The following is a 144,179-nucleotide window of genomic DNA, read 5'->3' as shown; positions in this document are numbered from 1 at the left end:
AAAGTACTAAACAGTGCATACCCTTTGGCCCAGCTATCCAACTACTAGGCCTATGCCCAAAAGAGATCAAAGAAAGAGGAAAAGGTTCTTTATATACAAAAATATTTATAGTAGTTTTTTTTTTGTGTTGGCAAAAAAAAACCTTTAAATTAAGAGGATGTCCAACAAATGAGGAATGGCTGAACAAGCTGTGGCATATGAATGGGATGGCATACTATTGTACTGTAAGAGATGAGGAAATAGATGATTTCAAAAAGACATAGAAAGACTTATATGAACTGATTCAGAGTGAAATGAGCAGAACCAGAAATACGTATAAGGTAAATATTATAAAAAGGAACAATATTGAAAACTTTTATAAACTGATAATGAATGAAACTGAAGAGTGAAATGAGCAGAACCAGGACATCAATGTATACAATACAATGAAAACAAACAACTTTGAAAGTTGTAAGTACTATGGTCAATACAATGACCATTCATGACTCTAGACAATCGATGATGAAACATATCATCCATTATAGAGAGGTCATAGATTTGGGGTAAGCAATGAGACATATGTTTTTGCAAAAGAGCCATTAAGAGAATTTGTTTTGCTTATTGTTACAAGAAATTGTCTTTTGTTCTTTTTTCTTTTTAGTAGAGTGGGAGGCAGGAGAGAGAGAAAATAGATTTCTGTTAATTTTTAAACAATAGAGAGGTGGGGGTGCTACAGTTGTGAAATGTTGCAAGTACTTCCAGATGAAGTTGCTGTTTTATTAGTTTTACTTAACCATTTTATTTCAGTACAAGAGAACTCTCACAAAGCAGGAATAATTGGTAAGTGTTTGTAATGTCAAAACAAACCACAGAAATATATTATTTATAGCAGCTCTTTTTTCCAGTGGCAGAAAACTGGAACCTAAGAGGATGGCCATCAATTGAAGAATAGCTGAATAAGTTCTGGTATATGAATGTGAAGCAAAACTATTCTTGTGCTGAGAAAAATGGTTAACTCAAATTGCTTAATGGGCAATATGTTTTACGCATATATGTATGTACTTGTTGTTTAGTCATTTTAGTCATGTCTTTCTCTTTGTGACCCCATTTGGGAGTTTCTTGGCAAATTTACCAGAGTGATTTGCCATTTCCTTCTCTAGCTCATTTTACAGGTGAGGAAACTAAGGGTTAAGTGACTGTCTAGGGTCACACAGTGTCTGAGGCCAGATTTGAACTCAGAAAGAAGAGTCTTCCTGATTTTAGGTCTAGCACTCCATTCACTGTACCACATGTGTATACATATGTGTGTTCATATATACACATATATGCACGTATGTGTATATGAATCATCTGCATATGGATAACAATTAGACCCACGGGAGCTGATGTGGTCACCAAGTAAGAGAGTTCAGAGAAAAATGAGAGAAGGTAGCCCAGGACTTGGGGATGTACTCATAGTTAGAAAATGATGACCCTGAAGAGGAAACTGAGAAGAAATCACCAGACAAGTTGATGACAAACCGTGAGAGAATAAAGTCAGAAAAACAAAAAGAAGAGAGAATATTTAGGAGGAGAAGGAAAACAACAGTGTCAAATATGTAAGGGCTGACGTCAAGAAGAATAAGGACTGGGAAAAAACCATTAACTTGACAATTAAGACATCTGGTAACTTTGTAAAGAGCAGTTTCAATTGAATGATGAGGTTGGAAGCCAGATTGCAGAGGGTTTAGAAGAGGAGAGAAGATAAGGTGGAATTTGATTAAGAAAAGAAGTAAAGATAATAGTGTGATAGCTAGTAGGGATAGTAGAAATCTAATGTTTTTGTTTTTTAAGGACAGAAAAGACTCAGTCAAGTATTTAGATGGCTGGAAAGGAACCAGTAGATAGAGACAGAAGATATAAGAAAGAAAAAATGAAAGCAGGGTCAATCTACACAATATTATAGAGAATGGGATAAAGGGTACACTAGAGGGATTGGCCTTAGGGAGGATTAGGACCATCTCCGCATCAGAAGCTATAGTAAAGGAAGAGATAGTCAGGAATGATGTCAAGTTGTGAGATGAGAAGAAGAAAAAAAGAAACTTATGGTCAGTGACCAGGCTGATATAGGAAGCCTCATGGATAATGAGTAGTAATGTCATAAAGATATGAAGTCTAATGTGTGTAAATGTATGATGCACAATCACTGTATGTTATGTACCATACTTTGGATATAATCCACACGAATCTTACACATGTATCTAGAATAATTTTTAGGGACTGGAAATTCTTTTCATTGCATGGGAAGAATATATCTAGAATTGCTAAGTTCTCTCGCATTGTAGAACGGAGCTAGGATAGTGCTTAGATCCCCTCCCCAAGATCCTATTCCTCTACCCAAGAGACTGAAGGAAGTAGCCCTCTGTAATTTGGAAAACCCACTCCAGTTTTCCCTAAAGGAACCTGTTGGCCTAAAGGTACAGTTTGGTGGTGGTAAGGTGAATGGGAACTCTCTCAATATTCCATGTGAAGTACCATCACGGGTAGGAAAGATATGACTTGGGTGTTGGAGAAAAGAGGAATCAGACTCTGAATTTCACCTAGATCCAGTGTGGTATCAGTGACAGAGACCTAGTCAGAGATGTGAGGGTGAGACTCCTTTGAGAGGACAGAATTTAGCCCAGCTGGATGCTGGATACTCTTACTGGCTTAGTGGAATGCCACACAGCTATACCCACATATTTTTCCCCAGTTCCTTTTGTTTCCCAGCTCTCTGGTTGAGGTGTGTTGTAGATTAAGCTCTAGTGCACTGTTGTCCCAGCCTGAACAAGCTTCTGTGGTTTGGATTTCCTTGGTACTGGCATGGGAAGAGGCAGAGTTAAAATGGGCACATTCTGCAAGGTCAGAGGCTGCACAAACAGGATTCCATTCTGTTTGAAGCTAGGTGCAAAGAAGCCCCTGAAGAGGCTTTCGGGAGAGTGTTCACATTTCTCCAAAGCTTTTGAGTTTACAATTCATGGGTTCAGTAGGGTGAGTGTGATCATCCCTATTTGGCATATGAGCAAATGAGGCCCAGTCACTTGCCTAACAAGTAAGTGGCAGAGCTGAAGATTGAATCCAGGTGTTTTTGCTCTAAATATAATGTTATTTCCATTATGCTGCAGTGGAAAGCACTCTTTCCCATACCTTAATAGGGAAGATATTTGGGGCTAGCAACTTCTGAAGAGTTAATGCTTTTTAAAAGCTGATTGTGTCATTCTCCAAGTGTTTAGCTTGCTGACATAGACATCAGTCTTCTTTTTTTCTTAGTGGTGTGGTCCCTGGCAGCAAGAAATGGATACACTCAAGTTGATAATATTTTCCTTTCAAATTTTCCTTAATTTCAGGGCCAAGCAAGAAATCCCTTAGGCTCTAATGTGGCTGCCCAAAAAGCCTGAGACACTATCTTAATTTTACTTCCTCTCAAAAAGCTGTAGCTTTTAAACTCAATTCAATTTGGTGAACATTTATTAAATACCACAGTAGTGTACAGGGCACTGGACCAAGCTTTGAACTCTAAATTTAATTTAATTCCAATTCAATTCATTTCAACAAGCACTTAGTATGAATCTACCATGTGGAAGCTTTGAGATGGGAATTCATTTTAACAAATATTTATTGCTTCTATGAACAGTCTTTCTGATCTTGCCACCCTGACTTAATTTCTCCCATAGTTCCTAGGCTCTCCATAGCCCCATTCTTTGCTCATACCTGCTTCCTGTCTCTCTCAGACCTGCTCAGCTTCCACAGAAGTGGAAGTCAGGTACAATTCACTAATCCCTGGCTAATGAAAGATATGTCCAGGAAGCCGACCAATAATAATCTTCTATAAGATGGGGAACAAATTTGTCACTCAACTCATTCAATAGCTTTTATTTTGTATGGAGTTGCTGGAGAGTGAACTGAATTTGGAGTCAAAGGTCCTGGGTTCAAATCACCATCTTTGCTACTTACTACCTATGTGACCTTGGGCAGTTCATTTAACCAACACATACCTCAATTTCTTTGCCTGTGAAGTAAAGCAGTTTTAACACATGACTTCTAAGGTCCCTTCTAGCTTTTTAAGATTTGTGATCTATGGATATGTTATATCCTCATGAGAACAGGAATTGTATCATATCTAAGGCATATCGAATCCAAGCTCAATTCAGTTGAGTAATGTTTGTTATTGTGTTTAGAACCTTTATATTCAATTCACTTGCTGGCACTTGAAATAAATCCTCTCTTAGGGATATGAGTACTGGCACCAGGAAATGGATAAATTCAAGCTGGTTTAACCACTAGTGGAATTGCTGGCCCTTTTCCTGATCCCATTCACCAAAGATGCCAGGCTGAGACATGATATGCTGACTTTAATATAGTTTCTACAGCCATTTGTTCAGTTCTATATTTTCCCTTTTGTTTATCTTTCTCTTAGGCATACACAAAACTGAGAGAGACTTCTAAATCTGCAATTATTGTGCTACTATCTATATCTTCTTGTAGTTTAGTTAATGTTTCCTTTGTGCCCAGGCATTTGGAGCACTGGAGTTTAATACTGATATTGGTTCACTATCTGTGGTTCCTTTCAGGATAATGTGGTTTCCTTGTTTATCCATTTTAATGTATTGAATGTGTGTTTTGGCTCTGCCTGATAGCATGATTGCAACTGCTGCTTTTTTGGATTCACCTGATGCATAGTAAATTTTGTTCCAGCCCATGGACATGTTTATATGTCTTTGTGTGTTTTTTTTTAAATGTGTTTCTTGTAAGCAACAGATTGTGGGGTTTCATTTTCTGATCCAATCTGTTACTCCATCATTTTATCGAATTGTGTAATCAATTCACATTTAAAGTTTTGAGAATTAGGTTTATATTTGCCTCCATTTATTGCCAAAATTGTTTTTTTTCCAGTTTAAGATTTCCCCCCTCTTCCTCTGTAAACACAGTACTATGTCTCTTCAGTTATTTTAGCTTTTTTTTTTAAAGGAAATCCCATTGCTACCAGGTCCAGGCTTACATTACTACTATTAAGTCTCTTCCTCTCACCTTTAAGTTCTCTTTCCTCCACTTTGTTACCCCTTTCCCTAGTTTTGGAGTTTTGCATATTAGGTCCTTTTTATTTCTTGCTTTTAGGTGGCTGTTGTTCAGTTGTTTCAGTCACGTATGACTCTTGGTGACACCAGTTGGGGTTTTCTTTGCAAAGATACTGAAATGGTTTGCCATTTCTTTCTCCAGCTCATTTTACAGATGAGGAAACTGAGGCAAACAGGGTTAAGTGACTTGCCCAGAGTCACACATGTAGTAAGTGTGTGAGGCCAGACCTGAAGTCAGGAAGAGTAGTCTTCCCAACTCCAGACCTGGCATTCTATTCTGTGTGCCACCTAGCTGCCCCTTTTGTTTCTATATAGTTATTTAATTCTTTCCCAGTCTTTAAAACTCTAAATTAATGATACGAAGGCCATATACCATTCTGTTATTATTATCTTTCTAGAAGTTTTATCTGCTTATGCTCAAGGTCTTGAATTGAATTTTGTTCTTCCTGGGATCTTTGGGAATTTGTCTTTTTTTCTTATTTTACCTACCATACACTTTCTGACTCCTCCTTTGAAGGCAGTTTCCTTTGGGGCTGGAACTCAGTGCCATTTTAGGCTCTTTCCATGCTGGGCAGATTATGGTTCACTAGCCTTGGTGTCTACCCCAAGAGACTCCTTTGAGAGGACAGAATTTAGCCCAGCTGGATGCCGGATACTCTTACTGGCTTAGTGGAATGCCACACAGCTATACCCACATATTTTTCCCCAGTTCCTTTTGTTTCCCAGCCCTCTGGTTGAGGTGTGTTGTAGATTAAGCTCTAGTGCACTGTTGTCCCAGCCTGAACAAGCTTCTGTGGTTTGGATTTCCTTGGTACTGGCGTGGGAAGATGCAGAGTTAAAATTTTCTGTAAGCCATTAGGTTGGCTCGTGCAGTTTTGCTGATGGACCATGATGGTAAGTGGGTAAAGGGGTGCTGTGTGAGCACATTATGGATTATTAGCCTTCTCTGTTATTAGTTCGTGGGGCTTTCATTTCTTTTGGGTTCTTGGTGTCCTACACCATGGAGAGAGCTGAACTTTCTTTATTGCTTATGCATAATTCCCATTTTGGAGAGGTTGGAAAAGTCATGAGGATTAGAGAAAATGGCTAGTCCTCTACCTTGTTGGTCACGTGACCCAGAAGTACCTGATGCTATTAATTCTTTAAAATAAAACATTTACTAAATGATAAGAAAAAGCAAGAATGATCTTAACATTTACTCAATTGAAGGCAAGAGCAAGAAAAATAAAAATGTAACATTTTACCTACATATCCTATCCTACCTACACGATAGTTTTGGTTACATTCTCCCAAAAATGCGCAGTGGGCACACATTCATAGAAATCTAGCAAGAAGGTAAAAGAGCAAGAAAATCCACTTGCCCCGGGCACCCTGTGACTCCGGATGACAGGCCTTGATGTTCTGTGTCTCTTCAGAGAATAATCTGTTATTTGTCCTTCATTTCGAAGAAGACCAATGACATCATGCGTGATGTCTTGACTAGCACGTGAATTGGACTTAAATGAGAGAGAGCTGCATAAAGTTGTTGGCCTTACTCTTCCAGATTGATTGAGGTCTAAAGGCAAGACAAAAATCAGAAGGACGACTGGCAAATCTGGGTATCCAGATTGCAACCAAGTTGTATTTGGGTGACAGAAGAGAGGATATTTTGACTGAAAATACTGAATATAAGACTTGGATTTCTGGTCCTTATTCCTGGGGAATGTGGAGATGTGTAATATCCCCTTTACCTTTGGTTCAAGATGCCCGGCCTCTTGTCTACTTTGGGGAAGGCAGTGCAGCATAGTAGGAAGAACATTGAACTTACAGTCAGACATGGGTTTGAATCCAACTCTGCTATGGACTGTTTGATTTTGAAAAAGTCACTTAACTTTATGGGCCTCAATTTCCTTTTCTATAAATTGAGGAAGTTGAATTAGAATCATAGTCTCAATCATTTTTTGTGTAATAGACCCCTTTGATACCTTGGTGAAACCTATAGACATCTTCTTAGCAAAGCGTTTTTAAATGCATAAAATAGGATTACAGTAGGATTGTATAGGTCACAGGAGTGGGGAACTTGTGGTCTTGAGGCCACATGTGGCCCTCTAGGTCCTCAAGTGCAGTTCTTTGACTGAATCCAAACTTCACAGAACAAATCAAGACAATCACAGAAGAAAAAAAGGATTTGTTTTGTGAAGTTTGTATTCAGTCAAAGGGCCGCACTTGAGGAACTAAAGGGTCACACGTGGCCTCAAGACTGCAGGTTCCCCACCCCGATAGGATCACATATTTACATATATGTGTGTATATGTGTATATATGTATATATACATATACAAACACATATATGTATCAATATGTATATAGATACATATATACATGTGTGTATGGCGTGTGTATGTGTATATATGCATAAATATGTATATGTTATATATGAAATGAGTTTATGTAACCAGATTAAGAACCCCTGGCTTAGATGATTTCTAAGATCCATTCTGGCAACACATTTTATAAACCACACTTCCCAATCCTATGACTGGACAATGCTCCCATCTCGTGGTCATAAGGTAGAATGCAGAATGCCATAAAGCGTCTCCACAGTTGTAAGGTGGAAAGGATCTCACCATTCTACTACTGCATCTGGGAAGTCTGTCTCAAATTTTACATTTTATTTATTTAAATTTTAAACAGTTATAGCTTATTTGGACCCCAAAGATAAGCAACCCTCATACAACCCTGCCTGCAGGTGCCATTTACCAAAGACAGTTTATCATTGGTTACAGAAAGGGTAGTTACAACCTCTAACTTCGGTGTATGGTACCAGCATTGGCTGTTGTATTGACAAAGGTTTTGTTGCTGCTCTGTTCCTGTAGTCACTGCGTATAGTATTCTTTTGGATGCGTCTTCTGCACTCATGTAAGCCTTCCCATGTCTTTCTGAATTTTCCCCTTATAGTTAAAGAATATACCATTATATCTGTATGGCATAATTTGTTTAGCCATTCCTCAGTTGTTGGGCATAGATTTTATTTTCAGTTTTATTTTATCATAAATAATGCTATTATGATCATTTTTTTTGCAAATAAGGACTTTTTTTCTGCCATTGAGAACTTCCTGGGATCAGTCTCTGTAACGGTATCTCTGGGTCAAAGAGTGAAAAATTTAGTAACTTTTCCTTACATTATTGAGGCAGCTAGGTGGGGCAGTGGATGTAGAGCACCAGACTTGGAGTCAGGAAGATCTGAGTTCAAGTTCAGCCTCAGATGCTTACTAATTATGTGACTCTGGGCAAGTCACTTGACCCCGTTTGCCTCAGTTTCCTCATTTTTAGAAAGGGGATAATAACCCCTAATTACAACCTCCTGAGTTGTTGTAAGGATCAAGTGAGACAATAATTGCAAAGTATTTAGCACAGTACCTGGTACATGGTAAGCATTATATAAATGTCACCTATTATCATAATTATGACGATGTTGATGATTCCAAATTGTTTTCCAAGAACAGTTCAATGGATCCACAACTCTATCAGTAGTGAAATTTCATCTGTTTTCCATTGGTACATGGAATGCTTGCACACTTACGGGCAACTCGAAATCCAGTAGACCTGAAAGATGAACAATTCTTATTGTGAGAGAACTCAGCAGGTTTTGTATCCAAATAGCAGCCCTAAGTGAAATAAGGCTAGCAAATGAGGCCAGCTTACTTTGGTAAGGGGGGGAATACACATTTCTCAGGAATAGCCACAGTGAAGGGGAGCACCAAGAAGTTGGCATAAATTTGCAATCGAAGTGAATCTAGTTAACAAGTTTCTATGCCTACCAAAATGAGTGAATGACAGACTCATGAAAATGTGATTGCCATTTGCAGGAAAGCACTATGCCACCATGCACCATCAGTGCAATGATGAACCCTGAAGACATCAAAGAAAATTTTTATGAAGACCCGGAGACCATTACCATCAATGTGCCAAAAGAGGACAAACTGCTAATTTGGGGTATCTTTAATTCAAAGGTAGGTACAAACTACTAGACATGGCAAGGAGTCCTTGGGAGAAATGGAGTCAGAAACAGCAAGGCTTAGTACTGAAGACTTGTGCATCTCATGACCTTCTCATCACCAACACTGCCTTCCACTTACTAAATGCAATAAAAATTTATGGATTCACCCTCAGAGCAAACACTGGCATTTAATAGACTATGTCATTGTAAGAAGAAGAAACAGACCTACGTGAGACCTAAATGCAATAAAACTTTGTGGATGTGCCCTTGCATCAACATTGGCATTTAATAGACTACATCATTGTAAAGAGAACATACAGGATATGAGAGTGACAAAGGCAATGTGTGGCAGCAGAGTGCCAAATTGATCATAGACTTACCCTCTCCAAGCTAAATATTTGCATTCAACAAAAGCAGTGTCCCCAAGACAAGATGACTATCAGAAGAATTAATGTCAACAGATTAGAGTACTTCTCCTAGGGAAAACAGTTGATTGCTAACTTGGAGGGAAAGCTGAGCTAACACAGGTTTGGCGACAGAGGCGCAGAAAAGGAGTGGGTAGCTTTCAGAGATCTGGTATACAGCACCATGTTTACTCGTCTGGATCAGAACACTCAAAAATATCAAGACTGGATTGATGAAAATGATGGAGAAATTCAAAAGCTGCTAAACAAAAAATGAGAACTCTGCAGGGTTTTTTCAGCCTGGATTCTGGATAATTCATGTGTCTCTAAGAAGGCAGCATTTAACTCCATCAAAAGTAAAGTGTGAACAAAGCTTAGAGAGATGCAGGATCGTTGGCTCAGTAAGTAGAAAGATGAAATTCAGTTTTACACTGACAGTAACAATCCAAAGTGCTTTTATGATGCCCTGAAGGCTATTCATGGGCCAAAGACCTATGGTACATGACTATTACTGAGCGCTGATGAAGCCATATTGATCAGGGATAAGGACATGATCCCGGAAGGACGGGCTGAACATTTTCATAGGGTTCTCAACAAACTGTCATCAATCAACGCTGAAGCCATCGACTGTGTACCTCAGGATGAAGTCAATCCCTCCCTAGCTGAAGCTCCAACTGAAGAAGAGGTTCTGAATACCATTAGGCTCCTCTTGTGTGGCAAAGCACCTGGTGCTGATTCTCTTCCAGCTGAGATTTACAAGGCAGGGAGTCCGCTGCTCATACAAAAACTGACTGAAATTTTCCAGGTTATATGGCAAGAGGAGGTTATCCCCCAAGAATTGAAGGATGCCTCCATTGTCCATCTCTATAAAGGCAAAGGAAATAAATTGTCCAATCACAGGGGGTCTCTCTCTTAGTCATTGCTGACAAGATTCTTGCCAGGGTCCTCCTTAATTGTCTCCTTCACCTGGAAGATGGTCATCCATCTGAGAGCCAGTGTGGCTTCAGAAAGAGCCAAGGAACGATTAATAAGGTATTTGCTGCCTGCCAACTCCAAGAGAAATGCCAGGAGCAGAGCAGAGATCAGTATACAATGTTCATTGATCTGCCCAAGGCTGTTGATACTGTCAGTCATGAAGGCTTGTGAAAAATTATATTAAAACTTGGTTGCCTGGAGAAGATCATCAGTGTTGTATGCTGTTGCAAAAATTTGGCTAGCAGCTTTGTGGCGGTGAAAGACCAACACAGGCCCAACAACAAGAACGCTGCCAGCACAGGTTCTTTTGTTCTGCTTTACTAAGGAAAGCAACATTAAGGGGTTAACAATCTTACTTTAATCCAATGTATATATATAAACTCACTTAGTTCAGGAGGAAAAGCCAGCAGCCTGAACTTCAGAGCAATTGCAAACAAATTAGAAACATAAACAATATAAACAGACCAAATCACAATTCATAGTTACCAAAAAACCATCAATATCTTGGTTGACAAGCCAGGAGGCTCTTAGAGTGGCTGCCCAGAGTCCCACACCAATACTCCTTCATGAGTGACAGCCTCAAGCAAATAGCTCTGTTCTCTCTTTTTATACAGTCTTTGGACATCATTAAATGACATCTCAGTGACCAGAATGTAGGCCCCTACTATTGGCTCTGGTCTTAGCAACTCCCCTTAGGGCCCTGAGGGCTTCACACCCACATCTGCTAGTAATTAGGGCTTTGGGCCTGGGGCTTTGCACCTAGTAAGACTTAATCAAAGACACTTAAGTAGTTTAGCATTCTAAAACAGTAAAAAAAAGTCCCAACTTAATTACTGTTACATATGCCAGTTTCATGACTACATGCTTGCCTGAATTCTGGATTATGGACACTGTTCTCATGTTTTCCCAGTCACCAGTGGAGTGAAGCAAGGCCGTGTGCTTGCTACCATGATTTTTTAGCATGATATTTTCAGCAATGTTGTCAGATGCCTTCAGTGAGGATGAAAAAGGCTTCAAGGTCAGTTACCACACTGATGGAAAGTTATATAACTTGAAAAGGCTACAAGCCAAGATTAAAGTGGAGGGAGTGTTGGTGCATGATTTTTTGTTCACAGATGATCATGCTCTCAATGCAGCCTGTATGGATCAATTCTTCTCTGCTTATGTTAATTTTGGCCTAATAATACCAAGAAAAAAACCAGGTTTTCTACCAGCTAGCACAACATCATCCATACATGGAACCATTGGCTATAGGAAATGGAGAAATTTTGAATAGCATGGATAAGTTCACTTATCTTGGCAGTATACTTTTCAGGGATGCACACATAGATGATGAAGACGACATAAACTTTTACAAAGCTGGCTCAGTGTTTGGGAGGCTCCAAAAGGAAATGTGGGAGAAAAGAGGTATTAGACTGCCTACTAAATTGAAATCTATGAAGCTGTTGTGCTGACCTCTTTGTTGTATGCCTGTGAAACCTGGACAGTCTACCAGCGCCATGCCAGGAAACTGAATTGCTTCCATTTGAATTGTCTTAGGAAGATTCTGAAAATCACCTGGCAGAATTAGAAACCAGACACTGAGGTCCTTTCTTGAGCTAAACTAACAACCATTCAAACTACCATAGAGAGCACAACTCTGAAGGGCTAGCCATGTTGTTTCAATAACAAGCATAGATTTGCCTAAAAGACTATTTTACTGAGAACTCATGAAAGGCAGATATCACGTGGTGGTCAGAAGAAACGACACAAGGACATTTTCAAGGTGTCTTTGAAGAACTTTGGAATTGATCACGTAACATGGTAGACATTGGCAAAGGACTGCCCACCATGGTGTGCCTGCATCAAAAAAGGTGCTGTGTTCTATGAGCAAAGAAGAATTGCAGGAGCTTAAAAAATGTGCAAATTTAGAGACATCTCCACTCCAAATATTCACATAGACTATTTGTGCCTAACCTGTGGTAGACCATTCCAAGGTCCTATTGGTCTGATCAGCCACAGTTGGACACACTGTACTTTGACTCTCACATAGTGATGTCATTTTGGTCTTCTTCAAGAACAAAGAACAACCACCAACAAACCAACCAACACCACCATGGCATGAAGTATCACTATGCCACACTTCCTCTTTCTGTTATCTTGTATATACCTATTTCCTTACATGTTATCTCCTCCATTAGAATGTAAACTTCTTGAGTGATGGACAGTTTTAAATTTTTTCTTAGAGCCAGGGCTTAGCATAGTGGTTTATATATAGTAAACACTTAAATTCTTTTCAATTGATTGATAGACATTTCCTTCATTGCCAGTTCTTTGCTATAAGAAAAAAAGTACTGCTATGCATTTTTTTTCACATATAAATCTTTTCCCTCTTTCTTTTATTCTTTGGGGCATATGCCTAGTAGTAGTAGTGCTGGGTCAAGGAGTGGGTATACGTTATTGACTTTTGAGATATTTTTCTGAATTGCTTTCCAGAATGGGTAGACAGATATGCCAACAGTGCATTATAATCTTATCTATTTTGTTTATAGTTCTAATACTCAACCAATCCCACATTCTTGGTATAAGTTCATTTTAGGCATAATATATAATATTTATAACATGTGGCTGTAGCCTTTTCATTAAAGTTTTATTAAATTTTTGTATTGATAATCATTTTAAGTTATTGGTCTAGGGTTTTTTCCCTGCTTTATCTCTCACTAATTTAGATTTCCAGACCATATGTGTATCAAAAAAGAATTTGGTAGCACCCCCTCTTTTCCTATGTTTGTGAACATTTTATGTAGTATTTGAATTAATTGTTCTTTAAATATTTGATGGAATTCACTTACAAATCCATCTGGTCCTGGATTTTTCTTCCTTTAGGAATTCATTTATAGGTTGTACAAATTTTCCCCCTAGAATAGGTTATTGAAATAATCTACTTCTTGTTCTGTTAATCTGTATCCTTTATATTTTTATGAAAATCATTCCTTTCATTTAAATAATCTGTTTCATGAGTTAATAACCAAGCAACATGGTTTCTAATAATTTATTTTTCATTAATTTGCTATAAGTTTCACTTTTGCATTTTTTATTAGGAAAATTTGAATTTCCTCTTTTAAAATCAGATTAGTCAATGATTCATTTTTATTAGTTTGTTTTTTAAAAATATTTTAAAATTAAAATAAAAAAACATTTAAATTATTTTTAAAAGCTACTTGTCTTATTTAATCAATTACACATATTACATTCAAATTTTGTTTCTCTTCTTTGACTTTTTGGTTTTATTTAATACAAATAAAAATGTGCAAAGCTTTTCATTCATTTTCTTAACTCCTCAGTCCAGCATTTCGATTGGTGATCTTGATGGCTAACTGAGATGCAATCTTTTTTTTTTCCAGTCAAACAACAAGGTTTATTGTAAGGCCAATATAGAGGTGAGATTCTTAGGGAACCTGCAGCTTAATGGGGGTGACACTGAGTCTTACGTACAAAAAGAACAGTGAAAGGGTCTTGATGGGCTTAGGGGATGGTAAGTAGTCTGGAGTGAGCTGCATCAAACAGTGAAAGGAATGTTGGTGGTGTTGGTTGTTGGCCTTTGTTCTCAAAGAGAACCAAAAATGATGTCACTTTGCTTGAATCAAGATTCAATGTGTCCAGCTGTGGCTGTATGAGCTCAAAATGCTCTACCACAGGTGGGGCACAAATAGTACCTGTGAACATTTGGGGTGGGTTCTCCAAACTTGTGCATCCTGCATTTCCTTTGAGCTATTTCAATTCTACTTTGCTTATGGAGCACAGCACCTTCTCTGATGTGGGAATGCCATGCTGTGTGGTCTTGGGCCAATGTCTCCCATGTCACCCAGTCAATTCCAAAGTTCTTGAGAGAGACCTTGAGAGTGTCCTTGTATCACTTCTTCTGACCACCATGTGAATGCTTGCCCTGTTTGAGTTCTCCATAAAATAGTCTTTTTGGCAAGCATACATTTTGCACTTGAACAATGTGGCCAGCCTATGTTGCACTCTCTGAAGCAGAGTTTGAATGCTTAGCAGTTTGGTTTGAGTAAGGACCTCAGCGTCTCATATCTTATCCTTCCAGGTGATCTTAAGAATCTTCCTAAGACAATTTAAATGGAAGTGATTCAATTTCCTGGCATGGTACTGGTAGACTGTCCAGGTGTCACAGGCATACAATAATGAGGTTAGCACCACAACTCTGTAGACCTTCAGTTTGGTAGTCAGTCTAATACCTCTTCTCTCCCACACCTTTCTTCAGTCTCCCAAACACTAAGCTAGCTCTGGCAACGTGTGCGTCAACCTCATTATCAATGTGTACATCCCTGGAAAGTACACTACCAAGGTAAATGAACTTATCCACAGCATTCAAAACTTCTCCATTTGCTATAACTTGATGGTTCCACGTTCCACTGCCAAGAGGAGTGAACTACCGGCTCATGACAATGAGATTGCCACTTGCAGAAAAACATCATGCCCCCATCATCAGTCCTATGCTCCCACTATGATGAACTCTGATGAGATCAAAGAGAAATTCTATGAAGATGTTTATCATCAATGTGCCAAAAGAAGACAAGCCTATAATTCCGGGTGACTTTAATGCTAGAGTAGGCTCAGACTACCAGACTTGACATGGAGTCCTAGGGAGGAACGGAGTTGGAAACAGCAACAGCAATGGTCACTTATTACTGAAGACTTGTGCATCTCATGACCTTCTCATCACCAAAACTGTTTTCTGTTTACCTAAAGGCCGTAAAAGTACTACTAAGTGCAAAGGGAGCAAAGAAAGAGTATTCCTCCCATATGTACAAAAACATTGTTAGCAGATCTTTTTCTGGTGGCAGAGAATTGGAAAATGAGAAGATTCCCATCATTTATGAAATGGCTGAACATGTTGTGGTATACAAAGGTGATAGAAAATATTTTAATGTAAGAAATAACACAAGGAACTTTTTCATAGAACCCAAGGAAGACTTGTATGAATCATTGCAGAATGAAGTAAACAGAGCAGGAGAAAAATTTATCCAATGACAATACTGTAAAGACAGACAACTTTGAAAGATTTAAAAACTCTGATCAATACAGTGACAGACCATTTATTTCAAGAGGATTTACGATGATATACTCTACCTAACTTGTGACATTTGTGTGATTGACTTTATATTAGACCTTCCAGTAAATAATCTGAATTGATTTCTTTAAATATTAACAGATTTGACTTCTTTGCTCTCTAAGGGACTCTTAAAAGTATTCTCCAGCACCACAATTCAAAAGCATCAATTCTGTGGCATTCAGTTTTTCTCATGTTTCAGACATGGCCAATGTGGGAATTTATTTTGCTTGTTTATGACTTGTTATTACAAGGCTTTTGCTATTTCCTTGCCCCCAATGTGGAGGGGGGAGGGGGGATTCTAGAAAGTAGATATTCAGTAAGGGTGGCCCCCTTTCCTTAGACTGAAGGAGGAAGGATTAGAAGAATCACTTTTCATATGGGCATTCCTCCCTCCTGGTACCCTGACAAGTCCTACTTTTTGGTCTAATGTATAATAAGGCTTTAAGACTCAAGCTTTTTGGTAAATGCTATGTTAAAGTGAATTAAACTAGAGAGTTAAGAGGGAGCCAAGTACAAAGTAACAAAGACTAGGTTGTGTGTCAGAAGGCTTGCATTTGAGATTTAGGTGTAATTTTTTTTTGTAATCATTTTCTTTATTTGATATTTTTTAGTTTTCAGCACTGATTTCCACAAGATTTTGAGTTAAAAATTTTCTCCCCATTTCTACCCTTCCCCTACTCCAAGATGGCATATATTCTGATTGCCCCATTCCCCAGTCAGCCCTCCCTTCTATCACCCCAGTCTCCCCCCACCATCCCTCTTCCCCTTACTTTCTTGTAGGGTAAGATAGATTTCTATGCCCCAATGCCTGTATATCTTATTTTCCCATTGCATGCAAAAACAACCTTTTTTTGAGCATCTGCTTTTAAAACTTTGAGTTCCAAGTTCTCTCCCCTCCTCCCTCCCCACCCACTCTCCCTAAGAAGGCAAGCAATTCAAAACAGGCCCCACATGTATCATTATGCAAAACACTTCCATAAATAGTCATGTTGTGAAAGATTAACTATATTTCCCTCCCTCCTATCCCATCCCCCTTTATTCAATTTTTCTCCCTTTTCAAAAGTGTTTGCTGTTGATTACTTCTTCTGCCATCTGCCCTCCCTTCTATTGTGCCCCTTTTTTATCCCCTTCCCCCCACTTTCATGTTGGGTAAGATACCCAATTGAGTGTGTATGGTATTCCCTCCTCAAGTCAAATCTGATGAGAGCAAGATTCACTCATTCCCCCTCACCTGCCCCCTCTTCCTTTCCAACAGAACTGCTTTTTCTTGCCACTTTTGTGAGATAATTTACCCATTCTCTCTCTCCCTTTCTCACTCTCCCAATATATTCCTCTCTCATCCCTTAATTTCATTTTATTTTTTAAGATATCATCCCTTCATATTCAACTCACCCTGTGCCCTCTGTCTATTTTCACCGAGAAAACTCAAAAGTCCTCTATTTTATTGAAAATCCATATTTTGGCTTGGAGCATGATACTCAGTTTTGCTGGGTAGATGATTCTTGGTTTTAATCCTAGCTCCATTGACCTCTAGAATATTATATTCCAAGTCCTTCCATCCCTTAATGTAGAAGCTGCTAGATCTTGTATTATTCTGATTGTGTTTCCACAATACTCAAATTGTTTCTTTCTGGCTGCTTGCAGTATTTTCTCCTTGACCTGGGAATTCTGGAATTTGGCGACAATATTCCTAGGAGTTTTCTTTTTGGGATCTTTGTCAGGAGGCAATCTGTGCATTCTTTCAATTTCTATTTTAGACTCTGGCTCTAGAATATCAGGGCAAAAGATGATATGTAGGTTCTTTTTTTGATCATGGCTTTCAGGTAGTCCAATAATTTTTAAATTATCTCTCCTGGATCTATTTCCCAGGTCAGTGGTTTTTCCAATGAGATAGTTCACATTGTCTTCCATTTTTTCATTGCTTTGGTTTTGTTTTATATCTTGATTTCTCATAAAGTCACTAGCTTCCACTAGCTCCAATCTCATTTTTAAGGTAGTATTTTCTTCAGTAGTCTTTTGAACCTCCTTTTCCATTTGGCTAATTCTGCCTTTCAAGGCATTCTTCTCCTCATTGGCTTTTTGGAGCTCTTCTGTCATTTGAGTTAGTCTAGTTTTTTTTTTAATTTAAATTTATTTATTTAACATATTTGGTTTTCAATATTGATTTTCACAACAGTTTGGATTACAAATTTTCTCCCCATTTCAACCCTCCCCCCACTCCAAGATGGCATATATTCTGGTTGCCCTGTTCCCCAGTCAGCCCTCCCCTCTATCACCCCCCTCCCCTCTCATCCCCTTTTCCTTTCCTTTCTTGTAGGGCAGGTGTTTATTTTCTTCAGTATTTTTTGGGTCTCATTTAGCAAGTCATTGACTTGTTTTTCATGGTTTTCTCTCATCACTCTCATTTCTCTTCCTAATTTTTTCCTCTGCTTCTCTTACTTGCTTTTCCCAATCCTTTTTGAGCTCTTCCATGGCCTAAGACCAATTCATATTTTTCTTGGAGGCTTTTGATGTAGGCTCTTTGACTTTGTTGACTTCTTCTGGCTGTATGTTTTGGTCTTCTTTGTCACCAAAGAAAGATTCCAAAGTCTGAATCTGAATCTGAGAGTGTTTTCACTGCCTGGCCATGTTCCCAGCCAACTACTTGACCCTTGAGTTTTTCGTCAGGGTATAACTGCTTGTAGAGTATAGAGTACTTTGTCCCAAGCTTGAGGGGCTGCACTGTTGTTTTCAGAGTTATTTCTCACAGCAAGCTCTGCCACACCAGTGCTCCTCCTCCCCCAAAACCGCCAACCTGGATGGCGACTCAGATCCAAGCAGGCTCTACACTCCTGCTCTGATCTGCTGCTTAATTCCTCCCACCTGGTGGGCCTGGGGCCAGAAGTTACTGCAGCTGGAAGCAGCCCCAGAGCTGCACCACTTCTGCACCCCTGGGGCTGGGACCGACACCACACTCCTTTCACTTCATTCTTGCAGTTCTACCCACTAACCTTCTCTGTTGTCTTTGGCATTTGTGGGTTGAGAAGTCTGGTAACTGCCACAGCTCAATGATTCAGGGCCCTGTGGCCTGTTCTGCCTGGCTCCCCGTCTGGTTGGTCCAGGCGCAGCCCATGCTGGGCTCCGCTGCCCTCTGCTCCCAGCCCCGTGCAATAGACCTTACTCAGTGACCATCCAGGCTGTCCTGGGCTGGAGCCCTGCTTCCCTCTGCTATTTTGTGGGTTCTGCAGTTCTAAAATTTGTTCAGAGCCATTTTTAATAGGTGTTTGGAGGGACCTGGGGGAGTGCTTGGGCAAGTCCATGCTTTCCAGCCACCATCTTGGCTCCACGCCCCCTCCCCACCCCCCGCCCAGCTGCAATCTTAACAATGATTTTCCAGTTCTTAGATGAAACATTGTGAGCAATCTCAGCACCGTAAGATTTGATCGCACATCACAAGCACTTCCAGCTCTTTGAATCCTGTACCAAAAACTTCCTGAATCCACTTGGTAACATGTTTTGTCTTCTTATTGCTTCCATAACCAACATTGGGCATCAACATCTGGCCCTTGAATCATTTTGTTGTCAATGCCTCTTAGTTTATGCCAGTTTCTCTTGATCTTCCCACGTCTGTCTGACTGGTGTTGGATGAACGTTTTGATCCTTTTCTTTATGATCTTAGGCTTCACAATGGGTCTGAGGCCAGGCATGGTGTCAGTGAAGAGATTGAGGCCCCTCCATGGGAAGTGCTGAGAGAAAGAGAGAGAGCTTTGATTTTTTTCCTAGACTTTGTATTTTGGTATTTAGTTGTGGTTATTGTTATTGTTTTGATTTGTTGCTTTTCTACAGGTGTGTTTTTTTTAAGTTGCCTGCCCAATTCACTGATTGAGGAAAATGGTTAGATACATATTTTCCTTTAAGAACTACTCCTCAGATCCTGGTGGAAAATAGTGAAGGACCTTGAACCCAAGAGACCCAGGAATAGTAGCACCTCCCAGACTTGGAGCCCTATGTTCAGCTTTTCCCTTGTATCCATTACCCTTGTGTAGTAGCAATTTAAATTTGAAGATCTTTCCCACCCATTAATAGGCCATTTGACCTGCTTATGTCACAGGAAGTCTAAGTCACATGTGGTGGGAGGAGCTTCCAGACAGAAAAGGAAATTATGTCACAGGAAATGCAGAGAGAGAGAGAGAGAGAGAGAGAGAGAGAGAGAGAGAGAGAGACAGAGAGAGCAGTTGTGGCTACTAATGGCCCCTGTTGTGATAGCTAGAACTGAACAGACTGACTTAGCTGTATTGTGAGTTTGCTTTTGGGAAGACCCCAGAAGGGGGTCTGAGAGGTTTTGGGATGGCAAGGCTCAACGTTGTGATATTGTATAGTGACTGTTTTACTGCCCTGGTAGATTGGATAAATGGCTTGTGGGATATGGTTCTCTGGCATCTGAATAAATGGTTTATTTCTTCCACCTTCTATGTGGACAGTCTCGTATACTTTGCAATACAGAACCACGTAGGCATTTCGAGAATTATCATCTACGTTGTTATTATTGCCTTACTGATACACCTGGGAGGCAACTGTTGCGGGAAAGGTGCTCAACATTCCTGCTACAGTAACTGATCAACTTTCACCAACAGGTAATCCTAAGAGTCCTAGGAACAGTGTTCTTCCTCACTTCCCAGGCCATTAACTTTGCTTCCAGACCAGTCCTGGTAGCCATAGTCTAAAGGAAAAGCTTTTGTGTACAGCAGAACTGGCAATTTCCTCTGCAGTTGTAGAAGTCTTTACCTCCTCAGAAGCTTCAGCTAATAAAGAATGGGTATAGGAAACTTTCACCATCAAATTCCTTGTTAAATGGCTCAACATCAGAAACTGACAATGGAAATTATGTTAAAGAAGATTTACTCTATTCTTGGATCCTGAGGTACATTTACTCTATTCCTATACCCTAACAACCCAGGAAGCTTTCTTTCTGACTTGCTGTTGAAATCTCCTATACGTATTATATCTTTCACTAGAATATGAACTTCTTAAGAGCAGGGACCGTTTTGCCTTTCCATTTACGTTCCTAACACTTGGCACAGGACTTTAGACATATTAATTGTGTGATATGTAATTTTTTATTCATCTTGGTTAGTGTATGTCTCCTTGTTTTATGTCTCATTTAATATTAATACTCAGAGGATATTTCGATAAAAACTATCTTTGTGGTAGTACCTGTGAAAGATTCTTACAAGATCTTAACATATACACGGGGCATTTCGTTACCAGAACAAATGCTTTATTTTATTGGCTTTATTAGGTCAAATACCATAAACACAGTGGACTCTTGCATCCTCTCTACCTTTTAGCCAGTTGTGTGCCTGAAGATCTGATCTACCTTAGGGAACCATCCATAAAAGTCTGCCTGATCCTTCTTTATTATAATGTTTAGGTCATTCTCATCAGTATTTTACAGAGATGAGAAAGTTGGCTTCACAGCAGGTAAGGTGCCCTCTTGATCATAATTTATGGTAATGTGATTTTCCTAATCATTTATTTATATTCTCTTTGTGATCTTGAATAATGACCCCTCAAATTTTTGAAAGCTTTGGCACCTCCAGCCCATATTTCTTTTGGGGTTATTTGGTCCAGCCACATTTCCTGACTCCAGTTTCATACATGTTGTTTCCACTAATTCATATAGCACATTGAATGCTGAAGTATTTGATTTCAAATGTAGTGATTCCTTTACCATCGATGATGAAATTAGATTATTAGAGAAAAGCTGGCATGCGTTCCTTTTTCTCTCAATGTTTAACAGTCCTTTAAATGTTATTTCTAAGTGTTCTTGGAATACCTTGACCTTAGTCGGATCTCCTGCCGGGCTTTCTGCAGACTCATTTCCCTTCCATTGCTTTACACTCTTTTGTGATGTACTCATTAGCTTCCACCATACTCTTCTATAAATGTTCTCCAAATGAGTTTGCACTTTGTACTAGTGCTGCCCTTTACTGCTGAGTCTCCATTTGGCAGGGAACTCACGTTCACTGAGTAGGACATTTTCTGGATTCTTTGGATCTCTTCGTTATGGTGAGGATTTAACACTGTTTCAACTTTTGTAAGAAATGGTGGCCATCAACTAATCACTCAGATTATCTCTTTTCCTTTGTCTAGTTCTCATCATTAAATGGCAACAGCTTGAACTTCTGTATTCACACATCTCTATTGTTTCTTCTAATTTGGCATTGAAATTGATCTTTCTGACAACTAGTTGGTGGTTTGAGTGAAAATCCATAGAAATGACTCCCACACCAGTAACCAGCCATCTCGTCTATGTTAAGATAATGTAACTTTCATTTCATACATGGTCTGGTGCTTGCCATGCCAATCTGATACTTCTTGAAGAAAATATTTAAGATGTTTAGACATGAGTCTGCTGAGCAGTTTACATATATTTAGCCTCATTCATTTCTTAATCCCAAACTTTTGTTTCATTTTCTTTTTCACCATCTTTCCTTGTACACCAAAGTATATGTTCACTTAGTTTGGAGGCTCTTATCAAGTTCTTTATAGAATTTCCTACTTTTTGTCCTGTCAAATCAAGTCAGCAAGCATTTATTATTCACTTGTACATCAGGTTTTGTAACAAGTGTTGGCACATTAAATGTAATTATCTTCATGGTCGTACTTCTGTTTGTCTTCATCATGAGTGATACAAGGTAAGAGGGCCCAGTGTTCCATGAAATGATGTTTCGTACCTCTTTAAGGAGCACTATAAGGCCAACTTCTTTATATTCCTCTCCAAGGAGAGCTTGTTAGACATTGAACTACAACTCCCTTACCCTTCTGGCTAATTTATAGTGATAATGTCAGTGTTGATGTGGTTCAGTTCTCAGAATCATATCTATGAACTCAATAAGCAAAGACCTCACATTTAGAATATTAACACTTTGGCTTGCTCTGTCATTTCAGTCACATCCAGCTCTCCATGATCTCATTTGGCGTTTCCTAGGCAAAAAGACTGGAGTGGTTTGCCATTTCCTTCTCCAGCTCATTTTTACAGACGAGAAAACTGAGGCAAACAGAATTAAGTGACTTGGCCAGGGCCACACAGCTAGTAAGTGTATGAAGCCTGATTTTATCTCAGGAAGATGAGTCTTCCTGAGTCAAGGCTGGGTACTCTATCTACTTTGCCCCACATTAACACTTAAGATAATGTTAATAGATGGTATAAAACTTAAGCGACCCTTATCACTTTTTGTTCTTTTTTTCTGTCAGTTTGCCACCCACACTTTAGATCCACTTGAGGGCATCTCACAGGACTAATATTTATTTTAATTCTTTTCATGTATTATTATAAACAAAGAATTCATCACTTGGTGGCTCACCTGTGGGTAGTGAGCATCTTCACACTTAGATTGTTTGCTTTCAAAAGACCACCCTAGTTTTCATTGGAATTGTATTTGAAATCTTTCCAGCTAGGATATGTATGTAGATAGTTTATATAAAATCACAAATATAATCCATATTTCAAAAAGAATGGGGAAGTGGTTTTCTTTCTTGGGAACACTACTTTGCCTTACAGAGGAGCTGCAAAGGGAAGATTTTGACCCATTAACATCTCTGGACAACACAGGATCACTAGTTCCTGTGGAGTGGTAAGGGAGAGTTTGTTAGTTGTAACAGCAAACTAGTCTAAGGGCATATATTTCCTCTTCTAGTTATGAGATTTCATAGGAGCCGTTGTATTTGTACGTGATATGTTCATGACGTGTTTGGAGTTCTTTGGCAAAGAGATTCATAAGGCATTATTGTAGCTCTGCCAGGTTTAGCACAGCCCTACTATTTGTAACATTTGAGTACCTTGTCTCATACTGTTTCTTCTTTTGTTGGCTTTTTTGCATGAAAGTCAGCTTCCCAAAGAGACCATAAGGTCTTTAAAAGCATTACTGATCTTTCTGCTTTTAACATCTTCCATGATAGTGCTTAGTAAAGATTGTAAGATTTTTAGTTCTTCAGGTCAAGGTGGCAGGGGGCGGGGGGAGGGCCTCTCAAGTCCAGTGGTGCTAGGAAGAGGAGCAGGAATTAAATGGGGGAGTTCAGGAAAGTGAGTGGAAAGGAGTCTGGCCACAAACAAAAACCAGAAGCTTGTTCTGTGACAGCTCTGATTAGGCATCTGCCTGACTGACACGGTCAGCCTTGAACAGATTAGAATCTAATTACAGACAGGCAAGAAATGTAAGCTGAGGTTTTAAAAAAATGCAGCAGTTTTATTTTTATACAAACTAAAACACCAGAGTTCATTGAGTCCTATAGTAAATACATAAATTAAAAAATAACCATTCATAAAACTTTACAATAAGGAGGTTCCTTCTACAAGTTAATGCATACAGTACATATACATCTCCAGTGTACTTTAAAAGGTTCATTCTGCTGATGAGGGCAATTTACATTTCTCTTCCATTAGGAGACACAGGATGGGACCATGTAGCATGCTAATGAAAAGGATAAGAAAGAACCTGATTGATTCCTTCAGCCTCCACTTGAGGCAGTTGATTAGTTGGAAGCTCTGAGAGGTCAAACCAACTGGCTACTTAAATGCAATAGGCACCTGCAAAACCATGGTTTTAAAGCAATGGAAATATGCCTGAAATCCCCTGTTATGTATGGGATGTAGAAACATGCCTGAGCCCTCCCTGCATTTTGATGATTTGGAAGTCTGTGGTAGAAGACACTGGCATGCTGACCTGTGCAGTCCATCTAGTCTTCCTTCTGAAAACTGTGACCTTCCTTTTTTCCCTTCCTCAAGCATACAAAACACTGGCAAGGTCCTCTGGTGGACGGGTATGGTTAGTTAGGGAGATAATTAACCAGATACTGTGTGACCCTCTGGGAATACCAGCTAGATAACAGAAGCAGAGAAAGGGGAGGAAGGTAGGATACTTATTCCAGGAAGAAGGAGTAAGTTACTTCCTCCAGTAAGAAGGAAGAAAAGGTTAGATGCAAAAATCAAACTGTAGCTTATCTGGCAGCATCAGAAGAACTCTTTCCCTAAGTCCTTGACTCCAGGACTGAAGTACACCTTTGTAGGTGCTAACGCCATCCTACTACTTACATCTGGATGAGCTATATACAGAATGGGTGTGAAAAGGGAACTTACTTTGTTCTGGCTAATGGTAGAAAGTTAATACAGCTAGTAAGGACCAATGAGTTAGAGGCACAGTTTGTGCAATGTCACAGCTGGGTAAAAGTGTTTATTATTGTCAGGGGCTAGGGCTCAGTCTTTAGAGAAGGGTAGTTATTTTTTGCATTGCCAGCATAGATTCCCCCTGTCCCCCAACATATTGAATAAAGATGACAACATGCAAATGCATGCTCAGAGCTTTATACATTTTGTGGTTCATATCCGGATGCTCTAAGTTTCTATGATAGGCTAAGTCTTAGACAAAGTTATTTTTGTAACCCTTTTCATATTCTCTCATTAAAGGTACCAGCAAATATCATAACTAGCTTTAGTGCTAACGCCAACTGAAAATGGATTTAAGGAGGGTACCCAAAATAAAAGATATCATAGGAGTGAAATTATATCAGGCAGGTGACCAAAATAAAATCTTTCTCCTGCCAAGGTCCCACTATCCTGTCTCATCCTCAGAAGCTAAGGCTACCAATGAAGAGTATAGTTTTATTAATGTTTACAAGGTTCCAGCCAGGAAGAATCAACAAATATGAGACTAAATCGAGATGGTTTTTATGTTGTTCTCTGCCTAGAGAGGTAACCCTAAATCTGTAAAGTATATTATTTCAATAGACCTGTGCTCTCACAGTATATATACACAAATCTCTGCCTTCTTTCCCTACCCCAGAGATACAAAGCTTTTGACTCTTCACCCTCTCATCTTATGTAACTCTTGTCCATATCTTTATACATCTTCCATAAAAAATCTATCCAACATGCTAGAGACTTTTTTTTTCTATTTTAGGGACACTTATAAGTACAGATGAAAATGTGAGCTACCAGAAATCACAGAAAGAATTTGGCAACTGTAAATCTAGAATAGTACATAGTAGACTTTTAACAAAAAGTTGTTGAATAAACAAAGGGATGGGTAGTGGATGATACAAAACCCACCTGAGACAAATTTCCCTTTCTCCTGTACCCCAGTGCTTCTCTTTTGTAGTAGGAATGGTATGTGATTAATATGTTTAAAAGCAGAATGGGTGGGATGCTAAATATTTGAAAAAAAGAACAAATCACATATATTTCCATTCATTTTGGGGGTAAAAATCTCAAATAATAAATCAAATAATTTAAAGAGAAATATGAGAATGCTAAGTATGCTCTTTGTAGTTTCTCTGAACATACTCATGTTCAATATGGAAAGAATAGAAACACTGGGAACACACACAGAGAATTTACAGAACAGAGACAGAGTTGACGACTTGAAAGAGACAATGGCGGGGTATAAGAACAAAGGCATATATTGTCTGGAGATTCTTCCAAACTAGTTGAAGAGAAATAAATACTGTATCAGCAAATTCATTGGCACTTCACCAAACAGTTATTTCTCTACTTTCCCCAATGATAGAGAACTAAACATAAACACAGGCCTTTCTGACACCCACGTGCCAAACTTAAGTGCTTTTTTGTTTGATCTCTGACACATGAAGCTGAGAGAACTATGCTTCTAACACCATCTGGGTGAGAAGGCATTGATGAAGGTGGCATTTCAAATCAAACAAAACAAAATTAGCCTCTCTAAAACAACAAAACCCATGCTGCTGCCAATGACTTTAGTCATATGGTACTGGTTAAAGGAGACTTGGAAATTCTTTCTGCAAGCTCTAAAAATAGCTCTCAATAGAGTGATCTGGGTATCATTTTCAATTGGTTTTTGTAGGCAATTGGTGTAATTTGAGCAATGCTTTTCAGTAGTGAAGTAAAGTGCAATTACTTTAAAAGGTTTCATCTTCCCTCACTTTAAAATACGCTGATTTATGTGCATGTGCAATGCTTCCTTTACCAAATTACCCCAAAGCTATTTTTTTCTTCTCTTTTTAAAGAAAGGATGATTTGCTCACTAAAGAGAAGGGAATGAATGCTGAAGAGTGATGACAGTGAGGGTTATGAACTCAGGGGCACACACTTCAGAAGAGTAAGAGATAAAGAAGTAAGAGATGAGAGCACCAGCCTTGGAGTCAGGAGGACCTGAGTTCAAATCCAGCCTCAGACGCTTATGAGCTGTGTGACCCTGGGCAAGTCACTTAACCCCAATTGCCTCGAAAAAAAATCCCCAGCCCCCTCCCCCACCCTCCAGGAAATAGAGAAGAGCGGTAGAGAACAGGGATGGATTAGATGATATAAGAATGGATATAGGCTATATGATAAAAGATGAGCACATCGTGATATGGTACATAGAGTCAGGATCCAGAGTCAGAAAGATATGGATTCAAATCCTGCCTCTGATACACATTAGCTGTGTGACATTGGGTAAGTCATTTAAATTGCCACCCCCCCAAGCAACTCTCTAAGACCATGGAATTACAGAAAAGTTACTGAGCTGCAGGGTTCTCTACACTAATGAAATGACAGATCAGAACTTTAAAAAAATGACACCTAGCCAACTTAATGTAATTGATGCTATCTTTCCTTGTTATGGCAGAAACACACATAATTCAAAGACTCATTTGGCCATAGTGGGCTTCTGTATTGCTAGGAGTGGTCAGGGCAGAGAAAGAGAGATGTTTTGTGAGGTATGGAAACAGATTGGAATTAAATAAGCTTGACCAAATCTTTGAGTCATATTTAGTGTTGTAAATTTAATTTCTAACCTTCCAAGCAAACTTCTGTAAAGGGAACATACTTTCTAGACCACTGCCCTGAGAAATCCCTTAGTTATGTTAAAGACAGGGTCCCTTCTTCTGAAAGCATCCAAGAATCCCTAGAAGGCTTGTATGGTAATTTTCAATGGGCAGGTTGGATTCTACAATATCCATAGAGAAATCCTGTGGGGGGGGGGCGGGGGGAGTCTAAAAAGGTTGAGGCATATTGCCATGATGATTTCTACACAGGAATAAGGTGGGTTCATGTAGGAAGAGTGAGGGATAATAGATAGGTAACCTGAGTGTCAGCCAGATAATTCTAATATTTCAGGGGATTCATGATCTCATCAATATGGATATTTTCACCATGGATGTTGATGGTGACTTATAGATGCCCATTTTGTGCAATTCTTGTCCATGACTTCCCACAAATTCAGTGGATTGAGGGTCCAGTCAACATGGCCTATTCTTTAAGAAAGCCATGACTTTGTCCATGTGGGCATTCTCTCCAAGAATGAAGATTGAAACCTATGCATGACAACTATCTTTAGTGCAATGTTCCTTTATGACTTTTTTTTTTTACAAATCTTCTACAAGATACATACAATACATTGAAGGATTTCCTCTGATTCATTTGATATTTCATAGATGCTATCGCAAGACTCAAGCTTCCCATCTATTATATACATACAGATGATCAAAATCACTTTACTGATAGTGTAATGGTTAGGGAAACAGTATAAGGCAAAAAGCCGATTTTATTTTTTTTCCTTTTACCATAGTCTATCTCTACTGCGAAGTTCAAAGTTTTGACTCACTCCTTAGAGAGGGTTTATATTGGTAGATGTAGGAAGAATCATAGGATTTTCAGTTGAGTGGGACTTCACATATCAATTTTCCCCAAACCCCATCTTATAAACAAGGAAATTGAATCTCTACAAAGATGTAGAGTGACTTATACAAGGCCACACAGTTAATCAGTAATAGTGCTGGGATTTGAACCCAGCTGCCTTGACTTCGAGCCCAGTACTGGTTGCACTATCCTAAACTGAGTGGAACTTGAATTTGCATTAGATTCTGTAATAGCCTGCAAGGGGAAAGGCTAAGGTATAGAGGAGAATTAGGATAATACCCAGCTCTATTCAAACACAAATGGAATGAGGCATTGCTAGGACACAGGGTCTACTCAACAGAGAATGGGCTTCTCCAATCCCCTCACCCCTATACCCACATCAGCATCACTGCAATGGTCTTTCAGGCAACCTAGAGAAATCATGTCAACCCTTGCTGTGGAAACCGTTCCTTTGAAGAGGAGGGAATTCAGGAGAAGGGCAGGGTTGAGTCTTCTCTTTGTATCCAGTAGCACACGTTGCTTGACTTTTTAGGTCTAGTTTCCATCTTACACAAGGCAAGGCTCTTTTGTTTGTTTGTTTGTTTTACTTTGTCATATACAAGTTTTTTTTCTTACTTTATGAAATATACACACATAGTGAAGGAATAGTAGGGAATGAAGAAACTTATCATTACAGTGACAAGCTTTTCTATCTTGTCCAAGAACATGCATGACATATATGTGATGGTTTGATAAGGATTCTGATATTGGGTCTCCCATAATTTATTGCTAGTGACACCCCTAGTCAGTCTTGGGGAAATACTTCAGTACTACAGTACTTTGGCTGACATTCAACTGATGCTTTGACTCTAAAAAAGGCGCCTCCCTCTCAATCCCAAATCAAATGATATTGCATTTAGAACAATTATATAGCACTTGGTACTTTTAAAAAAAGCACCTTTTCTTTTTTTTGTCCCAGGACTGCAAAGGACTTGATGAACAAGCACAATTGTTATCCCCATTTTGCACATGGGGAAACTGAGGCACAGAGAGGTTAAGTGATGGGCCAAGGGAGCCTGAGGAGGTGATTGAGCTGAGAAAACAATAATAAACAAAAACTCCAGATTCTCAGGCATGAGCTCTTACCACTCACATAGCTATATGCCCTTTCTGTCTTTTCTGCTTCCACACTGACCTGAATTGAAGCTGAGGAGCTAGACACTTGTCCCATGCAGCACTAAGAGAAAAGAGCATTTTGTAGAGTTCTATAGAGATCTTGGCTCAAATATACACCATCTCTATATATGATGATTTTAACCCCCTAAATAAAAACTGGGTGATTTGAAAAGTTGAGGTTGTTTTGTTATATACAGTAAATGAACTATAAAATTAGCCTCTCAAAAGCATTCATGTGATTTTTTAAAAAATACCAAAACCCAGAGCACAGAACTATATGGCCTGGAAGAACACACAGATCATCCATTTGTCTCTAGGATATTGAGCTGCTTAAAGTGTCTTTGAGAATGCATTTTCCATACATTCTCCAAGATGGCGCCACGTTGAGATAGTGGCTTATCCAAACAGCGAGGGAACAAACAGCTGCACCAGTGACGCTTTTAAAGGAGTATGAGTTACCTTTTCCAATACCTTTGTTTCATCCTTGTAATAAACTTCACTGTGCATAGAATCCCCTCATCCCAAAGGTTTTGTTTCTTTGTTTTTACTGAAATCATTGAAATTTCTTCTTAGCAAACTAGCTTAAACAAGTATCCTCACAGCCATAGTTTGGGCTTCGCGTACACCAAGATGATTTCTGACCTTGAAGCTCCCATGATCTTATTACATAGTTACATTCCAATAATGAATTTTTTCTTAACCATGCTGGAGGAGTAAGAATTCAGGGTCTGATCTTCTTTGATCTTTAAAATCATAGGGCCAGATGTTTAGTCTGTTCTTCCAGGAGGGGCAATGGGGCAAGCATTGTCAAGAATCCTGACGCTGCAGCAAATGTCCCTCATTGGCAATGCTGAGGGTCTTTAACTTGGTGGTGGGTTTGGCCGCTGCTGCCATAATTCACTTCCAGCTGTCTCCTACACAGAGAACAGGATCTGTCTCTTGATGCGGAAGGAAAAGAAAGGTTGAGTTTTTCCTTATGTTCACACTGCAGCTGTCACTGTTCCTGAGTTTAAAATAATAACCAAAAAATTTTGAAGGAAAGGGGAAGGAAAGGAAAAAAGAAAAGAGAATCCCTATAGTAAGAAACCAGACTTTTCAAATTTAATATTTTATTGTAAATAGCTCCTCATAGTTTGTAGGGTATTCGTCGTGCTTGTTACCTCCCCTCCACCCTCCCTCCCTTTTTTTAAAATGATGGGTTTTTTTTAAATTATTAGAACTGGTTTTTCATGGGGTATTGTTGTTACATTAAAACGACCTCCCTGCACAGCAGGGGAATATTGTTCCATTGTAACTTTGGTTCCATGCCCAAGACACATCTTCGCTTGACTGCTGAAAGTGGTTCCTTGATTTTTCTCTTTAAACAATATATGTTCATAGTTCTTTCTTTCTAGTTTGACATCTACAGTTGTCATTAAATGCAGCATATATTGTAGATTTTCGACAGGGTCATGTAGGAACTGTCAAGTAAGAAATCTTGAATAATGGCTTTAAAATACATGGGTGTAGTCTTGGCTACCGGGTAGTTCTTGTCTTTTTGTTTTAATACCCCATCGGTGTAAACAATTTTTTTTCATCTTCACATGTTTGGAAGCATTAGCTTGTCTAAGGTCTCATCCGTGTTGTCTGTTACTCTGCAAAATAAAAAGGGAAAAAAAAGACTGAAAAATTATTTCAGCCAAAAGCCCCTCCAAATGATTAACTGTTCTTTGTTCTTTATCCAAAGAGAAACTTTACCACTTTGATTTCCTTGAGGCATAATCTCTAATGCCCAGATGAAGGCTTTAAATTTCAGTATATAATAGGATTGTAGTTCCAGGGCTGGAAGAGACCTCAAAGACAGAAACCTAGTTCAAGAGTTCTTACACTTTGGTCCATGAAATTGGCTTTTTTTTTGGATAGATCATCTAAATTTAGTTTGTTTCCTTTATAACGCTATGCATTTAAATATATTATACTGAGAAGGGGTTCACAGGCTTCATCAGACTGCCCAAGCAACCCAAGAAACAGAAAAAAATTAAGAAGCCCTGTTCTAGTTGAACTCCCTTATTTACTGGAAGGTTCTATAGTCATTGGTATGAGTACTCCTCCACCTATGCAGACTGTGACCCCTCTACAACTTAGTGCATAGTCTTCCAGCATGGTGGTGGAACAAAAAGTCAGGGTTGTGAGACTCGAATGAGATAACATAAAAGCACTTTGTGAAGGGTCTAGTACACAACAGGCACTTATAAATATTTCCCTATTCTCCCCACCACCCGCCTTTTAAACAAGTCTGTTGTGACTGGTAATTCCTGCCCATGCAGCCCTGTGGCCTTTACCCTCCACCTGGCTCTGCAGACATTCTTAGCTGCACAGTATTGAGAAGTGATCCCATGTGTGCTAGCTGGGGGCACTCTTGCCCCATCCCTTTCCAAGACTGGATCTAAGTTTGGGCTGTAGGCCTAGAAGGTCAAGAGAACTTCTTCCCTTCTGAGGAAGCCCAGAAAGGATGTCAAGGAGATACCTTTTCATGGGATTCTGAGAGCCTGGTCTCCTCTACCGTGGAAGAATGGGGCTAAACAAACATTATAAGAAAGATCTCTATGAAAAGATGATGTGCAAACATAAACAACCAATATTCTTATTCCTGTAATTCTGTAAATTCCCTTGATCCTTTTGAAAAAATGAGCTCACATTTTGATCGCATTTTAAGGGTTGCAACATGCTTTTGCCACACGAGGTAGGCAGTAGGAATGTTATCCCCATTTTACAAATGAGGAAAACTGGCTCAGAGAAATTCAGTGACTTCCCCAAGGTTACATAGATAGTAAGTGGCAGAGCCAGGGTTTGAAGTACAGTTGAATATATACAAATTCAGAGTTTTCTCCATATTCTTCAGAGGAAGTATAGTATAATAGAAAGGGTGCTTGATGGTAATGTGAAAGATATGACTTCAAAATAGTTTGAATATTATTATTATTAAATTATATTATTATATAAAATTATTATATTTTATATATTACATATATTATTATATATTATATATCCTATACAATACATTATTGTATATTATATAAATAATACATGATATATTCTAAAAATTATATATTATAAATCATATTATTAAATACTAAAATAGCTTAAAAACCTACTTGTTCTCCTACTTGTTACTTCTGTAACCTGGGGAAAGTTTGTCTCTCTGAGGCTCAGTTTCCATTTCTGTAAATGAAGAGGTTGGACTAGACGACCTCTAGGAACTCTTTCAAGCTCTAGGTCGACGATCCAATGATTGAGAGTACATTTGACGCATTTTTTTGGCCAATCTTCGAGGAGTCACACACAGTCCCCCTACTACAATCTCCCTCTATGCCCCTCTAAGTTACCTTATGATGATGATGTGGAGGCTTGGCACAGAGGAAAGAGAGCTGACTGCGGAGTCAAAGGAGCAGGATTCCAATGCCACTTTTGATATCATTTGTGTGACCTTGGGAAAATCACTCAACCTCCCTGGGCCCAAGTTTCTTCATCCATAAAAAGATGGGTCTAGATTACATGGTCCCTAGGAAGCTAGGGGTACCATAGATAGAATGTTGTGCCTGGAGTCGGAAAGACCTGAATTCAAATTCAGCCTCAGACACTTACTAGCTGCAAGACCCTGGGAGAATCGGTTTCCTCAACCGTAAATGGGGATAAGAATCGCACCTGCCTCCTTTATAAGGTGATCTTCAGACCTTAAAGAGCTATATAAATGTTAGCTATTACTATTATTTACTTGATGAGAAGCTCACTATTGTACTCCTTTAGACAGTCCATTATTTTTGGTTTTGGACAGCTCTAATAATGAGCTAGAATCTGCTTTCCTGCAGTGTCCACTCATTGTAGCTTTGCTCTGTACCTCTGCTCTCTGGGGCCAAACATATCAAGTTTAATACCTTTGCAAGTCTTAAAATACTATATAAATGCTGTTATTACTGGTATTATCATTATTATCAATTTGAAGTCTCTTCCAGGTCCAGATCTGTGTTCCTATGGTGCTGGATCCTGTGAAGTGCAAACTGTGGAAAATTCTACCAAGAGGGAAAAAGCTGAAGAGCAGACTCAGTCATGGTATGTTTGTCCATCATCTAAGGACCAGAACTAATTTTGGAGATGCTCGCTTCCAAAAGGTGGGTGACTACTCGGTGTGATTCTTGACCAAGGCACTTATGAAGGCCATCTCCTAAGGTGAAGAGGGATTGCACTTTACATCCATGGAGGAAGTAAGTACACTGATGAAATCACAACTATTTGATACATTGAAAAGATAGTTTAAATATTTCAGGGATTCATGATTGTGTAGGTGTAGGTCTTCCCTATCATAGGAGTATAGACTTAAAGATAGTAGGGGCATTGAGATCATCTTATACCCTTTCTGTGCCTTCTGGAATGCCTGTTCCATAGGCAAAACCAAAACCCAAAACCCAAAACCAACCCTAAACCTTGCTTTTATCTTAAATCATTTCCTTTCCCACTCCTTCCATCTTTTCATTCTCATTGAGAATTAACTCCCCTCTGATGACACAGCCACCTCAGCCACCTTTTCTATACTGGCTTCATTTTCACTCATCCCCACTCCCCCCAATTCACTAGTTGAGGTTGAGGAATACTCTGTGCTCCCCATTGGCACTTACAGGTTCTCTTCCTATCATCATTACTCAATACTCTCTCCTCCTTTCAGGTTCATGTAAGGTACATCTACCCACTCAATCGAAATCTTGGTAGCTATTGTCTACAGACTTCTAGGACACTCTCCTTCCTACTTGAATGTGTTCAGTGCCTGGCTCACAATCTTTTTCTTCTCTCCAAGTCCTGCCCTCATACTAGGGTACTTCTACATATATATTCATACTCCCTCAAACAGCCTAACCTCTTGGTTCCTAAATTTATTTCCTTCCTAAGAGCTATTCCTATACCCCACACATGCAGAAAGATGTTCACACCCTTGATCTTGCCATCACCCATAAATGTACAACCTCCATGTTCACGAACTTTGACATTCCATTATCTGATCACAATCTATTGGATTTCCATCTCTCCCTTGGCCTTGCAATACCAAACCCCAGTCTCTGGCCACACTGTTTGTTACTCTAATCCCTTGACCCCTAACTTCTCTTTTGGCCTATTTCTCTTAAGCTAGCCCAACTTTCCTCCTTTCCCCATTATGATTCATTGGGGAGCCAGTTCAACTCTATACTGTGCCTTTTTTGTGCCATGCCAAACCTCAGTCTTGGATCACTCCCATCATCTGTTGCCTTTGTTCCTACATATGTGCTGCTGAATGAGGGTGGAGAAAATGATGCAACTGTCCTGACTGGGTCCACTTCAAATTTCTGTTACATAACCTCAACTGGATTCTCCTTGCTGCTAGGTAATCCATCTATAACTCCTTAATTAACTCACAATTCCACAGTAGCTCTTCCAAACCTTTTCATCCCTCCTCAAATTTCCCATGGCTCTCCTCCCTACCATCTCAGTTGAGAGCATTGCCTCATATTTTACTGAAAAAATTGAGGCCATTTGCCAGGAGCTACCTCTTCCCTTTTCCTCCTGGTCCCACATAACCCAGATGTCTTCTCTCACTCTATCTTCCTTCACCCATCTCACATTATGAGGTATGGCCCTCTTTGCCAAGGCCAATCTATTTACTTGCACAAGTGATCCTCTTCCACCCCATCTCTTCCAGCAGAATGTCCTCTCTATCATTTCCATTTTCTCCCTTATCTTTAACCTCTCCCCATCCACTAGCTGCCTCTCTGTTGCCTAAAAACATGCCCATGTCTCCCCCATCCTCAAAAAACCTTTACTTGATCCTGTTTTATCCCATATCTTCCATGCCTTTTGTACCTAAACTTCTTTATACTGGTTCAACATATAATCAACACAACACAAACAAAGCTGTCATCTTGATGCTAGAGGTTCCTATAATTCACAATGGAGCACCTGAATCAAGGCCTCAAGGAAGATCCACCTACTACATGTGGCCTTCGCACACATACACACACACACACACACACACACACTCATATACTCACGCTAGGACAAAGTGTGTGGGGGGCAAGGGTAGGCAAGGACATGTTTTTATGTTCCTGAGCATAAAACTTGAAACTTAAAAACTTGAAATTCCTGAGCATAAAACTCCTTGAACTGCCTTCAGTTGCAACTTTTGGATCAGTACCTTGTATCCCCACTAGCTCCCAATTGTACAGCCCTCAAAGGTATACAAAGTGAGTGAGTGCAAAGAGCAATTGTTTCTGTTCTGGCCAGAAACTCTGAAGGCCTTCTCCACCCTGACTGATTCTTTTGTGAAGGTAAACTAGGCCATCTTTTAACTCAATTTTTACCTAGCCTTTAACTCCTGAATGGGTGTTGCCTCAGACAAACTGTGACCTTGGGAAGACTTTAGCTTAAAAAGGCCAAGGTCTCCTACTGCATCCTGGGCCATCACTAGTTGTCCTGACCTATGGCTTGCCACTGGACTTGGAAGACTCTGGAGGAGAGAGTGAGGCTGATGACTTTGCACAGCTCTGCCTCACTGAAATCCAATTCACTTGCAAGTCAAGGCATCACCCTCCTGATGTCATTGGTCCTCTCTGAGAATGAAGGCTGAACAACAACAGCTAAACTCCTTAAGAAGGCCCTCTACAATAGGTACTACTACTTCATCTGCTTTCATTTTCTTAACCTTTTATATAGTCTGGCTTCAGACCTCATTATTCAACCAAAACTACTTTCTCCAAAGTTATCAACAGTCCCTTAAGAGCCAAATTGAAGAGCTTCTCTCAGTCTTCATCCTTCTTGGTATCTCTGTAGCCTCTGACACTGTCAACCACCCTCTTCTCTTTGGTACTCTCTTCTCTCCAGGTTTTCAGGATACTATTCTCTCCTGGTTCTCCTCCTACCAATCTCACCACTCCTTCTTGGTCTCCATTGCTTGATCTTCATCCAGGTGATGTTTTCTTAATGATAGGTGTCCTACAGGGCTGTCCTGGGACCACTTCTCTTCTCCCTCTATACCATGTCACTTGGTAATCTCATCAGCTCCCATGGATTCACTGATCATCTCTATGCTGATTATTCTCAAATTTATTTATCTAGCCCTAACCTCTTTCCTAACCTCCAGACTCACATTTGATTGTGGATATCCTGTAGACACCTTAAACTTATTAAGTCCAACACTGAACTCCCTCCAAACCTTACCCTCTTCCCAACTTCCCTATTCTGGTGCCACCATCCTTCCAATCTCCCAGGCTCACAACCTAGGTGCCATCTCGTAGGAGCAATTTGGATTTGAAGATCTTTCCCACCCATTAATAGGCCATGTGACCTGCTTATGTCACGGGAAGCCTGAGTCACATGTGGTGGGAGGAGCTTCCTGACAGGAAAAGGAAATTATGTCACCGGAAATGCTGAGAGAGAGAGAGAGAGAGAGAGAGAGAGAGAGAGAGAGAGACGTTATGGCTGCTAATGGCTGCCCTTGTGATGGTTAGAACTGAACAGACTGTGACACCTATAATGTGAGTTTGTTTTGGGAAGACCCCAGCCGGGGGATCGGAGAGGTCTTGGGATGGCGAGGCTCCATGTTGTGATATTGTGTGTGGAATGTTTTACTGCTATGTTAGACTGGATAAATGGTGGCTGAATAAATGGTTTACTTCTTCTACCTTCTATGTGGAGAGTCTCGTATACTTTGCGATATAGAACCACACAGGCACTTTGACAATTATCATCTGTGTTGTTATTATTGCCTTCCTGTTTCACATCTCTGACTCATTACTATCTATCACTCCTCACCCCCACTCCCAATATCCAATCTGTTGCTAAGGTCTAGTGATTTCACCTTTGTAACATCTCTCAGCCATGGCCCTTCCTTCCATCTGATAACTGCCACCAATCTTAGTACACATGCTTATCTCCTCACACCTTGATTACTGCAATAGCCTGTTGGCTGGTCTGCCTACCACCAGTTTCTCCCCACCCCAGTCCCTCTACTCAGGCACCCAAGTGATTTTTCTAGTCTGACCATCTCTCCTCTCTCTCTCTCTCTCTCTCTCTCTCTCTCTCTCTGTCTGTCTGTCTGTCTCTCTCTCTGTCTGTCTGTCTCTCTCTCTCTCTCTCTCTCTCACACACACACACACACACACACACACACACATACACACACTACACCACTCAATAAACTCCAGTAGTTCCCTATCACCTCCAGGATCAAATATAAAATCCTCTGTTTGGTGTTCAGTCATCCATGACCTAGCCCCTCCTACCTTTCCATTCTTCTTACACCTTATCCCCCTCCACATACTCTTCGATCCAGTGACACTGGCCTTCTGGCTGTTCCTTGAAGAAGACACTCCATCTTCTGACTTCCAGCATTTTCACTGGTTGTAATCCACACCTGGAACGTTCTCCCTCGCTTCTACTCATGACCATTCCTGGCTTTCTTCAAGCCCCAGCTAAAATCTCACCTTCTACAGGAAGCCTTTTCCTACCCCCCTTAATCCTAATGCCTCCCCCCCTCCCCAGTTGATTACTTTCTTATTCATCCTGCGCATAGCTTGTTTGTATGTAGTTGTTTGCTTATTGTCTCTCACATGAGACTGTGAGTCGTTGACAGCAGGGCCTGTCTTTTGCTTTTCTTTTTATCCCCGGTGCTCAGCACAGTGCCTGGCACATAGTAGGCACGCAATAAATGCTTATTGACAATCCCCATTTTATTCTTGAGAGAACCGAAGCCTAGAGATGTTACATGGCTTGCCCAAGGCCAAACAGGAAGCAGCGAAAACAGGATTTGCGTGAACCTTCCAGGTCCTCTGATTACAGATCTTACTGCATTACTTCTGTGACACAGATCACAACTGCCACATACCTTAGGAACAGAGCATCAGGAATTTCTTGGTATCAGAAAAACCTGTTTTATTTTTGACTAGTCTTTCTCCAACAGACTTCAGCTCTAGAGGTGACCCCTCCTGTCTAGTACCCCCACCTTGTCCCTTTTTTGGAACCCTCCAAATCTATAATCTCTCTGGTTGTAATTTCTACACTCCCACCCCCCACCCCAACCCCCATACAGCCTCGTTGATTTGGAATTTTCTGGCTCTATCATGCTGGGAAACCAGTCTGATGTACCTGAGGGAGACTACCTTTCTGCTTATAAAATGCCTGACCCTCTTTTGCATCAAGGAGAATCACCCTGTTATGTGGGATAGCCCAGGTGCCCAGCATTAAAGGACTAAAGGAGTGAGCCTGGCATCCCCTGGGTGCAAGAGCAGGAGGGTATTTCTTGTCGGATTTATTGTGATCCTTCCTCCTCCTGCTGGATCTAAAATTCATCTCATCCAAGGCCCAAAGTTCCTGCTGATGTATCCTTCCTGATCCCAAGAGTTGGTCATATTCTCGCCTTTCTAGGGGAGTGATGCTGGTTGTACCTTTTGCCCCTCTTCCCTTCCTACTATCATGTCTTCTACCCCTGACGGGGGTTGGGGATAGGGTAGGACAAGGCAGGTGGGAGATCCTAGGCTTGTTGTGGAAAAGCTAAGTGAATAGTTGTTCTCTGAATGCGACTATTTGACTGACAGATGAGATGGAGGGGGACAGCCACTGTCAGCTGGCAAACAGTTTTGGCAACTGCATTGAATTTAGGTCTACCAAAAATTATTATCCCCCTGGCTGCAGTAAGTCGTTGGGTTTTTTTATGGCAATCAGGGTTAAGTGACTGGCCCAATGTCACACAGCTAATAAGTGTCTGAGGTCGCATTTGAACTCGGGTCCTCCTGACTTTAGGGCTGGTGTTCTATCCACTGTACCACCTAGCTGCCCCTCCTACGCTTCTAAGAAAGTCTTTTCTCACTTCAGAGATCAAGTGCTTCAGAGTTATAGAATAGGGATGACTGTCTAGCCACACCAGAATTTTGCTCTGAGACTGACAGAATCTCAGACTAGGAAGGGAACTCAGACTAGTCCAACCCATGTTAGAATAACAATAACATTAGATAATATTTAGATACTATGTGCGTTACAATTATTATCTCATTCAATCCTCACAGCAACCAGGGAGGTAAGAAAGTGTTATTAACCCCTTTTCACAGATGAGGAAACTGAGGGTGACTGGTCCAGAATCATATAGTTAGTAAGTGCTTGAGGCCAGATCTGAACTTAGTTCTTCCAGATCCCAAACTCAGCTTTCTGTCTACTGCGCCACCTCAGCTGCCAAGAATTCCCTCTGCAGCATTCCTGGTAAGTAGTCATTCAGCCCTTTCTTTCTGAATGGCTTTGATATGTCACAGAGATACCCTTTTAACCAGGACAGCGTGTGAGTCCTAGCACTGACGTCTGAAGATAATGATTGGAGGGGGAAAAAATCAGAATCGCTTTACCTGGAAACATTTATTCTATGTCTTGGAAGCTAAAAAACACACAATAACAACAACTCAACAAGAAAAATCAACCCCATCAGTTCCTCTCCTTTGCTGCCATCCCCCAATACTTTGACCATATAATACATAAAATGCTAGCATTCATTTAGATGTGAAATTAAATATGGTCCCAGACTGGCTTGGGACTACAGGCCTATCTACAGGCAGGGAGTGGTGATGGATATAGAGAGCTGGCCTCAGAGTCAGGAAAATGTGGCTTCAGCTCCCAACTCTGGCACAAACAGGCTGTGTGACCCTAGATACATCACTAGACCTCTCAGGGCCCTGGGCTAACTCTCTAAGCTTGTAGTTACAGAACTGATTTTGATCTATGTTGGTAGAGGGAGTTTCCTCATCCGCAGTTCCCTTCACCAATGGAATCTTAGGTCTGGATTCCCACCCTCCCCCCCCAATTAAAACCACAGAATCTCATACTATAAATGGGTATCAGATATTATCTTTATGCTTTATGTTGTACTTTTTTCCCATCTGGGGTTTTGATTTAAAATGACAGTTCAGGAAAAAACTTAGGTTCAGCTGTTTTGGTAATAATTTAATTATGCCGCCCAGGGCTTAGATCAGTTGAATGATTTTTGCCACACATTTGGTATCAATTACTTAGCCTGATTTTCTACCTTTTCCAAGCTCAAGAATGAGGAGTTTTACTTTTCAGTTCAATTTAACATAACAAGTATTTCTTAAGCTCTTAATACAGGACTGGAGAACCAGGTTCCCCACCCTTGTAGAATGTGCTAAGCTCTAGGGATACAAAAGCAAAAATTGACAATAGTTACTGCCCACAGGGAGCCTCCATTTCCTTTATGGAAGGTCAGAAACTTAGATACTTCCTATTCAGGTCCTCCTTTAATGGCTCATTGGAGTTTAGAAGAAGCCCTGGGTACTCCAATGCTATGTGAGCAAAGCTCTTGACATGTCTCACTGAACTGTAAAGGCTTGGAGTTGTTGTTGAGTCATTTCAGTCATACCCAACTCTTTATGACTCCATCTGAGGTTTTCTTGGCAAAGATACTGTAGTGATTTGCCATTTCCTTCTCCAGCTCATTTTTACAGATGAGGAAACTGAGGCAAACAAGATTAAATAACTTGCCCAGAGTCACACAGTTAGTAAGTGTCTGAGTCTGCATTTGAACTTAGGTCCTCCTGACTCCAGTGCCAGCTCTCTATCCACCATGCCATTTAGTTGCCCAAAGGCTATGAATACAAATGTGTATATGTTCTACATGGCCTGTACTGTCTATGAAGATGCTTGGTTGCTTAGGTAGAGAGGCTCCTCAGGAATTCATTTTCTTTGGCAGCACTTGAAGACTGTTTACTAAGGTATAGAGGGGTTCCTGACTTTGATCCCAAGAAGGAGTACTCACACTGATGAAATTACAGATCCTTGTTCTATTGGAATGAGGTTGGGTACACAGGTGGTAGGAGGTAAAGCTATTTTAAACTACAGTAACAGTGAGTTGCATGTGTTTCGGTTACTTTCTTTTCTGGCAGAGTTGTGGATCTCAATTTATCATAGATGCATAGATTCAGAGCCGTAAGAGACTCAAGAGAAGCTCTTAGAGGACCTGAGAAAACGGAAGATTTTGATTGCAGGACAAGTCCATCCCCCTCATTTCAGCATGCTGCAGACTTATTGTAACAGCAAGGCAATAAACACAACATTGAAGATATGCTGCTATTAGTATATACACAGGCCATTTCTGTGTGGCGGAAAAAGTGGGTTTGAGAAACACCACAGCTGACGTCACCATGATGCCGTTTTCCAGAGCATATCCAGAAAAACTGCTCTAGAGGTATGGCAACAGGGTTGGTCAAAAGTGATATCTTTAGTGACACCATCAAGTGAACGGTGTCATGGTGGCCTTGGCCTTGTGACATTGGGCAAATCACTAAATCTCTCTGGGCTTTGGTTTTCTTTTATATAAAATGTGGTGACTGTCTGAGTCCTTTCCAATGAGAGATTATAGGATCACAGATTTATAGCTGGAAGGGACCTTAAAGGCCATTAAATGCAACACTTTCATTTGTCAGATGAGGAAACTGAGGCACAGTGGGGTTAAGTGACTTGCCCAGAGTCATGTAGCTAGCATGTGCCTGAGGCAGGATTTGAACTTAGGTGTTCCTGATTCCAAGTCCAATGACCTATCAACTATACCACGTTGCCTCCTTCAAGTTCTATGATCCAATGTTTTGAGTGGCTAGTAAAACCACAAGAGACTATAGCAGTGTAAGAAGCCCTTAGGTGACTTATATGTTGTTGAAAGTCCTCACCTCTCACTCTGTTTCGGAGCATCACAGTCACATACAAATATTGCAAGTCATATTACCAGAGAAAGACAAAATCGAGAGGAGTTCTCTTCCATAGTGCATTTCTGTTGGTGTTCAGTCGTGTCCTACTCTATGTGACCTCATTTGGGGTTTTCTTGGCAAAGATACTGGAGTGATTTGCCATGTCCTTCTCCAGATCATTTTTACAGATGAGGAAACTGAGGCAAACAGGGTTAAGTGACTTGCCCAGGGTCACACAGCTAGTGAGTGTCTGAAGCCAGATTTGAACTCAGGAAGATGAGTCTTCCTGACTCCAGGCCTGGTGCTCTATGCACTATGGTGCCATCTAGCTGCACCAGCACAGAGAACTCAAATTGCCACTTTAAATCATTAGCACTCCGGAACAAAATGCTCAACTTTGCTGGTATAGAAATTCCATCACTGACTCTCCTTGTGACAAGGTAACGTAGTTACTTGGTACCTACTTCCCACTGTATTAAATATTACCTTTAAGGTTGTGTTGTAGACATTACTCAACTGAAAAAAAGTTATTCACATAGTGGTTGAATAGTTTTGATAGTAAGGATGGAGGGACCCAGAGTCCAGATATTAAGGAGTTATTATGAATCCTAGTAATAAAGCAATTGCTTCTCGATTTATAGCTGGGGAGTTAGGGAGCAGGCTATGTAGAGGGAAAAGTATGGGAAGGGGTATTGGCTTTGGGGTGTTCTTATTAAGAGTTCAATGGAATAAGTTTAGAATTTTGAGCATTGTTTAATTCAAGCCAGCTCAGCAAACATTAACTAAAGCAGCTACTGGCTGGAAGACATATTATTCTGAGCGGTGCCTGGCCCTGGGGATGCAAAGATGAGAAATGACGCGGTCACTATCCCCAAGGAGTTTATGATATAATGATGTGTGGGTGGGTGGAGGGGGAAGAAATAAGTCATTTGTGCAAATCAGCATGACACAAGGTAGAATGGACAGGGACAATGTGCTCTAAGAAAATTAGAAATATCTAGTATGCCTGTTGGAACCATGAAAGTTAGGAGAAGTAAAGCTGGAAAGATAGGCTAGGATGAAATGATGTTTATATATTATCATTTAGGTAATAAGAAGCCCCTGAAGACTTTTGAGCAGAGGAGGGTTATGAGCTAAGTGTAGGGAGCTCACAACTAGAGGCCTGGAAACTGGATGATATATACATATACATATACATATATATATATATATATATATATATATTTTAAAGCCATAGCAGCTTATGACCCTTTGCCAGGGAATGAGGGTGCGTGTGATCACACAGAATGAAGGGGAGGATGGGGAAAGTACTAAAATTTATCATCTCTTATTCTGAGGCTTGTTCTTTTCATCCTTCAGAACAGAAATGAACAATAGAGCCCTTTATTATCAGGTCATCCAATTAGAAGAACAAGGATGTTGATTGCAGGACAAGGATCCATTAGAAGCTAGTAATCTAAGAATGGTTATCAACAATGAAGAGGACCAGAGTTTGTGGGAAAACATCCAAGATCATCTGGCCATTGGTCCTCACTAATCTCATGAAAAACCTTTTTTCTTTTTTCTTAATTGTCTCTGGCTCGACATTGTTTACTTAGAAAAAGAGGCCCAAATGAGTCATTATCACTTAACTGTAAATGGTAATATTTTGTTGTTGCTTTTGTTGTTTGGTCATTTTTCATTCGAGTCCAACTTTCCATGATCCTATTTGGGTTTTTCTTGGCAAAGATCCTGGAGTGGTTTGCTATTTCCTTTTCCAGCTCATTTTACAGATGAGGATCTGAGGCAAACAGGGTTAAGTAACTTTTTGCCCAGGGTCACACAACTAGTAAATGTCTGAGGTCAGATTTGAACTCAGGTCTTCCTGACTCCAGCCCCCTATTCCATCCACGGTGCTGAATTGTAAATGGTAACACAGTGAAAACTATTGGCTGATTTTCTCTTCCCCTGTCATTGCTTTGTATATTTATCATCTGGCATGAAAGTGTTGTTATAGTTGGGCTACTGATTTTGATCATTTATTTTAAATTCCAATAGTCTTTTTGCACCTTTCATTGTGTTTTTACATTGTTTTCTTCTAGTGAAGTGGTGGTTTGATTGGCATGAAATCCTTCACTAGTACAGATAGCAACTCCTCCACACCACAGGATCATAGATCAAGAGCTGGCAGGGACCTCGGGAGCCATCTAGTCCAATTTATAAATGAGAAAACAGAAGCCCAGAAGGTTTAAGTGATGTGCCCAAGGTTGTTCAGATAGTAAACATCAGAGGCAGGACTTGAATGCAGGTCCTCTGGTTCTAGAGCCAGTCCCTCCTCCAGTTCTGTACCACCTCATCCTCTGTCATACTTATCCATGTTTTTCCATGAATTTTCCATAGGGATCCATCCAATGTGGGGGAGGCTTCTTCCAGTCTGATGAAAGTGGCACTGAAGCTTTACTATTTTTACTTTATATGACAGATAAGTGTTTTTGTCTTATAACCCCCTCCAGACTCTAAGCTCTGTGAAGATGCAGATGATAATAATATATATGTCTGCTACATTAAATGTTTGTAGATGGGTGATAATAGGTAGAAAGTTGGTCACAGTGTCAGGGAGACATGAGTTCAGGTACCACCCCTAAAATGGACTGACTGCTTGATTCTAGACACGTTCTTAACCTTGGAGTGTTCTTATGTATCTCTAAGATTATAAGTTACAGGGCTGAACTGGTAGAGGGAGTTTCTTCATTGTTCCTTGTACTAATAAAATCATGATATCACAGTTCTGTTCTAATATTCATACTTATATACAAATATAATACATGCAGATGTGTGCGTGTGTGTAGGCAACACTAAGATTATAAATTACAAAGCAGATATCAATCTGTATTGGTAGAGAGAGGCTCATCATTGATAGTTCACTATACTCATGAAATCACAATTTGTGTGTGTATACACATACACACACATACACACACACACACACACACACATATATATATATATATACACATATGAATTTATACTTCAATGCTTCAAAGGTCTGTGATTTCATCACTATATTCCTTTGGTTCACTGATGCAGATCCTCTCCCAAAAGGTGACAAGATTTTCAGGAGCTACTCCAGCCTCACTACCACCCCCTCCCTCATAATTCTAACTCTGCTTCCTACTTGGTGATAAATCTCTCTGAATAGAGAAGTTAGATAGTAAGTGATGAGGATACAAACAGTGCCCTAAGAGTTAAGAGTTGCTTTTCTCTGGTTTATTCTTTAACCTTAAGGCGTCCAAAACTCTCTTCCCCTTATCTTGAAATACCATAAAACTTCCTCTTTATCCTGGACCATAAAAGTCCTTGTCTGCCCCCATCCTGGGTCATAAAATTTCCCCTCTCTCCCTTACCTTGTGTCATCCATCTTCCCCATCGTGTCCCTAGTCTTCAACCCCCATAAACTACTTCACCATTCTGAAACCTCTATATAAGCATAACTCCCCCAAATATCAGAGTCTCATTTAGCTTTCCTGCTAGTAGACTCATACTGCTTTTGCATCAATAAAGTTCTCAATGGCTACAGAGGTCTAAGTGAATTCATTTACACCTGAACCAGCTCTACTAACTCTAAATCTCACCAGTAAGTTCCTTGAGGAAAGAAACTGTCTTTTGCTTTTTTGTATCCCTAGCATTTAGCACACCTCCAGACACGTTTTGTTGTTGTTTAGTCATTTTCAGTTGCGTCTGACTCTTCCTGACCCCATTTGGAGTTTTCTTGGCAAAGATACTGGAGTGGTTTGCCATTTCCTTCTCCAGCTCATTTTACGGATGAGGAAACTGAGGCGAACAAGGTTAAGTGACTTGCCCAGGGTCACATAGCTAGTAAATATCTGAGGCCAGATTTAAACTCAGGAAGACAAGTGTTCCTGACTCTATCTACCTAGCTTCCCATGAGGTACTTAATAAATGGTTGTTGACTGAGTGATTGGTTTAGCATCTAAAGGATATTTATTTAACAAAAGACATGAAGCCTGGCAGTGAGCCCATAATCCAAGCCAGAATGGTTTGGTGGGACTTGCCATATCTTGGGCTTTTTAGGACTAGTTTTTAGAAACCTAGGATCATATACCACAGTGAGGCATCAGAGGAGTATTTTAGTAGAGGATATGAATACACTATTTAAAATTTGGGAGACTTGAGCTCATTCACCAGGTTTATCATTTCTGTTCCATTTGCAGCAAGTGGAACAAATTCATCATCAGCAGGTAAAGTGGAGACAAGATTAATTGGCTTGCCCAAGGTCGCACAGGTAGTAAGCAGTATTTTTTAAATTTTGTACCAATATGCTTTCCTTTTCCTTCCTTAATGCCCTGCCTAGCCTTCATCTCCAGGTGAACTTCATTCCCACTGTTGACAATATTTCTGATGGCTTCTCACCTTTCTGAACATCACTTTTATTGTAGACTTATCTATCAAGATGAACACCTTGGCCCCAGTTGCTATTTCCGAATTGTTGAACAACTTTCAAGGCTCAGGATCCTTTCCTTTGTCTTAGAAGGATATTAGGGAAGACTCCAAAAGGAGAGTAGTAAGTGTGCATGAGAATGTTCCACATAAGGAGAGAGTAGAATCAACTGACCATATGGGAAAAATATTTTCCCATCATATTTCTCAGTTCTGCTCTGCATTTCTTCTGCATCTAGCCTAAAAAACAAATCCCAGAATGCCCTCAGGACAGTCACTTCCATTTCCAGGCAGGAATGACATCATCCATAGGGTGGGGAGGGGAAAAAGCCATCATGCTTTCTCTCTTCCAATGTTTAAGTTTAAGTCACAGATAGAGATATTAAACAGTATCAGATTCAGAAAAATCTTTGCCTGACACCATTTTGTAGAGCAGCCAAGGTTGTTTCAGAACCATGGACTTAGAGGATGAGCCTTTAACCAGTCAGTTCTCCCCCTTTGATACAGTCTAGAGTACTCCATTAACTGTGCCTCCGTTAAAGTCCCTTTCTAGTGCCTCATTAAGCAATCTGGGGTGGGGGGAGAGGGAGGAGGGCCTATATTCTCAAAATCAAAGTCACTGAAGCACAATATTTGGCAGGTCCTAACGAGTTAGAACTGCCTTCATTATTGGCCCCAGGACTGTTTTCATATTTGTATGTATTTATTTTGGATATATTTTGTATTTCTTTCCCCATTTACACATTGTTCTTCCCAGTAGAATGTAAGCTTCTTGAGGACAGGGGAGACGTTTGTCTTTGTCATTGTATCCCCGGCCTAGCTAAGTGCCTTGCAAATAATGGATGACTAATAAAGACTTTCTCAATACAATTGCTGTTCAAGGAGTAACCCAGCTAAGTGTGGAGAGATTCTTAACCAGTCTGGATGGCCACCAGAAGATGAAATCTTTAGCACCATCAATTTCTGAAACCATCTACTTAAGTATAGAATATATATGACCTGCATTAGCGGGAAGGAGATGTCATAAGAGAATTTTAGTATTGGCTTTGTTACCACCATTCCCTTAATATAGCAAGTCATTTTACTAGCTAGAGCAGGAGTGGGGAACCTGTGGTCCTCTAGGCACTCTAGGTGTAGCCCTTTGACTGAATCCAATTTCGCTTAATAAAAGTATTTATTCTTTAAAAGTTGGACTCAGTTAAAAGGCCACACTTGAGGACCTAGAGGGCCACATGTAGCCTGAAAAGGCTGCAAATTCTCCACCCCTGATAGAGCTTGCAGAATTTAACTGAGATTAAACTTTGGCTCTGGTGATTAACCAGTTAGTTCGTGATAAAAGATTTTCTGGTTCAGCTTCATTACCTCTATTTACTTAAGATGAACAGGCCAAATAACTAGGTATAGCTCCTTTATTAATGATTAGTCTGCAAAATCCAGCTTTATCCCTAGTATTCACTGACTAGTTTACAATTTTTCCTGATGCAGTTCTCCCCGTTTTGCTATCAATTCTTTCGCATGTAAATCCTTACCTTCCCCTTCTGTCCTCTGTAAAATTTCATTGTAACCATCCTGCCAAAGTAACTAAGACCTCAGTAAGGATGCTACAATGGCTGCTTGGAGCCCACTGGTTTTTTAAGACCATGGGTCTTTGCTGAGCTAATAAAATGATTATTAAAATGTCTCTGCATGTTGATAAGTATGATTGGCAGCAGTCCTTATTAACGAATCCTTGGATAATTTTTATGTTAGTTATGTTAAAGAAATCGTAGATTTTTTTGAAGTATTGAAGACTATATTGATAAATGTGGGTTTTTTAAACCCCTACTAAAATCACAGTGACTATTATTTCCTCTAACCAGTTCAGTCAGTCAGACATAGAGGATATCAGTGTATTGATGTGACTAATTATTCTCAGAAGGGATGTCAATTTGAAATTATGCCCCAGTTCAACTTCTCTGTATTCCTAATTTGGAAAATGGTAGCAAGGGCAGAAGAATAAGAAAACAGCCATAAGATCTATTCCCAGAATAGTGGAATTTGAAAGCTGGAAGGAAACAGATATCCTGTCAAACCTCCTCACTTGAAAAAAGCAAAATCATCTAGTCACTTAGGGCAGGAAGCCTAGATGGGGAAACTGGTCCATAGAGATCAATTAAATTGTCTGAGGTTCACACTGGTCATGACTACTTACTGTGAAGGAGCACAGATACCTTTTGTCTATCTGACCTTCTTAAAAAACTGTACTGTGTCATTTTATTTCCCAATAAAATGGCTCAGTGTAGAGCTAGAGAGTAGAAGGAAGAGGCAGAACCAGGGCACAACTCTTGGCTCCCATTTCAATGCTGTTTCCTAATATCCCCCAATTACCTTGTCTTTTGGACATTAACCAATGTCTTTTTCTTCCCATTACAGGGAGTTAGGGCAGTGGTTTCTACCTTTTTTTAAATTATGTGAACCTCTTTCAAGAAAAACAACAAAACATGTTATGAACCCCCAGGGTAACTGAGTATACTGCCCGTAATATTCTGCAATTATTTCCTGCTTACAATGCCATTAAAAGAAATTTTGGTGTGAAGCCCCAAGAGGCTCATGAACCATGGGATGGGAACCGCCTGTGTGGGCAACAGTTTTTTGTTGTCTTCTTGTTGTTGGTTAATAAGTGTGAAGTTGAGTGCCAACATCATAGCATTCAAATAGAGCTGAATTTCTTAACCAATATCCTCTTAGTACCATATTTTGAGAACTAAATAGCATCTTACCTTTAAGAGGCACCTTGACATCAAGGCCAAAGAATAAAGGCAAGAGAGAAGAACAAGAATAGGAACAGAAACTGTAGAAGAAAAAGAAGAAGATTATGTAAATCCCATTTTTTGTCACGCCTTTCAGGAGGTGCTAAATCTGTCAAGATTAATTTACTATGGAGTCAGCACCTTTGCTTAAGGAGATATCACCTTCCCTTTCAACCTGACAGTACAACCATTCTTTCATCTGCTAGCTTAAGCAGGGGCATGAACAATGCGGAGCCTTAGAAGTTGGAAGTCTGATGTTTATTCACGTAGAACATAGAATATTGGAACTGTCAGAACTTTAAAAATCATTTGCACTTCTTGGCAGATTGTAAAACTGAAATCCCCAGAAAGGAAATAATTTGTAGAAAGTCACTGGCTCAGTAAGTGGCAAAGCCAGGAGTAGAACCCAGATTTTCCTAACCTCCCAAGCCAGTGCTCTTTTCACTTCATCATCGATTAGTGTTTATTTCTATTTTCTTTGGAAAAGGTTTTCTTTATCTTTATTTTAAATTAAAATTTCCATTATTCTTTCTCAATTCTAAGCTGAACACCAAGTATGATGAGCATTTCTCTATATTTTCGTGCAACAGAAAATTGTACATGAAATTGGATCTCTATTATGTAGAGCGTGCTTTTCTTTTAAAGTATATACTAGACGGGGCATGGTGGCACTCACCTATATTCTTTGCTTCAGGGATGGTGAGGCAGGTGGATCATTTGTGCATGGGAGTTCTGAGATGCAGTGGGTTAAACCTAGAGGGTATCTGCACTAAGTCTCCACCAATATGGTGGCCCCTTTGGGGCCCCTATTGGGCTGCCAAAGGAAGGAGCAAACTGACCCACGTTAGAAACAAGTATGCCAAAGTTCCCATGCCAATTAGTAGGGGGATCAACAAAATCTACAGCCTGGGAGAAACAGGAAGTGTCCAGAAAAAAAGGATATAATATATTCATCATGTAACTTTCAAAGCTGTCCCATTTGTCTATGATTCCTTCTGTTGTCTTCTCATTTGTTGTTGTTGTTGTAGGGGAAACCTATCACTACCTCTACTATGCTCTTCCCTAATTGCTAGAAAAAAATCATTATAACAAGTATGCATAGTCAAGCCAAATAAGCAAAGAATTGACTGTTCCAGAAATGTATGGTTCATTCTGCATAGTTCACCTCTCCGTCAGGAGGTGCGTATTGTTTCTGACTCTTAGAGCTAGATTATAGGACCAAGAAACCCTTAGAAATCATCTCATCTAATTCTATTCTTCCTTTATTGTTACTCTTGTTTTTTCATCTAGAAAGGAGGGTATTTGACTAGATAGCCCCTCTAGATCTAGCTCTATGATCCTTAAGAGCTGAACAGGAATTTGAACTTGAGTAAATTTGGCTTCATAGTCAGAAGTTTTTCTTCAATACCAGTATAGTTTCCATAGTGGCTAATGGACCAAAAAATGCTAATCTTCAGCTGAATTCTATTTTCCCATTGTATTTTAGGTATGAAGACATGGGCTCTGTGGGTAGAAGCTGCCATGGAATTAGACCAGTCTCGGGCTGGGGTTAGAGAAAAGGACCTCCCTTCACCTTCCATGATTTTCTTAGGCGGCTATTCTAAAAATGTCTGGCTCGCTGCTATTTCATGGCCATAGAAAAACCTGTTTAACATGTTGCTTTTTGAGTACAGAGAGATAGGGATTCCTGGGGTAAAGAAACCTGATAGAGTGAGAGGAGCCGACTCAGCTGTGGGCTTCCTCTCTAGCCACCACGTTGCCACGGTTCCAAACCAGGCATCATAAGCTTGAACATGTGCAGGCAGAAAAGATGTGGTGCGGCCCTGCTCCAGTCATGCAAAGGGAAGAGAATGGGCGTCTTTCCTCCTTTCACCCTACCTATGCTGTAAACATCTTCAGCAGGACCTGCCTTTCACATGCAAAGAGACAGGGACCTTCTGTGCTTAGGGCATCATATCATTTTGCAGAGTTGAATTTTGAACATCCTGGGAAATATGGGCAAATCAAACTAATATTTTGTACAAATGATGTACTTAAGAGTATGTGTTTCTGAGTTTGATGTACTAGCAAAACCTTACCATTATTAAGTGTAATAACAACGGTTCACATTTCTATAGCACTTCTAGGCTGACAAAGTGCTTCCTCCTCTTGCAAGACAGGGAATACAAGTATTACTCTCTCTAGAGATGAGGGCAAATGGGGCTAAGAGAATTTCCCTGGTTCAATCATTCAATCAATAAGAATTTATTAATATCTACTATGTTCCAGGGACTGGATTTGGCACGGGGATAGGACAAAAACAAAATAATCCTTGCCCTAAGGGAGCTTGTATTTTACAAGGGGACACCATGTATTTTTACCATTATAGCATTTGTGTAGTGACTTTTACTTTTCAATGTATTTTCATATACTTTGGATCATTTAATTCCAGTGACAGGGAGAAAGTAGGCACAGATCTTATACTTATTCCCATTTTACAGATGAGAAAACTTTGAAAAACTGGGAAATTATGACTTGCCTGAGGTACCTCAGTCAATGGCAGAGCCAGTACTGAAACCTAAATCCCAGTCAGCACACATTGTTTCTGATCTAATGACCAACCTCAGCTCCTCATATGCCACCCCCCCCCCCTTCCCCGGGGCCTTCCTTACAGCACACAAATAAGGATCGACTTTGGATAAGCTAAAGTCCCTGGTGTCAAAATCCCTCTCTGGGTTGTCTGGTGCTTAATAAGATGGGTTCATTCTTTCAGACCACCAGGGGGAGCATACAGTCCACTATCTGCTGAGCCCAGTGCATTAACTGGGTCTCTGTTATAACGTAAAACAATTAACATGCCTCTTGAAGCATCAAACTTATTGCCCCAGGGTGGAAAAGAATTTTTTTTTAATTATAAGCAATGGGAGTGGGGGGAGGGAGGAACTGACAAAAAAGAAAGCCCCAAATCATGGGATTCTGAAAAGCAAAATACATACATACACACATACATGCAAATTAGAAGTATAAAAAGACAGCTTTTAAAAAGTGAGAAACAGGAAAAGGAAGAGTAGGGTGAAGAACTGAGGATGAATGAAGGCAGGGAATAAATTAGAGTTAAAGAAGGAAGACCATCCAAAGGCCACAGAATAGCCTCCAAAGTCATGAGAAATGAGAAACTAGACAGGAAGGAGAATACATATGACGTTTGGATTGTTTAAACAGATCAAGACCAAAGCCACTACAGAAGTCAGCACATACCTTTTCCTCTAAATCCTTTATTTGTCTTTTCTGGATATCAGTTTTGTCTTCTAAGTCTCGGATTCTCTGAAATCAAAGACAACAGTTGTCTTAGCTCCAATGACAGATTTAACAACCCACTTATTAAAACAGTGCAACTCCACTCCTAGACTTGTGGAGTGGGAAGGGAGTTCAAAGGGCATGTCGTCCAATCTAGAGCTGAAGCCTGGAGCTGGAGTCCCTTTTACAACATCCCTGACAAGGTCATCCTTCCTCTGCTTGAAGCCTTGCAGTGCTGGGGGAGCTCAGGAGGCAGAGCATTCTGCTTTTGCACAGCTCCAATGATCAGGGTGCTCTTCTTTACATCAGGTATAAATCTGTCTCACCTACTGCTCCTGGTTCTACCTTCGCAGTCCAGCAAAACAAATATAGCCCATTTTCTGCAGAACAACACTTCAAAACAATTGAGGATAATAATCCTGTCTTTCCCCTCCTTCCCCACTTCACCTTCTTTTCTTGCAATTAAACATACCCAGTTCCTTCAAACAATACTCTTATAGCTTGGGCTGTGTGTGTGTGTGTGTGCCTTTACCAGCCTGGCTCTGCCTCTCCTGGGCATGCTCCAGTTTGTCATGAAGTTATTTATAAAACCATAGCTACCAGGAGGTGGAAACTACTTAGAGCAGGGGTGGGGAACCCACATGTGGCCTCCTACGTCCTTGGGTGCAGCCTTTTGACTGAGTCCAAGTTTTACAGAACAAATCCTTTTATGAAGGGGATTTGTTCTGTGAAGTTTGGATTTAGTCAAAGGGCCATATTTGAGGACCTAGAGGGCCACATGTGACCTCGAGGCCACAGGTTCCCCACCCCTGACTTAGAGTCATTGGTAATTACGAATGGAAAGGGTTGCCTCAAATACACAGTGAATTCTCCATCCCTTGAGGTATTCACACATAGATGAGATCATGAGATCATAGATTCTGAGCTAGAAGACATCTAGTCCAGCCCTTTCATTTTTTACAGATTCAGAATCTGAAGCCCAGGGAAATTAAGCAACCTCATGGTCATGCATCAGAAAGTAAACACAAGAAGCAGGATTGAAGGCAGGTCCTCAGACTCCAACTTCAGCATCTTCCCCTTGTATCATGCTGCCTCTCAAATGTACAAGGAACTCTTGTTCAGATACGGCACAGACTACTTGACCTCTAAGATCCCTTCCAGCTCCAAGATCCTTTGAAAAGATAAACAAGGCCTTTTTTTCTTGCCATTTTGTGACTTTCTACACTAAGCAGTAAAGACAAAGCCTCATAATCCTAAGATTGGAGATATATTTCAGAGTAAGCCTATAGGTGATAAGTGAATCCATGTTAATGGATATGTTCTGTCTGGGATAATCTTAGCTTTTAATATCTGCAGTGCTCGTGACGAATAAAAACAATCAGTCTAACAAGAAGCCTTTGCCTGGGGACTGTGAATTTTTCTTTAAAAATATTTTGATAACTGTTTCAATAGAATTGACTTTCCTGGTAATCATATGTATTTTATTTTCTGTATTTAAGAACCTTATTCTCAGAAGAGGCCCACAGGCTTCCATAGATCACCAAAGGGGTCCATGACACAAAAACAGTTAAGAACCCCTGCTGTTAAAAAATAAATATATGTATTATATGTATATGTGTATGTGTATGTATGTATATATATGCGTGTGCATATATCCACATGTACATACATACACACATTCATGTGTGTATGTGCATGTATGTGTGTGCGTGTGTGCTCATGTGAGCACACACGTGTGTATGTAATTTAGACCTTTTACTAATTAGGAAAGGCTTCCACCTCGATTCTGAATGGTTAAAGTTTTATCCATTTGAGAGGTCCATCCCAGTCAGAGTATTCTTCATCCCCTGATCCCAGGGGGCTGTCAAAAACTCCTGCCAGGCCATTGAGGGAAGCTACAAGGGGTGTGATGAAATTGAAACGTTCTTCCCTGCTACTTCTGCCTTTTAGCTTCTCTAAGAAAGTGTCTGTTGCTGCTGTCATAATGGCATCTTAATGTTTACAGAATATGTTCCATATAACAACCCTGCAAGGTAGGGAGTGTCTTACCATCCCTATTTTACAGAGAAGTTTATATTTGCTTCTAGAATCAAAAGGTAACTACTGAAGGTCTTTGAGCAGGGGAGTGGCATGCTTAGATGAGTGCTTTAGGAAATTTTTTTTGACAACTATGTGAAGGATGGTCTGCAGAGGGAAGAGATCAGCAGCAACAAAGCCAGTTAGGAGGTTCAAACAAAAATCTAGGGGGAGGTGACATAGACTTGAACTAAATAATGGTTTGAGTGTATGTCGGGGGGAGAGAAGAGACAGAAAGGGGGGGGAGAGAGAGAGAGAGAGAGAGAGAGAGAGAGAGAGAGAGAGAGAGAGAGGGAGAGGGAGGGAGAGAATGAATATATGTAGACATATATTATTTATATATTTTACTACAGGCAGAGCATTCTGTTAGGCACTGAAGGAAACACAAAGATTGGATAAGCGAGTCTCTGCCATCATTAAGCTTCAAGTCTAGTAGAAAGATATGTTATATACATACAAACAGATAAGCACTCAGGATCTCACAAAGCATGTAATATCCCATATCATCTTATATTCTACTTACTTATTTAGAAAAAAACACACCTGTAAGGTGTGTGGGAGATGTACAAAACAAAGGGCTCTATAAATTCCCAGGTCTTGGCAGACCATTCTCATCCGTCTGCATGATAGTCACTAAGCTGTGAGGGCCTAGCCAACCTCCCCACTAATAATGATTCACATTTCTGTGATTCTTTAATGGTAATAGATAACCTCCTGGCTGATGACAACTGAGTATCCTACTGGTCTTGGAATCTGTCTGGCACCTCTTACTTTGTCACTACCCATAATCCCAGAAGAGCGAATGATTACAATGATGATTGTTTGTTAATAACAGATTTGTCTTGGGAATTTGTGATTTTTTTAGTTTTTTTTCTTGGTCTCCCCCATTAAAATACTACTCCTATATCTCACTATGGCATGGCATTAACCCTGGGTTCTCCAAGGCCATGCCAGAAGAATGTAATTCTGGTAGATTTTACTCAGATGGGCCCAGTGATGAACCATGTATCTGTGACTGGAGTTTCAGCCCAGATGTTTGGGCTAAAGACAGTTGGCAGATTGCTCACTGAGTGATACATTCTAAGGCCGCAGCAACTCTCAAAGACTGTCTATTAAATGGTAGAGAGATTGTGAAAGAGAATGGAAGGAGTAGCCATACCAGAAAATTTACAGCTCTTTGAAGTATTATTTACTGGTTCAGTTTCCCCCCTTGTGTCACAGTTATCTCAAATTACTTCTCTTCCTGGCCACAGATAAGAGAAAACCCTATCTCTGATTTTCTATCTTTCTGCATCTATCTCTTTGCTTCTCCTTTTCTCTGTTCCCATAGAGATTCTCTGAGGCTCAAACTTGGCTTATGGGTAGATGAATATTTTGGGGGGGTGGGGAGGAAGAGAACACTTCTCCTGTACTGTGGAAACCTCCAAACATAGCATGTTTGCAAAAACAAGGCAGTGAATTTCAAAGACAATTTCATAATTGTCTCACTGTATTTGGAGTTTAACTGGCAAAGAAGACAGCTTGGGGTGTTTAGTCTCATTGAACCATAAAATCTCTGAGTTGGTGGAGTCCTCAAAGATAATCTAGTTGCAATATTATCTCAATAGGAATTTTCTCTGTAATAGTCCCAATGATACAAAAGTCATTGATTTAGTGAGTCATCAAGCTAAATGATTAGTCAAGTTGGTCCTCTAGCTTCTCCTCAAAGATTGTCAGTGACGGGGAACTTGTTAAGGTTACCCGCTCCATTTGAGAGGACCTCCAAGAGTTGTGGGGAAGCTTTTCTTAAAGGGTGGTGAAATCCTCCTCTCCAGAGCTTTTACCCATAGCTTCTACTTCCACCTTCAGGGAGCAAACAAAATGAAATCTAATCTATTTTCCACCTGATAGCTCTTCAGATAACAAAAGACAATTCTCTTATCTACCCTAAGCCTTTCCTTCTCCAGGCACCTCCCACAGTCCTTCACCAAACCTTGTATTATTGGGGCTAGGACTAGGATCTGTGATTTCATTAGTACAGAGAACTTCTAGATGAGAAAACGCTTTCTAGTCAAACAAGTTGGCACCTTCTCTGCAACTTAGAATCTCCACTGCCTAGAATATCAAGAGCTTTAGTCTGTCCGAGATCAAACAGCTATGGTGTTATCAGGGCAGGGTTTGAACCCAGGTCTCCTGGCTTTGAGTACAGCTCTCTAGCCATCACATCAATCATGGCTGAAAGAACTGGAGAGGAGACTAGTGAGGTTGGCGTGATCTCTGCCTTCAAATATTTGAAAGACTACCCTTTAGGAGAAGGATTAAAACTTCTTTTGCTTGGCTTCAAAACTGAAATGGAATCTTTAAAAAGGGATCTAAACAGAATGTATTCCAGAAGGTTTTTTTTTTTAAAGTGTACTCATTTTCTCATCGACATATGATAGTTAAAAACAATAATAATAATGACTAGCATTTATATAGAGCCAACTATGTGCCAGGCACTCTGCTAAGTGCTTTACAAATACTATCTCATTTGATCAACATAACAACCATTTAAAGTAGGTGCTATGATTATCCCCATTTTACAGTTAAGGAAATTGAGGCTGACAGGGGTTAAGTGACTTGCCTAAGGTCACACGGCTAATAAGTATCTGAGGTCACTTTTGAATTCAGACCTAGTGCTCTATCCATAAATCACCCAGCTACTTTGACAGATTGTGGTATCTGCACCAAGTGTAAAGAATACACAGGAATTTATAGTCTTTTATACTGGGGTTCTCTGTGTGTTTCTACAACTAGATGGTGTGGTAGATGGAGCATTGGCCTGGAATAATGGAGACCTGAGTTAAAATTCAGCCTCAGACACTTACTAGCGGTGTGACCTTGGGTAAGTCACTTAACCCCTGTATGCCTCAGTTTCCTTTTCTGTAAAATGGGGATAATAATAACACTTTCCTGCCAGAGTTGTTGTAAGGATTACATGAGGTAATACTATTTCTAAAGTGCTTTGCAAACCTGAAAGTGCTGGATCAATGCTAGCTAATATTTTTAGTGCTGCCCCACTTCTTACCCAGCTCTGAGGTCTCTCTGAATAAGGATCCCAGCTCTCAACCCCCTTACCTGGTGGGCTTGTTGCAGCAGCTCCATTCTCTCCTGAAGTATCTGACAGTCATATTCTCTGCTCTTTCTCAGCATCTGCCTCCGTAATTTTTCTACTGCTGTCCTTAATTCTTCCTGTTGCTTTTCACTTAGTAATTCTCCAAATTTGATCACAGTTTCTTGCTGCAAAGCATTATATAAAGTAGCTTCCAACTCCTGGATTCTCTGGTAATACAAGGAGAAAAATTGGTCAAACCTTGCTGTCCTTTGAGCAGCGTATTCTGGAGTCACGGATATCTAGTTCTGAGATAGCTCGTTGGAACTTGATCTCTCTGAAATTCAACCCCAGGAGCAGGGAGGAAGCATTGCTAGGCCTCAGAAGGAGGAAGATGAGCAGGTGAGGAGTTCCTGTGAGTCTCAGTTTTGACCTTAAATTAGAATATAAGCACCTTGAGAACAGAGATAGCTTCTTTCTTTGTATTTATATACCCACTGCCTGACACTGAGTATACGCTTAATACTTGTGGACTGACCTTTAGAGTCAGGGTGGCATAACATGGTGTGGTGGAAAGAGTGCTGTATGTGGGGAGAGAGGACTTGGGGATGAATCCCAGCTCTGTCATGTATTAGTTGTTTGGCCTGGGTAGGTCACTGAGCTTTTCTGAGACCAATTTCCTTCTCTGCAAAAAGAAGAGTTTTGACTTATGGTCTTTGAAGTCTGCTCCAGCCCTAAATCCAGGGACTCGAGGCTTTATTCTTGATGTGTATGACTTGACTAAATATATTCAGTATCCTTGGGAATGATCAAGTGATATCAAAGTTTCAGAGCTCCCCTTTTAACTTGGGGATAGAAAGGGCAAATATAGCGAGGGAATGGAAAAACCACTTGCTTTTTTTTTAATCAATTCTGTGCTATGATCCTCCCTTAATATTTTCTTCATCTATATGCATATTCAACCTGCCTCTCTCACACACAAATCATTATTCATCATTTATACTTTATTCACATTATAAACACCTAAACACATTAGCAGGACATGTTGATATATTAATATCTCACAAGCATTGCTGTTCAGTCATTTCAATTGTGTCTGACTCTTTGTGACCCCATTTGGAGTTTTCTCAGCAAAGATACTAGAATGGTTTGCCATTTCCTTCTCCAGCTCATTTTAAAGATGAGGAAACTGAGGCAAACCATTAAGTGACTTGCCCAATGAGTAAGTGTCTGAGGCTGGATTTGAGTCTTCTGAACTCTAGGCCCAGTGCGCTATCCACTGCACCATCTAGCTGCTCCTCTCACAAATATTGAAATAAAGTTCTCCTACAGTGAGTTATCAAGGTGTTGGTGTTGGGGTAACTTGGGGCTACCAAAGGCAATGCTAGTGAATACAAACTCTGGTTGTTCTTTCAAGGTGGAGAGTATAAACCTAGCAACGGACCATGCATCTTTTTCGGAGCACTAGCCTAGTTAAGTATGAGATCACTTGTGATCAAATGTTTTTGAGCCATAGCATTTCCCTTTTCTCCTCTTAGAATACTCAAGCTGACTTCAAGGCTCAACTTAAATCCCATGTCCTACTGGAGACCTTACCTTATCCTAGTATCTCCTCCATAAAAAATTAATCTGTATATATTTTGTATATACTTATATGTATTATGTGTTTTCTTCCAAGAGGGAAGTGACTTTCGTTTTTGTCTTTGTATCTCCAGCACCCAGCACAATACCTGGCACACAGTAGGAGGTTATTTAATAATGCTTTTTGATTGATCAGTGATACTTGCAGAGAATTCTAACTCTCTATAAGAGGCTTTTCAGCCTTTTGGCAAAGATCAAGCATAGAACATTCCCATACTGATGAAGTAATAAACCCTTTCAAAGCAAATGTTTCACCTGTAAGGTCCAGAGCACATAATTCTCTCCCCAGGAGAGAATTATCCAACCTACCAAGGAGGCAATTAATGGTAACCAGTACCAATAGAGAGATCTGTTTTAGATTGATGTTCTTCCTTCTGAGTTGCCATGGGGCCACGCAGGGCCAAGGGAGTGCAAAAAAAAAAGGCAGAACCCAACATCTGGAATTAGGTATCAACTTGAGGAAGAGGGGAAGGTTAGAAAAAAAATCCTCCATTGTAAACTACTGACTAGTAGTGTGGGGAACTGAGCAAAAAGGTCTATTCTCCATCTACTCACAACACAGTTTTCTAATAGAGACTCAAACTCTTGGGAGTCTTGAAAAGCTGTTTGTCCAACTGAATCACAAATCGTAAAGACTAGAAGAATCCCTAGAGATCATCCTATTTAACCCCTTACTTCAGATGAGGAGATATATCCAGAGAAGTAGAATGACTTTCTAAATTTCAATCGTAAATGGCAAAGCTGTGATTCGAACCCAGGCCATGAGATCCTAGCTTTAACATTGCAAGGGACTTCAGAGGCCATCTAGTGTACCCAGCCCCCTCATTTTTACAGATGATCAGAGTGAGGCTGAGGAAAGGTAGATGACATGTCCACAGTTATACAGGAAGAAAGTAGGTGGGATTTTCTGATTTCCACATTTCCTAATTCTAGATACAGAATTATTTCTGCTGTACCAAAGTACTTCCATACCTAAGTATCCTTCCAGCTCACTAAACTGCTCTCTTCAGTCCTGTCCCACAATTCCATATTAAAAGCAGCATATGAATGTTTTTATTTTCTAAATGAAGTCAGATTATAATTTTGTTTTGAAAACTAGTCTTCTGAGAACTTCGTGATACCATAAAAGTATGATTCTAGAAGAAAGGATTTAGATCTGGAAAGGACCTTAGAGATCATCTAATCACATTTTGTCAAGTACCAATGATTTCAAGTCAGCAGTGTCAAACTCAAATAGAAATGAGGGGCACAGAAGCACGTATAAGGATCCCTGCGGACCACATATCGACTTAACAAACCACGTATTAACATTATCTATGTTTTGTTGTATTTTTTATTTATTTTTTTAAAGTATTTCCCAGTTACATTTCTTCTGCACTGGGTCCTATATTGGCCCCATGTCCAACACCTTTGGTTTAAGGAATCTGTCCGAGGTCATATGTCACACAGATTAGTGATTATAAAGAAAGCCAAGACTTGAGCTCAGAAATTCTCTTTCTAGATCCAGTTCTCTTCCTAGGACAATACCGGTATTACAAAACTAGGATTGGGACTCCCTGTTATGGAGACCAGATAGGCTCATCTGCCTGCCACAGACCATCAAGTACAGCAAAGGAATTGAGTTTCTACTCTATTGTATGTGACTGGAAAACCATGACATTGGTCTGGGTGATTTATACTTACCATGTAAGCCTGGTCAAGTGCTTGTTTCCTATAGTCTAGTTCCTCTTCCAGGTAACCTTTGATCTTGCAGAATTGTTCCTATGATGAAAGTTCATTTTGATAAGTCAAAAGAGACAGGTCAGTTAACTGGGAAGTGGTGGAAATTGCTAGTTTATCAGAGGAGGTTAGCAAAAATAGTGACCGTATGGAGTCATTGGGAGGGTGAGGCATATTTCCAAATATAGCAATAGAGAATCCAACAAACCCCCAAAACACACAGAATGTCCCAAAGTATTACGTAAATAATCAATATGAGTTCCTTTTCTAAATCCATGTCTAGAAGGTCATCTCAAACCTAGGGCAATGGGCATGTTGTCTATACTAGCTAAGGGTTGTCATAGAGGGATTGTGAGAATAAATGACAGACTTAGAATAACAGAATCATGGAACATTGGAATTGGAAGGGAATTTAGAGCACAGAATGTTAAAACTAGAAGGAATTTTAGAGATCTTTAGTCCAGTGGTTCTTAAACCTATTGGTGTCAAGATCCTATCACCCTCTTAAAAATGAGGACCCTCCAAAGAGCTTTGGTTTATGTGAATTATACCTATCAGTATTTACCATCTTAGAAATTTAAATGTCTTAATATTGTTATAAAAATAGTTTTGGCTTTATGGGTCCCCTTAAAATGTTTTGGAGACCCCTAGGGTTTTGGGACCATACTTTGAGACTTACTATTCTGGTCCAAACCTCTCGTTTTACAGATGAGGAAATTGGCCTAGAGAGGTTAAAGGTTATGAGGGGCAAAGTGATATTTGAACCTAGGTCATAGGGGTAGAGATTTATAACTGTAAAGGATTAGGGGAACCATATAGTCAAATCCTTCTCTTTTTACAGAAGAAGATACCGAGACCCACAGAAGTTAAGAGACTTGCCCAAGTAGTAAGTGACAGCTTTAGGATTTGTATTTAGATCTTCTAATTCCAATTCCTGTTCCCTTTCAACTACATCATGGTTCTCTCACTCCAAATCTATCACTTTCCCCATTGTGCCTGGTTCCTTTTTAAATTAGTTAAATTTGAAATAATTTTTATTTTTACACTAATGTATTTGGTATTTTTATAACAAAGTCCTTCTCCTCATAGAGTGGAGGTGACCCTGGTGACCCTGATGACTCTGGTGACTCTGATAGGTCCTAGCTAGCTTGAAAGTTGGCAAATGTAGACCTGATGGTGTTTCTGTCATCTGAGAATCAGCTAAGTGTGGAGAGGGCAATCTGGGCATTGGCCAATGGGTGTCAAAGTTTTGTTTTTGTTTTTTTCCCTGACACAGCAACTCACAAAGAGTATCATCCTTAGACAGGCTATCATCTGCATGGAGGATGGGATACCCATACCGGGGAAATCATGGATCGTAAATTTGTATTTGTATGTAGCACCCACCAAGTATGTTTATAGCGTTTCATAGAAGGTGCACCACAATGTTTGCTGGAATGATGATAATAATATAGGATAAAATATTGTTCTCTTCCAAAAATCCTCTTTCTTGGGCACTATTAGTGCCTGAGAATTTTGAGGCTTTCTAAGCTGCAAAGTTGCTGAAGGTGACTTTGATGGTAGATAAAGAGGATGTGAAGGATAATTTTGATCAACTATCCACAAAGACAACCTTTGGGTCTATATTCTTCATAGCAGCTTTTGGAAATAATAAAAACAGAATTTTGTAATAACTGAAAGGATGTGACTTACAATTGTTATAGATTTCTGAGTATTTGATTCTAAAGTGGGTCTATAACCACACCCCCTGCCCCCGCCAATACATATAAAGATGGAAAGATGTCCAACATATGAGCAAAGATCAGGTGAAATTGGCCAAAGGCTAAGCAGTGGTTCGCCATCATTTGATCATCTGTCTTGCTGTAGAATGAGCCATATGAAAGACATCTCTGTGCTTACCATATCACTCTCCAGCTCCATCATCTTCTGATGTAATGCAGCCTCTGCCCCTTCAATCTGCTGGATCCACTATAAGGCAAATAGGTTAGAGATCTATGACTCACAGAACCATCTGATATACTTCCTGAGCAATACACTTACTCCTTTTCTACACCCCCGTTCCCTGTCTATCTCTGCCTGTCTCTGTCTCTCTGAAAATTCAGGGAGTGCAGACTCATGTACATTGGAACTACTTTTTCACAATGGTATCAAAACTTCACACTAGATAACACAATGAACTCCAGTGGGTACAGGAACAAAGTGTAAAAGATCGTAATATAAAAAAAAATAGAGCAGAAGGCAAGAGTATAGATTTAATTACTGTGGTTAGAGGCAGAACTCTTAATTAAACAAGGGAGAGAATTGAACAAAGAAGATAAAATGGATAAATTAGAATAGAAAAGCTTTTGCTCAAAAAAGCTGTTAGAAGAGAAACAGTTAATTGGGATAAATCTTTGTAGCAAACATCTCTGATGAAGTGCTGATATCTAAGATGTATAAGGAAATCATAGGCATATATGAGGAGAATGGTATCCACTGAATTGCTGACTCTCCGAGGAGAATAAGACTTTGGGTGTCTCTGTTACAATCCATACCCGAAGAGGACTCCATTCTGCAATATTCTGAATGAATGGTCATCTAGTTTCCACTTGGAGACACCCAGGGCAGCCCATGCTACTTTAGGACTGCTCTGATGGTGAGTTTTTTCTTATGTTGAGCTATAATCTGCCTATCTGGACTCTTCCTACTGCCCTTCTTCCCTCCCCTTCTCACTGCCCCATTACGGCTTGTTCTGCCTCTGGGGCAGAGTTGGACAAGTTCTTTGGGAGAACCCTTCACATACCTGAGGAGAGTGATAGTATCGTGTCCCCATTACATTTTCTCTTCTCCAGACTAAATATCCTGAGAACCTCCCATTAGTCTACATATTTCGTTTACATACATGGTTTTCAGTCACTACTCTGGGTTGAGAGATGGAGCTTCCTAAAGTATGACTTCTTTGGCTTTTATGTGAAAGACATACTCAATAAAACCACACTGATTCATTTTTTTATGATTTTGGTGAAATGATTTCATCTTTAGCACCTCTAAATCCTTTCGCTGAAGTTCCCCCTCTAATGTCTCATAGGACACAGATGACTAAATTCTTGAGGGTCAGATCTATGAAAGAAAAAGCTCTGAAAGGTCCTATCGGTCTCTAAAAGCTTCAGGTGTAGACCTGATAATGGATTACATATTTGTTATCTGAGGGCAAACGTAGCTGAGCCCAGAGACAGGCTTATCGCCTGAAATGTGGCTAACAACTGAGGAGCTTTTCCAGCCATAGCAATTCATGGGAATTGTCTACTAAGAGGAGTTGTGATCTCCTTAAATAATTTTGGGGGGTCATTTTTGAATCATTTTCAGTCATGTCTGACTCTTTGTGACCCCATTTTGGGGTTATCTTGGCAAAGATACTGGAGTAGTTTGCCATTTCCTTCTCTAGCTCATTTATTTAGATGAGAAAATGGAGGCAGAGTTAAGTGACTTGTCCACAGTCACACAGCTAGTAACTGCCTGAAATCATATTTGAACTCAGATCTTCCAGCCTCTAGGCCTGGAGCTTTATCCCCTGCATCAGCTAGTTGCTTTGTATGTGGTTTTTGTTGTCTGGGGTTTTCTTGGCAGAGATACTGCAGTGGTTTGCCATTTCCTTCTCCTTTGAGTGGGGCGGGTATTTAATAAATGTTTGTTAAATTGAACTGAATTGAACTGACTCGAGCTAGTGACACGGGGTCTTTTATCCCTGGGACAGTTGCATCCATGTCTTTTATACATTTAGGGTTCTAGAAAATACCCGGAGTGTCTCTATACTCATAGGTGCATGTCTAGCCCATCTATCTTGTCGATAGTACACCTATCTTGAGCCCACTGAATGCAATTCAAGAATGTCTTTTTCCTAACTTTACATTCGCATTCTAGGCAGTTAGGTGGCTCAGGGGACGAAAGGCCGGTGTCCAGAGTCTGGGAGACCCGCGTTCAAATTTGGCCTCAAACACTTACTAGCTATGTGACCTTGGGCAAGTCACTAAGCCTTTGTTTTTCTCAGTTTCCTCAACTGTACAACGGAGACAGTAATAACACCTACTTCCAAGGGTTGTTGTGAGGATCAAAATGGGTTGATTATTGTACGGCATTTAGCATAGTGCCTGGCATGCCCAAGCACTTAATAAAACACTTGTTCCTAGAAAGGTTCCATTATCTCTTCTTGTTAGTTACTGATCTTTGACACACGAGGGATGGAAGCAAGTTTGGATCTGCAGACCTACAATTTTAGAGGTGGAAGGGACCTTTAAAAGGTCATCTAGTCCAAGCTTTCTATTCAGTTGAGGAATCTGAGGCCTGAACACGGGAAGTAAGTGACCTGCCCAAGGTCACATAATGAGCTAGGGGCAGTTTTTGTTCATCCTGTCATTTTCTATTCCTGGCATTCTGAATGTCACTGTCATTTATAGTGTTAAAGTGGTCGTATTCAATCTGGTATAAGTTTATATCTTACCTCCCCCACCCCCCCATCCCGCCACTGAACCTGGCTCCCTGATCATATCACTGTGAGGATGTGAGGATGGACCCTCACAGTCCTTAGGGATTGTTTGGGTGATAGCTTCAGATAGGCATCTAATCTGCCAGGTTTTCTACTTTTGAAATATTATAGTTTAGAAAAATTTCGGAATTATTCACTTGTTAAGAGTTTCTCCTCTATTTGATCTCAGGATCAAATGAGCTCATATTTATATGGTTCTTAGCACAGGGCCTTACACATAATAGATGCTTAATAAATGCTTATGGCATTTGATTCCCTTCTTATACTCTTTATGCATCTATCTATCTATCTATCTACATTAAGCATTTGTTAAAGGGCCTCAGGGCACACAGGCATGCACTAAAGGACTTGCTGACCTTAGCTCCCAAATGGCCAGGAAAGAGTATCCATTTCACAAGGCAAGACATTGAGAATATTAGAACAATTGGCATGAGGTTTTACCTTTTCTGCAAGGGAAAGCACAGTGCTGGCCTGAATAATGGCCACTTGCTCTTCATTCCGTAAATTCTGCAAATGAACAAAAGCAAGACTGCTTAGAAAGTGAGAATGATCTAGCAACACGCACCCAACTACTACTATGTAATTAACAACAACAATGGTGGCAGGAAGTCCTGGTTAAATACCAAGGAAAGAAGGTTAAAGTGGGTTATTGAAACGAGCAAGATACCACAGGATCATAGTGTTAGAGCTGGAAGGGAACTTAGAATTTGTCTAGCCCAAGCCTCTCATTTTACACACAAGGAAACCAAGGCCAGAGAGCGAAGTGAACTACCTAAGGTTATAACAGATAGGTAGCAGAGGCAGGGCTGAGATTTAAACCCAGTCTTCTGAGTCCAAGTCCAAAGCTCTTTTCCACTCTGTCGATCTCAGCTGAAGTCAACCTATTATATCTTCTGTTTGGGGCTTAACATTTAGTAAATAATAATCTCTTGTTGAGGGGGGCCCCATTTTGTCTTTCTTATTTTCTTCTCTTAAATTCTGGCTTGTATATTTTACCATTTCTAGTTGTTAATGAATGGTGAAATAAAATTCATGATGAAATGTAAAATTTCTGAGCCATCATGATGTCTGTTCACACAGAGCTCCAAAACACTGCTGTTTGCATATAACCTATTTATACACCAGCCTCCAGCTTGTACTGATCCTTAACAAAGACACAACATAAAACATTTCCAAAGTGCTTTTAAAAGTGATTATCTTTCTATCTCTGTGATCTCGCCAGCGCTAAACAATATTCCGTAAACTGACTTTATTAATAGTCAAAATGGAATGTTATGGGAAAAAACAGAATGTAAAGTGAAACAAAGAACAAACAGATTCTCTTGATAACAGACTGATATCATTTTAATTGAATCTGCTTTCCCTTTTGACAATTTTTCAAGGAGAATTAATGCTGGTCCTTTGGTGCTGGGGACCAAAGGGCATTATTCATCAACAGACCATTCAGTCCCCCTAAAGACTGCCCCCACTGAGCTAATTCCTCTCGACCCGGGCCAGAAGGGGTTTAAAGGAAGAAGAAAGGTTTACAACCTACTGGCCCATTTTTTTCCCCCTGGAGCCACCATCATCCCTACCACTTAGTGTCATTTGCAGGGAACATGGCCAATTAATTTCACACAGGGTGCCCTGAAGCAACTGTCAGATGGTAATTACCTTTAATCACTGCAAATGTGGCCCCAATCAAACATGGAACCTGCAGACGAAGACCTCTTTATCTAGAGCTGTTGATGCCACCATTCCCTTCTCCCCTGAGTACCTTCACCTCTCTCTCCCACTCTTGGTTCTAGGGTTTGCTGAAGAGTAGTCTCTTCAGGGAGTCAAAGGTTTCTGTAGCCAAACACCGCTGATCTGACATTCCCTTTGTCCATGCTCTCTTGGTAAGGATTTCTTGTCGATTAGTCTATAAATTAGATACTGAATTTAAACAATGCATTGCTTGCACTTACCCCATTGTCACCCAGAATGTCAAGCTGTTTAATGAGGTCTGGGATGCTCACATCCTGCAATGATAAGACACAAAAACAACACAAATTATTGTGGTTTTTAAAAGGGAACATTTAAAGACCATACTTTCTTAGAGTTTTTTCTTTTTTGTTTTTGTTTTTTGGCAGGGCAGTTGTGGTTAAGTGACTTGCCCAAGGTCACACAGCTAGTACATGTGTCAAGTGTCTGAGTCTGGATTTGATCTCAGGTCCTCCTGACTCCAGGGCCAGTGCTCTACCCACTGTACCACCTAGCTGCCCCTTTGGAGTCTTTTCTAAATGCATTTTGTATCATTTTATTTACTTCAATACTTTTAAGAGCTGAGCTGTGATTTCCTCAGTGATATTACTCCTTATACAGAGGTAGATTGCAACCCCTCTGGCATCAGAAGATGAGCTCTGGGAGTTGCTGTAGCTAAAACACTTCTCACCTTGCAGTCAACCTGGTGATTAGTCTCTTAGTATTTATATTCCTTCTTGGGTAAGAGGTACACTGTCCATCTCTAAGGCCATATCTTAGCTTTTCCAACTAGATGGGGCCTGCCAAAGGTTGTGCTTCACTGGTATAGCCTTTGAGAGCCTTAGAGCACCTGTACGATATGACGAGCCATTAGAGAAGGACTTGAGGTGAGAGAGGATGGTACCAAGGGCAGAAACAAAGGGGTCAGCCTTGGTAAAGAGAAGGGCCACTTCTTTGTCAGAGAGGAATAAAAAATGAGAGGATGGAGGATGATCAGAAATTCATGGATAAACTCTCATCCTCCTCCTCCTCATTGTTCACATTTACAAAAATTTTAAGGTACATTTTGTTGTTGTTCAGTTATTTCAGTCATGCCCAACCCTTTGTGACCCCATTTGAGGTTTTCTTGGCAAAGAAACTGGAGTGGTTTTCCATTTTCTTCCTTAGCTTATTTTATAGTTGAAGAAACAGCCAAGGCCACATAGCTAGAGATGGGATTTGAACTCAGGAAGATGAATCTTCCTGACTTCAGGCCAGGCACTCTATCCACTGTGCCACCTCTACATGCATTATTATTTAATCCTCACAACACCTCTGCAAGGTGCTACTGTTGTCCCCTTTTTACCAAGAAGGAAGCTGGGACTGAGAGGGGTTAAGTGACTTGCCCAGGATCACAGAATAGGGATGGGGACAAATACTGGGCCTGTGATTTTATCGATAAAAGGAACTCCCAGGTAAGGAAATTCCCTTTGACAATGCCAGTAGTCACCTTCTCTGCAACTTGCAGCCTTAGCGAGGTGTCTAGACATAGCAACGGTGCCAAACTCAAATAAGAACCAGGACTACTACACCATATACAAGGCTCTGTGCTGGCTGCATATTGTCTTAGAGAATGACATATTAACATTTTCTATGTTTGTTCACGTTTTCATTTGTTTCATTAAATTTTCTCAATTTCATTTTAATCACATTTGGCAGTATTTGGGAGTGTTGGGGGTAGGGGTGATGCTCTGGGCAGTGTGTCTAACTCTTCTGGTCTAGAGCACTGAGAGGTTACCCTTCTTATCCAGGATCACACAGCCAGTATATGTCAGAGAAAGAAGCACAAACATGGGTTTTTCTTACTCCAAGGTCAGTTATCTACCCACCAAGCCATGTTCTCTCTGTGGCCTGAGGCCACACAACAAGGAAATCATAGGATCATTTATTTGGAGCTAGAAGGCACCTTAGAGATTTTGCTGTACAGTCATTTCAGTTGTGCATGACTCTTCTCGATCCCTCTTTTTGTGCGGGGTGGGGGGAGCTTTGGCAGAGATACTGGAGTGGTTTGGCATTTCCTTCTCTAGCTCATTTGACAGAAGAGAAAACTGAGGCAAACAGGGTTTAGGTGCCTTGCCCAGGGTCACACAGCTAGTAAATGTCCGAGGTCAGATTTATAACCTTTATATATAATATGTATAACATATTAGAGATAATATGTACATATATGTATATATGTGTGTATGTATACATATGTGTGTGTATATATGTGTATTTATATATATATATATATATATATATATATATATATATATATATATATATATATATATATATAAACCTTAAATATTTAACTCCAATTCCCTTATTTTAGAGATGAAGAAACTTAGGCCCAGGGAAACGACTTGTCTAAGATCACCTATAGGGTAAGGAGGAAGAACCAGGATTTGAAGCCAGGTCTTCTGCCTCTAAATCAATACACTGCACATAATAAACACTTAATACATTATTTTTCATTTATTCATTATAAATCTAGCATTTTCTCCATGGCATTCACGATGTGTCTGAATTAGGATTTGAACCATGGTAGTCTTCCTGAATTGAGGCTTGGTGCATGATTCACTCTTTTTTTTTAAATTTATTTTTTTATTTTTGGTTTATAACACTTAGTTCCACAAGTTTCTGAGTTCCAAATTTTCTCCTGCTCCCTCTCCTTCCCCCTCCCCATCAAGATGGCACGTAATCTGATATAGGTTCTACATATACCTTGACATTAAACTTATTTACACAATAATCAAGTTTTATTCACTCTTTCACACTGCCATTATATTTCTTTAGTCTTTTGGCACGGATGACAGTCTGAGAGATTGTACTTTTTAATCTGGTGCTGGAATGCAGTTTAATTCTGATGTTTACATGGGGGTAGGTTAATTTCCTGAAAATACGTGCTATCTCAAATATAAGAATTCTTACAAGGTTAGTTCAAAAGCCACCTGAGTTCTCTGAATAAACATCTCTGGTAATTACTTCCGGTGGATTATGGGTTTTGTGGTTTACCCAGAGGGAAATTTGAAGAGGAAAGAGCAGGTGGTTTTGACATTTAATTCAGCATTAACTTGGTCATCTCTCCTTGGGTTACCCATTTCCCTACAGCCTATGATGCTAAAGACAACAACAACAATAGACATTTAAAACGTGCTTTAAGCATTACATAAGCACACAGCAAATAGAGTTTCAAAGCACTTTGTATCTGATCCTTATGAAGATCCTATAAGGTGATATTATAGGCATGATTGTCCTCATTTTGTAGAAGAGGAAGCTGATGTCCAGAAAGGTCAAGTGACTTGCCCATAGCCAAAGAACTTGTAAGTGCCAGAGGTGGATTTTAAATCCTCTTTGGATATTTTATGTATCTCTCTTACCTGTGTACATGTTACATTTTAATTGCTGTCCTTGTGTTTCCAGAACCTCTCTAAGGCTATAAATTACAGAGTATCAATAGAAGGAGTTTTCTTCTATCATGAATGAAATCACAGATCTGACCCAGAAAAAAAAAGTTCTCAGCACCTAGAGCAACATCTGGCACCCAGCGGGCATTTATAGAAGTTTATTGAATTGAATCAAACTCACTAATTCATTTCTTTGCCACTAGATGGAGCCATTTTCACCTGCTTGTATAGTCAAGGCTCAAGCATCAGGTAGCAATTTAAAGGCAGCAGAGTCACCATGGATATGGAGCCGGAAGAGACCGTAGAGGTTTTCTAGTCCAACCTTTGTTCAAGATTTGTTCAAGATTACATTGAGCATGAGTGGCAGAGCCAGGATTTTAACCCCAGGTGTCCTGACTCCAAATCCAACACTTTCCACCGTACCTCGTTGCCTATCCCCATCGTTTCTCCAAATTCCAAGTCCCTGATCTAGCCCCTCATTCAGTTTTGGGACAAGCAGAAAGGTCTTCAGCAGCGTACCTTGACACCTTCTTTCATGCAGTATATCTGTAGAGCGCTTACACCATCGGAGAATGGATGAATTTGTAGATTAAATGGAGGCGATCTTCTTTCTCTCTCCTGAAAACACATAGGAAGAGGGGAAAGAGGAGGAGGAGAAGGGGGAGGAGGAGGAGGAAGAGGAGGAAGAGGAGGAGAAAGAGGAACACTGAAATTAATCAAGTGGCAAGCATCAACTGATTAAACACTTAATCATCTGTGTAGTGTCTACGGTCCTCTGGTAACTTATTGATATGTTGCTTATGAGAAAGTCTAATGAAAAAGGCCTAAGATTTAATTTCATGAGGAAGGAAATAGCTAACCTACTAAGTGAGAGAATGAGAGACTGTGAGCATACAGAAAAACCTACAAGGTTTTTCAATCTTGGAAATGCAAGGAATAGAGTGGCACGAGGGCTCCAATTTAACTTGTATAAATATTTAGGGCCTTCCAACATCCCAGGGATGGAGCTGTTGTCCTTGGGAGTAGAGCATTATAGCAAGGGGAAATTCAGCTGATAGATGCACTCTGGCATATTAAATTGGTCTGACTTTCTGAGTCAGCCATGTGGGCTATATACAGGAAAGAGCCTACCACTTAGAGTTTCTTTAGTGGAAGCTAATCAAGCATTAACGAAGATCCCTTGGCTAACGGGAAATGACCTTAACGAATTATTGCTGGCCCATCACCAAAAAGTAGAGACTAGGGGGTGGGGAAGGGTGTTTCTTAGCCTTCGCATGCAGGGATATGTCTGTCAAAGCCCAAGGCAGATACCCCATGAAGAGGGCCAAATCAAATTTGTTCTTTTTACTATAGACTACTGAACTTCGGTCAAGCTAATCAAGATACTTCCTGATATTTGATAATATGCTTCCCAGCATTCCCTTCTATAAACATGTTTAGGATCAGGTGGTTCTGGGGTTCCCTTCCTCCTATTATTTCTATGACTTTTTCATCACAGAGAATGTTCCTAGACACAGAACTTTTGGGGATCTTTGGATTTTCTATTTCTAATAAGGTTCCCTCCCCTACTCCCTCCATGGCTAGATCATAGATTTAGAGTTGGAAGGGAACTTGTAGGTCATCAGCTACAACCATCTCATTTTACAGATGGGGAAACTGGGGCTGAGAGAAGTTCAGAGATTTTCCTAGTGTCACACAGCTAATAAATATCTGGAACAGGACTTGAGCCCATGCCTTGCTGACCCCAAATCTAGTGCCATATCCACTCTATCAAGCTGCCCCTGTCCAAAGTTTATCTGAAAGACATGGATTGCAGAGAATTGGAGTTCAGGCCAAGCGCTTGAGTTATGTTCAGTGGTTCCTCCACCCTGAGGGTGGGTATTACCCATCCTTACTTCCAGTTCTAGGTTTCGGAACTCCAGCAGCTCGTTCTGGTCTCTGGCATCCTGCAGTTCCTGTTGCAATCGGTTGTTTTCTGTCTCCTGTTTTTCTATCTAATGGAGTAAAGGTTGAGTTAGAGAACCATTTACAGAGCATTGTAACAGCAAGCATCTACTTTATTGTGTCTTCTGGTTTATAAAAGAGGGTAACTCCCAAGGCCTCTGTGAGGTGGGGAGTGTAAGGATAATCATTTCTGTTTTCCAATATGGTGACAGTGGCACAGAAAAGAAGGGTGATTTGTCCCTAGCTGCAAAGAGGGAGAATCAGGATTTGAACTCAGGTCTCTTGATTACCCAGAGAAAAATTTGAAGAGGAAAGAGCAAGTTGTTTTGACATTCAATTCAAAGTTAATTTTGGTCATCTCTCCTTGGGTTACCTGTTTCCCTACAGCCTATAATGCTACTGACAACAACAATAATAGACATTTGTATTTTTGCAAAGTTAATACTTTCATAGTAGGCATTCCCTCCCCCTTCCAAAAAAACAAAAACAAAAAACCAAGTGGCTAGGAGGGAAAACTCCTAATTGAAAGTAAATTTTCTGAGTGCAAGCACAGGTTTTGTTTTTGCTTTGTTGTGTATCCTCACTACCTAGAACAGCGCCTTACGCATTTTTGGGGGGAGGGTGGGAGGAAAGTCCAGATTGTGATATCATGGTTAGGTGGGGGAACTCCTGGTTTGGAGAGTTCTTACACTGTTTTAACTCTTCTGTAACTTGCAATTTTGAAAGAATTGGCTTGCTAATGGTCACACAATCAGGAAGTCTAAGAGACAGACCTTGAATCCAGGTCTTCCCAACTCCAAACACAGATCTTTTATCCACTATGCCAGAAGTTCTCAAACTTTTTGATCTCGGGATTTTTTTCTTAAAATGATTGATGACCCCCTTCAAAGAGCATTTATTTATATGGGTTATATTGTATGTGTGTGTGTGCGCGTGCGTGTAATTTACTATATTAGACATTAAAACATCTTAATATTATTATAAAAATAGTTTTGACCTTGAGAACCCCCTGAAAGGGTCCCAGGCTCCCCCAGAGGTCCCTGGAACAAGCTTTGAGAACTTCTGCATTATGCCACGCTGTCTCTTACTTTGTTGGAACAGACTGATTGTATGGTAGCTATGAACACAAAACATTTAGTTGATCTTACATTTAGAAGTTATTATTTTTGTGCTGTCTGCTGGTACTGTAGATTATTATAGAAGAACCAAGAATAAATCACCAACAAGCGCTTATCATTTATTATGTTGTTGGCACTGTGCTAGGCTCTGAGAATACAAATAGAAAAATGAGAAAAACTCTGCCCTCGAGGAGCTGATATTTTACCGAGGGAGGCAACATGCACATATGTGAATATATCCAAGAGATATACAAAATACCAATCCAGAATTCTGACGGACCAGCGGTGAAGCACCATAAACACATTCTGATAGAGAGGTAAAGGCCTTGGGTTGTAGAATGAGGCATAGCTTTTTGGACACAGTCAATAATGAAATTTGGTTTACTTGACAATGTATATTTGTTACAAGGTATTTGTTTTTCCCCCAATGAAGTAGGAGAGGCAGAAGATGGGTTTCTGTTAATTAAAAATATAACTATATATATAATATATAAATATATGTATATATGTACACACATATATACATACACAGAAAAGAAATACAAATCATTTGTGAGGGGATGACACTGGGGGCTCAGTCAAGGCCTCATGTAGCAGATGGCAGTTGAACTGAGTTTTGAAAGAAATTAGGGATTCTAAGAAGCACAGATGAGGAGGGATGGCATTCCAGGCATGGGGCACAGCCACTGCAAACGTATAGAGATGGGGAATGGGATTCTGCATGTGAGGAGCAGCAAGAAGGTCCATTTGGGGTTTTTATTGGTTTGGTTTTGAAACACAGACCACCTTCTCCATTCATTGGGATGAACTCTAAAGGCATGGGAGGAGCATGCCAGACATGGGGAGAGTAGGCACAAAGGCAAAGGCAAATCTGGAAACACTGCGCTGACCTTTGTTAGGTAAAGCTCCTCAATAGCAATCCAGCTACAAGTTGTTTGTGAAAGATTTATAGCTACTCTATGTAATGTACATCTCTCACTTGGAGTAACAAGGTATTGAAGACAACATAGCTGCAGAAACTAAACATCTTTGAGAAAGAGAGACAGGAGGGAAAGAGAGAGAGAGAGAGAGAGAGAGACAGAGAGAGAGAGAAAGAGAGAGACAGAGAGACAGAGAGAGACAGAGAGAGAAAGAGAGAGACAGAGAGAGAAAGAGGAAGAGGGAGAGGGAAAGGGAGAGGGAGAGGGAGAGGGAGAGAGAGAGAGAGAGACAGAGAGAGACAGAGAGAGACAGAGAGAGAGAGAAAGAGGGAGAGGGAGAGGGATAGGGAGAGAGAGAGAGAGAGAGAGAGAGAGAGAGAGAGAGAGAGAGAGAGAGAGAGAGAAGGAGGGAGGGAGGAAGGGAGAGGGAGGGAGAGGGAGAGGGAGAGGGAAAGAGAGAGACTGGACAGAGGCAGAGACAGAAAAAAACACAGAGATAAAGAGACAGAATAGAGGAAAGAGATAACAAAGGAGAGAAAAGAGAAGAGAGGGAGGGAGGGAGAAAAGCAGGGACAGACACAAAAATATATCTATATATGTAAATATGTACATATATGTATTTATATAGTGAGAGAAGAGAGAAAAGAGAGAAAAAAGAGGAGAAAGAGAGAAAAAACACAAGTGAGAAGGAGAAACAGAGAAAGATAGACACATACGCACACATTTATAGAAAGAGGACAGACAGACAGAGAGAGAGAGAATGAATAGATGATTCTGCTAATAGTGACTGTTGTCCTGGCTTCCTGCATCATTGGGTATGTTGTGCGGCCATGTATAGTTCATATTTCAAAAAATAAAAAAAAAGACAAAGAAGCTTCCTATAAAATAAATCTCATCCCTACTGTTCCCTGGTGATCTCTCTATCATGAAGTAAAGGGCTGTCCTTTTTACTAGGTTTCTGTACTTAACCTCTTCCCCTGGGAGACCTAAGTGAAAAATTGTGCATCACAAAAAATGAAGCCCGAGAGAAGCTGTTACCCTTTTAGGAAGGCCACTGACAAGCTAGAGCACATCCAGAGGAAGGCTCTAAGGGGATGGAAAAACCACATTACATGAAGATTAGCTACAGGAATTGGGATATTTATTCTTGAGATGAGAATACTGAAGGAGGTCATGATCACTATCTTGAAATATTTGAAGGGCTGCCCTGTGGAAGAGGTATTAATGCTTATTCAGCTCGGCCCTAGAGGGAAGGACTGGGAACAAAGGGAGAAATCACATACAGGCAGATTTCAGCTTCATGTAAGGCAGCCATTAGGCAGCTGCAAATTGGAATGCTTTGCTTTGAGAGACACAAAGTTCCCTGATAATGGAGGTTTTTGAGGTAGGGCTGGACAGCTCCTTGCTAGAGACATGGAAGAGGGCAACTGCGACCCAGATATAGCTTGGACCCTTTTGGCTTCTAAGGTCCCTTCCAACCCCGAGGTTCTGTGATTCTGTGAAGGTAGCAGGTCCAAGCCCCAGCCTTGAAGAAGAGACAGAGAAATGCACCTCTCTTTTTTCTTTACAGAGGTGGGAGATGATGGATGCAGAACACTGCATATCCAGTTTGACTCAATTCATGTGTTGCTTATTTTGCTGGACTAATTAAAATTTTTTTCTTTGTTTATCATAAGGGACAGTTCATTGGTTAGGGGAGGGGGAAGCAGTATGTTCAGAAATGAAGGTGATGTAAAACCAAAAAATATCAATACTTTCTTTTTAAAAGGGAGGTCTAATGGGAATCAACTATTGGGCTTAAAATAGTTAGACATACTCTGTCTCTCCTCTGTTCCCAAGAGGAATAGTTGTGTGGAGAAACTCAGTGAGAAATAAGTAGCTGAAGCTTTCCTGGCCAAAGGAAACATTACAGAATGTGGATAGCCAGGGAGGCTGGAGGTGACAGGTAAATACTGATAGGTGTGTTTGAAGAAATCAACCAAATCACAGCCTTCTATAACCTTCAAGGCTGTACCTGGTCCAAGACTAAGACCAGAACCATAGCTAATGGGGACAGTCAAAAAATCAACATCTCCTCTACCTCTGTTACTACTAAGCTAGAGCCACAGGAAAAGCTGGGAAGGGTAAGAAAATGAGCTGTTTTACTGCTAACAAATTCCTTTCTCCACTTCCATCTCCAATCTTGACAATTTAGCATTGCAGATTACCTAGACAAAAACTCTCTTCATTTCCATCTTCCTCTAACTCCCTCATTCCCATCCTTTTCAACCCTATTCCCCAAAGACCCTATCCCTCCTAAGACCTTACCCTTCCTTTGTGCCCCCTGAAATCTGTTCTGTTGTTAACAAATTGTCCTTTATACTGAACCACTTTATCTCAATCTCCTTCCATTTATTTGCAATCACAGAAACTTGGCCCCTCTAGAAGACACTGTAGACCCATCCGAACTCTTCAATACTGAATGTGCCTCCCCTCCTCTCCCCCCGTTTTTAGATGGAAGAGAAGTCTTCCTTCTTGTTTCTCTTTGCCACTTCTAGTGGCTTTTCTGCCACCACCATGCATCCTTTGTCTGTCCTCTATCAAAGCTCACTCTATCATTCCATATCACCCAATTCAGATCCACGATACTGTTTTCAACCAATCAAGCCACAAATATTTATTAAGCAGCTACTATGTTCCAGGCACTGTGTGTGAGACTGGGGACACAGGTACAAAAATGTGAAACAGTCCCTATTTGCAATACATTTTAGTGGGAGAGACATATAACTCTACAGAAAAAAATGAAGTGAAGCAATACAGACACATAGAAAACAGTCCAGGGTAGTTTAGAAAATAGGGCATAGTGGAGGTGGGGGGAGGGCAGTGAGAAAAGGCCTCATGAAGAAATGGACCTTGAGATTAACCAGAAAAGCAACTCCTCTGCCCTCTATTACCACCAAGACACTCACCAATAGAGCTCCCATTGCTTACTGGGAAGGGGGATAATTCCTCAGTTCTATAGCTAGTATGTCCTATGGCTAGGCCATTCTGTCCTCCAGGCTCAAGGAGTTCAATATTTACATTATACTCTTTCTGTCCACCCCACTCCCTGAACTAATATATGGGGACTTTAATATACATGTTGAGGTCCCCTTGAACATCCTGGCCTCAAACATCATCAACTTTTTCAAATCCCACCATCTTTACCTTCAATCCACTTCAGTCACACACGGGGATGGTTTCATCAACACGAACTCTAGAACTCTAACATTCCTCTCTCAGATCATCATCTTCTATTTTTCCATTTCTTCCTGTCCTTCCTTTCTCCTAAACTTATTCTTAATCTTTATCATGATCTCCATTCACACCACCCCCTCCTTGTTCTTCCAATCCATCACTCCAGCTCTGGCCTCATTTTCTTCTTTTCAAAATCTTGACCCTAGCATTAACCAGCTCAAATTTACACTGTCCCCTGCCTTTAAATCCCTTCTGTCCATATCCTGTTAGAATTCATTCCTCGTCAAAGCTCAACCATAGGTTTTCCCTAACATCCTCCCTCTTTTCTTTTACTCACTTGCTGCTAAATGCCACTGGAGGAAGTCATACACCTAAATGGATCTGCTACAGATCTGCAGGGTTTTTTTTTATCTTTCCTTTATTGATTTTTTATTGAATTCCCCACATTGGTTGCTCTGAACCTCTCTATTTTTCAGGCCACCCACACTTCTCCTTTCCCTTTCAGGAGAGGACTTCATTTCATACTTCATTAAAAGCAAAGCCACATGAGCTCCTTCTTCTCCCAAATTCAATACCTAGAAACCTCTCAATACCATCCTCCATTTTCTCTTCCTTTTTCCCTTTCTGACAAAGAAGTGGCCCATCTCTTTGCCACATTTGACCCTCTCTATTTGTGCCAATGGTACCATTCTCTCCTATTTCCTCTAGGAGCTTACCCTAGCAGCCCTTTCTCCCATCTTTAGTCTTTCATTATCTACTCGATCCATCTCTGCTGTTTTTTCAGTCACTTCAGTTGTGTCCAACTCTTCCTGACCCCTCTGGAGCTTTCTTGGCAAAGATACTGGGGTGGTTTGCCATTCCCTTCTCCATCTCATTTTACAGATAAGGAACTGAGGCAAACAGGGTTCAGTGACTTGCCCTGGGTCACACAGCTAGTTAGTGCCTGCACATTTGAACTCATCAAGAGGAGTCTTCCTGATATGGGGGAAATCTAGGTGACATTAAACAAATATATTTTTAAAAAGAAGTTATAGTGGTTTCCTCTTACTTCTTAGATAAAATATGATAATAAGCAAAAGATACTAACGAATCTAATGCAATAGGGAAACATGACTTGATAGGTCCAACCTCAAGACTTGGATAGGTTCCGTGACCGAAATATTATTCTGGAAAAGTATACTTTATTCAGAAGAGTAGGGTAAATAAAGGAGGAGTAGGGGAATGGAACATCATTGTGTAATAAGAAAATATAATCATATGAGGGAATCCAGGAACCAGAAGGGAAGAAATATGATAGAGAACATTTTCATAAAGATCAATGGAGGCAGAAATGGAAGTTATATAGTCATGGTAGTATATTACAGACCATGTAGACAGAAAGAAGAAATAAATGAAAGAGTTCAGGAAATATCCCAAGACTTTCCAGATACATGGTATGGTAGTGATAAAAGATACCAATTATCTAGTTTTCTATTGGAACTCTCTCTGTCTCTGTCTCTCTCCTGCCCCCCCCCCAAGAGCAGTCAATAATTACTATTAAAATGGACAGCCCATATATTCCACTGGTATCCTCACAATGTCAAGAGAAAGCAAGGTGGATCCCCCCCAATATGTTGAGTAGATTCTCTCCACGGAAAATTTATGGGAGGACATGGACAGGAGGAACACAGAATGGGCAGGCATGGATGGGATATGCATTGTTGGAGGGAATATCCATATAGATGAGACAAAATAATCAATGGAGCACTAGAATATTAGAATTAATTTATATTTACAAAGTATTACTGCTTGTTGTTGAAAGTAAATGGCTTGGGGAAGCCAATCTTGTATTAAAAATCTGCTCTGGTTAATATGCGCCCAGTAGATCATCTACATGCTGATAATTGAAAGTTGGCTCTAATTATTTCCTGGCCTTAGGCCCAGCTTTTTTACTGGCCTGATTTGGTTTCCTGAGCATGCCGGGTTGATCAATTCTACTTCTGAAATATCTCTATATTTGTCCCTCTAATTTTCCATTGTGACCTCTATAGTACAGACGCCATTGCCATGTTCTTGGGATTATTGCAGTAATCTCCTAACATAACAAATTCATCCACTCTTCTCTACACCTCCCCCTCCCCCCACTCATCTTTGTGCTACTGTCAGATTGATCTTCCGCATGCATTGGTTTGGTCATGTCATCCTCTTTGTAACCTTCATTGGCTCCTTACTGCCTATTAAGTAAACTTCAAATTTCTTTGCCTGGCATTTAAGGTCTTCTACCTACAATCTGAAAGCTTCCTAACTTTCCTATCTATACCTGATGGTCTGACTAAATTAGACTTACTCTCTGTCCTCTGACCACACCCTGTAATTTTCAGTCAGGTTTTTGTTTATGTTATTTCCTATGTCTGGAATACCCCAATCCTCCTCTTCAACAACTGAAGTTTTACACATTTTCAATTTAAATGTTACCACCTTCCTCCTCTTGGATTGTAAGCCCAAATAGGGCAGGAGTTTTAGCACGGAGCACAGTGTTCTTCAGTCAGTAAACAGCTGAAAAATCTTTATTAAATTAGATCTCTCTCTTCCCCAGGTGGTAATAAGCTTTGTTGTCCCCTCAGACTTCATGTAATTTTTTATTTGTGCCTTTTTATTTGTGCCTATATAATGTCCTTATTGTGTTCAGGGGGACGAAAGATCATGAGTGCATAGGGTCATAGGAATCACAGATTTTTATTCCATATTATATAGAAGTGTGCCATAGTCGATAGAAAGCTGGTCTTTGGAGTCAGTAGGACCTAGGGTTAAGGAGGGTTTCTGACATATGTGGGCTGTGTTAACTTGGGTAAGTCACGTAACCTCTTACTGCTTGAGGCAAAGCCAGTGCAGGTCCACATTGATAGAAGCTTCTTCAGCAGGGGCTCCTTTATATTGAGGAAATCACAGGCCCATTAAAAAGATAAATATTTCTTTTGTCCATTATTAGAGTCTATTAGACTCTAAGCTCTAAGAGGGCAGGAACTATGTCCTATCTTTACTTCATCTTTCCTTAAGCTCCTTGAAGAACATATGATGGCTTTGGAAAAGTTTCTTGAATTGAATTGAGACTTCCTAGGATCATGAAATTTTAGAAATGGAGGAGACCTTAGTGATTGATTAATCAAGCCCACTCTATTGCACAGATAAGGCATCTGGGAACCAGAGGGGTGCAGCGATTTGGTCATAAGTAGGAGAGCCAAACCTAATGACACTATGTCCAGTAATTCTTTCTACTCTCTCATACTGGTCCCTAGCACGATGCCCCCTGTTTGTGAATATAAACAGAGACAGACTTGGCCAACACCGGCTGACAACCAGAATCCAGTTTTCCCATTGCCATGGGTATTGGTCTTGCAGCCAGTTATCTTTTTTTGCACAAACTCATACTCCTAATGGTCATTACTGTTTGCAGAATCACCTTTGAATACAAACAGTTGCAGAATAACCAGACTGCCACTTATAGGACACTGAAAAGTTTGCCAAGAACTCTCTTCTCTCTCTCTCTCTCTCTCTCTCTCTCTCTCTCTCTCTCTCTCTCTCTCTCTCTCCTATTCCTTCCTTCCTTCCTTCCTTTCTCTCTTTCTCTCTTTCTTTCTTTCCTTTCTTCTCTCTCTCTTTCTTCCTTCCTTCCCTTCTTTCTTTCTTTCTTTCTTTCTTTCTTTCTTCCTTCTTTCCTTTCTTTTTCTTTCTTCCTCCCTCCCTCCCTTCCTTCTTTCTTCTTTCCTTCCTTCTTCCTCTCCTTTCTTCTCCTTTCTTTCTTCCTTCCTCCCTTCCTTTCTTCTTTCTTTCTTCCTTCCTTCCTTCCTTTCTCTTCTTCCTTTCTTTTTCTTCTTTCTTCTTTTCTTTCTGTCCTCTTCTTCTTCCTTCCTTCCTTTCTTTTCTTTCTTTTCTTTCTTCCTTCTTTTTCTTTTTCTTCTTCTCTTTCTTCTTTTCTTTTCTTTTCTTCTTCCTCTTCTTTTTCTTCCTTCCTTCTTTCATTTCTTTCTTTCTTCTCTATGGGTCTCATGTCCCGTCTTTTGTCTTTCTCTGTCTCTACAGACACACACACACACAGAAATCAAAGTCCATAAGGTTTGGGGATCACATCCCTTCTACAATAATCTGTACCATGCCCAGCAGAGAGCCATGCACACAACAGCATTTAGTGAATGGTGATGATGGTGAAGGGGATGAGGATGGGTAAGTAGCCAGTAGACTAGCACTGGTACAGCCTCCCACTTCCCCAAGGCCCCCTGTGCCACTCCTGAGAATACCCTCTGCTGCTCCTGGATCCCTCATCACTTCCTTGTCTGTCCCCTCTAGGAAGGTGCACCCCACATACCTTTTCTAAAAGCTCCTGGTTTCTCTTAATGAAAAGTTGTTTATCTTCTACCCAGTGTGAATCCTGTTTGACAAAGAATAGTGTGCAGTCAGCATTTCAAAGAGCAGCCCTGAAGATCTGTGAAGCCAAACCCCTTTGTGAGACAGCCCCATAGCCAGCTGTCTTTTCTCATCTGGATCCCTCTCCTGCCAAAGCTAAAGAATGGCTGACATCCCCCACCCCATCCAGCTGCATTATGAAGAAACTGGGGCTCAGCTTGCTAGGAAAACCTAAGACCCTTTCCACAGTCCCCACTAGTGCTTTTGAAAAATCCGTCTACAGAATCCAGGACCAGCCTTTGGGGGACTCAGAGATGATCACAGAGGAAAGAGGTGAAAAGGGCTCATTCCACCAGGACAGATGTGTACAGGCTAAGGACATGGGGATGGAAAACATCGCAATGCAAAGCTCTAGATGCAGCAGGTTCATAAGGAGCACAGTGGAGGGTCCTAGGCCTAGCTTGTTAGCAGGTCACTGCAATGCTAGTGTGTCTGTCAGGATTCCTCCTTGGCCATCATCTCTCTTGTCTGGTTTCATCCACTGTTGGGGCCCAAACTGTTGACTGTTCAGGGGGAGGTGAGCAGTCCAATACAGCATAAGGAAGGGCACTGGGTTCAGCCAAGCAGCCTTTGACTGGGTGTGGAGAATCATGCACAAATCAGTGATGTGACAACAAGAGAATTAGATGGAATAGTTTGAGATTGAAGGAAAAGAAAAAAAGGTTCAATTAACCCATTACCTACCTGTCCCTTCTGAGCCAAAGTCGCCTCTAGGTCTTCAATTTTGGCTTTATACCTGAGCACTTCCGCTTGTAGCTGCTCCTGGGCCTAGTGGAATCAAAATTCCAGAACTTAATAAACAAAATGAATAGCCAATTACACATTCCTAATGCTGCCTTAGTTTTAAAACTCAATAGACCCAACCAGGCATAGCAGCAACTACATTTGCTGGTAAAAAAAATTAAAAAAAAATCTTAAACTAGCACTTTTCAACATTTTCACATTTCAAAATTTTCAACAGCTCCCTGCTGCCCACAGGATGAAGGGGGAAGTCTTTAGTTGGCTACTTAAGATCTTCAGTTGTCTTTTTGATTTCTTGCTAATTACTCTTCTACACTTCTAATGATGTGGATCTGCTCCAATCCATCTTCTACCCAGCTGTCAAAATGATTTTCTTAACACTCGTGTTTGACCATCCTACCCTATTACCCCCAGGATCAAATATAAAGTCCTCTGTTTGACATTTGAAACCATTTACAACCTGGGCCCTTCCTATATTTATAGTCTTTTTACACTTTATTTCTCTCTATGCACCCTAGAATCCATGACATTCTAGCTCCAAACACTATCTCCATCACTTTTGCATTGGCTGATCCCCCCGCCCCCAACCATGCCTGGAATGGTCTCTCACCTCAGTTCTGCCTCTGAGCTTCCCTGGCTTCCTGTGAAGGTCAGCTCCCAACTCACCTTATGCAGGAGGCCTTTCCTGCCCCTTGCACCATACTGCACTTCTGAGATTGCCTTCCTTTTACTCTCTCTCTCTATATATATAGAGAGAGATATAGACATAGATATATAGTTAGATATAGATGTATAGCTATAGATATCTTCATCTATATCTATATCTTGTATATACATAGTTATTGGTATTGCTGTTTCCATTGGTTTGTGAGTTTCTTGAAGGTTGGAGCCACACTCTTGCCTTTATTTACCTCTCCAGGGCTTAGAACAGTGCCTGGCACATGTTCTAAGCATGTGTAAATGCTTACATACATGTTGACTAATTGTGTGAAATCAGTGATGTCAATACTACTGTCTCTGATGATGTCAATCAAGGTCCTTCCAGGCCTTAGTAAATGGTTTCAAGAATTCCTGTGGACAATTACATCATGACCTGATGGTAAATGCTTGAGGGCAGGTACTCTTTTTAATTTTGTCTTTAGATTCTCAGGGCCTTGCAAGTGCTTAGTTGGATTGAGTTGGACAGAATTGGGTAGGCTGTTTGTCTGGCACCAGGACTGTATTCAAAGTAGCAATACTGTTTTAAGAACAACTCTGAGCAAGCGGGTCATTTTGACTATTATAAATATCCAAATTATCTACAAAGGACATGTGAAGGAAGAGAAAGAAATGAAAAACAGAGGTGTGTGTAAAATGAATTTGCATATATATACATATTTGTGTCTAATGGTAGCCATGTCTGGGGTGGGGGGGCGGGGAAGAAAAAAAAGAAAAAAGAAATTTACATCATAAATTTCTTATATATTTAAAAGAAATAGCAAGTTGTATGTAAGAGACTTTCAGGTTCATGTGCAATCATCTGCTCTTATCATTTATTATTATTCTACTATGTTATAGAAATTCTTGTTTTACATCACAAACTAAAACTTAAAAAACAAACAAAAAACCAAAGTCATTCTAGTATAGTAGGTTTTGCCAGAATTTACCTTCTTTAGCATAGAATTCAAGAATCCAGGGTTGCTGCCCTAGATGTATGTAGAGCATGAGTTGGTTAGCTTTGTCAGCACACTCAGCCCAAATTCTGTGCGTGCTTACAGTTACCTCAAGGTCATGAGTTATTAGAGAAAGACTTCTGGTTTGGGAATCAGAAGACCTGAGTTCAAATCCTGCCTCTGACACTTAATTACCTTTGGGACCCAAGTCCCAAAGTTAGACAGTAACTTCCAGGGCGTCAGTTTCCTCATCTTTAAAATGAGATGTTGGTCTAGATATAACTAAAATGAGATGGTTAGAGTGGATCAGTGGTGTCAAACTCAAATAGAAAGGAATGTCATTAATCTGTACATAAGGGCAGCTAGGTGGCACCATGGTACACAGAGTGCCCAGCTTATAGTCAGAAAGACTCACCTTCCTGAGTTTAAATCTGGCTTCAGACACTTACTAGCTATCTGACCCTGGGCAAGTCACTTAACCCTATTTGCCTCAGTTTCTTCATATGTAAAATGAGATGGAGAAGGAAATGACAAACTATGCCAGCATCTTTGCCAAGAAAACCCCAAACAGTCATGAAGAATCTGACACGACTGAAACAAATGAACAATATGCAGCCTGCAGGGATCCCGTTTATATCTGAGTTTGAAACCACTGTCTTAGATCATGTATTATTTTTTGTCCATATGCAGTCATGGAGCTGAAAGGGATCCTAGAAATTATTTCATTTTTATTTTTCCAATTTGAAAACTAAGACTTGAAGAGGAGAAGGGATTGGAACAAGGTCACACCTATTACACTTAAAATTTGTATCACTAATTTGCCATTTGATATTGTTATCTTTTCATGGGCTGGTATTTTCTCTTTAATTAGATTCTGAGCTCCTTGAGGGTCTTATGCATCTCAATATGAGCTGAATTGTTGGAGCAAATTAATAGACTTGAGACTCACACAGATCAAACAACCTTGTTTCATTACATATAGCTCAGTAAGCTTGTCCGTTTTTTTTTTGTTGTTGTTTTTTATACCTCTCTCCCAACTATGTTCCTCCTATTAACCTCCCTGGCTTCCTTTAAGGCTGAACTAAAATCTCACCTTCCATAGGAAGTCTTCCCTAACTCCCCCTAATATTTTTTTTCTTTTAATTATTTCCTATTTATCCTGTATATAGCTTGATTTGTATATATTTGTTTGCATATTGTCTCTTCCATTAGATCGCAAGCTCCTTGAGGGACCATCTTTTTGTATCCCCAATGCTTAAAACAGGGCCTGGCACATAGTAGGTGCTTAATAAATATTATTAATTGAGCCATTGATTGATTGACAATGGAAACCAGGTGAGAAAGAGAATTCACTAATAAGTGCAAACCCATCACCATTAGTGGAAAAGCACCTAAAAGCATATACTTTGTAACATACTTGGCTTATGTAACCTTTTTGTATGTATGCACACAACAGACATACAGATACACATTTAAAAAATAGATTGTAGGGGGCGGAGCCAAGATGGCAGCTGGAAAGCAGGGACTAGCTTAAGCTCCCCCCCAGGTCCCTCCAAACACCTGTAAAAATGGCTGTGAACAAATTCTAGAACTGTAAAACCCATGGAATAGCAGAGGGAAGCAGGGCTCCAGCCCAGGACAGCCTGGATGGTCGCTGGGAAGGGTCTATCGCACACAGCTCGGAGCAGAGCGAGTACAGCCCAGCATGGGCAGCGCCAGGACCAACCAGACTGGGAGCCAAGTGGAACAGGCCACAAGGCCCTGAATCATTAAGCTGTGGCAGTAACCAGACTTCTCAACGCACAAATGCCAAAGACCACAGAGAAAGTCAGTGGAAAAGTTGCTGGAATGGAGTGAGAGGAGTGCAGTTGGCCCCAGCCCTGGGGGGCAGCAGAGGTGGTACAGTGCTACGGCTGCTTCCAGAGCTCCAGCTGTGGTTACTTCTCGCCCCAGGTCCACCCGGTGGGAGTAATTAAGTGGCGGATCAGAGTGGGAGCGCAGAGCCTGCTTGGATCTGGATCTTGGTTGGCAGTTCTTGGGTGAGGAGGAGCACTGGTATGGCAGAGCTTGCTGTGTAGAAGTAGCTCTGAAAACAGCAGTGCAGCCCCTAAAGCTTGGGACAAAGCACACTCTATTGTACAAGTAGCCATAGTCTGACAAAAAACTCAAGGGTCAAGTAGCTGGCTGGGAACATGGCCAGGCAGCGAAAAAGGACACAGACTCAAACTCAGACTCTAGAATCTTTTTTTTTTGGTGACAAAGAAGATCAAAACATACAGCCAGAAGAAGTCAACAAAGTCAAAGAGTCTACATCAAAAGCCTCCAAGAAAAATATGAACTGATCGCAGGCCATGGAAGAGCTCAAAAAGGATTTGGAAAAGCAAGTAAGAGAAGTAGAGGAAAAACTGGGAAGAGAAATGAGAGAGTTGCAAGAAAATCATGAAAAACAAGTCAATGACTGGCTAAAGGAGACCCAAAAACTACTGAAGAAAATAACACCTCAAAAAATAGACTAACCCAAATGGAAAAAGAGCTCCAAAAAGCCAATGAGGAGAAAAATGCCTTGAAAGGCAGAATTAGCCAAATGGAAGAGGTCCAAAACACCAATGAAGAAAATATTACCTTAAAAATTAGACTGGCACAAGTGGAAGCTAGTGACTTTATGAGGAATCAAGATATTATAAAACAGAACCAAAGGAATGAAAAAATGGAAGACAATGTGAAATATCTCATTGGAAAAAACTACTGACCTGGAGAATAGACCCAGTAGAGATAATTCAAAAATTATTGGACTACCTGAAAGCCATGATCAAAAAAAGAGCCTAGACATCATCTTTCAAGAAATTATCAAGGAAAACTGCCCTAATATTCTAGAACCAGAGGGTAAAATAGAAATGGAAAGAATCCACCGATCGCCTCTTGAAAAAGATCCCCAAAAGAAAACTCATAGGAATATTGTTGCCAAATTCCAGAGTTCCCAGGTCAAGGAGAAAATACTGCAAGCAGCCAGAAAGAAACAATTTGAGTAGTGTGGAAACACAATCAGGATAACGCAAGATCCAGCAGCTTCTACCTTAAGAGATTGAAGGGCTTGGAATATGATATTCTGGAGGTCAAAGGAACTAGTATTAAAACCAAGAATCACCTACCCAGAAAAACTGAGTATCATGCTCCAAGGCAAAATAAGGATTTTCAGTAAGATAGAGGACTTTCAAGGTTTCTCAGTGAAAAGACCAGAGCTGAATAGAAAATTTGGCTTTCAAACACAAGAATAAAGAGAAGCATGAAAAGGCAAACAAGAAAGAGAAATCATAAGATACTTATTAAAGTTGAACTGTTTTGTCTACATTCCTACATGGAAAGATGATGTATGTAATTCATGAGACCCTTCTCAACATTAGGGTAGTTGAAGGGAATATACATATATATATATATATATATATATATATATATACACATACATAAATATATATGTGTATATATATATATATATATACACATACATAAATATATATGTGTATATATATATATATATGTGTGTGTATACATATACATATGTAGACAGAGGGTACACAGTGAGTTGAATATGAAGGTATGATATCTAAAAAAATAAAATCAAGGGGTGGGAGAGGAATATATTGAGAGAGGGAGAAAGGGAACGATAGAATGGGGTAAATTATCTCACATAAAAGTGGCAAGAAAAAGCAGTTCTGTTGGAAGGGAAGAAGGGGCAGGTGAGGGGGAATGAGTGAATCTTGCTCTCATTGTATTTGACCTGAAGAGGGAATAACATACACAATCAATTGAGTATCTTACCCCACAGGAAAGTAGGGGGAAGGGGATAAAAAAGTGGAGATGATAGAAGGGAGGGCAGATGGGGGAGGAGGTAATCAAAAGCAAACACTTTTGAAAAGGGATAGGGTCAAGGGAAAAAAACTGAATAAAGGGGGACAGGATAGGATGGAGGGAAATATAGTTAGTCTTTCACAACATGAGTATTGTGGAAGGGTTTTACATAATGATACATGTGTGGCCTATGTTGAACTGCTTGCCTTCTTAAGGAGGGTGGGTGGGATAAGAAGAGGGGAGAGAATTTGGAACACAAAGTTTTAAAAGCAGATGCTCATAAAAAGTTGTTTTTGCATGCAACTGGGAAATAAGATATACAGGCAATGGGGCATAAAAATCTATCTTGCCCTATGAGAAAGTAAAGGGAAAGGATGGGTGGGGGGAGTGGGGTGACAGAAGGGAGAGCCAACTGGGGAATGGGGCAATCAGAATATATGCCACCTTGGACTGGGGGGGTGGGTAGAAATGGGGAGAAAATTTGTAACTTAAAATCTTGTGGAAATCAATGCTGAAAACTAAAAAATATTAAATAATAAAATATGGAATTTATAAAAAATAAAAAATGGTAAATAATTGAGAAATAAAAAATAATAAAAAAATGAAAAATGGATTGTAAATTCCTGTAGACTACTTTTACAAGTGCTATGCTCAAAGGAATAGAGAAAAATATGCAATCCCATATTTGAGTTTAAAAAAATCATTAAATATGCCAATTGCAAGCATAGTGGTGGGTGGTGGTTAAACAGTAGTTTGCATAAAAAATATCCGGGGAATTTTAAGGGATCAGAAGCTTTAAATGAGTTGACAATGGTCGATGTTTGCTCCCAAAGCTAGTGAGGTCATAGGCTGCAATAACAGATAGTGTACCCAGTAAGGAACACGCTTGTTCTGATGTCCTCTGAACTAATCTGACTACACCTGGGCTTTTGTATTCCCTTCGGGTTATTGCATTTTAAGGATGCTGGCACACTAAGAGTATATCCAAAATATGGTGAACGAGATGGGAGAGGGGATTAGAAATCAGGCCACCTAAAGATCACTTGGAGAAACCAGGGCTCTTTAGACTAAAGGAGGGAAGACTTGGCCCACGTAGATAAGATATCAGAATTGTTCTGCTTGTCCCCAGAGGGCAGAATCTAGAACGATGGGGAAATGTTCCCCAATGGCTCAAAACAGGGAAAAACCCACTAGTGATCTGAACCAACCAAATGTATTATGAACTGCCTTTAAAGGTAGTGAGCTCTCCATTACCATAGGCCTTCCAGCCTCAGACACTTGCTGGCTGTGTGACCCTGGGCAAGTCATTTAACCTGTCTGTCTCAGTTTCCTCAATTCTAAAATGAGAATAATAATAGCACCTACCTTACAGAGCTGTCGTAAGGATTAACTGAGATAATATTTGTAAAGCACTTAGCACAGAGCCTGGCACATAGTAGGTACTTAATAAATACTCGTTTCCTGCCTTTACCTTCTCTCACATTTCCAGGATGAAGGACGACCACTTGTTGGAAATGTTGAGGGGGTTAAAGGGTGGAATTGATACTCCACCTCTAAAGTTGCTTCCAACTCTGAGCTTCTCTGAATGCTTAAAAAATAAACTTAGAGGGCTCCGGCTCCCTGGCTAGTGGTGACAGAGCGAGGCGGGGCAGAGGGGCTGTGATGGTGCTGCTAGAGAGCGAGCAGTTCCTGATGGAGCTGACCAGGCTCTTCCAGAAGTGCCGGTCATCAGGGAGCATGTTCATCACCCCAAAGAAATATGATGGTCGGACTAAACCCATTTCACGGAAAGGGTCTGTGGAAGGCTTTGAGCCTTCAGACAATAAGTGTTTGCTAAGAACTACTGACGGGAAAAAGAAGATCAGCACTGTGGTGAGCTCGAAAGAAATGAATAAATTCCAGATGGCCTATTCTAACTTGCTGAGGGCAAACACGGATGGGCTAAAGAAGAGAGACAAGAAGAGCCAATACAAGAAGAGCAATGCGACACAGTGAGGGGCACTTGGATTCCTGTTTCATTTCACCATCTAAAGAGAACTCTGAAGATGCTTGGCTGGTGGTACTGGCTTCTCTTAGGCCTGAATGACTTCATGTGAGCGGGAGAGGGTATTATTTTAGTGGTAGATCATCATTCAGTTAATTGCAGGTTTAATGTTTACAAGGGCAGCTGTGATTAAAAAAGAAAAAAAGGCCTGCCCAAGTTATGCATATATATATATATATATATAGATATAGATATAGATATAGATATAGATATACATACTATATGTGGCATCCACCCAGCCTCGCCCCCTCTACACTTTGTAGTATACCTGATCTATGGTTTGTCAAAGTCACTTTAGAGATCTGTGTGAACAGAGAAGTGTATTATTAAATCTATTGATATACCTTTAAAAAATACACTTAGAAGATTGAGAAAACTACTATATATGTACTCTAGCCAAATACACTACCAAAACATATGTGCATTAGTAGGATAGAAAACACATGTGATTTCTTACAATATTGCTTAAACCACTATGGTTACAAAAAATCTGACTATGGGCTCCTCTCCTATTTGTAAAGTAATTGAAGGTTAGCCAAGGATAGGAATCGATGAAACCTTTACCTTCAAGTGGGTAAAGGCTTTTTTGGTGATTGTTCCCCTAATTGGAAACAAGGAAAAGCAGATTCAAAAATTCAACTTTGTATAATTATGTGAATAGCCATAAAAATATTTCTTGAAAGGAATAAAGCCTCTCTCTCTCTCTCTCACACACACACACACACACACACAGATGTCCTTCAGGGAAGCACATTATATGAGGAAGGTCTCTTGCGCCTGTGGTTTCTTCTCATAGCAATCCTAGGCTACTCCTGGACTGATCCAGCTCAAAGCCCTCTCTCCAAGCAGCACTAACCTTGGCTTCTCTTTCAGCATCTATGATGCCTCCAGTCTGCTCCTGCAGAAGGGCATATGCTCTCTGGAGAGCTTGGTATTCTTTTGTTAACTGGCGAAACCGCAGCTCAGATTCTTCTGCTGCTAAACTCTTGAGATGAACAAAGAAACCAAGGGATTAATCACAGATGCAGCTCACAGTTCAGTCAATTGGGGGCAGAGAGGGGTGTTGGAAGGGGGCACTGCAGCAGTTAAAAAAAAGTTTAGCTGCACATAACACCTAATATGCATGGACAACGTCTTGACTAGATTTTATGTAACGGTAAGTTTTGGCCTCTTAGAAATACTTTTTTTTGAAAAAAGGAATATTTGATCATCTCTTAATTTTTTGTTATAACTATATGAAAATATATAGACAACTATATATGATTTTGTTATAACTATATATGTAGTTATAACATTTTTTGTTTAAAGGTGAGTAAAGTGAATCTTTACAGGATATCTTTCTGTTATATATATATTATATGTATACAGTTATATATAGGTTATAATTCTATTATATGATAGATTTTAGCAAATCTAAAAGGTAGGATTCCTCAGGTACAAATTAAGAGACAATGTAGTAGTGGATGGAGAGCTGACCTTGGAACCAGAAAAACTCGAGTTCCATGTCTGACCCACATTAGCTGTGGGACTCTGAACAAGACACTTAGTTTCTTGGCGCTCTAGAAAACACTTTGAGCCTATGAGTTGCAGAAAAGGTGCCAGTTTACATTGATAGAGGGAATTTCTTCACCCTTGAGTTTCCTGGGAAGCTAGGTGGTACAGTAAATAGAGCAGCAGGGCTGGAGTCAGGAAGATCTGAGTTCCAATCCAGCCTCAGACACTTGCTAGTTGTGTGATCCTGGGAAAGTCACTTAACCCTGCTTGTCTCACCTGTAAAATGAGCTGGAGAAGGAAATGGCAAACCACTCCAGTCTCTTTCCAAAGAAAAGCCCAGATGGTGTCACAAAGAATCGGTCATGGCTCAACCACAGCCACAGTTTCCTATGCTAATGACAACATAGGTCCAGTTCCTATTGCTCACACAGGGCTTCTTACCCTCATTTCCTTTAAGATAACTATTAACAAGGTGGTGAGACCACAAATTTCGGCATTTCACTGATACTGTCTGACATCTCCAGTGTCTAGCGTAGTGTCCAATACATAGTGTTTTGTAAATGCTCGTTTATAGATTAAAGGAAATGGTACTAAAAGTGATGGCCTCACCCACTTTGTTAATTAATCAGCAGAAGAAGCTGATAGAATAAATCTGAGAGAATTGGAGGGAATTTTTATGTCAGGAAATGAATCTATGAGAGGACCAAAATCTTCCCTGTAATTTATAGCCATAAAGAGTTTTGTAGAGCACCATGAGTGACTTCTTCAGGGTCGCATGACCAATATGTGTTAGAGGTAGGACTTGAACCTGGGGACTTCAGAAATATTTTGTCCTCCTTAATTCACATTAAAAAAAAACCTAAACCTCTGATTTCACTGGTATGGTTGATCGTACAAAACTGGAAAATTTTTAAATATAGTCTGTCACTTGAGGATTAGCCTGGTAAATTCTCAGGCTCAATACAATTCAGTTCAATTCAATTTAATCCAAAAAGGACTTAAGACTGGCGATCAGATGATTAACATTTTTCTTGGCCACAGAGACTTCTGAATGGGGAGGCCATCTGCACTAGTGGAGGGAGTACCCACACTGATGACACGGTAATGGAATATTTGTTGATTGGTAGAACTGACAACAGGTACAGCAAATATTTTAAGCAGTCAAATTTTTACCATCTATGCTGAAGAAGAGAATGATTTGATATTCCAAGATAATATATTTTAACAGAAAATCTTCATGACTTGCTTTGGCTGAAAAGAAATGGTCATCCAGAGGTCAACCATCCAGTGATGAAGATGTACCTCAAAGTTAGCTAGGGTGGTCCTTAGACAACAAACATCAAGTTCATTGGGAGGTCTATACTCAAAGCCTTTCCTGACTGGTAGCGCCTGCTAGCACTTTTGGCCTGCTTTTCAGAAACCAGTATCACCTCCACACTACATGGGCATCAGAAAAAGATTTTAGGAGAGGATAGTGTGCAATACTTAGCATAACATAAAGATAGCATCCTGTAAAGATTCACCTTGAAAAACAACCCAGGACCTCTATCCATTTTCTTCATCATACTTCTCTGTCCATCTCTTTCCTGCTCCCGACTACATGCAAGGAATCGACAATATGCATTCTCAGAGAGATCCCCACTAGCCTGAGCTTCACCTGTCTTCTCTCAGAGCTGGTTGTCAGGCTCACATCTTTGGAGGAAGTGTAAGGGAAGTAACCATCGCCTAGTGAAAGCAAAGTTTTCAGATGGCTGAGTTGAAGGCAAGGAGGGAAAGCTTTGGCCTAGCTCCAAGAAAGGACTTTCTATGGTGTTAGCAAGAGGTAAGAAAATCAACAGTGGCCTTAACATTTGCCGCACATGGAGGTTCCTGAGTATTGTAGGGAGGGCTTGAAAAGGAAATTAATGGTGACAATCTCTTTAAAATGACAGAGCAAAAAGAAGGCTTACCTCATCTAAGTCATCATCTGGAGTAGCTGGCGTTCTGTCTGTTCTAAAGGAAGCCATAGATGATGTCTCTGAATCCATGGAGTCATCATCATATCCAATAAATGGGTCCAAAATAGGCCTCTAAAGGAGGAAACAAAACAGCAAATTGTCCACATGATTTGTGGAAGGTCAGTTTGAGTGTAGAAATATTTATTACTATTATTATTTTCTCAAATACTGAAGCCTGACATGAATAAATGAAAATAGCGGTACAAAAATGTCATTGTCAATGTCCAGATCTCTCTTAGTGGAATAAAGACGTGAGGACAGAATTGGAACACAGCTTATCTCCCTAATATGTACCAAGGAGAACTATTGACTTTGAGTTGTTTACCTTATTAGAAACACTGGTGGTCTCGCAGTAGGCAGCTCAATAAGGTCCAAAGGTCAAGTGTTTCATGCTCTATTGATGCCAATCCAAAGGTTCTGAGATCTCAGACAATCAATGGAAAGGGAGGGAACTCTGGGCCTTAGGAACCTCTGAATTTTGTAGACTTGAAAGCAGCCAAGTTACATATGGAAGCAGTTATAGGCTACTAACAGATTCAAGAAATATTTCTATTCTGGTACCTCTTAGCAAAAAATCATAATCATGAAATTAGAGCTAGGAGGCACCTTTTTTACAAATGGGGAAACTGAGGCACAGGGAGAGGAAGTGATTCGTGCAAGGTCACTGAATGGCTGATACCTCAGTCTCAGATTGCCTCTCAAAATGGCAAAGATAGAATGAACACGCATTAAAGCAAATGCATTAACGAAAACACACAATTTTTTCCCTCATTTCTGAGAAATAGAAGAGTAAAGCTTATTCCCTCCTTCCCCCCCCCCAAGATAGTGTTACAGTCTAGCTCGACATCTGGCTTATCACACTGTTGCAGGACAATCCCCTAGCAAGCCCAGTTCCACAGCAGCATGTGCCAAATACATAAGATGCCTAGTTTTCATTTTACCTTAATTGGCTTGGAACTTCTTTTATGTTTTCTGCGACGGATAAGCTTTTCCCGGTCCTGGAAAATAAGATTAAGGAGTTTGTCAGACCCACTTGGTACAGGTTGTCCTGTTGTTTTATGATGAAGAAAGCATTATTGTTCTTCTAGAAAATTGAAAGCCTTTTCTTTACAACAGCCTCCAATATTCTTTGTAGTCATTTTAGGACACTGTCCTACCTTGATGAATTTTCAGCTATATTTCAAGCAACAGAAAGAAATATTCTGGCAGCAGGGATATGTTTCTTGCTTTAAACAGTTGTTCTGTGTATAAATCCATTTCAGTTGCTTTATTTGTGAAATGATGGGGTTGAACTTGAATGACCTTCAAGGTCTCTGTTGATATTGGAATGGTTTGCCATTTTCTCCAGCTCATTTTACAGATGAGGAAACTGAGGCAAAAAGGGTTAATGACTTGTCATATGGCCAAGAAGTGTGTGAGGTCAAATTTGAACTCAGGTCCTACTGACTTTAGGGCAAATGCTCTATCCACAGTGCCCCAAGGTCTCTACCTATCCTGATACTCTGGGTGTTTAGGTCGCTTGCAGCTCTGACAATATACTGTGTTCTAAGGTCTCTTCTAGCTTTGACATTCTGTATGTTGTAAGGGCTCTCCCGGTGCTAACATTCTATGTTTTTTTTCTTCTTCTAAAGTCCATTCCAGCTCTTTTTTATATCCTATGTTTTATGTCCTAAGACCGCTATCATTTCTAATATATTATGTTCCAAGACCCGCTCTAGCTCTGACATTCTGTGAATTTGTTATGAAAATAGTGACACAGAGCAGCTTCCCCTAAGAACCCTCCTTGGTGAAATTATTTCCTTCCTCTTCCCTCCATTTTATTCTCATATCTGATCCCCTTGCTCTCTGCCATCCCAACAATCTCATTTTATGCATTTCTTGAGTTCTGAGGGACAAAACTACGGGCAAAAAGTATAGTACCTTATTTGTATTTTGCATACTGCAAGGTAACTACAGTATGAAGAACCTCATGGGGAATTCATTTCAGGATGATTAATGATAGGTTGATTTGTGTTCTGTGGTAGCATTTTTGTTACTGTATGCACTCACATACCCTGGTTTCAGCTCTCCTACATCTCCTGAATCCAGTTTGGGTACAGACTATCCTATAGTAATATACAGTGTATGTCTATGTATCCCCTAAAATATCTGGAACCTCCTAAAGCATCCTTGGAATGTTTAAGGAATTTGCAGCAAAGACAAAAATCAACTTGGTTTTATAAGAGCCGAAAAAAGTTCTGAGTAAATTGACCAAGTAAATATACCAAGAAGTCTGGAGACATCTTGGACCCTTCTTTTCCTGAAACTGAGCCTAAACATGGCCTCATGCTATAGAAAAGTCACCAACCCCACAGAGCAGTTTCAGAAGTAGCAATTTGTATATAGAACACAGAATCTACTATGACTCAGGAATCTTCAGGTCCTCCTGGGCTTTCTGCTCTGTGTCAAACCAACCTTAGGTTATCCTCTCTGGGTATTCCAATCATTCCAGGGTGAGGTGGGGGGAAATCTCATCCTACCTGACTTACTATATAACAACTTGGATTATACCCAATACCAGTCTACCATCAAGGATGCGAGTTGGTGAAAATAATTTTGACTGATATGGCTCCAGTCTTCCTAGCATGCATGTTTGACCCAGAGACTATCCAATTCTCCAACACCACTCCGTCTTCCATTCTCTTACTCGATGGGACGATTAACTGTTAAATTAATTAAAGTTAAAATTAATTTTCCTGTATCTGTGCCCCTAATTCTTCACTCCTTTGGAAATTTAGAAAATGACCTCATTTTATTGGTCCCAACTATACTATTATCTCCCCCTGTGGCTGATTGGGCAATCTCTGATAAGCGGATTCTTTATCTAAAACTTTATATAAGTTTGGGCCCCGAGGGTCTCTGGGCCTTCTAGTGGGCTGCAGACCCCATTATGTAGTACACATCTGAAAGGACACCCCCAGTGTGTTGCCTGTGCACTACAGGCAATGGAGGCCACATATCAAGACTGTTCCCCATTGGTTTCTTCCCGTAGAAGTAGCAGTAATGTTTTGTTAACTGCCATCCCTATGTGGTGCTGCTTATTCATCTGAACTCTCCTCTACTACAAAGGGGCTCTTAGATTTCAAGGGTTTGTCTGATTTCCAAGTAAATCCACCATTACAACTGATCAATTCTTCTCCATTCAACAAACATTTATCAAAGCAAATGCACTCTACTAGGTGCTGAAAATATAAAGGCAGAAAGGGAGCAGCTTCAGGCCCCGGGTATCCAGTATCCTAATGGATGGTATAATGGGAAATCCAATGGAATTGGGATCTATGAGATCTTCATTCTGCTATCAGGTCTGTTACTAATTATAAGGACATGGCTCCCACTGGGGACAATTAACAGTCTGCATTAATGATACCCCCGACCAAAGCTGCCCCTAAGAGACCTCTAACACAAAGACCTCCTGACACGAATACCAATGATCACACACTGAGTTAATGACTAAATCATGCTCTCTGAACTTTAGTTTCTTCATTTTAAAATGGAGACAATCATAACTGTCTAACCTAACCCCCATGATAGTACTTTGAAAATATAAGACATGGTACAAGTTAATTTATTTTTGAAATTGAGTTCTTTGGATATGCTCTAGGTTACTCTAAGGCCTTATGAAATTGCTCTAAGAATCTTATAATGCTAGGAATTCTGTCTTATACTTTCCTAAGTCACTAGGCAAGCTTTTTAGCTTCTCTGGTTTTTTGTTCCAGTATCTATGGCAGGGGGAGGGGGGTGGGCGTGGGAACCTGTGGCCTCAAGGCCACATGTGGCCCTCTAGGTCCTCAAGTGGGGCCCTTTGACTGAATCTAAACTTCATTGAACAAATCCCCTTGATAAAAGGATTTGTTTTGTAAAACTTGGACTCAGGCCAAAGGCTGCAGCCAAGGACCTAGTAGGCCACACGTGGCCTGGAGGTCAAAGGTTCCCTAAACCTAAACAATGAGGGCACCAGATGAGATACTCCCCAAGGTTCTTAAAACCTTGGCCTCCTTGACAGATTAACAATTTTCATTTGCATAGTGCTTTAAGATTTTCCTCACAATAATTGTGCTGAGTTAGGTAGTATAAATCTTTTGATACCCAACTGACAAAGGAGGGGCTAAGGCACAGAAAAGTTCAGTGACTTGCCTATAACCATGCAGCTAGGAAGTATCAGAACCAAGATCCGAACCCTGGCCTGTAGACTCCCAAATCTGGTGCACTTAGTATTAAAGGAGATGCCTTAAAGCAGGTATTTATAAATATTTTTTTGTGTGAGTAATAAAATGAGTGTGGGGACTGGAGGAACTCCATGACTCCATGACTCCAAGAACACACTGACCATTGTATGCCATCTTGATTCTTACTGAGCTAGTGTGTGACCACTGGTCTTTGTGCCAATCTTGGGGGCAACTTTGTTTCCAATTAAATAAGATTTTATTACTGTCCAGATGCTGTACCAGGTGCTGGGAATACAAAGTTAAAAATGAAACAGTTCCTGCCCTCAGAGAGTTTACTTTCTACTGGAAGGAAACAATAGGGACAGAGATTAGTGAGAACAAAATATTTACCAATATTTGAGGGAGGAGGAGCAAGGCCTCTTGTAAGAGGTGGTCCTTGAGTTGACCTTACCATCAATGTTGATCTTTGTAGGCTACCTAATAATGACGGGTAAGGTGTGATTATAACTTACCCTAGTTAATTCATCAATGATGTTTTGCTGCTCGATGACTTGAAGTTTTAAAAATTCCGTCTCTTGCTCTTCATTAGCTTGGTCAAGGTCATTCAGAGACTTTAACTTCTTCAAGGGAGGATGTGATGTCATTTTATCCCTCTAAGTTAAAAATTACAACACAAACAAGGTTGAGAAGGAGACTTCTTAAAAAATTGCCTTTTGTTTTTACACTAAGGTTATTTTGTCTTAGACACCCTCCCCCAATCTGCCCAACAAACCTTCTATTCTGACAAGGAAAAACATTTAAACAAAACAAACTAAGAAACTGATGCGGTCTAATATCATATAACATATTCCACACCCATAGTCCCGTACCTCTGTCCTGAAAGGAGGGAAGAGCATCTTGTCATTAGGGAAACAGGAGTCTTTTGAAAAGCACAGAAAATTCACAGAGAAGGGGGGTTCCCCTAAGTTTGGAGACTGATCCTAACAGACCCTTCTTACTACATCTCATCTGCTACAGAAAATACAGACCAGTACACTGATAGCTATACAGTTACGATCTTTGTTGACCTATGAAGACCGTGTATTTGGCCTGGGTTGTACCATAAACTGAGACATGTGGCAAATTTACACAGAATTGCATGTGCTGGTATTCAGGTATATTCCATCTTGATATTATGATAGCATGGGGCCCGGGGGCTATTATGCCTGTCAACTGCATGGTAGCATAATTCCTAGAAAGAAATCCCTGTGCCTAGCTGGCCTTACTGGGGAAGCTCTATTGGCTTTGATATTTGCCCATGACTCACAGGGAGATACTCTGAGGTTCCTGGAAACATTCTAAACATTTAGAAGGCCATGATATCGAAGTGAGTAATCTCTGGTGCTAGCTTATATTACAGCTAGGCCCGCTTATTGTGAACAACGAATCCCCTGAAACAGCTGCATCATTCAGCTCCATACCACACATTTCCACTGGGCTAGAGCCAAGCACCGTATTTTATATAATTATAAATTCGAAAAGTGCACATTCCAATACATGTGACCACTTCAAGGGATTCGCTATTTGCAGTCATTTATTTGAGACTTAGCTGTAGAAGAAAGCAGACTTAGAGAAAATGAGCTCATTTTCCTGCTTTGGCTGGTGAGCCAACTTTGTGGAATAACATTACTATTGCTTATTATAACTATGACTATTATGACCGTGGATGACAATCACTTTGTGTCTTATAAATAAGTTTCCCTTCCTCCCAGCATCTCTGTGAGGCAGACTGTGCAGCCGTTGCTATTCCCATCTCCCAGATGCAGAAACTGAGGCTCAGGCAAAGAGAGTGTCGCAAGCTCAACAAGCCTCAGAGCTGGAATTGGAGCCTTGGTTTCCTGAAACTTAGTCTTACCTCCTTTGCATTATACCGTTCTAAGAAAAAAGGCTGTTCTGCCCTTGTGGTGATACGAACCATTTCAGAATTCTCCTTGGTGACGGCTTTTAGCTTCTCCTCCATTCGCTGAAGGGACAGCATCAGCTCATCATTTCTCTTGGTGAGGCACTTGTTCCTTTCCAGGAGAGGCTTACACTGTTTTTCAGTTTCTCGTACACGTTTTAACTGTGAGAAGACATAAGCAAGGAGGTTTCTCTCAACTCTACCCTGCACCGAAAATTAAGAAACCCCAACAAACAAAAATCCAGACAAACACCTCCGGGCCTTATCTAGGTTCATTGTCCTTAAAACGTATAATATGTTTAGTCTCATCTCCCAGCCTTTGCTGATGTAATTCCTCCTACCTGACATGCCCTTTCTCTCTTTTTCCCTACATTTAAGTCTTGTGGAGTCTTCAAAGAATAGATCTAGTTTCATCTCCTGAACAAAAATCCATTCTGATTCCTGCCTACTTTTCATTCATTTATTCACACAGATTCACATATGTAATACACACACACACACACACACACACACACACACTTTTTCTGTCTCTATCTCCTTTGCCTCTGTCTCTCTCTGCTTCTGTCTCTGTCTTCTTCATGTTTGTCTTTGTCTCTCTATCTCTATCTCAGTCTCTGTTTTTTGTCTCTCTCTGTCTCTCTCTTTCCCTCTGTCTCTTTCTTTCTGTCTCTCTCTTTTCCATCTCTGCCTGTATCTGTCTGTCTCAGTCTCAAGATTTCTCTGTCTTTCTGCTTCTCTGTCTCTTTCTTTATCTGTCTCTGTCTGTCTGTCTGTCTCTCTCTCTCTTTCTCTCTCTCTCTCTCACACACACACACACACACACACTTTCTCTGTTTCTTTCTCTGCCTCTGTCTTCTCCATCTGTCAATCTTTGTCTCTCTATCTCTCAGTCTCTGTCTTTTGCCTCTCTGTCTCTCTCTTTCCCTCTGTTTCTCTTTTTTTCCATCTCTGTCTCAGTCTCAAGATCTGTCTCTCTGCTTCTCTGTCTCTGTCTTTCTTTATCTCTGTCTGTCTGTCTCTCTCTCTCACACACACACACACATACACACACACACACACAAACACACACACACAAATTGGTAGTTGTAAGGAACCTCAGTGGTAATTTGGTTTAATTTGCACCTGAACAGGAATCTTTTCTATGATATCCTTGAAAGAAGCTCATTCATTTTCTTCTTCAAGACCTCCACTGATGGAGAGCTCACTACCTTGCATAGTAGGTTTTGGATAGCTCCAATAGTTAGGAAGCTTTTCCTTCTACTGAGCATAAATCTAGTTATGTTGAGCTTAAAACCATTGCTCCTAGTACTGCCCTCTAGAAGTAAGCAGAACAAATCTAATTCCTCTTTGATGATGGCTCTTAAAATGCTTGAAGATAGGCAATTATAGCTACCACTAGTCTTCTTTTCTCTAGGCTAAAGACCCTCAGTTCCTTTAAAAAAAAAGCTTTGGCAGTGGCCTACATATGGCTTTGAGGTCTAATTGTTTCTCACACACACACACACACACACACACACACACTCCTTTAAAAAAAACTTTGGCAGTGGCTTATATATAGCTTTGATCTCTAATTGACACACACACACATACACACTTCTTTAAAAAAGAACTTTGGCAGCGGTTTATATATGGCTTTGATCTCTAACCGTTTGACACACACACGGTCACACACAGTCCTTTAAAAAAACTTTGGTGGTGGCTTACATATGGCTTTGATCTCTAATTGTTTGACACACATATATTTTTCTTATGGATACAGTCAATCAATCAATAAACATTTCTTAAGTGCCTACTGTGTGCCAAGATGTGTTGTGTACACAAAGATAAGAATGAAATTGTTCCTGACTTGAAGAAGCTTACATCTTATTGATGAGGGCACCAGTATCTTCTCCATTCCCCACAATCTCACCGTCACCCCTGGCTCCTCACTCTCTCACACCTTTACATCCAATCTGTTGCTGAGTCTTGTCATCTCTACCTTAACATCTTTAGTATATTTTCCCTTTCTCCATTTATATAGTCACTACCCCGGTGCAGGCCCCTCTCACCTCACATCTGGACTTTTACAATAGCGTTCTGGTTGGTCTGGTTGCCTCAAATTTCTCCTTTCTCTCTAATATATCTTCAACTCAGCTGCCAAAGTGATTTTCCTAAAACTTAGGTCTAATCATGTTACTCTCCTACTCAATAAACTCCAGTGGCTTCCTATTGTCCCCAGGATCAAATCTAAAATCCTCTGGCTTTTAAACCCCTTCACAAGCTGAGCCACTACTATCTTTTCAGTCTTCTTACATTTTACTCTTCTCCACATATTTTATGATCCACTGGCCTTCTTGCTCTTCCTTATATGTGACATGACATCTCTTGATTCCATATCTTTTCAATGGCTGTCCTCCATGCTTGAAATGCTCTTCCTCCTCACCTCCACCTCCTGGCTTCCTTCAAGACCCACTTTAAATCCCCTCTTCTGCAAGAGTCCTTCCTTGTTCCTTCAGTTTCCCCTTTCCACTGTCAATGCCTTCCCTCTAAGATTGCCTTCTATGTATACCATATATATCTCATATGTACAATTTTTACATGTTGTCTCCACCTTTAAGATTCTGAGCACCTTGAGAGTAGGGACCATGGACTTAAACTTTTTTTTTGGCATTTTAGTTTAAATATACATATCACATTTAATAAATATTATATGTGTATAACATTTAATAAATGTTTACTGACACATATAAGTGCTTCACAGGCCGCTCCTATAGGGACTCTATCTGCATCTTTAAGAGCCAAACCTAATGTTTCAGAAAAAATGGTTTATATTGGCAGTTTCAAATAAGCTGAAAAAGGCCTTGTTATGAGGTGTTTCTCCCTATGGACTGTGGCAGAGTATGTGTATTTTATCTTGGACCTATGAGGATCTATGAGGAATCTGTGGAAGAGATGAAGAAGAAGGTGGGAATACATTTTTTTCTTTGTCAAGGCTGTCTTAATTGCTATGTTTTAAAGACCTATTATCAAGACAATTCTAAGAAGAATCTGGGAAGAGCTGTGAAGTACAGTGTATACTGCAAAGACTTTCCTCTGATGACTGAGGAGAGGATAAAATAGGACTTAGCTATTTTTTTGTGGGAGTCTCAATTTAACTCTTATCTTGAGGAGAAATATGAAGAAAAATGTTAGGAGAATTTAATCGGTATGTGGAGTGAAGAAAATGGTGAAATTATGTTTTTAGAAGTGAAGAGGAGCCATCTACCATTATGTTGAGGACTCGAGGTGACTCTGACTATGAACTTTCTCACAGACGAAATATTATAGTTATTTATGTCTCTGCTTTATTAATGATTTTATTTGTTAATAAATGAGTACTATTTGGAAAAGAAGTTTCTTCAATAAATAATTAATAAACCATGGTAGGGGTTTTATCCAATTGATTAATTAGGGAGAAAGAAGTTACAATTTTATTAATTAATAAGAAACCATTTAACCATGCCTCTAGATTGCTTTTGAGCTGAGGATAACAAAAACTAAATATAACAATGAGTCAAATGGTTGGCTGAGGGGTGACATACAAGGACATGTGGTTGACCTCAATTAACCTTGCTATGTAAGCATATCCAAAATACATATAAAATAAGTACAAAGTAAAAAATATGTTGGGGGAGGCACACTAGCTTGTGAGAGAATCAGGAAAGGCTTAGTATAGAATCTGGAGCTTAAATCTTTGCAAAGTTTTGAAGGAAACTAGGGATAATGGGAGATATGATTGAAGAAGAAATAAATTCAAGGTATGAAGATAGATAGCCTATGTAAATAAAGGCTATAAAGGAGAAGGAGATGGAATGCCGTATTTGAGGAATACCAGGATGACTAGTTTGGTTGGACCCTAGGGTACATGAAAGCAAGGCTAGAAAAGTAGGGAGGAAGCAGGTTGTCAAGTGTTTTAAATGCCAAAAAAAGGAATTGATACTTTATCCTAGAGACAATAGGGAGCCTTAGAAGTTTACTGAGAGAGGGAGTGAAATAATCAGACCTGTGACTTAGGAAAACCCCTTTGGCAGCCATGCGGAAAATGGATCAGAGGAGGGAGAGGCATGAAGTGGGGAGTACCATTGCAACAGACCAGACAAGGAGTGATTAGTCTGAACTAGAATTGTGGTTGTGTGAGGAGGGAGAAAGGCACAGACATCAAGGTAGAATGTACAAGACTTGGATTGGATGTGTGGGGTGAGGGAGCATCCAGGGTCCTGTCCTTGGTTCTGTGATGTTTAACATTTTTATTATCCATGTTGGCGCAGATGGTGTGTTTATCAAATGTGTAAACGTAGGAGGGGGAGCAGTCCCCAGAGGATAAAAGGATCAAGCATCAAGAATATTTCAATGGGGTGAATTCTATGAGATGACACGTAAGAGATATTAACGTAAAGTCCTATATTTGGATTAAAAAATCCCCCAAAGCAATCAACTTTACAAGTATAAATGGGCCCCACATGGCTAGAGAGCATGAGAAAAGATGCTTTGTGGACTTCAAGTTCAATAAGAATACATTCTGAAATAGCAACTGATTTGGCTCATACTATTCTTGACTGCATTAAGACAGACACAGCATCCAGAAGGCAAGAGGTGGGCAGAACTCCCACTGTACAATGCCTGAGTATAAACACATTGGAAAACCCTTTTCAGGTCTTTATGCCACACATTAGGAAGGAAAAGCTGAAACATCTAGAGGAGGAGGGCCAGGAAAGTGAGAGACCCCATGCCATTATCAGGATCTATGGAAGGAATGGGAATGCTATGATAGAGAAGAATTAAGATGATATGAGAGCTATTCATAAGTATTTAAAGGGCTTTCAAGTAGAAGAGAGATTAGATTTGTTCTTCTCAGCCCCAGACTCTGAGCAGAACTAGGAAAAATGGCTGCAAGAGACAGATTTAGGCTGTCAGGATAAGGAGGAAGGGGGAATATTGCTCACAATTAAAGTTGTCCAAAAATGAAGGGATCGCCTCCGGGGAATGGAATCTTTCTCACCAGAGGTCTTGAGCCAAAGGCAGGATGGGATTCATGTTCAGACAAAGATTGGACTAGATCGATTCTGAGGCCCCTTCCAATGTTGTGATTCTGTGAGCCTACTTTCTACCAATTTACACTTTAGAGTGCCCCCAACTTATTAATATATATATTCCTCCCAAATGGCAAACATATAATTTGATTTGCATGAGTAAATTTGCCTGAGGTCACAGGGCACTGCAAGCAGGAATACCAGATATTTGAAGGAATACTTCAGAGACATGTACTTTTATGAGCGTGGCTATCCCTCTGGTCAGGCATATCATAACAATTCCACATCTTAGTACATCAGAAGATAGTAGATTTATAGTCAGGATCTTAGAGGACATTGAGTGTGCTCCTCACTTCACAAGTAAGTAAGCTGAGGCTAAGAGGTGGTGACCTCTCCAGGGTCACTCAGCTAATGAGTTTCGAGGCAGTATTTGAACTTGGGTCTTCCTGACTTGAAGTCTAGTGTTCTGTCCTTTGTGCCATCTAGCTTCCTCAGATGGTTTAATAAGTTACTGGGACTGAAAAGTTCTTTACTTGGTGGCCAGACGTCTTGCCTTTCTCTCTTTCTTTCTTTTTTAGGCAATCAGGCTTAAGTGACTTGCCCAGGATCACACAGCTAGTAAGTGTCTGGGGTTACATTTGAACTCAGGTCCTCCTGACTCCAAAGATGGCACGTTAGCCTCTGAACCACCTAGCTGCCACCGATTTCTAAACCTAGGTAGGCTGGTTCCTAGAACACAGGCATATAACCTACTAAGCTGGAGACCATTCTAGTTTGATAGAAATAATAGTGAGTAATCATTTCTTTTAAATAATTATGTAAACTTTTTTGTTTGTGTTTACACAATATTTTACATAATGTTTAATGTTAATGTTTACTTAATGTTTACAAACCCTTTATGCATATTACCTCATTTGACTGTCACAACAACCCTGTGAGGTGGATGCTACTGTCCTTGCCATTTTACCAATTAAGAAATGGAGGCTGGGAGGGGTTAATGGACATGTCTAGGGTTACACAGCTGGTAATCATTTGGGGCAGGATTTGACATCAGGCCTTCCTGACTCCAAGTCCATTGTTTGATTGACTGTGTCACCTGGTACGGCCTCCCAGAGCTCATCTGCCATGGGCATAGCCTTTGAGAGTCTAGGGTCCTATTCCTAACATGATAAGGCATCGATGGCAGGCTACGCTGGAGAATTTAAAGAAAAGGGAAGGAAAATGCAAATCTATTAGCAACTATATTAACTAGAAGAAGGGAATAAGCATTTATCTAGCCCTTACTCTGTGCTAGGCACTGTACTAACAACTTTGCAGATATCATCTTATTTAATCCCCACAACAACCCTGAAAGATAGATGCTGTTATCCCGATTTTGTCGTCGTCATTGTTGAGGCATGTATGTGATTCACGACCTCATTTGGGGTTTTCTTGATAAAGATACTGGAGTGGTTTGCCATTTCCTACTCTTGCTCATTTTACAGATGAAGAAACTGAGGCAAACAGTGTTAAGTGACTTGCCCAGGGTCCCACAGTTAGGAAGTATCTGAGACTGGATTTGAATTCAGTTCTACCTGACCCCAGGCCTAGTGTTCACTAAACCTAGCTTCCCTGCCTAGCTGACTATTATGGACACTGACTCCTCTCTGTGAGGTAAGTGGTTATGGTTTGTTTTTTTTTACCATTCAAACTAATCTGAGGCATCTGAGACCCCCAAGAGAAGCAAAACTGGCTTAATACACACCAGCTCATTTCTTTCATCTCCAAGCAATGTATTTCTATCCTCTAGCTTCCTTATGGTGGCATTCAACTCAGCTATTCTCTTCTGGTTTCTTCGTAAGTCCTGTAAACAAAACAAAATCAAAACACTTTTCATCAGTCCTCAGGAAAATAAAATCTTTGCTAATCTCTCTTCCCAGAATTGAAGAGTGGTAACCACACATTTTCTTAATCAGGGAGGAAAAAGGAAAGATCTTTCCTCTATCTCCCTCCACCATTCTCCCATCTAATCAAGGCCAGACTTGGACATCTGGGAGAAGAAATTCCCTATTATGTCTTTTAGGAAAGGGGGAGGAGCTATTAGGACAACTTAAATATGAGGCATTCCTCCCATTGGTGCAGATTACAACCTCTCTCCAGCTTGATAGACAGTCTTTAGGAGTGGTTGTGACCCCCAAATTTCTTACCCTACGGCTAACTTTCTGATGAAACTCCTTCAGCTCAACTAGGCTGGTTTTCAGATGTCAGACATGCAGACTCTAGGAACTGCCTGAACTTGGGCTCCTCTGCCATAATCTTGAGAACTCAAGGTCACTTCCACAGTACCATGAGGCCTTAGAGTGGAACTCAAGTTGAGATATTAAAAATAGCAAAATTTTTAAAATTTGCATTTGAGTTATTCAGTGTATTGCAGGTATTAAATAATTTGTAAGATGAGCCGGCAGGTCTCATATAAAAAATAAATCAAATGTATGCACTCATTTCCATTGCTGCAGTCCTAAAAGTAATTTCTTTACTAATGACAGACATTGAGGGGATTTAGTGGGTAGTTAAATTGGACTAGAAGCTTTTAGGCAGCCTTTCCAAAGGTTTCAATCCACTAATGGCACTTTTTGGAATCAACACTGGATGACAAATGTTGACCCCTGTAGGTTATGAGTCTTTTGACCAACCTCCATTCTGACTGCTCCCACAGGGGAAAATTACCAGTCTTGGATGGAGGCAAAGTCTTTTTCCTCCAACTTCTGATTCTGACCACAGGTTGGAAGCCAGGCAGGTATGCTGGGGCTAAAACCATAGCTACAGGAGATAGGAAGAGAGATTTGTGAGTCTCCTGGGACATGCTAATGGGATGCCAACCAGACGGTTGCCTGGATTTTAGAAACCCCCATTATCTGGATGCTAGTGGTTTTGGTAGGGGGAAGTAGGATTGATTTTCTCTGAGGTGATCTGAGGGGGTTGGGTGGGGTGGGGAAGGGTCTAACAGGCAAACTGCAAAGTCAGATAGAGCAAATAAAAAACGGCACCAGAGTTCACGTCTCCAGGACCAGACTTACAGGGCTGCCACAGTGGTCAGAGCCGTCTCCAGCTCTTCCTGGAATTTCTCGTTTGGGGCTGCTCATGTTGCACTCAGCCTCCTTCACCAGGAAGAGCTGCTCATCCAGAGCCTCCTTCTGCAGCTGGAGCTTCTGGACATAGCCTGTCTGGGTCTCCAGCTCTTTTTCCAGGGAAAAGATAATCCTGTCCTTAGCCTTGATTTCGTCCATCTGAATGAAAGGAGAAATAAGTCAAGATCACAGAGTCACAAGATGACAGACCGGGAAGAGTCCCTGGGGATGCTCTGCTGTAACACTCTTATTTTATAGAGGGTGAATTAAGGCACGGAGAGAGGAGGGGGTTTGCCCAGAGTCATACAGCTAGTAAATAGTAGAGTCACAGAAAGTAAGAGACAGACTAAGGACTTGGTCCCGAGACCTGTGCTTCCAAATCCAGGTCTTCCCACCACATTACGCTTCCCTCCCATGCAATGAAAGGGATGAGTGCAGCAGTAGTGAGAGATTAACCTGTTTTCCTTCATTACCAGTCCTTTTTGCTGCTGAATAATGTGGAGAATTTAAGGAATAACTTTAATCATTCATATTAAAGGATTAGAGAAGTTAACAATATAGAGGCCTTTAGATATCAATAGGCCTAAATGCTGAATTTTACAGAAAGGGGAATGTACCCACTGCTTGCAAAGCTAGTTAGGAGTTCGCCCAAGGTCACAATGGAAGTGGCAAAGCTGGTACTTGAACCCAGGTCTTATGATCTTAAATTCAGAATTCTTTCCACTATACAAGCTGTCTATATCATAGGATCATGTGCATTGAGAAGGGTCTTTAGAGACTGTTACTTCAACTCTTTCATTTCATAGATGAGGGAAGGCAACAACATTTATTAACCACCTACTATGTACCAGGCACTGTGCCAAGTGCTTCACAAAGATTATCTCATTTGATAAAGAAATAAAAGTCAGGAAGAGTTAAAGTGAGTTACCCAGGGCCATATAAGTACTATAAGTGGGAAAAGTAGAATTCAGACTCAGGTCTTTTGACACTAACTGTACATTCTGTTTCAGGAAGGAAGGAATTGTACATCTTAATTAGGTGTAGGAGAAGGACTTATAAACAGTAACAACAAGGTACCTCATATAGATATATGAATGTGTGTTTAAAGTACCGTTTGCTTGTGTATATGTGTATTGTGGAGGGAAGGATGATACATCCGGCTGTAATAATACCATGACATAAGGAGAGAAGTGTGGCATGGTGGAAAGGACTCTCGGATTTGGAATCATAAAACCTGGGTCGTAATTCCAGTCCTGCCAGTTATTGGCTATATGACCTTGGGTAAGTCTCTTAACCTGTCTGCCTCTCTGTTTTCTCTTCTGTAATTCCTGCCCCCCTTTTTTAGACTGTACCTATGATTTCACTGGCACGTTGTTTGGCTGCTGTTCATTCATTTCAGTCATAGCCAACTCTCTGTGACCCCATTTGGGGTTTTCTTGGCAAAGATACTGGAGTGGTTTGCTATTTCTTTCTCCAGCTCATTTACAGATGAGGAAACGGAGGCAAACAGGGTTATGTAACTTGTCCAGGGTCATACAGCTAGTACAGCTTATAGTCACAGAAAATTGACAGAGGTACTGAGAAGTTTGATGAATGGGGGATGGTGGAGGGGGTGGAAAGAAGAGGGGAGTGTCATAGCTAGTGTGTGTCAGAGGCTGGATTTGAACCTAGGTTTTTCTGACTCTGAGGCCAGGTCTCTATCTCCTACAGTAGAGAAAGATGGAAGCAGAGTAGTAAGCATGCTGGGCCAGGAGTCGGGAAAACCTGATTTCAAAATCTGGCCTCAGACAGTTACTAACCATGCATGCTTGGGCAAATTACTTAACCTCATCTGCCTCAGTTTCTTCAACTCTAAAATGGGGTAGTAACAGCAGGGTCATTGTGAGGAGTGAATGAGATAATATTTGTACAGAGCACTTAGCACAGCGTTGGGCGTATATATAAATGCTTATTCCCTTCCCGACACCTTGCTGCCTCTCACCTACAACAGGGGATAATGATGCATGTACAACTGACCTCACCTGGTTTGAAGATCGAGTGAGAAAGAGGTCTAAAGCCCTTTACGAACTCCATAAGGCTATGGAAATGTTAACAATTAGATTGTGAGCTCCCTGTTAGACCGTGAACTCCTTGAGAGCAGGGACTGTCTTCTGCCTTTGTTTGTACTTTTGGTGCTCAGCACAGAGCCTGGCACATAGTAGGTGTTTACTAAATGCTAACTGACAGTAATAATTGGCATTTTAATGATAATAAAATATTCTAATGATTATTATTATATATCATTAATTATCTATTATCATTATCTATCTATATCACTATCATTATATTATCATTACATAAAACAATTCTTTATTATGAATATAGCCCTCTTCAACCTTTTGAAATTTGTCCCAGTGCCCTCTTATTTGGCACATCCTCATCGACAAGATCTTAGCTCTGCCCAGCATCTGATAATTGTGAATAGATAATGTGATATCATGGAAAGGGCGCTGGTCTCATAGTCAGAAACAAGTTTGGTAGCCTGGCTCCGACGCTTACTCGTGACCAGGCATCTGGGTGGTGTAGGACATTGGGCTTGAAGTCAGGAAGATCTGAGTTCAGATCTGCCTTATCAGCCGTGGGACCCTGGGCGAGTCATTTAACTACCGTTTGCCCCAGTTTCCTCAGACAATAAAATGGGACAATAATAGCACCTGCTCCTAGGGTTGCTATGAAGGTGAAACGAGATCATACTTGTAAAGCGCTGAGCACAGTGTCTGGCGCATAACAGATGCTTAATAAGTGTTCATTTCCCTTCCTTCCTATGTGTCTGCAGCCAAATCATCTTAACTCTCTGAGCCTCGTTTTCCTCACTGATCAAACAGAAATAGTAATAATTAATTTGAGTGTCAGTATTATATAGTATAGCGTCAGTATTGTGGTTAGAGAGCCTGCCTCAAGAAAGATCTGGGTTCAAATTCAACTTCTAATATATGTTGACTGTATGATTCTGGATAAGCCACTTGCTACTCAGCGTCCTTGGCCACTCTCAAGTTAGACAGTGGTAGATCTCCATTGGTAGAGAGCATTTCCTCACTGGGAGTTCCTTCACTGATGAAATCAGAGATTCAGAAAAAAAAATTCTTTATACTCACAACATCCCAGGACTGTTATTAAAAAAAACACAATGTAAACTTTAAAAGCACTATAAAAATGTTGGCCATTGTTATTAGAACTAAGGAAGGTATAGATTGATTGGAGTCACATTCTTAAGCCAAGGTGACTTAATATAACTCTGGGCCTCACAAAAATTCAAAGTCCTGAGAGCTTGGGGGGACCTTGATGTGAGGTCAGCTTTCTTTATCCATGTCCCAGAAGACCTGAAGCTTAGCCACAACCTCGGCACCAATGCTCCAAAGTCAAGGTAGAATTAGTGGTTATAAGGGTGTGGGTGAGTCCCAAATGATATAGAAGCAGCTGAAGAACATGGATTTGTGATTTGTGCTTCGTTCTCAGTACCAGGGAAGTGATAACATGACTTGCAATTGACTTTGATTTGAGTGAGGGAGGGCCGTGCAAAATCACCACATTTACTGTCTCCTCCAGAGCCATCTGGGTGCAGTGGCCAGATATTGAACAGGTAGGAAGGAACCCTGGAGGCCATAAATACCAGTGGCTCCATTTTTACAGAGAGGCTGACTGAGGTCTGGCCGGTGTAAATGAGAGGATAACTGAGGTCTGGCTAATGTAAACGAGAGGCTAAATGAGGTCTGGCTAGTAAAAATAACTTGCCCACACAGGTAGTAAGGGACCAAGGCAGAATTTGAACTCAAATTTTCTAATTACAACTTCTGTGCTTTTCCCATTGTACTAGGCTGAGGTATCAGAGCGTTATTTGTGTGTGAGAGGTCCCTATACCTTGAGAGGAAACTGAGACCCAGGGGGTTAAAATAATTTGTTCCAGGTCACGTGGATCATAGCAGAACTGTCACTCAAACCCTGGTTGTTTTGAATTAAACCCAGGGCTCTTATTGTTACATCACACTGCTGTCTTTCATAAAATAAAATTTAATCTATTCCATTATTTTATAGAGATGAAACACAGTAATGCCATTATATCTTTTCATATTAATATCTATGAGGCACTGTCTGTGTCCAAAGCACTTTTATCTGTCCCCTAACTCTGCTGCTACTACACTGTTTCTGGCCTTCATTACCTCTCATGTGGATTATTATAAATAACCTGCTGACCTGCCTGTTTGACTTCTTCTTCCTCCCCTTCAATCCATCTTTCAGAGAGCTGCCAAAAGAATCTTCCTGATACACAGCTCTGACCATGTCACTCTCCTGCTCAAAAGCCTCCCATGGCTCCATTTTGCCCTTTGGAATGGGCTTTCCTGACTCAGAGGCCAGGTCGCTATCCACCATACTACCCTATCTCTCATGTACAATAAGAGATAATAACGCTTGCACTATTAACTTCACATAGTTGTACAGATCAAATGAGACGGATAATATAAAGCATTTTATAAACTCTACAGGGCTATGTCAAGGTCAACCATTAAACAAAACTCTTCTATTTGATCATAGGATCAGAACTGAAAAGGACATCATTAAACTCCAGTTTCTCAGCCTGGCATTGCACATTCCTCCCCTTCACAGATTCTCCATTCCAGCCAAATTAGACTCTTCATTCCCTGTTTCAATCCAGCTTCTACTTCCTCCATGCATTTGCAGAGATCTGGAAAATACACGGGGAGCTAGGTGGTGCAGTGGAAGGTTCACCTTCCTGAGTTCAAATCCAGGCTCAGCCACTTACTAGCCACGTGACCCTGAGCAAGTCACTTAACCCCATTTGCCTCAGTTTCCTTATCTATAAAATGGGCTGGAGAAGCAAATGACAAACCACTCCAGTATCTTTGCCAAGAAAATTCCAGATGGGGTCATGAAGGGTTGGATATGACTGAAAAACAGCTGAACAACAAAAAGATATTCTCTCCACAGTCTGTCTATTGAAATCCTTCTCTTCCTTCAAGGTTTAACCTCAGGTCTCCTTCTTTCATTCAATTTATTCAATTAAACAAATATTTTTCAAGTGCCTTGTAAGACAGATACTGTGCTAGGTAGTGGGAATATTAAAAAAAATTAAAGAATCCCTGCCCTCAAAAAGCTTGCATTCTATTGGGAATGGAGTTGACACTCTCCGTGAAGTCTTCCATGATCTTCCCCAGGCAAAAGTGCTTTCTTTCTCTTCTGATTTTCCCAGACCACTTTGCTTGGTTCTCTTCTTTACTGCTATCACATTCTACCTTGTATCATACTTATTCGTGAATAAATCATATTCCCCTATTAGACGATAAGCTCCTGGAAGGCAGGACCTATGTCATTTTTCATCTCTGTATCCCCTTCAGAGCCAATCAAGGTTTTGTGCATAACGTTATTATAGGATCATTGACTTAGAGCTGGAAGGGCAATAAGGTTTATTGATTCCAATGTCCTCATTTAACAGATAAAGACACTGAGGCAAAGACTTGTCCAAGATCACACGAGTAGTGTGTTAAAAATATTTATTGAATTGAAATGGAATTTATATGTTTGGGAAGTGGCCTGATGATTTAAGACCTCATGGGGGAACATTTGGTGCCTGGATGGTACATTAAATGATGCCCCGCTGACTTAAAAGAACGTATATTCCTCAACGTATCACTATCTCCCAGGTGGTATGTGGGCACTGGAAACCAAAAAACCCAATGTTGCTCTTATTCGAATCACACGTTCATTTGGCAGAATGGTGGCCTATAGCTTCATTTACAGTTTTCCATGGCGCTTGTTACTTTATATTTAGATATTTATTGGTATAACCTACATGGTGAACACTCAGGTAAAATGCCTCTACTGTATACCTTAATACAGCAAGCATTTTGCTAATGTCCATTGAAGGATAATCTGAGAAACAGTCAGATCATGGATAATTAGAGAGGAAATAATGTGTTCTTCCTCCCCCCACCCTCACCCCCTTCTGTGATGATAAGCATGGCAAAGCAGATGTACGATAAGGACAACGGCTATGGACTTGGAATCAGGAGATAGAGGCTCTGGTCTCAGCTCTCCCTCTTACTAGCAACATGACTGTAAGCAAGTCACTTTTATTGTTACAGCGCAGAGAAGACTGGCTCTTGAGTCAGAGAACTTGGGTTGAAATCCTGCCTCTCATGCTAACTACTTACAGGACCTTGAGTAAATCATTTAATCTCTCTGCACCTCAGTTTCCTCATTTGTAAAATGAGGGGTTTGACCAGATGACCTTTGAGGTCCTTTACAGTTCTTAACCTATGATCTTATGATCTGAAATCCTTCTCTGGACCTCAGTCTCCTCCACTATAAAATGAGATCAGAATATGTCATCTCTAAAGCCTTTTCCAGTTTGGGCAATCTTTGATTCTAAACTCTAACAAACTTTTTAAAAAATGCAAATCTGTTTTCTTTTAAAATAGGCACTTCTAGGTTCTTTTAAAACTAAAAATAATAATAATCCCTGAACTGTAATATTGGTGGTTTTGAACTTTTGGCTACTACAGATTATTTATTATTACTATTATCATTATTTTTATCAGTTATTTACTATTATATTATTGAAGATGATAACAGTTAAAATATGTATACATGTATACCGATACACACATAAATACACATATGTATATATCTGTGCACATATCTGTACATGTGTATACATATACATACACATATGTATATACATACATACACATATATGCATACACACGTGTGTATATAGATACATATATATGTATGAAGAGAGAAAGAGAGAGACAGGGAGGGAGGGGGGAGAGAGAGAGACAGACAGACAGAGAGAGAGAGCACTCACTATTTAGCAGGCACTGTGCTAAGTGCTTTACAATTATTGTCTCATTTTATCATCACAACAACCCTGAAAAGTAGGTGCTATTACAATCACCACTGTATAGACCAGGAAAGTGAGGCAAAAAGAAGTTAAGTGACTCGCCCAGGGTCACACAGCTAGTAAAATCTGAGGCTGGATTTGAACTCATCACCCAGACTCCAGGGCAGGTGTGCTATCAACTGCATCACCTAGATTATGATAATGATGATGATGATGATGATGATGTTAACAACCATAATCTCATCCCATTCCATAATCTTACAAATGAGGATCATGAGACTCAGAGAGGTGACGTGTCCATGGTCATGGTGCTGGAACTGAAAGCATCCTCAGAAATTGTCTAATTCAGGAGTGGGGAACCTTTGGCCTCAGGGCCGCATGTGGCCCTCTAGGTCCTCAAGTGATGCCCTTTGACCGAATCCAAATTTAGGATTGGGGGGATTTGTTCAGCAAAGTTTGGATTCGGTCAAAGGGCCGTGCTTGAGGACCTAGAGGGCCACATGCTGCCCTGAGGCCAAAGGTTCCCTACCCCTGACAGCCTTTTCATTTTATAGTTGAGGAAAAGGAGGCTTGGAGAAATTCAATGATTTGCTCGATGTCAAACAGGTAGTGAGTGCCAAAGGTAGTATTTGAACCCAGGACCTCTGGCTGCAGAGGCTACATTCTTTCCACTCTACCATGAAATTAAGTTTTCTGATTGCACACCTGACATTCTCCATACTCCACCCTAGCTTTAAAATACTGTAGGACTTTAAAAATTGGTCCATTATTTCAGTTGATCCTCACATAGCCCTAGGTAGGACAGATATTATTACACACTGGGGGCTCAATGGGATGATGCCATAATTAATAAATGTCATTGCCAGGATTAGAACCCAGTTCTTCTGCCACCAAAGTCACTTTCCACTAAACCATTTTGCCTGACACATATTATTCCAATGGAATGGACAACCAGCTCTCTGGATTCTATCAGAGGTGGCAGGAAGGTCCCTGACTCCTCAAGTCCCTCCCCTGCCCACTGGCTGGTGCCTGTGAATTCCATTCAGAGCACATCATCACCTTAGACTGACGTTATTCTACCTTTGTATTCAAATGCCAGAGGGAAAGAAGGGGGAGAGCTGATACTTTAAGTTTATCTGTCATTTACATGAATATAAAAATAATTTTAGGGATTGGATTAAATAACTTCTAATATCTCTTCTAGTTCTAAATGTGAGATCGTATGTGAGAGAGAAGAAAGGAAGGCAGTCCCCTGTGTGGTGGGCGTGTGGATCACAGAATGGGGAGAGGGGGGCAGACAGAAACAAACTTCAATGTCTATAGGCCTGGGCTTGTCTGTAAGGATCATGAAAGAAACCCCTCAGCTTTGATTTTACAAAGAAAAAAAAAGTTCTGATAAGGGAAGAATTTCCATTATAAAAGAAAGTGGGAGGATCTGTCCCATCCTCATGTGCCAGTGGAAGCAAGTCAGCAAAAGTAAATGCTTTAAAAGACAGATAAGTGGTAGGATCTGCTTGAGGAGCTGACCTTGAGAAAGGTCTGAATAGCAAACCATCGAACATGCTTCCTTCCTCCTTCTCCTTGCCCGATGCTTTCAGAGCTCATGGTCCTACACTCCTTTCTATCAGCCAATGTCATCACCAAGGCCATGGGCAGAGCAGAGCCCAAGCTCTCTACGTGCCTTTGCAGCTTTGGTAGTATTACAATTGTATTAAATGGAATTGTGAATGGAGTAGTTAGAAAAAAGAATCAGAGATGTCAAACTAGAAGGGGTCTCAGGGGTCATCTAGTTCAACTTCTTAGTTTTTGTTTTTATTCAGATGATGAAGCTGAAGAAAGGGGAAGGGAATTGCCCAAGGTAAGCTGGGTAGTAAGGAGAAGAGCTAAGAGTCACACCAAGGCTTCTCACTCCAAATTCAGTGCTCCTTCCACAACACCAAAAAAAAAAAACACATACACACAAAACAAAATGAAAGAAAAACAACGTTCAAAAATTGTGATTCATCTCAGAACACAGTAGGCTGGACATGTTTGGGTCAAAAAAAAGAAGACTGGCTCCATGGTAACTATACTTATCTCATGACTTGTTAGATCTACAGTCTCAGTTGCCTGGGTGTTCCCTCAGACCAATTATAGCTCCCAGTTCCTCCATGACTTAGGAGATTGCCTTTATGAGTGGTTGTGGCCCCCCAAAAAAACCCTTTGGGGTCCCCACTCTGGAAATGAGCCTCTCTGCACTTAGCTGGACTAGTCTTCAGATGAAGGACTCATGGTCTGTCACTGAACCTATCCAGGATAACACTCCAGCCTGGCAGGGCCTGCCACAGCTAGCATCCCACTGCAATGAACTTGAAGATGCCAGGGTCACCTCTGCACCACTGTAAGGCATTCCAGGAGGACATCAGGGGAGAAAACTCATAATAGCAACTTTACAGATTCAAAATTTAAATCTGATAGGGCACCTAATTACTGTGTTGAGTGTGGGTCTTTGAAATTCCTCATTTAAAATCTATAGATGTCATCTAGCAAATAGGATTTCCAAAGAAACCAACAAGTTGGGAAGACCATAAGTACATTCTAATGACTGAAGGCAATTTTGATTTTACTCTAATTTGAGGTTTCACATGCTAAAACACTCTGGTACTGGGTGCTTAAAGAGCTTTTTTTCAAGGTTATCATGGGGTGCTGTGGCTTTTGCTTATGTTGGCTCTATTGTCAAATAAGGGTAAGAAACCCACGTGTCTCTCTCTTGGTGAATCAAATTAGCAGGAAGTAGCATCTCTAGGAATATAGCAAAGCCTAGAAAAGACACTACCAGATGGATGGCTGTTAAAGATTCTTTTGCTTTCAATATGGCTCCTGTCTTGGAAACTTTCTTTGGGGAAGGCAGTTTCTATTTTTAAATGATTTGAGCTTATGTATTTTTGGATTCTGCTTTTAAGTGTGAGTCCTTGGACAGCTGACCAGGAAAATGTACTTAAGACAATCCCAGTGGCATTCTGAAAGTCATAGGAATGACCCTTAAAAATAACACAACTCTAATAACTCACAAAGACAAAATAATTTGGGAAGGAATAGCTATTCAACAATAGCTCCTATTTCTAATGTGCTTTAAAGTAAGTCAAACACTTCACGTTTTTGCAGCAGCCTTGTAAGTTAGGTAAAAAAAAGGTATTAGTATCTGTAATTGGTACTAACAAATGTATATTATCTCCATTTTGCAGATGAAGAAACTGAGGCCCAGAGTAAAGGCGTGACCTGTACAGGGTTATACAGTAAGTGGCAAGACTGGGATTCAAGCCCACCTTTCTTAAGTCCAAGTTCAGTGGACTTGGCTATCTCTATTTAGACAACTACTTATAGACATCTGGGCCAAAAGGAATCAATTTATAAATACTTGTAGAAACACGCTTGAGGAGAAGCATCATGGTACAGTGGAAATAGAGCTAGATAGTGTTGGAGTTTTAGGTCAGCCACTTACTGTCTGGGTCAGCCTGAGCAGCTTAAATTCACTTCTCTATACCTCAATTTCCCTAACTGCAAAATGGGGATAATAATTCCTACACTTGACATCTCATACTCTACTACAATGTCTACACTTGACGTCCCATGGGGTAGAGGAAAGCAAATCATAAGGCTTAAAGGTTTTATAATGATGCATTCATAGGGTCACAGGATCATGAATTCATAGGATTGTATGGATCATAGGTCTAGAAAGGAGCCATCAAGTCCGACTCCTTCATTTTACAGACAAGGAAATTGAGGCCTGTGGAGGTGACATGAGCCCAAGGCCACAGAAGTCACCATTTTCAAAGGCAAGGTATGAACTCAAATCTTCTGACTGTGGGGCTAGTTCTTCTGCTGCTGTGCTGTCTACCTCATTTTGATTGAGTTGGAAACCGAAACCCAGAATGAAAGGGAATTGACCAAGGTCATATATTAAATTAATAGGCAGCTGGGTGGTGCAGTGGATAGAGCACCGGGCCTGGAGTCAGGAAGACTCATCTTCATGAGTTCAAATCCAGCCTCAGATATTCACTAGCTGTGTGACCCTGGGTGAGTCACTTAACCCTGTTTGCCTTAGTTGGTCATCTGTAAAATGAGCTGGAGAAGGAAATGGCAAAGCACTCAAGTATCCTTGCTAAAAAATGGGGTCACAAAAAGTTGGACGTGACTTAAATGACAGAATAACAAGATTTGAACCCAGGCCTTCTTGCCTCTCAGTCTGATGTTATTTTATTTTATTTTATTTTATTTTATTTTATTTTATTTTCCCTTCCATTATGGCTACAATTTCTATTTAGGATAACTGTAAGCCTTTAAATCCTTAGGTATTTTTATCCTTTGTAAACCTTTAAGCATCATAGAAATGTGAGCTCTTAGTATAATTAAGCATTGATAGAGCATAGTTTCCAGGACAGAAAGGTGAAATCAAAGGCCCAATTTGTGTGTGTGTGTGTGTGTGTGTGTGTGTGTGTATTATATTTCATGCAGTTCCCTTGAGTTTTCAGGGAAGGTTGTCAATTCACCAGGTGAGAGGAACAGTGATAAGGAGGCATATTTCCCAGTGACCACGATACTGTGGTAATACAGCAATCTCAGGAACCATAGGATTCCATCAGCCCCTGCCAAGTAGTTCTACTAACCAGCCTCCGGATGTCGCGCTCACAATCCCATTTGATCTTAGAGATGGCTTCCTGGTGGGACTGGTGCTCACTCCGCAGATCCCCGGCCTTGATTTTGTCAGCCTGGATCATATTGTTCAGTGCCTCATCTACCTGCTTTTTGGCTGACTTGAGGTCAGTGATCTCCTGCAGAAGCTTGAGGCGCTCTGAGTCAAAGAGTTTCCGGGCCTCCTCACGGGCCTCAATGGTCAACGCTGTCCTTACTTTGTCACTGCTGCCATCCCGGAGGGCAAACAGGGCTGACTTGAGCCTCTGGATCTCCCCGTCACGCACTTTGACTGTCCGTGCCATCTCCTGCTCATGCTGCTTGATCAGGTTCTCCCGGACGGCCTGCAGTTCCTTCATTTTTTCCTCATGGAGTTTGGCCTTGAGCTCTGTGACCAGGACTGTGTGTTTGCGCTGCTCCAGTTCACGTATACGTTTGGTTTCTTGGGTTTTCTCTCTTTCGAGCTTTGCCACCTGGAGCATAAAAAGAAAAAAAAAATAAGAGAAGAATGTTCACAGAATGCAAGGTTCTTTATATAATTTATCTTATCTGATCTTCATAGCAACCCATGAGATTGGCTCTAGGATGATCCTCATTTAACAGATGATGAAATTGATGCCTATCGTGTCTGAGGTTGAATTTGAACCCATCTTCTTTCCCCACTGACTTCTTCCTTTACCCCTTCCCTGGTCCTCAGACCACTACAAATTCATCCAGGAGGGTTAGGAGGTTAGAAATCCTTCCCGCCTTGACTTCCCGTTCCCTTTCCTTCCTCCCCAGTCCCAGGCCACTTAGAACTCACGAGGACTACTTGACTACTCACATGGCTTGGATGAAATAGGAATCACCAATTCTTTTTACAGAGACAGAAATCCATTAGGCCTTACCAATCACCCTGCCACTGACTCCTATTGTTCTTCAGGCAGTAGGTCTTACCATCTGTCTTGCATCTATGTCCTGTTATCTGACTTACTGGTGTAGCCTTAGGACTCCCATAATTTGCCACTAAACTCTTAGGATGTCCAGGCTTTTGTATCCATCATACAGTTGGACTTTCTTGTTGATTCATGTTGAACCCCTCCTCCCCCAGTTATGGAGTAAATACCTTGACATCAAGGACTGTCATGCTTTTTCTATTTGCATCCCCAGTGCTTAGCACAATTCTTGGCACAAACTAAACCCTTTATAAATGCTCTTCTTTCCTTCCTTCCTTCCTTCTTTCCTCTCTCCCTCCCTCTGCTCTTTCTCTTTCATTCTCTCTCTTTCTTTCTTTCTTTCTTTCTTTCTTTCTTTCTTTCTTTCTTTCTTTCCTCCTTCCTTCATTCCCTCCCTCTCTTTCTTTCTCTTTCTTGCTTCCTCCCTCCCTCCATTCCTTCCTTTCTCTCTCTCTTTCTCACTTTTTCTTTCATTCTCTCTCTTTTCTTCCCTTCTTTCCTTCCTTCCTTCCTTCCTTCCTTCCTTCCTTCCTTCCTTCCTTCCTTCCTTCTTTCCTCTCTCCCTCCCTCTGCTCTTTCTCTTTCATTCTCTCTTTCTTTCTTTCTTTCTTTCTTTCTTTCTTTCTTTCTTTCTTTCTTTCTTTCTTTCTTTCTCTTTCTTTCCTCCTTCCTTCCTTCCCTCCCTCTCTCTCTTTCTTTCTCTTTCTTGCTTCCTCCCTCCCTCCATTCCTTCCTTTCTCTCTCTCTTTCTCACTTTTTCTTTCATTCTCTCTCTTTTCTTCCCTTCTTTCCTTCCTTCCTTTCATTCATGCCAAACTAGCCTGCTTTCCCCTTCACTACATTTGGCAAAGAACGCTAAAGACAATACAAAGAGCTTTTTAAAGAACTGTGTTAGGGACAAAAGGAAGATCAAAGAAGCAATTTAACCACAGCCTGGGGTAGAAGGGACAACTACAGGAAATGATTGAGAGAGAGCAGAATTATTCAACTCTTATTTTGTTACTGCTACTTTTTTAAACTAAAATATATGTTCTCTGCGTTGAGAGGAATAGAAAAAAAAATTAACAGGGAGCTGAAAGCCCAAATAACTGGAAAGGATTCTAAGGCAGTGATGAATCCAAGTCACCATCCCTAGACAAATTATATCCCAAGATGCCAGAAGAACTTGTGCATGCGATTTTCTGAGCCTCTGTCATTTATCTTTGAAAGCTCTTCAGGAACAAACGGAATCATAGGACTGAAGGTAGTCATTTGCCTCAATTTTCATTAAAGGCCAGTGAGCTTGACTCCCATTCCTGGCAAAATGGTAGAACAAACTAGGGAAGGGATGATTTGTGAATATTTTCAAAAGCACATACCCACTAAAATCCAACTGGGATTCATCAAGAACAGGCCATGCCTGCCTAAATTAATTTCCTTTCCAACAAGGCTAATAGCCTGGCAGATGAGTGGAATGCCATAGACATAGTATGGCTGGCTTCAGCAAGATGTTTGCCAGAGATGCTCTTGCTGTGGTGATTGACAAGGTGGAAAGATGCAGAATAGCTGAGAGTAAAGAGAGATGGGTGTGGAACTCAGTGAATGACTGTACCCAAATATTAGTCATTTATGGATCACTGTGAACCTTAGAGGCATGACCCTCTATTGTCCAGGTTATCAGTGGGAATGAAGAGTTACCTGAAAGAATGGATGGGAGGGCTTTAAAAGGAAAACAAAAGAAAAACAATCTGGAGAAGCAGAAGGGAATATTAACCTGAATTAGGAAGTAGAAAGGTGCAAGAGTATGACACAGAGAATGAATGGAATGAGAACTGAACTGTAACATTATCAATGACATGAATGAAGACATAAATTCATGCTTCTCAATTTTGCAGATTACAGTGGGGCTGGAAGAGATCGTCAACACAGTGGATCAGAGTTAGAAACCAAAAAGATCTAAACAAACTGGAACAATGAGTGAAATCTCCTAAGATAAAAATATAAAAAAGATGATGGCAAAAGTCCTATACAGTATTTGGGTTCAAACAAAGCAAGTGCAGAAGTATAAGATATGTACAGCACAGACAAACAGTACTTCATGTGGAAAGTGTCTGGAGGTTTTTGGTCAGTATTATCAGTGTGCCACAGCAGCACCTAAAGCTAATGAAATCTTGGGCTACATTCAAAGAAATTCAGCGTTCACAATGATGGAGGTGATAATTTCACTCTACTCTGGATGGCATATGGATCATATTCAGTTCTGGGTACCACAAGTTAGGAAAGGCATCAAAAAGCTAGGCATGCCCAGGGTGGTGAGATGCTTGGAGGTCATGTTAAACAAGAATTGATATAAAGAATTAGGGGTATTTAGCTTGTAGAAGACTGGGAAAGCATGCTAGAAGTTTTTAAGCATTTGAGGCAACATTATGGCAATTAGAGTTTCTAAAGCGTTTTTCTATTGTTCAGTTAATTTATTCCCTTTATCTCTACAGTTTAGGAGAGAAATATGGAGCCCCAAATAATTTCTTGACTTAGTTTGTATTCTCCCTCTCAAGGCCTAGGCCTTTGAAATCATAACTCTAATTATTTATAATAAAACGACTTTATTACCTAGGTCCTCTCAATTTCTCTTGCCCTTGGAAAGGTTGCTGGCAGACTGGTGAGTGCTGTATATAAGAACTCTACTGGAATTCTTATTTATTCAGATACCCAATGTGGGAAAGCAGAAGTGTAAAGGAAGAAGGCAAATCTGCTCATTCAAAATTCCTGCCCCCACACTCATGTTCCCTGCAAAGGGGAGCTAATCTCATCGAGTTTGTTTAGAAACTGATACTGAGACAGATTAAACATTTAGCCTTTTCCAAACTTAAGCTCAACCTGTTTTTAGAGTTTAGAATTTGTGAACTGGGAAGAATGTGTGCTTTTGGTACTCTGCTTCTTTTCAAATTCAATTTATTGGTTAAGTTTTGAATAAGCTCGAATGTAATGACTACAAATCTTGAGAGGGAATGTTAGCCAGATGTTGGTTGTATCTTTTCACCCGGCATTTCCCAAATTTAAATCAATACCCCTCAACCTGACCAATAAAGTTATCATAGAATGTCAGTCTGTGATGGAAGTCACCTCCGAACACTCCACCTTGCATCTGCTGCCCTGTGTGGTTTCCACTCCACAAAACAAGATTCCTCCCTCCTCCAGGATAAGCTCATCACTTCTAAACTTACAGCTGAGTCTCTTCTCCCTTCTGATTGGAGGGCTGGAGGGAGGAGCACCAAACTCCTCCCAATGCCTTTCTTTAGATGGCAGAGGGCAGAAACTGGACTCTCAGTTCACTCCACTTTGCATCTGCTGCCTTTTCTGGTTTCAATCAGGTGCCCACTGGTGCCCCATCCCTCTCCTCTGCTTTTCCTGCCTCTTTTTGTGTGTTGGATTCCACTTTAGATTATAAGTTCCGTGAGAGCAGGGACTGTCTTTCTTGTTCTTAATTGTATCCCCAGCATGTAATACGGTGCCTGGCACATGGTAGGCACTTAATAAATGTTTATTGGACTGGATTGAGAACACAGAATGCTAGGGCTGAGAGGACCTTAGAACCTAAAGCATGGAGCTGAAAGGTATCTTAGAACACAGAACTTAGAGCTGAAGGGACCTTGGAGCTCATCTAACCCTATTGGTTTCTAATCTCCTTTCAGACACTAGCTGTGTGACCTTGGGCAAGTGACTGAACCTCTCTTAGCCTTATTTTATTTATTTATAAAATTAGTTAATTATAGCACCTGTCTCGCAAGGTTACTGTGAGATAATGACTATAAGTCATTCTGTAAACCTTAAAGCACCATATAAATGGCAGCAGTAGTAGTAGTAATAGAAGCAATAGTAGTTGTCATCCTTGTCATCGCAGTAGTTGTAATTACTGCTTGTTCATTGGCATTGCGGCTGGGATCACAGCGTTATTTACTACTCAGGCTGGGAAAAATTTGTTTCCTTAAAATAAAATTTTACAGTTCATTCAACTGACATTTATTGAGCCCCTACTCAGTACAGAGCACTATGCAAGAGGTGGGGGTGGGAGGTTGGAAGAGATATACCGAGTTTAGCTAAGATATAGTCTCCATTCTCATAGAACAATATTTTGCAATAAGTGTCTAGTTTTTTTCCTTTTTGTATGGGCATGTAAATCTGTGATTTTATTGGTAAAGGGATCTCTTGTTGGGGAAACTTCCTTGCCTATGCTATTATTAGAGACTTTTCCTGGTGCATTGAGAGATTAAGTGACCAACCTAGGGTCACATAGCTTATTTGTAACAGAGGTACAGTTTTCCAACTTTAAGCTTGGCTCATTGTCCACAAGGGGATACCTTTTATGCCATGCTGCCTCTGTGGTAAGCACATTAGAGAAGGGAAAATGAAGAGCTATGTGAGGTTAGAGGAAAGATTGTTATTGATCTGTGGGGGGAGGGGATGGGAAATCAGGATAAATTTCAGCATTCCTGTCATGGTAGAGATCAGAGATGAGGACTTCTTTAGGAAGGGCAAGGATTAAAAAAAAAAACCATGAAGCTGGATATTTGGATATCTGCTGGAGTACTCATCCAGTTCGAGATGGATTTTCAACTCAATTTTCCCAATCTCTTCTGGAGCAGGCTTGCTAAAAACCATGTGGAAACAGTTGTCTCATGTTTCAGGGACAGGGGAAGGATGGGCATAGCCCCATGTAGTACACTGTTATGGAGTTAGAAGCATAGAGTTAGAAACAGACTTTGAATTCCAGAGTTGCCAATTATTCCCTCTGTGACTGTGGGCAAGCCATCTGAGTTCTCTAGGTATCAATTTCCTTGGCTGTAGAAGGATGGAATTCACCTACATGATCTTTAAAGTCTCTTCCAGCTCTACACCCAGCTCCTTTACCCAGGGACGAGATAAAACTACTGGAGTATAAATCCTGGAGTTTACAGCAGGACAGAGCTTAGAGGGCATCCATTCCAATTTCCATCATTTTTCAGATGGGAAAATGGAGGCCTGGAGAAAGTCACATAATTAGTGGCAGAATTCATAGTATCATAAAATCTGCACAATAGAAAGGGTCTCAGAAGGCACTTAGACAAATCTTATCACAAATCTCAATTTTGAATCCCAAGTTCCCTGTGCTTTCTACTATTGCAATACTAGAAATATTATTTTATTTTTAAAATGTAAATATGTTTGGTTACATGGCTATCTTGGGTTTTAGTTGCCTATTTTGTTTATTTTTTATTTCTCAAAGTTTTTTTTTTTTAACAATTACAAAGTTCCTTCCTTCTTTCCTTCCTTTCTCTTTTTCTTCCTTCCTTTCTTTCTTTTCCTTCCTTCCTTCCTTTTTTTCTTTCTTTCTTTCTTCACAGATTCCTCTTAATATTGCAAAAGACAGTAAATTTGGAGTGTGTGTACCTGGATTTCAGTTCCTGCTCTGTTCTGTGTGAGAATATGAGCAAGTCATTTTAATTCTCCATTAAAAGGATCCAAGGATTTAGAACTGGAAGGGATGTTAGAGATAATCTATTTCAATGGTCTGATTTCATAGATGAGGAAACTGAGTTCTATAGAGGTTGAATGATTAATCTGAGGTTTCTGAGCTCCAATTTCCTCAATAGAAAATGGAAATAATAATACTTATACTGCCTGCCTCACAGTGTCATGAGGGACACACTTTGTAAATCTTAAAGAGCTATGTATGTATAGGTAGTAGTAATAGCATTTATATAATAGTTTGCATTTATATAGCATTTTAAGGTTTGCAAAGCACTTTACAAATATTATCTCATTTTATCCGCACAACAACCATGAGAAGAAGATGCTATCATTGTCTCAATTTTGAAGATGAGGAAACTGAGGCAGACAGAGAGGTTAAGCGACTTGCCTAGGGTCACACAGCTAAGTAAGTGCTTGAGATCAAATTTGAACTCACTTCCTGAGTATCACCTAGCCATAGAGGAGAAATAAGAGGAGGAGAGGAGGAAGAGTTCTTATATACAAATTGTTCAAGTTGAAATGGATCTGAGAGAGCATCCGTGAAAGCTGCATGGTATTATGGAAAGGCTGCTAGACTTGGTGACAAAAGGCATGGGATTGAATTCTACCTCCTAGAATTACCAGCTTTGTGACAGTAGACAAGTCATTTAATTTCTGTAAACATCAGTTTCTTCATCTATAAAAGAAAGATTGGAAATAGATGAAGTATATATATTGAGGCCTAAATCTTAAGATTCTTAATGCATCTGACTGTCTCTAAACCAAGGCCTAGAAAAGCCTAGACATGCCCAAGGGCATACAGCTAGTTAAAAGTCAGCACATTTCTCATGATGCCACAGCTACTGGTAAGTGGCAGAGTCAGGAAATAAACCTAAGTCTCCTGGTTTCTAGTTCACTGCTCTCTCCCTTGTGCCAAGATGTGTAGGTGGTGATGTTCCACCTTGGAAAGGCCCATGGTCATGTTTGATGCTATGACCCTCTAAGGAGGGGAAGGGGGAATCTGACATCACTGTGGGCTAAAGCCTCTAGTGCTCCCTGGAAAGAAGGTCAGTGACTCCCGGGTGACAGTCTTGCTGTCCTTTCCAACTCACCTTAGATTTCTCCTGGTGCAGTTCTATCTGAATGTCAGTAAGCTTGGTCCTGAGGTCTTCATTGGCAGCCTGAAGAGCCACAATCAGCGCCTCAGGCTTCTCGCCCTTACTCCGTCCTTTCTTGGACATTGTTCTTTGTGGAATTGAGTCTATGAGGGTTTGAATGCCTTTCAAATAGGTGCTGCCATTTCATTCATTCATTTAGTTATTTCCCCCCTCCCCCCCTCTAGTCCCAGTCTTCTCAGCACCTACAGTGTAGCATTCCTTGGTAAGGTCTCCTCATTAGCTGCTCTGGATGCCCTAGAAAAGAAAAGAGAAGAGAAAAGGCTTATTTATTTCATTTGATAAATAAATTGAGGTATATATAAGTAGGGGTATGCTTAAGTCAGCTCTAACAGGCTTGAGAGAGTCTGTTGTTAAATTTTCAGTGTAAGCATTTACGCCTTGGGGATTGGGAAACGCTACAAGTGGCTGTTCAGTCATTTCAAGTGTGTTCTGACTCTTCACAACCCCATTTGGGGTTTTCTTGGCAGAGGTATTGGATTGGTTTGTCATTTTCTTCTCCAGTTCATTTTACAGATGAGGAAACTGAGGCAAAAAGGGTTAAGCAACTTTGTCCAGGGTCACACAACTAGTAAATGTCTGAGGCTGGATCTGAACTCAGGAAAATGAGTCTTCCAGATTTCAAGCCCAGTGCTCTATCCACTGCACAACCTAGCTTAATTTATTGTTCTGTTGATTGTCTAGACTTGAGAAAGCGATAGAGAAAATTTTAATACTTTATACTTGCAAGTGTGTCCTGTATCCTCTTCTTTTTGGTGTGGGAATGGGTTCCAGTTTGTTATTAAACATTTACCAACACATCCCTTCTACAAATCACCCATGACTTAACCCCTCAGCAGAGGTTCACCCTGCCTTAAGGAAAAACAAAAGGAAAATTCAAACTTATGCAAGAGATAAATTTGTGGGTAGAAAATAGAGTTGGTAGGTAGAAAGTCAAGTTATTCAAAGCATAATAAAAAGATTCTCTGCTTTATAAAATCATCCCCGGGATGTAGTGGAAAGTCCACTGGACTTGAAGTCAGTAGGATTGTTATGAAGAGCAAAGAACTGGGGTGGGGGGTGGAGATTAAAAGGGGGACTTGGATAGCTCTGGGAAGGGAAGAACACTCCACAAAACTTTTAAAAAATTCTAGTGTTGGATGGTAGGAGCTTTGCAGAAAGTTTTCAAAAGTCTTTACCCATAATATTTTAAGCTAGTCTCCAAGTGGTGAACAATTTTTTTTAATATTTGCAAGCAACTTTTGTACAGTATTTATGAAGATAAACACAGCAATCCAAAATATCCATTGTTTCTATTCTATTCTGAAAATTTGCCAATATTTTTCAAAAGAGAATCTTCTTGCAGAATTTCCAATTACTGCCACTGGGATTTGGGGCAGTTGCAAATGAGAGAGGAGGGAATTAATTTTAATTGTCTAGAAATCATACAAAAGGAAAGAAAAAGATTAGGCTACTTGCAAAAACCCATTGCCATGGTTTTCTATAAGAGGGCAACTGCTAAATTATACTCAATTTTTTTTTTACTTATTGTTTAAAAAAAAAAAGCCAAAGCTGGCTTTACAGCTGTAGGGAACTGTAGGGAACCGCAGGCTGCCACTATAGATAATTTATAATAGCCCTTTATTTCCGAAGTTTTCATTCTGTTTCAATTTGAATAAAAATGAAAAAACAAAAATTAAAAAAACAAAGAAACAGTGAGAGCAAACTGAAATGACTGTGTTTGAAATATTTTCTTATGGTTTGTAATATTTCTATAAATTTATTATGATATTTATAGGGTGTTTTTCATCCCTCACTTTTGGTAGTTGTGTTTTAAAAACTCGGCTGGCCCTATCTTTCTTTAAACCAGCCTGCTGAGGGTCCACATTATATTTGAACTAATCCCGTCCTTATAAAAGGTACATTTTCAACTTACACGTTTATCCCATTACACATAATTTGAGATCAATTTTTGAAATATGGACACTGAAAAAAAAAAGCCCAACGAGCTTGAGGTCGGTGTCCCTGTATCATCTAAACTTTGTATCTCACTCAAAATAAGCACTGTACTCTGCAAATATTTAAGTGAACTGAACTTAAGGGCCCAGAGCCAAACACTTAACTCCACACACTGTAGAGACAATGGATGTTTGCTGAATTAAACTCAAACTCAAAGTCTGGCAGAATATTTAATACACAGTAGCTGCTTACTGAATACTTATTTATTTAGACACTGGGGATATGGGGGAAAGAACACCAGATTTGGAGTAAAGAGAGACCCGGTTTAAAGCTGTCCTCAGACACCAGCTGTACTATCATAGGATAAATCAACTTGATCTCACCGATTCTGTTTTGTCACTTGCAAAATGAGACTAGTAAAACCTGCAATACTTATTTCCTGGCTTGTTATGAAGAGCAAAGGACAAAATGCCTCTAAAGTATTTTGCAGACTTCAAGTATCCTATGTGTTTGCTATTTTTATTCAGTTGAATCTGTGATAGCACTGTGTAGCAGTGGAAGGGCTCACTCCATGGCTGCTTAGCCAGTTTATAACTCCACTGAACAAGATGCCTCCTAGGTTGAACTAATGACCCGTCACGTCATCACTAGGCTGCTAACTCAAGTCTTGACTGACAGCACCTTCTTCACCCACCTTTCTCCTCTGACTGGAGGGCTGGAGGGCAGTTTACCAAACTCCTCCCAAAGCCTTCCTTTATAGAGGGCAGAAACTAGACTCTTAGCTCATTCCATTTTGCACCTGCTGCCCTTCTCAACTCCATTGAACAAGATGCCTCTGCACTGGGTATCCCTTAGGGTTGCCCCTACTTTCCTGCCTCCTTTTGTGTGTTGTCTCCCCCTCATTAGATTATAAGCTCCTTAAAGTCAATGACTATCTTTCTTTTTATTAATTGTATCTCTAGCTCTTAGCACAGTGCTTGGTGCAAAGTAGGAGCTTAATAAAGGTTCATTGTGTTGGAAGAATATACAGTGTGGAGAAAGGGACATTTATTTTGGAGTCAGGAGACCTGGGTTTGAGTTCTGGCTCAAATAGTTACCAATTATAACTGTGGACAAATCACCTAATCTTTCTGAGTCTCAATTTCTTCATTTGAGGGATTATCATTGTCAATCAACAAGCATCTATTAAATGCCCACTATTTGCCAGGCTATGTGCTAGATACTGGGGGATACAAGGACAAAAACGAAGCAGTCCAAGTCCTTAAGGAGCTTATAGGCTATTGGAAGAGACAACACGTACATATCAAAACACATAGAGAGAATGTACAAGATAAATACAAGGAAATTTGAGAGGGAGGGTCCTAGGTGTTGTGGGGGGTCAGGCAAGACTTCATGTGGGATGTGGTATTTGAGCCAAGTTTTGAAGGAAAACAAAGGATTTTAAGAGGCAAAAGTGAAGAGGAAGTACATTCTAGGCATAGGGAACTCTGTAGCCTGTCCAAAGGCATAGATGGAAGATGGAGTGTTGTATACAAGGAATAATATCATTCATTCATTTACACATTTAATAATTCATTCATTTGCTCATTTATTTAATAAATATTAATCATAATACCTACTATATTCTAGGCACTTTGGAAGACAGATATGAATAAGACACACCTCTCATAGAATTCAGAGCCTATTAGGAGAGGTAAGACAAGTCCACAATTAACTACAGATCCAAACTTAAATCAATGGGAAAATAGAACTCAACTTACAACAGGCAAACTCTGAGGAATTACCATTGCTAGGTAAACTGAGTCAGAGAGCACTGAACTTTTGGTAGCTCCCAGGAAGGGCCCACATGCCATACTATCTGTTGTCTCCCAAATCCCCTCAAACTCATTAAGCTTCAAGTAATCCTTAGGCATCCCGGGCATACTGCCAGATATTTATAATTGTTTCAAGGATGCTTGCAGTTTGGTGGGGCTGGAGGAAGGACATCAGTGGGGCTGCCCCTATATGGCAGCAACAGGTTTCAGTGATTCTTTGCTCTACTTTCATCCCCTTCCCACAATACGCCTCAATCTCAAAATAAACTGTGTTTGGTCACAGAACTGTCCAACCCATAAGAGCTGCCAAATCACAAAAACACAGGCCTGGCTAAGAGCAGGTGTTCTTAACTTTTTTGTTTCATAGGCCCTTCTAGAAATCCAGTGAAGGCTTCGGAGGTTTTCTCAGAATAATGTTCTTAAATGAATAAAATAAAATCTATAGGATTTCCAAGGAAACTAGTCATATTGAAATATAGTTATCAAAATATTAAAAGGAACAAGTTTACAGAGCCCAGGTTAAGAACCTCTGGCATAGTAGGTCATCTCTCCTATTCCTTTATCTTCAGGCAGGGTAACTTTTATATTGTAAGATGAGAATCTTCTCTTTGATCATATTTTTGTATGAATATTATTTAGTATAATATAATATAATATATTTCAATTCCCCAAGAAGCCAAAATTTGATCAGTGTTGTTGCCCTCTCTAGTGCTTCAGATTGCAACACATCTCCCCCCAACACACTCCCCTAGTACACCTACATTTAAATATTTTTAGTGAGTTGCTGTAGCTGAAAAAATCATCACCCTATGGTTACCCTGGTGATCATCATCTCTGCACTTATCTAGGTTGATCCTCAAACAATACATATGGAATTCATTGTTAAGTTCACACTTTAAAATTAAATACTATTAATAGTCTGAGCATTCTTCTCTGTGTTCTTGGCTAAGTGCCTTTAACCAGGTAGAGGTGTGACAAGTGAGTAAAATTTGATCAAATAGCTTCCATTATCTCCATATATGAAGCCAATATTCCATTTAATCTGTTCTTCTTACTGCTGCCCAAATACATGTGCCGTTTGGATTCCAGCTTTGGCATGATGATTTGGTACAATTAGGGGGAATCTGGATAAAATTACTCTGGCTTATGCTTACTCCCAGAGAAACATGAAGAATATTAATATCTAAGTTTGTCTTTCTCCCTCTCTCTCTCTCTCTCTCTCTCTCTCTCTCTCTCTCTCTCTCTCTCTCTCCTCTCTCTCCCTTTCTCTCTCTCACTCACTCTCTTATACATACACACATGCAAAAAAAGGCAAAACAAAACAAAAAATTCTTTGGCTCATGCCTACAACCAGAAAAAAAACGGAGAATATCAGTATCTGGTTTATTTGGCTTCTTCTTCAAACAAGGTCTCAGCTCCCCTGCAAGTACTCATGCTGAAAATACATTGAACATAGGGTTGATTTTATTTCACCCAATAGAAAATGAAGACTGGGTCAGTAAATCAGTCAACAAGCATTTATCAAGTGCTTAATCTGTGTTGGGAACTGTGCTAAGCACAGGGAATACAAGGAAAGGCAAAAAAATAAAAAAAAAAAGGAAAAAAGAAAGAAAAAAAATACCAGTCCCTGAACTCAAGGAGGTTACATTCTAGTGTGGGAGACAAAATGTAAATAACTAGGTATATGCAAAGTAATTAGAAGATACCTGAGAATGCAAGGCTGAAGAGCTAAGGCAAAGCCTCCTGGAGAGTAGAAAATTTTCTCTATTTTATTGGAATTGAGTTTTAAAGGAAGCCAAGGAAACTAAAAGGTGGAAGTCGGAGAGCAGAGCATTCCAAACATGGGTGACGGCCAGTGCAAAGGCCCAGATGACAAATGGAGTGTTGTATTTCAGGAACTAGTGTAGCTGGGTTTTAGAGTTTGTGTAGGGGAGTATAAGAAGACTGGAAAGTTGGGAAGAGGCCAGATTATGAAAAACTTTAAGTGCCAAATAGAGGAGATTATATTCAATCTTGGTGGTGTATGGAATGATTAAACTTTCATTTCCACAGAAATCACACAAAACATAATTTGCAAAACTTAAGGAGTCATACATGTCAGAAAGTCTCTTGCTTACTGGTTGCTTGTGTCTAGTGCAGGAAATAAACTGTTTGTAGAAAATGTAGTTGGGGATGTTGCTTGAGAGCAGACATGCCCTTCTTTGTTTTCTGAGCAAACCCAGAGAATGCCTCTTCCTGCGTCGACAAATACAAGGCCAGGTGAAGCTCCATTAAGGATGAAGAACCTTAACCCAAAATACTACCTTGAATAATGGGACTTTTCTTATTTATGTTAGGTTATGTTAATTGCAAAGGAAACACAGATATCCTGGGTTGTATTTTCAATTGATACTTAGTCAACTCTCATCAATTGAGAAAATTCCTTTCTCATACTATGGTTAAATACATATGGAGATCATAAATCTGAGTGATGCAGACATCCTGAGTTGGGATTGTTCTAAAAAAGTAGGGCTTGTCCTTTTTTTAAAATTTTTTTAATTAAGGTTTTTTATTTTTAGTTTACAACACTCAGTTCCACATGATTTTGAGTTCCAGATTTTCTTCCCCCCTCCCCCGCTCCCTCCCCAAGACGGCAATGGAATCCGATATATCTTCTACATATAACTTCGCATTGAACTTATTTACACAATAGTCAAGTTGTAAAGAAGAATTATGACCAATGGAATGGATCAGGAGAAAGAAGAAGCAAAACCAAAAAATAAAACAAAAACAAAAGAGAAAGTAAAAGAAAAAAATAGGAGAGCAAACACTGTGCCTCAATCTGCATTCATACTTCATAATTCTTTCCCTGGATGTAGATAGCTCTCTCCATCATGAGTCCTTTGGAGTTGTCTTTGAACCTTGTATTGCTGAGAAGAGCAAAGTCTGTCAGGGTTAATCATCACAGAATCCATATATCTGTGGCTGTGTATAATGTTCTCCTGGTTCTGCTCCACTCACTCAGCATTATATCATGTAGGTTTTTCCAGGTTATTATGAAGTCCTTATCTTCCCCATTTCTTATAGCACAGTAGTATTCCATTACATTCATATACCACAACTAGTTCAGCCATTCCCCAATTGATGCGCATCCCCTTGATTTCCAATTCTTTGCTACTACAAAAAGAGCCGCTATAAATATTTTTGTACATATGGGCCCTTTTCCCACTTGCATGATCTCTTTGGGATACAGGTATAGAAGTGGTATTGCTGGGTCAAAGGTATGCGCATTTTTATAGCCCTTTTGGCATAGTTCCAAACTGCTCTCCAGAATGGCTGGATCAGTTCACAACTCCACCAGCAACGTAACAGTGTTCCAATTACCCCACATCCTCTCCAGAATTTATCATTTCCCTGTTTTGTCATTTTAGCCAATCTGACAAGAGAGATGTGGTACCTAAGAGTTGTTTTGATTTGCATTTCTCTAATCAGTAGTGATTTAGAGCGTTTTTTTCATATGCCTATAGACATCTTTAATTTCTTCTTCTGACAACTGACTGCCTGTTCATATCCTTTGACCATTTCTCAATTGGGGAATGACTTGTATTCCTATAAATTTGGCTCAGTTCCCTGTATATTTTAGGGATGAGGCCTTTATCAGAGACACTAGTTGTAAAGATTTTCTCCCAGTTTTCTGCTTCCCTTCTAATCTTCGTTGCATTGGCTTTTTTTATACAAAAGCATTTCAATTTAACATAATCAAAATTATCCATTTTGCATTTTGTAATGCTCTCTATCTCTTGTTGTGTCATGAATTCTTTGCTTTTCCATAAATCTGATGGGTAAACTATTCCCTGCTCTCCCAAACTGCTTATAGTATCAGCCTTTATTCCTAAATCATGAGCCCATTTTGACTCTATTTTGGTATACAGTGTAAGATATTGGTCTATGCCCAACTTCTGCCCTACCATTTTCCAATTTTCCTAGAAGTTTTTATGAAATATTGAATTCTTATCCCAGAAGCTGGATTCTTTGGGTTTATCAAAGAGTAGGTTGCTATAGTCGTTGACCACTGCATCTTGTGTACCTAACCTATTCCACTGATCAACGACGCTGTTTCTTAGCGAATACCAAGTAGTTTTGATGACTGCTGCTTTATAGTACAGTTTAGTATCTGGTATGGCTAGGCCACCTTTCCTAGCATTTCTTTTGTCATTCTTTTACCAAATAAAGTATAAAGAAAACAAGGATGAGGGAGCACTGAAGTGTAGGAAATGGGAAATGAAAATAGGGGCAGAGACTGGGGGGTAGGGTGGGGTTAGGCATTCCTGATAGGCTGTAAACCCTGCAGTACCCAACCAATGGGGAACCAGGGGAGGGATATGTGTTCAGGATAGAAAAATAAAAGATTGTGTTTTTGCACTGCAAGGGTGTGCCTACTTGTTAGTCACCTGTTCCAGGAACGTTAAATAAAAGTCCTTCCTGATTCACTATTGGCCATGTGGAGTTCTTAGTAAGTCACTTGTTTCTTACAGTGATAACTGGGAGCCACCAGAGTTTATCTTATTAGAAGGATAACAGATATTTCTTTAGGAAAATCACTTTGACAGCTGAATGGAGGGTATATTAGAGTGGGGAGACATTGAAGATAGGGAGCCCTGTTTGAAATCTATTTCAAAGGCCTAGGTGAGAGGTGATGAGGTGATCTACTGGGGCAGTGGCTTTATGAGTGGAGAACAGGGAGACATTGTAAATATGACTTGGCAACATTTTTAATATATGGGGAGAGTAAGAACAAGGAGTCAAAAATAACATTGAAGTTTCAGGCCTGGGTGAACGGCAGGGTGGTGGTGCCCTTGACAGAAATAGGGAAATTTGGGGTAAATGATGATTTTTATTTTGGACATGTTGAGTTTCGGATGTTTGGATGGGTTGCTCCTTGATGCATATGATTCCCTGCTGCGCTAATCCTACATACAGATGGTACAGGCTATGGGCTTCTTTCTAGGTCAAAGTGAACATGGGCATCTCTATCTCTTCTTTTGTCCCCTCTGATCTAGGCTCAAAATTCCTTTCTTCTTTCTCTCTTTTCAAGGATCTGAATCCTTTTCTCTACTGCCCCTTCCCCTGCTTTTAATCTCTCTCTTCTCATTGAGGCCCAGAGTTCATTTGATCTCATTTTCTCATGAGGTATGGGTATGGGCATGGGTATTTCTCAGGGGGTATGAATCCCTTGACCCCTGTTCTTGTCAAGGTTCCGTAGCTCTTCCTGAATTTCTGTCTGGACCTATTTCTCATAGTATATGCCTTGTAAGGGACACATGGATGTGCACCCTGTTTTCTAAGTCTGTAAACTATTCAATAGCTCTCCTCTTTCCCAACTCTCCCCCAACCTACCTTTGCTCTCTTTTCTTTTATGTGCCCATGGCCAAAGACCAGCTCAAATATATAAAACCTTATTCCTGAATTGTAAATCCAATGGTCTTTATTGTTGCTTCTTCAACTTTAAAGTTGTGAGTTTGAGTCATTGTCAAAACAAAAGTCAACTCAGGGAGGCAATGAGGATCCAGAACAAGAAGAATTCACACTTTGGAGGAGGGAGCAGAGAAGAGGGACCTCCAGAATTCCTCTTGGTGCATCCCTCTGCACGTCACTACCCATTTCCCACCTCCATGTCTTTGGACTATTTCCTCCACTTAGAATACATATCCTCTTCGTTCCTCTTTCCCTATTCCCCTTTCTGTCAAAACTTTATCCATCCTTCTGTTCTTTCTTTTAAATAATTTTCTATGAGAATGATTTTACAACATTTCTGTATATAACCCCTCTCTCACCCAGGGGAAAAATATTGAGCCCCTCCCCTTTACCCCTTTCTTTAGGGACCAGTTCCTATTGGCTTGGAGTGCTCCTATGGGCCTAATGTTCTCCAGAGGTTAGTGGGGTGATGCAGTCGCCCCTCTTCCTAACCATATTACCTTTCCTCAACTGCATCCTAGTCTAGCTTTTAGAATGAAGCAGCAGCCCATAAAAGCTTTCCTTTCAGGAACCCCAAGGCCTGGTGTGTTTCTGCCTGAGAACATAAAGGATGGTGATTAAATATATCATGACAGGACAATTGAAATGTTTTAACATTACCCAAAGAGCCCTTTGTAAAGAAGCAAATAACAGATTGAATATAGTAGTGCACAGGGGCCTTATTTAGCTTTGTTGGACCTTTGTTGGACCAGCATAAATGAGCAATACTTTTTCCAGCTTTCCGTTCTGTGTCCTAGAAGCACAATGGTGTATAGCCGTGAAAGCGAGAGGCTCGGAATAAGGAGATTTAGACTAAAATCCTGGTTCCACCACTTAATAGCTATGTGACTAGGAGTAAGTCAGTTCATTTATCCAAATCTTATAAGGATAATAATATCAATAATACCTATCTCCTGGGTTTATTGTATTAAATGAGCCAAGGAAAATAAAGCACTTTGTAAATCTTAAAGCGCAAACTTAGGAGAGATTGATGGTTTTCTGTGTGGTTCTCACCCTCCCTTCCTTCCCCAAGACTATTCCTTCTTCCCCTGAGCTTCCCTTTCCCCGTGAGTTGGGTACTTGCAGGCAAACAGATATCTCTCCTTAATGGAAAATGAACTGATGACCTCATGTAAAACCAGGCATTAGAAGCTTAACAGCTACCTTTCAATTCAATTCAAATCTGATGAATTCAATTCAGTTAACAATAGCTCTTCATCACCCAAAGATGCCAATCTTTTCTTAATACCTCAGTCAGAAGTCACATAATAACAATCATTTATGTACGTACCTCTTCTGTCACCCAAGGGAAACAAAATGAGCCCTCCCCTGTCCCATTCTTTAGAGAATCTTAGGGGACTAGATGGACTATTACATGGAATTGGGATTGGACTTGGTCTGCTTGACTCCAAAGGCAGAAATAGGAGTAACGTGGAAGTTTCAAGTAGGTCATTTTTAGCTTAACTTTAGGAAAAACCTCTAACAGTTTGGATTGCCCCAAACTCAACAGGGTCACTTCAGAGGGGGTGGGCTCTTCCTAATAGAGACTTCCAGATAGAAGTTGGATGACCACTTGTCAGTGAAGTCATTGTGGGTCTAATGTGTTTTGGAAAGGTTGGTCTTTGAGCCCCCTTTTATCTCTTAGATTCTGTGATTTTATACTTTTCAGTGGCTCTTAGGTACCATTCAAATCAACTATGCTTTTGAGGTCTTCCACAATCTGGTGCTACTCCACCTTTCCAGTTTTATCTGATATTATTTCTCTGAAACCACTTGGTTTCTAAACATGGCAGGTATCCCCTTCAGCTCAGGCTTGGAATATTCTTCTTCTTTGTCTGCTGAATTCCTAGCCATCCTTTAAAGTCCATCTCATATTTTACCTCCTCAAGGAAGCCCCTTGATTCCTCTGTCTAGAAGTTACCTTCCTCATTGGGCCTCACTTAGTAGTTTGTTTTGGATTTTTTCTAATTCTTTTTCTTATGTTAATATTATCAGTTGTAATTGTCATTGGTCTGTTATTTCAGTTGTGTCTAACTCTTTGCGACTGTATTTGGGATTTTCTTGGCAAAGATACAGGAGTGGAAAAGAGAGGAAGCTAAGATGGCAGCTGGAAAACAGGGACTTGCTGAAGCTGTCCCCGAAATCCCTCCAAACACCTGTAAAAACAGCTCTGAATAAATTCTAGAGCTGTGGAACCCATGAAATAGCAGAGGGAAGCAGGTCTCCAGCCCAGGACAACCTGGATGATCGCTGGGAAGGGTCTATCACACCGTGCTGGGAGTGGAGCACAGCCCAGCGTGGGCCACACCAGGACAGACCCGACCAGGAGTCAGGCAGAGCAGACTTTAGGGCCCTGAATCACTGAGCTGTGGGAGTTACCAGACTTCTCAACCCACAAACACCAACGACAATGGAGCAGGTTAGTGGGAAAACTGCTGGATCTGGGTGAGAGAAGTGCATAGTCCCGCCCCAGCCCCAGGGGCAGCAGTGGGAGGAATCAAGCAGCAGATCAGATCAGGAGTACAGGAATTGCTTTATTAGCACAGAGGCAGGATTCTTTTGCTTTGCCCTGCTTGGATCTGGGTTGCGGTTCTAGCTGGTGGTTCTTGGGGGAGGAGGAGCACTGGTGTGGCAGAGCTTGCAGTGACTGTGGAGCAGAAGTAGCTCTGAAAACAGCAGTGCAAGGCTCCTAAAGCTTGGGACAAAGTACTCTCTACTCTATAAGCAGTCATATACTGACAAAAAGCTCAAGGGTCAAGTAGTTGGCTGGGAACATGAACAGGACTCAGACTCAGACTATAGAATCTTTTTTGGGTGACAAAGAAGATCAAAACATACAGTTAGAAGAAGTCAACAAAGTCAAAGAGCCTACATCAAAAGCTTCCAAGAAAAATATGAACTGGTCTCAGGCCATGGAAGAGCTCAAAAAGGATTTGAAAATCAAGTGAGAGAAGTAGAAGAAAAATTAGGAAGAGAAATGAGAGTCACGCAAGAAAATCATGAAAAACAAGTCAACTTGCTAAGGGAGACCCCAAAAAATACTGAACAAAATAACACTTTAAAAAATAGACTAACCCAAATGGCAAAAGAACTCCAAAAAGCCAATGAGGAGAAAAATGCCTTAAAAGGCAGAATTAGCCAAATGGAAAAGGAGGTCCAAAAGACCACTGAAGAAAATGCTACCTCAAAAATTAGATTGGAGCAAGTGGAAGCTAGTGATTTTATGAGAAATCAAGATATTATAAAACAGAATGGAAAAATGGAAGACAATATGAAATGTCTCATTGTAAAACCACTGACCTGGAGAATAGATCCAGGAGAGATAATTTAAAAATTATTGGACTACCTGAAAGCCATGATCAAAGATACAGGAGTGGTTTCCAAGTTCTTTCTCCAGGTCAGTTTACAGTTGAGGAAACTGAAATTAACAGTTAAGTGGCTTACCCAAGGACATACAGCTAGTTAGTATCTGAGGCTGGATTTGAACTCAGGAAGATGAGTCTTCCTGACTATAGGCCTGATACTCCATCTGCTGAGCAACCTATCTACCCCTATCAGTTGTAATTACCTATTTTTATTATTCCCCTATGAGTTCCAAATTTTCAGAGACTATTTTAGTTGAATTTTTTATTACCTTTATAGCTAAGTATAGTAGCCAGATAGATTAACAGTTAGAGTTCTGGACTTGGAGTTATGAAGACCTGAGTTGAAATCCTTTCTTAGTTAGCTACTAACTGCATGACTCTGGGCAATTTACTTAATCTATCTCAACTTCAGTTTCTCTGTTAGTAAAATGGACATAATTATAGCACTTACCTCAGAGGAATGGTGTTAGGATCAAATGAGATAACATACGTCAAGCTGTCTGTAAAACTTACATCTCTCTCTCTCTCTTTCTCTCTCTCTCTCTCTCTCTCTCTTTCTTTCTGTGTGTGTGTGTGTGTGTGTGTGTGTGTGTGTGTGTGTGTGCATTTGCTATTATTAGCACAGAACTCTGCAAGCTGTAAGTTCTTAATAAGTGTTTGTTAAATGAATATATGATAAATGAGTAAGCACCATAGCAGGGAATGGGTAGATATAGATTTATTTCTGAATGTAGAGACAGATGTACATGGGCTCAAATAACAGAGAGAGAGAGAGAGAGAGAGAGAGAGAGAGAGAGAGAGAGAGAGAGAGAGAGAGAGAGAAATATATCAGAGAGATCCAGGCAAAGTGTAAGAAAATCTAAGGAGAACACTTTCATTTGGAAAAAGGAGATTAAAGGAGAGGAAGTAATGTCAAGGAATGCTTAATGGTGTAGTTGACATCTGAGTGGGGCTTCAAAAGAAAGGAGGGGCATAAAAGATGGAGTTGTAGGTGGGAGAGTCCATTAGTCCATTCCAGGCATAGGAGACAGTCTGCTCTGAGGACAGGTTAGGAACACAATGGATAGGCAGAAAGGGAATGGGTTGTGAAGAGCAGTCCATGAAAAAGGGTGATAAGCAGGTAGATTTCCCTCAGGCCAGAAGTTTCTGAATTTTAAAAGAGAATCAACAGGTAAAGAGCAGAGTTAAATACAAAGAAATTACCGCTAACTGTGAAATTTGGTGGGGAGATGGGGGTGGGGAGGGAGGGGATTTGCAGGCAGGAGACCTTCCTTTCTACTTTATATTCTCCTTCTCCATAAAATTGACTAAATTTCAGGGCACGTATTTGGTAAAAAGGTTTGTTACAAGTTTTGTTGGGAAAGGTCTGTTGTGTCAAAATAAAATGGAGCAATAAATAAAAAATAAAGTTGGCTAACCACCCAAGGTAAATGACTACTGAGTGGAATAGACAATGCTGCTAGGATAATAATAGTGATGACTCTTTTATGTTTAACCACCATGTGGCACTGCTGATCACTACTCTGACTTTATTTCATATGTAGGATCCAGAGCTAGGCTAACCTCGTGCTCACCATGGTGGCTATGACTGGCATGCTGAGGGAATGCCAAACGATGAGGTTCTCAGAGAGTAGAACTGTCCTCCTGCTCTATATTTTTTTTCTTTGCAGGGGGGAAGGCAGGGCAATTGGGGTAAAGTGACTTGCCCAAGGTCACACAGCTAGTAAATGTGTCAAGTGTATCTAAGGCGGGATTTGAACTCAGGTCCTCCTGACTCCAGGGCCGGTGCTCTACTCACTGCGCCACCTAGCTTCCCCCTGCTCTATCTCTTTTTGGGTGGCTTACCGTGACACACTCTCTGGGCAGCATGGATTAATGTGGATTTGCCCAATCAGAATCAGCTTGGAGCACCCATCCTACTACAAAACCCTGCCTCCTTCCTGAAGTTGCTATATTTCACTGAGTCCTAGTCACATGACCTTGACAAAATGCAGTTGCTTCCCTGAGGGAACAGACAAAACATGCCTAATTGTAGGCGGGTGGCTCTTGGCACAGAATCAACGAGAGCAATAAACAATACATATTAAACCATTTACTACATGGCTATGAGCCCACAGTCTTTCCCAAGCCCAGGCAGTTTTCCAGACAATACATACTTTCCATCCACTCCAAAAACAGGTGTTCTAGGAAATGCAGTTAATTTTGATATTTCCACTTCCACTGTATTTGTGAGTAGACATAAAAGTGTAGACAATATAACAGAGTTCACAACTCAAGATCCAGTAGGGCCAATCTCTATCATTTTGGGGGGAGCAAGAGAGATTATGGCATTCAACTCTCATTTTACTGAATAGAAACTAACTTCCAGAACGGTTGCTCAGTTGGTACAAGTACACTCATTCACTTTGTGGCAGAGCCAGAATTAAGCCTTAGTTTTCCAGACTCCCCAGCATAGGGCTCCTTCCACATACATGCAGCTTTCCTACTCAGTTTGTAATTATATATACACACACATACATACACACACGTATGTATATATACACACATGTATGTATATATGTATGTATTTGTTATTTATTTTTAACATTCCTTAAAAATTTTGAGTTGTAATATTTTAATTATACATGTGAAGTCATGCAGAACATATTTCCATATTAGTCATGTCCCAAAAAAGCAAGAAAAATAAAAAAGTGAGAAAGTTATGCTTCAATTTCCATCAGTTTTCTCTGGACATGAATAGCCCTTTTCATCATGAATCTTTTGGAATTGTCTTGGATCATTTTATTAATCAGAATAGCCAAATCTTTCACAGTTAATTACCATCATAACATTGCTATTACTATGTACGATGATCTCCTGGTACTGCTCACTTCACTTGGCATCAATTCACATAGGTCTTGCCATGTTTTTTTTTTTAATTAAACCATCCCCCTTGTCATTTCTTATGGCAGAATAGTATTCCATCATTATCATATACTACATCCTATTCAGTCATCCCCCAATTGACGGGCATTCCCTCAATTTCCAAATCTTTGACACCACAAAAAGAGATGCTATAAATATTTTTATATGTCTGAGTCCTTTTCTTATGATTTCTTTGGGATAGGGACCTAACAGTGGTAGAGGTAGTCTCTAAATTTAGATTCATAAACTTAAGACTTAGGACTTCTCACAGACCAGGGAATGGACTTGGGATGCAGTACTTGTCCATCTGTTGACTTGTGGTTGGCAGGAACCTGTGAATGGTCCTCCCCATGCATCACCTGTGGCTCAGAAATTAACTTTGCCTCTGACCCTGCCCATGATTACCTCTCTGTTGTCATACTTCATCAGTTTCTTTTGTACACTTTCTCTCTTATCTCCTTCTGACATTTTGGTTTTATGAGATCTGACCTAAAGCATAGATCTGTTGTTTTCAGAGAAGTATAGATATTTGACTGAGTGTTATATCTGCAATAGTCATATGACAAGGTTCTGGGGATCACCTTCCCCCAGAATGCCCTTCCTGTTATTCTCAAGACTTAACTGATTGCCTGTATTCAAGTTATTCTACATTAGCTCATTCTCCCTGCCCCACCCAATTCCTTCCTCTTTTTTATATAAAGCTGACATTAATAAATCACTCAAACTTGGTATTGTAGTATACCAAAACACTTAAATGAGAGTTAAATGAGCACAAACTGTAGTAAGCACAATGTCTTCCCCAAGGTCAAGGTTCTGATGGGAGGGGGAGGGGCAACATAGTTCAGAGTTCGTTCGTAAGTTTCTTTCTCCCCTTTCACATTCACATAAATAGTAATCTTCCCATTTCCCAAAGTGGAGTCTCTGTTCTTTGCTCCCTCTCCTACCACTCTTGAAGGGCAGGAGAAGAAACCAAGAAGTCCACTGCCTTCATAAATCTTCTCTATTCCAAATATTTTTTAAAATTTTTTTCTAATTACATGTAAAGCCAATTTTAAACATTTGATTTC

The 144,179-nt window shown here is 40.3% G+C and overlaps 2 protein-coding genes across 5 annotated transcripts; one reads left to right on the top strand and one right to left on the bottom strand.

The window, feature by feature from the left end:
- Positions 1 to 30,421: 30,421 nt before the first annotated feature.
- On the bottom strand, positions 30,422 to 127,835 carry LOC118844487 (janus kinase and microtubule-interacting protein 2). Of its 4 annotated transcripts, XM_036752383.1 has the most exons (21): positions 127,536 to 127,835; positions 119,998 to 120,495; positions 108,403 to 108,612; positions 107,091 to 107,189; positions 100,314 to 100,460; positions 98,872 to 99,012; positions 95,096 to 95,152; positions 94,107 to 94,226; positions 91,520 to 91,648; positions 83,065 to 83,148; positions 82,283 to 82,345; positions 72,638 to 72,736; positions 71,262 to 71,360; positions 67,539 to 67,592; positions 66,034 to 66,099; positions 62,970 to 63,038; positions 61,035 to 61,112; positions 57,737 to 57,940; positions 52,526 to 52,591; positions 49,259 to 49,329; positions 30,422 to 30,959 (listed from the first exon to the last, which is right to left on the bottom strand). In XM_036752383.1, the coding sequence occupies exons 1-20, from the start codon at positions 127,662 to 127,664 to the stop codon at positions 49,279 to 49,281; spliced, it is 2,463 nt and encodes an 820-aa protein (XP_036608278.1). In that variant the 5' UTR covers positions 127,665 to 127,835; the 3' UTR covers positions 30,422 to 30,959; positions 49,259 to 49,278. The 4 variants fall into 4 exon arrangements, with proteins under 4 accessions (XP_036608278.1, XP_036608280.1, XP_036608279.1 ...); XM_036752385.1 differs by lacking the exon at positions 82,283 to 82,345 and having other exon boundaries at positions 30,424 to 30,959; XM_036752384.1 differs by lacking the exon at positions 49,259 to 49,329 and having other exon boundaries at positions 30,885 to 30,959.
- SRP14 (signal recognition particle 14) lies at positions 90,282 to 90,614 on the top strand. The gene has a single exon (XM_036752387.1). It carries the CDS (start codon positions 90,282 to 90,284, stop codon positions 90,612 to 90,614), a length of 333 nt encoding a protein of 110 aa, XP_036608282.1.
- Positions 127,836 to 144,179: the final 16,344 nt, after the last annotated feature.

Source organism: Trichosurus vulpecula, chromosome 3, assembly GCF_011100635.1.
Source record: "Trichosurus vulpecula isolate mTriVul1 chromosome 3, mTriVul1.pri, whole genome shotgun sequence".
Lineage (NCBI taxonomy): Eukaryota > Metazoa > Chordata > Mammalia > Diprotodontia > Phalangeridae > Trichosurus > Trichosurus vulpecula.
The sequence above is the reverse complement of the archived record's forward strand: the minus strand, read 5'-3'. Positions and strand labels throughout refer to the sequence as shown.

Coding starts and splice junctions, on each gene's coding strand:
- LOC118844487 (XM_036752383.1), bottom strand. CDS start 127,664: ATGTCCAAGAAAGGACGGAGTAAGGGCGAGAAGCCTGAGGCGCTGATT. Junction 108,613..119,997: donor AGCGCGACATCCGGAGGCTG/GTTAGTAGAACT, acceptor CCTTTCATTCAG/ATGGACGAAATCAAGGCTAA. Junction 83,149..91,519: donor ATGCTGAAAGAGAAGCCAAG/GTTAGTGCTGCT, acceptor TGATTCCACTAG/GCCCAGGAGCAGCTACAAGC.
- SRP14 (XM_036752387.1), top strand. CDS start 90,282: ATGGTGCTGCTAGAGAGCGAGCAGTTCCTGATGGAGCTGACCAGGCTC.